The 144179-nt window shown below is 46.2% G+C and overlaps 1 protein-coding gene across 4 annotated transcripts; it reads left to right on the top strand.

Moving 5' to 3' along the window:
• The first annotated feature begins 30521 nt into the window (after positions 1 to 30521).
• PTPN3 (protein tyrosine phosphatase non-receptor type 3) lies at positions 30522 to 137004 on the top strand. 4 transcript variants are annotated; one of them, XM_069476652.1, is made up of 26 exons: positions 30522 to 30585; positions 59383 to 59537; positions 64805 to 64912; positions 64989 to 65031; positions 67635 to 67713; positions 72375 to 72419; positions 75928 to 75980; positions 81682 to 81802; positions 82951 to 83038; positions 85971 to 86059; positions 90204 to 90267; positions 91784 to 91956; positions 94741 to 94875; positions 96937 to 97113; positions 105826 to 106012; positions 106174 to 106254; positions 107551 to 107607; positions 108806 to 108962; positions 111723 to 111883; positions 122436 to 122526; positions 122807 to 122868; positions 124330 to 124476; positions 132130 to 132258; positions 133241 to 133386; positions 133861 to 133996; positions 135615 to 137004. In XM_069476652.1, the coding sequence occupies exons 2-26, from the start codon at positions 59400 to 59402 to the stop codon at positions 135690 to 135692; spliced, it is 2745 nt and encodes a 914-aa protein (XP_069332753.1). In that variant the 5' UTR covers positions 30522 to 30585; positions 59383 to 59399; the 3' UTR covers positions 135693 to 137004. The 4 variants fall into 4 exon arrangements, with proteins under 4 accessions (XP_069332753.1, XP_069332754.1, XP_069332755.1 ...); XM_069476653.1 differs by lacking the exon at positions 94741 to 94875; XM_069476654.1 differs by lacking the exons at positions 94741 to 94875; positions 96937 to 97113.
• Positions 137005 to 144179: the final 7175 nt, after the last annotated feature.

The raw sequence follows: 144179 nt of genomic DNA, 5'->3' as shown, positions 1-144179 counted from the left end.
GAAAGCAGGAATGAGTGGTACCAACCCACCAGAAACGGTGAGGAATTCCTGAATGACAGCTAGCACATGGGATTGGAATGAAGGAGAAACAGGTATAAGGAAACCTCAGCTGGAAATACAAGAGTGCCCACTGCGGAAAAAGAGTCAAGGAAGAGGAAGAGTGATTGGGAAATTAATTGGGGCGCTCTATAGGACAGTGGTTCTCAAGCTGAGAGGGCATCAGGATCACCTGTGGGGCTGGATAAAGCACAGGTTGCTGGGCCCCACCCCAGAGTTTCTGATTCAACTGCTCTGAAGTGGAGCCTGAGAATTTGCATTTCTAATAAGTTCCCGGCTGATGCTGATGGGGCTGGTTTGAGAACCACTTTGAGAAGCAGCTACACCTGTCAGCCCTTCCCCCGCCTTCACCTGTCAAGAGAGACAGACAGAGGTGTCTCTCCCAGGTAGAAGCTCTGAGTAGAGATACTGAGGCCCCCAGGTGCCTAGAAAACTCAAGAGGTGGCGGACAAGGAAGCACCATGCCAAAGGACAACTACTGGCACACAGCCTGTCTCCCCGCAGTGGTGGGTAAGTTACTTGGACCATGTCTACAATCCTCATAAGCTTAACAGAGATTTCTAAAGTCAAAGAAGAGTAGGCAGCCAAGAATTGCCAAATATTTGAGGAAAGCCAACACCAGAGGATAACGCCAGTGTCAAAAAAGAGAATTAATACACAAGGAAGTAGAATTAACCAAACAAAAGAGGTTAGAATGTGTATAACTAATACTCTCAGACAGACTCTAGAGACACACACACAAGGAAGGAGGAGGAGGCAGAAGAGGAGGAGGAGAAAAAAAAGAAGGAAAAGGAGAAAAGATTGTTATAAATATACACATGCATAGATTTGACTTTTTTTAGGCATAACATATATAAAGTGCACCTAATATTAAGAGCACAGCTCAGTGAATGTTCACACTGTATATACCTTTGAAAGGACCAGCCAGATCAAAAAAGAGTATATCCAGCCCTTCAGAGAACTCCTTTCCCAGTCAATAACCTCCAAAGACAACCACTATTCTGCCCTTCCTCACCATTGATTTGTTTTGCCTGTTTTTGAACCTCTCATAAATAGAATCAGAGATTACGTACTCTTTTGTGTTCAACTTCTTTCACTCAACTTTTTGTCTTTGAGATCCATCTTTCTTATTGTGTGTAGCTGTGGTTTGTCCTTTTTCATTGATATGCAGAACTCCATTGGTGACTGTATCACAGTTTACCTTATAAATGATGCTGCTAAGAATGTTCATATACATGTTTTTGGATGAACTTTTGAACTCATTTGTCTTGGGTGTGTACCGAGTGGCGTTGTTTGGACGTAAGATTTACTTACATTTAACTTTAGGAAATACTGTCAGTTTTCCAAAATGGCTGTGCCCACAATCAATGCATGAGAATTCCAGTTGCTCTATGTCCTTGCCAACACTAGATATTACAGTGCTTTTAATTACAAGTAATGGGGAGATACCATGTGGCGTTAATTTGCATTAGCCTAATGAATAATGATGTTGAGCACCTTTTCATGTACTTATTGACTGGATGTTTTCCTCTGTGAAGTAATCTTTCTAGTCTTTAGCCTGTTTTTTAATTGGATTATATGCCTTTTTCTTATTGATTTGTAAGAGTTCTTTATCCATGCTGATTGTGAGTCCTTTGTCGGATATATGTGTACTGCTAATATTCCTTACCAGTCTGTGGCTTGCCTTTTCACGCCCTTAACTGTGTCCTTTGAGGAACAGAAGTTATTCATTTTGTTTATTTATTTATTTTTATCAGTATATAATAGTTGTACAGGCTGGGCGCGGTGGCTCACGCCTGTAATCCTAGCACTCTGGGAGGCCGAGGCTGGTGGATCGCTCAAGGTCAGGAGTTCGAGACCAGCCTGAGCAAGAGCGAGACCCTGTCTCTACTAAAAATAGAAAGAAATTATATGGACAACTAAAATATATATAAAAAAAATTAGCCGGGCATGGTGGCGCATGCCTGTAGTCCCAGCTACTTGGGAGGCTGAGGCAGTAGGATCGCTTGAGCCCAGGAGTTTGAGGTTGCTGTGAGCTAGGCTGACGCCATGGCACTCACTCTAGCCCGGGCAACAAAGTGAGACTCTGTCTCAAAAAAAAAAAAAAAAATAGTTGTACATATTTTGGGGGCATATATGATATTTTGGCACCTGTATACAATATGTTGTGATCAAATGAAGGTGATTGAGATATTCATCACTTCAAAGATTCATCTTTTCTTCATGTTGGGAACATTATAATTCTTCTGGCTATTCTGAAATATACAATATTGTTAACCGTAATTTCCCTAATGTCCTACCAAACACTAGAACTTATTCCTTCTACCTAACTACAAAGAAGTTATTCATTTTAATGAAGTCCAACTTATCAAGCTTTTATCTATAGATCATACTTTTTTGTGTACTATTTTAAAATCTTTGCTTATCCCAAGATCATGAGGGTATCACACTAAGTTTCCTTTTAGAATCTTCATTATTCTATCACTTTTCTATCTATAATCCATTATGAATTTTTGTGTACGGTACAAAAGATCTGTTTTCTTTTCTTTCTTTCTTTCTTTTTTAATGGACATCCAATTATCCCGCACTATTGGCTGAAAAGTTGATACTGTCTCCATTAACTTGCCATAGAACATTTGTCATAAATCAAATGACCATATATGGGTGGGACTGTTGCTGGACTCTCTATTCTATTTCATTGGTCTATTTGTTTATCCATGTTCCATACTGTCTTGATTGCTGTAGCTTTATAGTAAGTTTTTATCTGATACTGGAAGTCCTCAGCTCTGTTCATCTTCTATTGCCTTGACTCTTCTAGGTCCTTTGCTTCCATATAAATTTTAAAAAAAACTTGCCAGTTCCACTTAAAAAAATTCCTGGGATTTTTATTGAGTTGCATTAAAACTGTAGATCAATGTACAGGAAATTACTATCGTATCCATAGTGTGTCTTCCAATTCATGAACATGGTTTATCTCTCAACTTACTTATTCTTCTTATACTTTCTCTCAGCAATGTTTTATGGTTGTCTGTGTACTGTACTGGTCTTTGAAATCTTTCGTTAGATTTATTCCTAAATATTTTGTGGCTTTTGTTGTTATAGTAAATGATATTTTTAAATTTTTATTTTCTAGTTGTTTATTGCTAGCATGTAGCACAACTGAGTTTTGTATCTTGACCTTGCTTCAGCTCCTTTGCTAAATTTACTTAATACTTTATAGATTATATCAGATTTTCTTTTTATACAAACATATAATCTTTAAATTGGTTTTATTTCTTTCTTTTTCAATATTCATAACATTTTAAAAACCAGCTTAAGTGAGCCTGTGGGCCAGAGGTGGGGTGGCTCCGGCGCGGGCTCAGGGTAGGGGGGCACAGGTCCCACTTGTGGGCTGAAGGCAGGGGTAGGCGGTACTCGAGGGAGGAGAGGTGGCCCAGGGTGGGCGAGTGTCAACCTCCAGCACCGAAGGTGGGGGTCAGGCCAAGAGGCATCCTGGCTCGAGTAGGGGTGGGGATGTCTGTTCCCCTGGGCTCTCTTTGACAGGGAGGAGAGGATGGTTGCTTTTTAGAATAAGGGAGAGATGATCATTCTTACATGACTGAATACGTCTTATTTTTTTTTTTTTCATTTAAGTGAAAAACTGCAGTGCAAACAAAATAAAGCACAAAGCAAGACGAAAGCTAATTGAAGAACAAGTGTTTTCTTAGATAAGCTGTTCAACTCTTCTCCCATACTGAGTACAAGTTTGGTTTCCTATGAGCACAGACTTTGAAACTAAATATTAACCCTGAAGTTTTAAAAATTTGACCATTTCAAAAATGTCAATAAGTTAAAAATGTTAAGTTTTACTATTTAAAAATGTTAATCCATATGATCTGTCTTTTTCTAGTCTGTTGAAACTAGATTATAGAAGTGTGATTTAGTATTTCATGCCATCATTGCATAATAAAATGAATGTTCAAATCCGTATGTACTAAAATGGAAAGCTTCAAATGTATGTTGTGATTAGTACTTTTAAAATAACACCTCAGGATACATTCTGCATACATTTTAATTTAAAACAATGCCTTTTGGCCGGGCGCGGTGGCTCACGCCTGTAATCCTAGCACTCTGGGAGGCCGAGGCAGGTGGATCTCTTGAGGTCAGGAGTTCGAGACCAGCCTCAGCAAAAGCGAGACCCCCATCTCTACTAAAAATAGAAAGAAATTATCTGGCCAACTAAAATATATATATATATAAAATTAGCCAGGCACGGTGGTGCATGCCTGTAGTCCCAGCTACTCGAGAGGCTGAGGCAGTAGGATCGCTTGAGCCCAGGAGTTTGAGGTTGCTGTGAGCTAGGCTGACGCCACGGCACTCACTCTAGCCCAGGCAACAGAGTGAGACTCTGTCTCAAAAAAAAAAAAAAAAAAAAAACAATGCCTTTTAAATCTGCATGATGTACAGGTGTCATAGGTGATAAGATCTTTAGCAATTCTAGTGATGGGGAAATATTTCAATAAATTTGGGATCAGAGCTAATTAGTAAGGCAAGAATTATATTTAAAGTGACATTTTATTGTTACAATTTTTTTTTTTTTTTTTTTTTTTTTTTTTTGAGACAAGGTCTCACTCTGTTGCCTGGGCTAGAGTGCAGTGGCCTCATTGTAGCTCACTACAACCTCGAACTCCTGAGCTCAAGCGATCCTCCTCCTGTCTCAGCCTCCTCAGTAGCTGGGACTGTAGGTGCATGCCACCACACCAGGCTAACTTTTCTTTTTTTTTTTTTTTTTTTTTCTTTTTGAGACAGAGTCTCACTCTGTTGCCCGGGCTAGAGTGAGTGCCGTGGCGTCAGCCTAGCTCACAGCAACCTCAAACTCCTGGGCTCAAGCGATCCTACTGCCTCAGCCTCCTGAGTAGCTGGGACTACAGGCATGCACCACCATGCCTGGCTAATTTTTTCTATATATATTTTTAGCTGTCCATATAATTTCTTTCTATTTTTAGTAGAGATGGGGTCTCGCTCTTGCTCAGGCTGGTCTCGAACTCCTGAGCTCAAACGATCCGCCCACCTCGGCCTCCCAGAGTGCTAGGATTACAGGCGTGAGCCACCGCGCCCGGCCTAACTTTTCTATTTTTTGTAGACACGGGTTCAGGCTGGTCTCAAACTCCTGATCTCAAGCAATCCTCCCTCTTCAGCGCCCCGAAGTGCTAGAATTACTGACATGAGTTACCCTGCCCAGCTGTTACAACTTTAATTACTGTACTTGCTATTTGAAATCTATGTTCTTATGAATGGGGCCATATCTTTTTAAGAGTTGTGCTTAGTACCTACAGATTCTCAAAAATTTAGTAAGTAATAAAATGATGCATTTTAATTTGAAATAAATAAATAAATAACAAAAACCAGCTTAATGAAGTATAATGTACATAAAATAAAATGCACCAATTTTAAGAATACAGTTTAATGAGTTTTGGCAAAAGTATGCTGTCATGTAACCACCACCATCAAGCTATAGAACATTTCTATCTCCTAAAAAGCTCTCCCAGTGCGCTTTTGCAAAAAGGACTAGAGAAAAAGTCATCTCACTAGCTCCTTGCTGGACACGGAGGGAAAAGCTTGAGTTAATTAGCATGAGGTTGCAGAATATAGGTCAACTACGTTCTCCAGAAGAGGGAAAGTAGAAGGTCAAGTTTCTCCATGAAGTTATTTCTCAATCCTGGTTGCACACTAAAATCAATGAGAAGACTCTCTTAAAATACCACTGCCTGGACTCCACCCTTAGAGATTCTGATTTAGTTCATCTATGATGGAGCTCAGTCATTGGGTATCTTTTAAAAGCCCCTCATGTGCAACCAAGGCTGAGAACTAGTGGGCTTAAAGGAAGTTAATTTTTGCAGGGTAGCTTTTTAAAATTGTAAAAGCTATATAACAACTGTCACTAAAGGAAATTACGTAACAGGAAAAATCACACATGATACTATGTATCTTACACAACAAATAGTCTCAAGGCTTTGTCCGCATGCAGACATATGTTTGCACAACTGTATTCATTATGGCAATGCAACTTTGCTTTTACTTTTTTAGTTACCATTTATCATAAACTTCTTATTTAAAACCCTACACAGACAGGCAGTTTAGGGTCATGATTCTGGATATGGGCTTTGAAGTTTAGACAAACCAGGGTAAAAATCTCAGATTTTTCATATACAAGTAGTGGATCCAAAATTCAGAGGCTCTAGCTGTAAGATAGGAACAATAGTAACTACCTCATAGGTTCATTCTGAGGATGGATGTTTGGAAAGGCACAGCTGCAAATCGCCTGGCACGTTTCAGGCTTTCAATTAATGGCAGCTGGTATTATCATTGGAACAAGTGGGATTACCCACTGGAAGTCAATGCAAACAGACCACGGGGTTGGAAGAGGAAGGAAGGGATCTCATTCGTGCTTAGCAACAAGGACTCAGGCTCCCTGGGGAAGAGACATGCAGAAAGTGTCTATGTGTGTATGTGTGTATGCATTTGTATGTGCACTAAAGAGCTGGGAGTCCATGCCTGTATGAAGTGGATTTCCCACAGTTGGGCATAATTCTGGGAGAGGAAGAATTCCAGCAGGTCCCTGGATCACCTGTTTTAATGGCAACACACCACCGGCAACAAGAGCCACAAATAAAGAATGGAACGTACAGGCCAGTTGAGGACATTCTCTTGTTTTCTCTCTTTGAGTCTGGAAAACCAGACTGACGCCAAGGAGTACTGGGGAACTATCCCTGGAGGTCTTAGACTTATTAGAGGACATCAGGCCCTGAGGAGGGAAGAAAAGCATTCTTGCGTCAGGTGGCATGGGAATAGCAAGCCATTTCATTTGACTGCTTAAAAAAATGATATAAATTTATGGAGAAGCACTATTCTAGGCACTTAAGGAAGTTAATTCCATTAAATCATTTAATCCTCACAATAATCCTATGAAGTAGGTATTGCTATTATCCCCATTTTATAGATGAGGAAACTGAGGCATAGAGCAATTAAGTAAACTTGCCCAGAGTCACACAGTAAATGGTAGAATCAAACCTAAAAACCCAAAGACCATGCTCTTAACCACACTGCACCCCAAGCCGGTGCAGTGGGACATATTAGTTACATTATAATAAATGTTGAATGGTCTTCAGGAAGACATCAAATCATAATTTGCTCACTTCCTCCCTTTGGATTTAGTATTTTTCACTTTTAGTTATAAAAACACCTTCATGCGTATAGCTGTTCACTCCTGTTGAATTAGCTCCTTAGCATGGCTTCCTGTGAGTGGCACTACTTGGTCCGAGGGGATAAATAACTTTATAGTTGCTGCTACATGTTGTATTGTTTTCCAAACAGGCTGCAGCAGTTTACCAGTGCCACTAGCAGGTATACGTCAAGCAGTGTAGGTGGAATTATTTGTATAAATAAATATACCTTTGTAAAAATATTTTTTTAATTTAATAGCTGCAAGGTTAGAAATCTGCAGCACCACATTTGCTCAGCTTGCTGTGTTTCTGGGAGTTTCCCTTTATCCAAGGCCCCTTCAGTCACTGAGTCAGCCTGAAGTTGAGCCATCATCCTCCACCAGGCCAGCCCTGGACTTCCAGACTAACTGGAATGTTGGAAGGTGAGGGGCCCACACATGCACCAAATGCCACAAGATATTGGCTAGGTTTTCTTTTCCACTTTACCAGCTGCTTTCCTAAATGGGATTGGAATGACTTTTAAGCCAGGCTAGCTATCCTCCTGGTCACTGAAACCAGTGGTTCTCACACTTTGTTGTGTCTACAAAGCCCCAAAAGATCTTATGCAAATGAAGATTCTGATTCAGTGTGTCTGGGGCAGGGCCTGAGAGTTTAACAAACTCCCAGGTGATGCTGATGCTGATGGTCTACAGACCACACTTTGAGTAAGAAGACCCTGACACCTTTATTCCTTAGACAAATCAGACAGCAAATAAAAAGCAGAAAATCCCCATTATAACTCTCTAATTCCAGTTCTGCCACTGACGGGCTCTTAGGACCTTGGTCTAGTCATGCCCTCTCTGAGCCTCAATTTCCTCATCTGTACGAGGAAAGTATAAGACTAGATGCTCCCTGAGCCCCTTCTATGGTTTCCATTTCCATCTTGGAATTCTTTAGCCCATTCATATTACTTCCACATAACATCCATTCCACGAATAGTCTGTGAGCTCAAAGGACGGGCGCAAGCACCCTGTCAAGCACCAGGGATGTGAGGAGGAACAAGCTAGACATAGTCCCTGCCTTTGTGGAAACGCAGGTCTATTGGGAAAGGCAAGCCAATTAGAGCTGCAGAACAGTTTGGTAAGTGTTTTGGAAGGAAAAGCTCAGGATGCCATGGAAGCAAATACAAAATAGATCTTGCTCAGACCAGTGGGAATCAGAGGAGACTTCCCAAAGGGAATCATTCCTGAGCTGATGCCTGAAGATAAGAGGCATGATCCAGGTGAAGACGGGCAGAGGAAGTGGGGCTTGTCGCGGGCAGGGGGGAAGGCACAGCAAAGAGCTCTGGGCAAGAAAGAGCACAGGGCTTGTAAGAAACTGAAAGAGGCTCCACAACCTGGGAGACAAGCAGTGAGAGAGGCACAGGAGATGTGGCAGGGTCCCCAGGGCCTTAAGTGCTATGGATGTGCATGTTTTTCCATGGGTGATGACAAGCTCTTGAAGAGTCTCAAGAAGGAGCAGGAGAGACTTGGATTTCAGGGAGATTGCTTTTGCTGCAGTGCAGAGATTAGAGGGGACAAGAGCACATGTAAGGAAACCAGTACAAAGACTTGCAGGAGTCCCAGCAAGAGGTGATAATAGCCTGGACCAGGGCAGCAGCAGTGGGAAATGGGAGAACTAGATACATGTGGACAGATGTGGAAGGTGGAATTGACAGAGCTGGATGGATGAGGGCAGTGAGGAGACGGAAACATGCGTAAGTCTTATGGCTTATAATAACAAACATCTATTTCCTGCCCTTGGGTCTGTGGGTCAGCTGGACTCAACCTTGCTCAGCTGGACTCAGCTCCAGGCTATAGGTCAAGTTCAGGGCTGCCCCATATATCTCCCATTCAGGGAGGGACCCAGGCGGAAGGTGCAACAGCCGATCGGGGCATGCTTTTCTCACAGTGGATGGCTGGAGCTCTAGGAGACACAGAAACACAGATGTCCTCTAGCAGGAGGCCACCAGAGCCTCTATTGGGAACTGCCACATGGTCATTCCTTGGTTAAAAGCAAGACCTATGGACAAGCCCAAAGCCAATGGTGTGTAGAAGTGTACTCTGCCCCAAGATGGAACAGGAAGGGAAAGTATTTGTTAAACAATAACATAGTCGACCATAAAAAATTAAGGCCAACCCCTAGGTAGATGGGAGAGGGGCATTCACTGAAATAAGAAACACAGAAGGAGGAATACATTTCTGGGTAAGGGTGAGGAGAGAAAGTAAAGGATTTCATCCTGAGATGTATTGCTGCCGAGATGTTCAAGCAGAGATGTCCAAGAGGCAGTTGGATAAGTGGTCCACAGCAGGGAAGAGAGGTATGGGCTCGAGATACTTATCTGTGAGTCATTAGCACAGGGCTGGCCATGAGAGGGGTTGAGATCATCCACGGAGAATTTGCAGGCTTAGAAACAGGGCAGACCTAGCACAGAACACTCAGGAACTTCAAGGAATAGTTCTTAGAAGAGACACCTGAAAAGGAGACTGAGGACATTGTTCCTGGAAGCCAAGGAACAAGAGTATTTCTCAAAAGAGAGAGTGGCCCGAAGTATCAAATACTGAAACAAAGTGCGATGGGTCTGACCGCAGGGGATGGATTTCTGTAGACTACGGGGCGTCCCAAGCTAGACTCTAAGAGAGCAAATGAGAAAACTCAAAGAAACTCAACAACCTGCCTCCACCCCTGGAACAAGGCATGAGGATCTACGACTCCTCTCAAATTCTACTTAAGTAAGCTTTTTACTGGAGTGTAGCATGCACAGAGAAAGTACACAGATCCTAAGTGCACAGCTCAACACTTTTCACAAGGTGAGCACACCCGTGTCACCAGCACCTTGAACAGCACCCCAAAACCCTGCATTTCCCCCTTCTGGTCACTGACCTCCATCTGTACCCCAATCTTGAAAAGACACCAGTGCACTGTGAGGTCAGCTGGGAACCTTACTGAACTTGAGGTTCAAAAGTTCCAAACTCAGAACTTCCCCCACTGGCTTTTCCTCTTTCACCCCCAATCTTTCTCGAGATTGCTGGTTCTTCTCTTGTTCGTTCCTCCATTCTTCTCTCCGTTCACCATTCACTCAACACACTTGAGTGCAGGGCCTACGTGTCGTACACGTACTCTACTAGGGGTCGGGGAGAGAATATAAAGGTAACGCCAGGCCTCGTGCTTACAGAGACAGACATGTCACACGATGTGACAACTATAATAACAGAGGCGGCACTGTGTGTGGGCGTAGAGGGTGTGCGTGCATGTGTACTCAGCAGCAAGCACTTAGGAAAACAATTGACACTGTGTGGGCAGGATCAACAGGACTTCCAAGTCTTTGATGGGATGGAACAGGACAGGCTTGGGCTCTGAGACATTGTGTGCTTCCCTGGGCGCACTTCATGGCTCATTGTCCCTGAACCTTAACGTGCATTCAGCCTAACAAACCAGGCCTCTGACAGTGCCATAACGGAACGCTAGAGGGCGAGAAAAGACTATGAGCTTGACACCAACTGCCCCAGACTTCGCAATCTAAGAGGAAAGGCTTTGATGAAGGCTCTGAAAGAAAGGAAACGAGAAAACACAAGAAGCCCAGAGAGGGAAAGGGATGTGCCCAGGGTCACACGGCTGCAGAGGGAGCATGTTGCCCCAGGCCCATGCAATTTACTCTGTAATGCTCTCAATTTTCTAAAACTCAGTTGATGGTAATTCAGGATGCTCCTAGAAGCCTTATTCTTTTTTCTTTTTTTTCCTTTTCTATTCTTTTCTTTTCTTTCCTTTTTTTCTCTTTCCTTTCATGATACTTGAGTGGGGGGTGAGCCATGATGGAGAGGCAGATTTCTTTTTTTTTTTTTTTTTTTTTTTTTTATTTTTTTGAGACAGAGTCTCACTCTGTTGCCCGGGCTAGAGTGAGTGCCGTGGCTTCAGCCTAGCTCACAGCAACCTCAAACTCCTGGGTTCAAGCGATCCTCCTGCCTCAGCCTCCCGAGTAGCTGGGACTACAGGCATGCACCACCATGCCCGGCTAATTTTTTGTATATATATATTTTAGTTGTCCATATAATCTCTTTCTATTTTTAGTAGAGACGGGGTCTCGCTCTTGCTCAGGCTGGTCTCGAACTCCTGACCTCGAGCGATCCACCCGCCTCGGCCTCCCAGAGTGCTAGGATTATAGGCATGAGCCACCGCGCCCGAGGAGAGGCAGATTTCTGTTTATAAACCTCTTACAAGTACAGTACAATAGAACATTGGGCTATGTGTTCTCTTCTTTCCTGAATCTGAAGTTGGTGTCAAGTTCTTTGGGGATAGTGCAATGGTTCAGAGCGTGGACTCTGGAATAAGTCTAGGTTTGAATGAAGTTCTGCCTCTTATTCTTGGTATGATTTTGGACACATTTCTTAGCCTGCAAAATCAGGCTATGTTCATACACATACCTCCCAAGGTTGTCAGGGTTAAGTGAGTTGATGCAAATGTATTCTCAACAGTTCCTGGCAAGGAGCAATTGCTCCATCAACAACGTGTGCTCTTAGCCTCCTTCTCCTGGCTGAACGGTGTTGGTCAGCGCCCCAGCTGTGCCTGTGCAAGGGAGGAGCCCAGCCGTGCCTTCTCCAGCCCTTGCAGTCAGCAAGTCTGTTTGGTTTCAAGTCCCAACTCTGCCCTGTCATTTATGGGCTATGTGATCCTGAGCAAGTCCCTTCTCTGCCCCGAGCCTCCGTTTCCTCATTCCTCAAACAGGGCTGATACTATCATTACTGCAGATGCTCCTTGACTTACAATGGGGTTACATCCAGACAAACCCATTGCAAATTGAAAATATCCTAAGTCAAAAATGCATTAATACACCTAACCTACCGAACATCAGAGCTTAGCCTAGCCTACTTTATACATGCTCAGAACACTTACATTAGCCCACCGTTGGACAAAATCATCTAACACAAAGCCTATTTTATAAGAAAATGTTGAATATCTCATGTCATTTATTGATATTCTGCTGACTGTGTATCACTTTCATACCATCAAAGTCAAAACATTGTAAGTTGAACCATCATAAGTCATGGTCCGCCTGTACTACCTCTACTATTACAGCAAGAATTCCTTTTAATTTAGGTCAACAAATATTTTCTGATTCCCTACAATGCCTTAGGCCTGGTGCTGGTTCCTGGAGAGGAAGAGACAGATACCTGAGGACCCAGCAGGCGAGTAGGCTAGATAGGCTGGTGACCATACAAATTACCAGAGACTATGATGAATCCAAGAGAAAGAGCACTAGTTCTAGGGGGTTCTAGGAGGTCTTCCCGGAGGAGGTGAAATCTCAGTTGGGTTTTGAAGGATGAGTAGGAATTTTCCAGACTCATCTTCCTTTAAAGTCAATGAAGATAGTGGAATCAGGGGTCCTGCATGGGAGGTCTGTGGCACATGCCAGCCAGAGCTTCCCTTTTGTCCTAACCTCATGGCCCTCAGTAATGACTCCAAGTGTCCTTCTTCTCCCAGACACCCCTCTGGAGGGAGGTAGGGGAGCCTTGGTAGAATGGTGAATTTAGACCCTCTTTGGAAGAAAAGAAGCCCAAATTATGGCAATTAGGAGAGGATTAGAGGCACCCACCCCACACAGATCATCTAGAGATGGGGGCACCCTGACTAGCGCCTGTCCCAGGGGAGCATCTTATGGCTCAAGACTCTGATGTATCCCTCTGCCTCCCTGCAGGGTGGGCATGACAGTCCTCACCTATGTTCCACCTCCAGTGCAGCCGCAACAGGCATTGCCATTGACATCTTCATATCCTGCCTCTGCCCGAATTGTTCTTCCTCATTCTTTCTCTGCCCAGCCAAATTCTATGCACCTTGTCAGGGCAGCCTCTGTTGCCTGCCACCTGGCAAAGTTAGTGGGAGCCCTGCACTTTCAGGTTACCCTGAGTGGACCCCAAAATCACCCTGTATTCTGGGGATCTAGCCTCCCATTGAGCTCTGAACTCTCTGCAGGCTGCAGGCGGGTACCACGTCTGAGTCCTTTTCTGGAACCCCAGCTCCTGGCACAGAGCCTGGCTGACAGGACCTCGCTCTATAAATGTTTGCTGAATTGAATTGAACTGAACTGAGCCCAGAATTCTTGACTCTCTCCAGTCAATGTTTTTGTTTTCCTGTCTTGGCAGGAAGCAGAGGGAACACTCAAAGAGGGAATTGGAGAGTGTGTCATGAAAGGATCATTTAGAGAGGTGCGAGCAGGGTTAAAGGAAATAAAGACGGTGAAGCACCCGGAGGCCAGCCGCTGCGGGAGCTGCTGCCATGCCTGGGCCCGAGGGGCGGGAGGAAGGGAGCCGGTGACTCACTTGGCAAGAGCTGCAGCTGGGAGGGAGGGGCTGCCTGACGGGGGTCTGGACACAGCCACTGCCAAACCTGGGACAGCAGGGAGGGGACAGGAGACTCCATGCCCACTCTCTCTCTTCCTGTCCGGCTTCTGCCGTCGCCTTGTCTTGGTGGACCCAGTGGAAGGCAGAGACCAAAGCAGCCCAGCTGGTACCAGCCACCGAAAGCAGCTGCCCCGGGCACAGAGCAGTGCATGAAAGTAGGGAGCACATCTGGACGGTAGGGACAGCACCCAGCACAGGCGGCTTTTCCCAGAACATGGCTTACAGTACACTGGCATCAGAACCACTTCAGGAGCTTGTTTCAAAAGCAGATTCCTGGGCTCCAACCCAGACCTACCAAATCGAAATACCGATCTATGGGCCCTGGGAACCTGTACTGTCAGGAATCCTCCCCCTAGCTGATTTTAATTCACATGAATGTTTGAGAAATTCACTATCTTGAATGGGTGCTTCAGATGATGCAGTAGGAGGACTGGCCAAGGATCTCCGGAAGTACAGAATTACGAGAATTATGAATTTAGTGAATCCATAATGTGAACTTACAGAATCACCCCCCAGGTAATGAGGCCTGGGGATGTTAGTGTCCCAGGGCTGAGGGACCCCCAAAGGACCAGGGAACCTCATTCACTCATTCATCCAACGTTACTGAGCACGTACTGACTTCCAGGCCCTGTGGAGAGTTCTGGCCACACAAAAGTGAACAAGGATGGGCCCGGCCTGGAATTTCCTAGGAGAGCTCTTAGATGCTATCTAGCAATTCCAGGGCTCCAAAAATCATTTCCAACCTGTGGGGATGACTCTTCAGTGCTTCTGCTAGTACCAGCTCTGGGCAGGTAAAACAACAAACCAAACCCATCAATTCAACCGCCATCTACACACTTATGGCACCAAAATGCGTGTCCCTCCTGAGTCCTGGGTGTACAGACATACACTTGGAGGCCCCACAGGCCCCTCCCATCCACATGAGCCTAAGAGGACTCATGTTCCACCCCTGCTCACCCCCCAAAGCTCCCAGCCTCAATGAGTGGTGTCACCATGCACCCAGGTGTTTAAGCAGAGCCTTTCCATGGCCAGGTTTAACTCTGCCTTCTCTTCACTTCTCTAGTTCCCACCAGCATGCCAGGTGTTCATTGTCCCCCTTTATTACTACAAGTACCTAACAAGAGTCCTTGTCCTCTCCTATGTCATTGTTGCCAGAGGGATCTTTGCAATATGAAACCCAAACATGTTACTCCCCTTCTTAAAATCTTCGATGCCCCCAGCACCCTCAGGACCAAGTCCAGACTCCTGACTGTAGCACACAAGGCCCTGTGCCCCTGGCCATGCCTGAGCTTCCACCTCATTTCCCACCACTTCTCACCTTTCACACACACCCTTACACCCTCAGCATGGATCTTAAATGTACACACTTGCTCACCTTCTTCCCACGATGTTCTCCCCCTTCTATACCTGGTCAACTCCTTCTTGCCTCTCAAACTCATTTCAACTGTCATCTTATCCTTGAAGTCTTCTCTGACCCACCAGACTGGATTAGTCTGTGCTCCCTCAGTATCTCACCCTTAACCCCTCTGATTTTATCTTGCCACCTTGTAATAGTCTATTTGTCTCTTTTGTTAGTCTGTGATCTTTATAGAGACAAGGATCAGTCATGTCTAATTTGCCTTTATATCCCAGTGTTTGACAGTGTCTTCCTGTCACCATGGGTGAGTGGGTGGGTTGGTGGACAGATTAAACTGCACTAATAATAGTCTCAGCCGGGTATGGTGGCTCATGCCTGTAATCCTAGCACTTTGGGAGGCCAAGACACAAGGACTGCTTGAGGCCAGGAGTTGGAGACCAGCCTGGGCAACACAGTGAGACCCTGGCTCTACAAAAACTTTAAAAATTAGCCTGGCATGATGGCATGTGCCTCTAGTCCCAGCTACTCAGGAGATTGAGGCAGAAGGTTTGCTTGAGCTTAAGAGTTTGAGGTTGCAGTAAACTATGATGACATCACTGCACTTAGGTCAGGTAACAGAACAAGACCTCGTCTCAAAAAATAAAATATTAATAATAGTCTCTTGCACAGAAAGAGCTCTTCCAAGAGAGGACCTAGGGCGGATTGATTCATTAAATTTGCTAATTTTGACAGGAGTTACATCTGGTTTCACAGCTGGTTGAGTGAGTATACCATACACACCACCAGGTTCTGGGCCAGTACAGCAATCTAGAACAGTCTCATCTCAAGGACCTCATGATAGATAGGGGAGACATTGTCTGAGTTAGGCTCTTGCAGGCTGCAAGGAAAAGACATATGCAGGTTTCTTAGGTACTGATATAAGTGGCCAGATTAAGATATTTCTTTTATGGAAGGCTATCTTGTACAGAAGGTTTTCTTACATGGAAGTAAGGAAGTATGAGAACCCCTCCTAGTAGCAGCCCAATCCTCCTGGAACAGCACCTCCAGTGGATGGAATTATTAAAGGCCCTTGTATCTACCAGCTCTTGTCCCAATACTGCTGCATAACAAACCACCCCAAAATTCAGTGTCTTAAAACAACAATATTATTTGCGGTTTGGTTCGACTTCACATTTTTATCATTCTTCTGGGACGAGCAGTCTACCAGGGCAGTCTTTTTATGGGAAGCACAAGCTTCAGCCCATAAGTATATTTCAAGCCCTTAATTTAAGCATCACATCTGCTAATATCCCATTGGCCAAAATTAGTCACATGGCCAAGCCCAAAGTCAAGCAGCAGGAAACCCATCTACTTCCAGTGGTGGAAGGAACTGCCAAGTCACATGACAAAAAGCATGGCTACAGACAGGAGGGAAGAATTAGAGACATTAACATAGTGCTCTACACCAGTCATCCCCGACATTTTTGACACCAGGGACTGTTTTCATGGAAGACAATTTTTCCATGGACCGGGGCAGGGGGGAGGGGGAAGAAGGGGATGCCATTACATTTATTGTGCACTTTATTTCTATTATTATTACATTGTAATATATAATGAAATAATTATACAACTCACCATAGGTTGGGGACCCCTGCTCTACACAATGTACAATACTCCTCATTTTTCAGGATAGATTATTTCTCAGAAACAATAACTCATCTTTTCTACCTGTTATTTCCCTTTACTTTTATTTATTTGAGTTACTATGTAATGAGTATCTCTCTCCTATATTCGGTAATATGGGTGTACATAGTGTAATTTACATCAGCAACTGGATTCATTATATAATCTTCAATTCATGTTCAACTACCCCTATTATATGGTATTTCCATAACTTCAACTATTTTAGTCAAGCTTATACTTTCATCAATTGTAAAAATTAAGAGGTTAATTAAGATGTTACATCAGCTGTAAAAATTAGGATGTTAAAAATTCCAGACTAAACACTGGGCCCACTTACAGTAATGCTATTGTGAAAGGCCCTTGGACAGCTACTGCTTCAATTTTAATTCTGCCTCCTTGGGCAAAGCAGCAACCCGGTAAGCAGCTCTTGCAGGAAAATTACTCTTGAAATACTGTTTGTAGATGTCATTGACAGTATTGAAGCCATTTATGTCAGCCAGCAAAACAGTTGTTTTACCACATTAGTGAAGTCACAGGCTGCAGCTTGCAGAATTTCACCCATGTTTTTAAGAGCCTGTTTAGCTTCTTCTGCTACCTCTACTGGCACAAGCTGTCCACTTGACAGGTCCATGTCTATCTGTCCTGAAATGTAAACGTTCCTGTCAACTAATACAGCTTGACTGTAGGGGCCAATGGCCCCCGGGGCTTTTGAGGTGCTGATCACTCTTCTGATCAAGGATGACATGGCCAACCCTTCCCTCTTGTGGCCCCTCAGGGACGACAAGCCCCAATTGCAGCCCTGCTCAAGTCACAGCTGACTCAGGTTGTTTGATTCTCATATCTCTGCACAGAGAAAAGAAAGAGACAAAGGCTGACAGCAGGAAGTCAGCATTAGAGAGGCACGTGACCACTTTTAGGCGTGAGCAACTTTCTTCAGAAATTTCAACCCAGCAAAGACGACCTCTAACTTTCATACACTCAATCAACAAATATTTATCCACCCATGCTCTGGGTCAGGCACTGTGCTCAGGGCTGGAGACACAGGATGAGTAAGTAAGGAAAAGCCCTCGCCCTCGAGGAGCCTGGCCTCAGTGGGGAAGGGGGAGAGTTAAGAACTTAGGTAAGTGCAGCCAAGTGGTACAGGGGTCTGGATAAATGTCTAGTGGGGTTCAAAACAGAAGCTGGTCAATTCCATCTGACCAGAGGGTGGGAGACAGTAACAGACACGGAAGCTTCAGGAAAGGGCCAAGTGGGCGGGACGGACAAGAATAAAGATCATTCCAAATATTAACATATTGCACAGGCTGGGCCGGGGCTAGCGGAAGAGGCGAACTAGCACCCTGCATTAGTGTTTTGGAAGGACTGACACGTAGGGGCAGGAGGAGGGAGGAAGAAGGGCCAGGGGAAGGAGAGGACAAGGTGATGCGGGGTCCAGGTGGTGCAGACAGTTGCACACCATGTGAAGGAACGAGAAATGTGTCCGAGGTTTCTCCTCCCTGAAACATTTTGTGTAGGGATCTCAAAGACCTGGGTCTTTGTGCCTTAGGAAGGGCAAGGTGCCTCATAATGAATCCTGACTGATTACCTAAAAATGGATAAACTATTTTAATCCCCTGCATGATATACCGATGATTAAAGTCTTAAGAATCCCGTGCATGGTGTTTCCAGTTTCAGTGCACGATCATACGCCTTACCTCATTTAGTCCTCATAAGCATTCAGGAGGCAGGTGTTTGACTGATGAGACACACTTAGAAGGAGTCCCTAACAAACACTCCTTGCAGTCAAAATGAAATCCTTTTTTCAAAAGGCCTGAAGATTAGTATGACAATGCCAAATGCCTTGTAGAGACTTGGATTGGTCGGGCCGGTGGTTTCCAAACACCCTCCAATCTGCGGAGCAGCTGCATCAGGTTCACCCAGGAGCTTCTCAGTAATATGGATTGTGAGTCTCCACCCCTAGGGATTTGCAGATTTGGTAGGTCAGGGGTGAGGATCAGGAACTAGTACTGTTAAGAAGCTCCCCAGGTAATTCTGATACATAGCCAGATGACAAATTGGTCAATTGGCCTCTTTTGGTTGCAAGGATAATTTGAGGCCCTGGTGACAGAAATGTGGTCCCTAGGCTGCTTGCCTCAGCATCGCTCAGATGCAGTTCCCTGGACCTCACCCACACTTACCAAATCAGGGTCTCCAGAGATGGACCCCAGAATCTATGTCTTAAACTCCCAATATTCATTTGTTCATTTATTTGTTAGTATTTCTTAGGGTCTTGCTATGTGATAAATGCCATTCCAGGAGCAGGGATGTCATGGTGAATAAGACCAACAATGTCCCTCCCCTAAAGACATGTACATCCTGCCTGAGCTGTTTGAATGCTAGGTTTTGAGAATCGCTACCTTAAAATAATGTGGGGGTTCAAGGCTTAGCCTCAGTAGCAGGAATTCCTGTTGTGTCTGCTTTAGTTACCCATTGCTGGTAACAAACTACTCCTACAACTTAGCGGCTGAAAAACGACAATGATCTTTTTTTTTTTTTTTTTTTCATTTCTCATGATTCAATGCATCGGCGGGGTGGTTCTTCTGCTGGTCTGCTCTGGGTTCAGCTGAGATAAACCTGGCATGGCTAGACCCCGCTCCATGAAGTTGTTAATCCCAGGCTTATTAATGGCATGGTGGTCTCAGTGTTCCAAGAGAGCCAACTCCAATGTGCAAATGCCCATCAAATATCTACCTGTCATGTTCACTGATGCTCCATTGGCAAAATCAAGTCACATGGCTATGCTCAACCTTAGCATGGGAGGGAAATTCACAGGTGTTTGGACACCGGAGGGTCACTTCTTTGGGAGTCCTAGAATTCTATTAAATATCACAGTTAAACTCTGATTGTCTCTTGCTCCTGGGATCTCTTTGTGTATATTCTCACCTTTCCCCTGCTTTGTTCTCTAGTTTAAATTCCTAATTGAAGGAATCCAGTTATCTTGCAAAGCACTTTCATGGCTCATAACATCCCTAGTCATGGAGATTCTAGGACTCAGCAGCACTGCAAGCAGAGCTAGTACAAAGGAGATGAGGACCCTCTGGATATCTTTGGTACCCTGGTTAAACCTCCCATAGGAGAGTCATGAAATTCCTGTCATCACCTTTATAATCACCCTGATATAAAAATATTCTCCCATATATTTTACGTATTTGCTCCTGAGAGTAAATTTGAAGTTTTGTGTTTTCTATTGGTTACACAGATTTGTTAAATGTTTCTTTCTGATTTTTGAAGCACTGCTTGTATGTTACAGAAGTTTCAAAAAATACAAAAAAAAATTAAAATCACTAATCATAGCATTATCTAGAAATAACTGTTTTTAAGCCTTTTAGCACATTTTCTTTCAGACTTTTTTATGTGCACAAATGTTTTTCTTTACATAATTGTGCTGTGAATACAGCTTTATGTCTTTCTTATACTCGTCATCCAAAATATATCGCTAGCATTTTCCCATGTCATTACAATCTCTTTGTAAAATAATTTTGAGTTATGTAATAATAAGACTTATTATTTCATATTCATTCAGTTGCTTACTTCATATTTTTAACAATTATCAGCAGTGCTGTAATGACTCATTTCTGTTCATAAGTTTTTATCTGCATTTGAATTTTTTCTTCGATTAGATTGGGTCCATATTTTTTCCTTATGTAGCACAGTTTTCAAGACTACATCAGCATTTCTCAATAAATAGCTAAAGAGATGTTTTCCCTCCTGAATAGGACGAATACTTCCCTCTGCTCCATGTGCCAAAGCAGCTTTGCAAAATGGGTCCATTTCCTCTCACTCCATTTCCTCCTGCTCAACTATCACGTATCCCCATTTCCGTGTGGGTACACACGACAGCCAGGCTGGGTTGGGTTTTCAACAACTTTACCAGAGCTAGAGACAGAGCTATACATGTTCCCACGGTCCCCTCTTTATCCAAACCATGGAAAATTGATTTTTTTTTTCTCTCTTTCCATAACTGGCACAGACTGTGTTTGGGTCAGGAACCCAACATGAACTACAAAGACTGACCTCAACCCAGGGAACTTGAGAAGAATCTAGATAACACTGTCGGGAAATTATTCCCTCATGTGAATTGGCATTTGAAGTATGTACTAGTATTATGTACATTTTCTTAATATCACTGAACCGAGTGTGATGGAAAATAATACACTGGCCTTAGTAAGTCAAGGGACTTAGCCCGACGTGGGCGTATTAATGAGGTCATCCGAATGCAGCTAATTCAGTCACTCATCACACTCTTAGTAAGTACCAGATTCCATCCAGGCTACCAGCATAAGAAGAAAGATGTGAAGGAGTCCACAGTTAGGGGAGCAATTTGCTCAATTGTCTACAACGTGGTGAGGGGGGGGACCTGCAGCCTTAAGGCCACATGTGGCCTTCTAAGTCCTTAAGTGCAGCCTTTTGACTGAATCCAAATTTTACAGAACAAATGCTGTCATGAAAAGGGGTCCAGCTGAGAAAGATGAAGCTTTTCTTGCCTCCTTTGGTGCTTAAAAAAGAACAGTCTTGAAATCAGAAGGCTACAGGTTCCTCACCCCTGCCAGAGTGTGCAAGGTTGAGAGAGATATGAAGGTTGCCCTCAATATATTAATATTTACCCCATAGTGTGATGATCAAATATTGTCACAGAGGCTGACAAAATGGGGGCAGCCTCCACGGTTGAGACTGTACTGCCTGCGATTCTAGATTGCAATGAAATCAAAACCATGAGACACCAAAAAGGTTTCAGCCTCCCCTTAATTCCTGATAATTTCTCTGAGGGATTTTACTGACTCTGTCATTCCCAGTCCTTCTGCCTACTGGAGCTCACGGGCCCCAGAGCTGGTTTGAAATTAGCTCACTCAGCAATGCATGTAGACAACAAAGGAATGTGCCCTTCACCTGTAGACCTGACAGCTCCACTAGGTCACCCTCGGGAGCGGATGTCAAGGTGGACATCCTCATTCCTTTAATTGTTTCACATAGGCAAGAAATTGAGAGTGCCTAGTGATATCCAATCACAGATTAATTACATCTTATTTGGGACACTGTTGAACTCATTTCTCTACATCTATCTGTATGTCTTTTCTCTCTATTGATTGACTATCAAGCTAGCAAAAAAAAATTTTTTTGGAAGGATTTTTGACAAAGGACCTTTAGATGTAACATAACTTTCCTTGCTCACTGCAGAAAGACAAGCAATTTTTTGGCTCATAGCCCTTTACATACTTTGATTAGAAATAATAGTCACAGCTCATGTGGCATCAGGTAGATCTTTCAGGGGATTTTTCCAAGAGTCTGCTAACAGTGGCACACACATTAATAACTAAGTGTAAGTCAAAATGTGATGAGAAGCATAAAAGAAGAACAGACCAAATATCCTACGGTGCAGGGATTAGAAAGCTCATAACCAGCAGAAATAATCTGGGAAGAGGTAGCTGCCGAGATCAACTTTAAACAGGATTTCAGCAGGCAAGGATGGTGAATGAGTTGTTTCGGGAGGTCAACATTGGGTGGCCTTCAGTCTTCAAGGGGAAGCAAGAAAGGGGTTTATGCCTGTGCCTGGGCTGGGATGACCAAGGCTGGCAAAGAGGCGGCATCAAACTGAGAGAAGCTGACGAAGGTGAAGAAGCGGGGAAGGAGCAATGTTTTCTGACATGATAGCTGGAGAACTTCACCCTGGAAGGGGCAGTTAGGGGTGAGAAGAGCAGTATCTGTGCAGGTCTTGGTGACTGCTGCACCAAGTGAGTCCCTGAGCTTTGCTCAGGCATCTGGGCAGGAAATCCCATAACCCTTGTCAACCCACGCCCCTGACGTGAAGATGATGTGCCTTAGGATCTCTGCCGTCCCTGGCTGAACACGGATTCCTTTAACTTCGCATGTGACTCATGTTTACAGAGGCATCGCGGGACAGTCTGTTTGGACTGTGATGCAATGACTGTGCGTACCATGGAAAAAATGAAAAAGCCATCCTAGCAGGACGCCAGGGAGCAGTTGAGGAAATCCTGTGGCGTGTCATCCCTGCAACACTAGAAGCACCGGAGCACTGGGCAGGCTGAACAGCATCCCCCGTTCTGGCACTGTCACCAGCAGTTGGGAGCACAGTGTTCTCCTGGGCCCAGGACAGGTTTCCAGCTTCTCAGGAATGAAATGGTAAGCCAAGCAAGAGCAGGTTTTCAGACGATCAGCTTTTTGTGGGCGTGACTTCCGGTAGAGGCGGCCTGGGCAGTTGAAATTTTCCATCTCACTGCTCTGGCCACTTTGTTACCAACTGTGTCAGAGAAGCATCATTCCTGATCCAGAGGTCACTGAAATTGTTCTTCTCTCTCTTTGATCCTCATCCAAAAGCTCTCTTTTCGGTTCCATCCCTCAGCCATGTGAATTTCCAATAGGAGCGAGAGTTCTCTCAAGCAGGGTGTGCACACCCTTGTGCCCTGGTCACAGTGAGAGCCTTGACTTGTCAAGGAACCTGGGCTTCGCACTTGGTCAGCAAAATTTAAAGGGAGCCAAAATGGAAAAAAAAATAATTTTGAAAAAAAATTGTGCAGACTTTATTACTTTTTTCCCCAGAGAGAACTTCTTTATTTTTAAATAGGTTGTACATCACATAGTAGAAAATTCAGAAGGTACCAAAAGGTTTATGGCGAAAAGTAAACTTCCATCCCTCTCCCCTGTCCTACTCATCCAGTTCCTCTTAGGAAGGTGAAGACCTTTCCAATTTCAGTTTTGTGTGTATCCTGCATACTTTGATGTGTTTATTTTAAGGTCCACTCCTTTTAGCAAACATCACCACCACTTCTACTATCCCTATTACTGTCTCCTCTCCAGTCCCATGGTTAGGTTGCTCCTGGCCCCAGGAGAGCATGATGGATGTCAGAAACCCAAGGTCAAGGGCAGAGAGCCTACCGGCTGAGGGTCCCTATGTGCCTGTAGGGGATGCCCTCTCTCCTTCTCCTCTACTCTCTCCTTCTACCCCTTTCTATGTGCTCCTCCTTTAAGAAGCTGATGCTTTGATCCTCGGTCCCATCCATCTAAACATCAGTGATACCTACAAGACCATTATCTCTTGGTAGAATTCCCCATCCTCTAAGTTTATTACTCAGACTGTGTTCTCGATGTCCATATATTGGAGGTCATAGGACAGAAGTTATAAAACTTCATTGTGAATAAGGTTCTTATAGTAAATTATAAAATGTAGCTTCCTGGGTTTCACATTCAGAGATTCAGAAGGTCTGGGCTAAGGCCAGAAGTCTGCTTTTCCACAAGGACTTCTTCTCCCAAGGTGATCCTGGTATACATGGTTCCTGGATCACACTTTGAGAAATGCTGCCTTTGGTGTTACTCCTGACCCTTTTCCCTAGAATCTTCTGTTAGGGATTACTGAGTATGTCCTACACCACTGCTGGTTTTTCGAAGTCATGACTACTGTATGGCCATTCTACATTTCCTGAGTGTTTTTCTCTCTCTCATTCTGTTTTCTGTATATGAACTTCGAAGGTGGGGCTTAGAGACTCTTGACAAACCCATGCTCCCTGGGTTTTGTAAGATGACACCACCCCTTTTCAGGGAAGGCCCGTTGTTTAAACACAGTCAGCCACAGTTCAAGATCCATTCTCTGCATGTCTCTGTGGTCTCAGCCTTCTGTTGATGGAAGCATCCTCAATGCTCTGAGTTTCCAGAGCAGGGCCTCAAAGTCCCTGGATTTACATGTCTGTTTTCCCAAGTGGCAGCAAATCTCTATGGTGGTCTGTGAGTCTATTGTGATTTAGTCCTCTGTCAGTTCCAAAAACATGTGCTCTAAAAGAGCATTTTTCAAACTCCCTGTATCCCTGAGGGTTCACACAAGTTCTAGAAGGTCTGAGAACCCTCTGAGATAATCAATATTATCTTTCCATTTCTATGATAATATTAAAAATATATGCATAACCTGGGTCATCTGGCCGCCTCCTTTATAGCAGAAGGCTGCCACATGATTTCGGTTCCCTTATTTGAACCTGTTTACCATCAAGTTGGCATCAAGTGACCATCTAAAGGGAGAGCATTTACCTTTTGATGTGCTGACAAGCACATTTGGCAGCCGACAGGTCTAGCTCAGACAGAAACGCTGAGTCCTTCCTGGGGCTGGGGGACGAGGGGAGGGCCCCCAGGTTCCAGCCCCCAGGTTCTGGCCCCCACACCTCCCTGGCTCCATCCCCTGTGGCTTTCCCCCTTGCCCACCAGCCTCCCTACACTAGATATGCTCCCTCAAGGGCCTTGGCTCTGGTTCTTTTCTCTGCCCAGAAGAATTCTTCCTCCACAGATCTGTGTGAACAACTCCCTCATCTCCTTCAGGTCTTTTCTTAAGTGTTTGCTTAAGTGATTAAGTTTCTTAATCCTATTTAAAATTGCAACTCCCCTCCCCACCCCCATTACCTTTACCCTGCTCTCTCTACAATTCATTTACTTATAATGTCTATTGTTCCCTGTAGCTCCATGAGACCTCAGGCAGCATGAGAGCCGGGATTTCTGTTTGTTTTGTTCACGCATGTCTCCCCAGCTCTCAGAGTAGTGCCCGACACACAGTAGGTGCTTAATAAATATCTGATGAATGAATGTGTTAATGCCTCATTGCCAATAATCACCTCATCGCTGCCCTTGTACTCACACTAAATTTGTTTCTCAATTTTACAGACAAAACTCATCTTTTGCAGGTGATAATTTACAATGGAAAGACACTTTTCAATGGATAAAATGTGAGGTTTAAATGTTTGTGTTGTGGCCGGGCGCGGTGGCTCACGCCTGTAATCCTGGCACTCTGGGAGGCCAAGGCAGGAGGATCGTTTGAGCTCAGGAGTTCGAGACCAGCCTGAGCAAGAGCGAGACCCCGTCTCTACTAAAAATAGAAAGAAATTATATGGACAACTAAAATATATATATATAGAAAAAATTAGCCGGGCATGGTGGCGCATGTCTGTGGTCCCAGCTACTCGGGAGGCTGAGGCAGGAGGATCGCTTGAGCCCTGGAGTTTGAGGTTGCTGTGAGCTAGGCTGACTCCACGGCACTCTAGCCCAGGCAACAGAGTGAGACTCTGTCTCAAAAAAAAAAAAAAAAAAAAAATGTTTGTGTTGCTCAGAGTGAGATCCATGAAAGCCAGGAGCTCCAAGAACACAGGTTCAGGGCATGAGGGGTCCTGAAGTTTGACTAACACTTCTCTAGCGTGCTCCTGACTGATGGCTTTCTCACTCCTGGGCTGGGAACAGACATCTTGTTACCATCTGCCACCGCTGGTGACTCCTCTTTGTCACCAGGCAGGGTGGGCTTCACCCTCCATGGAAGGAGACTCTCCCTTTTTTGTGCAATTCCAGAGTAGTCAATTTTCTTCTCTTTATATCATTTTCTTCAGCTTGCCAACTTTTAAATTTATTTCATTTTTCCAGATAATAAAAGAAACATATTTATTGCAAAATAAGATTTAGGGAACTATAATATAAAGACATACAAAGAAATACAGGCCCAAAGACTTGAAATTCCTGATTTGTAAAAGATAACTTCTGTAGCTTGCTTCTCTGCCCATAAATGCAATACTTGGACATAATATTTTGGTGCAGTTCTTTCCAGTCTTTTCCATGTATGTATTAAATTGAAATATAGGAAGTTGCCAAGGTTCAACCATTTTGACCCACAAAATGGCAATTTTGTGGGTTCAACCTAGTAATTCCTATAGTGGAGGCCATACTGTGCATATAATTTTACATCATATTCTTTTTATGTCTTTATAACAGTACTACTTGCCCATGCATTTATAGGTTTTTGGGCCCTTTGTGAGCTCACATTAACAGCACAAATAATTGATAAGCATTAGCATCTCAGCTGGGAGCCCTGCCTTGTAAATCACTGAAGCAGTACAAGTGGTGCAGACTTCCTGAGTCTTGTGAATGACAACCCTCAGTGAGTCTTCCAGGAAACTCTGCCTATAAATTTCCCCAGCCAATTGCCTGTGTGCAGCGCCTGGCACCAGATTTTCTTCCCAAATGGCAGCTTCTGGGAACGCTACTAATAACTGTGTCCAGCTGCTCATCTCTTGTTTCTCTTAACTTGTATAAATTTGGTCCATTACCTGTGATGTATATTCAGTTTTTAGCTCCTCTTCCTCTCCAATGAAATGATCCTGTTTGGTTCATTGTTGTTGTTAGTGGCTTCTGGATTTCTGAGCCAAGTACAGTTTACCGGCACTAAGAAAGAGAGAGCTGACTATTTTTTATATATATATTATGAAAAGCAGGAGGAGTCCGGTTGCTTTTACAGCCCTGGCTTCCTCCCAGCAAACATCATCAGGACTGTCAGCTCTACATCTTTTCATCACAGCAAAGTCCTGAGTAGTCCATGGATCATGTAGTTCCATCATGTTGTGACCCTGCCTCTAAAATGATTGCCCAGGGACAGTAATCAGTGCAGGTCCTCTCTAGTCTGGCCTATCTGGGACTCGGTACACCTGTATTCCCACTGGGCCTTAATTTGCTCTAGACTTGGCTGGGTTCAACCCTAGATGAAGATTATGTGTCCATCCAAAATCCCCATTTACATATGGTTTGGGAGCTTATGATATAAGATCAAGTATCATTGCTGATAATAAATGACATCATGTCACTCCAGGTGCAACAGCTTAAAAGGATGGACTTTAACATTTTGGCCCTAAGAATAAAAAATGTAACAGGAGACCAGAACATTCAAAGGTAATCTGTAGCCTACAAACACATCAAAGGGTAGAGAAAATAAGGCAAAAAAGACACAAAATGAAATGATATGTGGCTTCTCTTTTCATCAATACATGGTTAGCTACTACACAGAGAGGTAGTATATCGTAAAACCTAACACCCCGGCTTTGAGACCAGACTGACTTGTGTTCAAATCCTAATGCTGTTGCCAGCTGTGAACAGCTTCTAGAATATTTTCTGTAAAACAGGGGAGAAAACACCCACTCTGTAGGGTGATTGTAAGGATTAAACAGAGAATATCCATAAAATTGATCACACTTGAGTTTGATAATAGTAGTTATTATTACAAGACTTACACAAAACAAGAATTTTTAATGTGATCTTTTAAATGTTTATTATTGCAAACACAGTATTGTGACATTAATAAGCTTTAAAAAACCCAACCAACCAACCCCACTACCACCCCCACATTAGACTATTTACATTTTACTATTAAAATATATTGCCTTTTAGTATTACTGAATGTGTCAACATCATCTTTACACAATTTAGTTGTTTTCAGCTTTTTTTCATCTAACATTGTACCATAAGTTTTCCCTGTTGCAACATGGTCTTTCTGATGCACTGTAAAATAGTTATCATTTCAACTAATATACCCTAACCTAATTAATCATTCCTCTATTGTTGAGTATTTAGTTTGTTTCCAACTTGGGGAATATTCTTTCATTTTGTTGCTGTTTCTGTTACTGCTATTTGAAATGCATGATTTTTAAAATATTTAGGTCTTTTCCCTTAGGTGGATGGATGTTTCTAGCTAGATTTTTAGGACATTAAGATAATGACTGTTGACTGTGAGCAAAGAAAAGGTGGTTTTGGTCTAGCGGACAGCAAAGTGAGATACTCTATTGACACGTCCATTAATCTCCATTTCCTCATCTCTGCAGTTGGCAAATTGGTATGAGGGTAACGGATAATTGAGGTAGGCACTCGAGAAATAAATCTTTAAGATGGCCTAAACACATCCATGTTCTCTTTTTAATTTTATTTTATTTCTTTACATGTTGTTATACGTTATATATTACCTTTTTCTTTTCTTTTATAGATTTATCTTCTTCGTGCCTTTCTAAACGTTCACATGTTCTAAACGTTCATGTTCTTGATTTCATTCTATCTCCACACGCAGCCCAGATCGCAGCCCAGATCGAAGCGTAGGTCTTCGTATAATCTGAGGCACAGAGAGGGTAAGGAGCTTGTTCCAGATCACACAGCACCCGGGAAAGGACAGAGCCTGCCGTCCACGGATTCTGAATTCCAAGTTTTCCCACTCTGCTTTGAAAAAAAAAAAAAAAATGCCACCAGGTCCCCAGCGAGGAGACGTAAACGGCGAGCCCGCGGGCAGAGGAGGGCCGGGTGGAGATCTGCTGGGGGCGTCGCCTGCCCCTCCAGGGGGCTCCTCCTTCCCGGAGCTCGGGCCCCGCCCGGCTCCGAGCATGCCCAGTGCGCGCCCCGCCCGTCCGCCGAATGGTGCTGGGCCGGCGCCGAGGCTCCGGGTTTTGCCGGCGACCCGAGGCCCCAGCCGGGCGGGGCGCGGGCGATCCTGCCCCAGGGACTCCGGGGCCGGGTCGGAATTCCGCCCGACGCGACGCCCGGGCGGTGCCCGCTGCGGCGGCGCTGCCCCGGGACGTGTGACTTAGGGGACAAGAACCGAAGTGAGGTACTGCCAGGGCCTCCGTACGTCCCTGGGCCGACCGACCCCTCGGACCTCGGGCACTCAGGTCTGGGCGGAGGGCTCCGGCCCTCTGTCCATCCCTTCGTTCACATATTCATTCATCAAATAGGTTTTGAGTACCTACTATGTGCCAAGCGCTGTTGTAGGCGCTGGGTCACAGCTCCAGAGCTGACATTCCGGAGGGAAATACAGCGTAAGAAGTAAGCAAATCGAAGGAAAAGCCACAGTTCCCGATCTCCTCTGCTTCTCTGCCCTCCTTGACATTCCCTAAGCTTTGAGTCTTTGCGTTGGCTGTTCCCTCTGCCAGGAATGCTCTTCCTCATTTATCTGCGTGCCTGAAATATCACCTTAGAGTCACCCGATCTGACCACCGGATCAGACCGCCCCTCCAGCTCAAAAGCCCGAGGTGACAGCTTCATTGAGAATTCACTGTACACCACCACCCCCAAGCCTCCCCACCCTGCTCTTTTTCCCTTGTAGAACTTATCACTTCCTACTACACTACATAGTTGGCTAATTTGCTGTTTATCTGTTGCCTGTCCCTCTTCCCCCGAACTCCACCAGGGGACAGGATTTTTGTCTGCTCACCACGCGGGAAGAATCAGAGTAGGTGCTCAATACGTATTTGCTGAATAGATAAACAGTGATAAATGCTACGAAGAAAAGAAAGTACATGGGGAGCGGCCAGGAGCAGAGCGCTAACTTAGGAAGGTGGTCAGGGAAGGCGTCTCCGAGGAGGGGACACGTGTACAATGAGAAGGCGCCAGCCACGTGAAAAGAGGGACGAGGACGTCCCACACAGAGGGAAAGGCATGCGCAAATGTCCTGAGGCTAAGTTCTGAGTGTTTGATGGACAGAAAGGTGCTCACGGGAAGACAGGTATGAGATGAGGTGTAACAGGAATGCAGGAACACAGATCGGGTAGGGGGCCCCATAAGCCTTGGGAAGAGGGACTAAAGAGACAAGCACTAGACTGGGAGTCAGCAGGACCCCAGCTCAACCACTGACCCGTCGTGCAAGTCTCCTCTTAATTTCTAAGACTCGCTGAGCGCCGACAGCTTGTCTTTCCTAGGCATGAAAGACATGGCACACACTGAGGGCCTGGCACACAGTAGGTGCCCAGAAAATAGTTATGGAACGAATGTCTGCATGTACGCGCGAGGGAACTCAGGGCTTGCCCCGAGCTCGGCAGGAGAGCCCCGGTGGCCCAGGGGACGCGTCGGGGCGCGCCTGCCTGGGGCGGGGGCGGGAGCGCCCGGCAGGCCGGCCCCGGGAGCCCGCCCCCCGCCTGGCGCGCGGGCCCGTCGCGGCCAGCCCGGCCGGCGGGAGCCGCCCGCGGGCGGCACTGGGCATGCTCAGACGGCGGCCAGGTCGCGCCGCGAGCGAGCTTCCGCGCCGCCCGCACGCGCGACCTACCTGGGCGCCCTGCGCCCCCGGATGCTGCAGGTACTGGCCGGTGCGACCCCAGCGGGCCGTGGGCAGGGCTTTGGGCGGCCGGGGGCCCGGGTCACGCTCAGCACCACCCCGCCCCCACCCGTCCCCCGGGCGCGCGGCGGACGCGCGGGCAGGCTGGCGGGCGCGGCGGTCCCGGGGCCCCCGCACCACGTCGGGGCGGGGAGGGGGCGCCCCGCCGCGCTCACCTGGCGGGGCCGGGGCGGGAGGGCGCTGGCCGGGCTGGGTGCGGTTCGGCCCGGGCGGGCGGGCGGCCGGGACGCGGTGGCGGCGGAGCGTGGGCGTGCGCTCCCGCCGGCCAGGGCCGGGCGCAACCCGCGGAGCTCGTGCGGCCGGCGCCCCGGAGGGTCCCGCGCCGCCGCGACCCGCGCTTCCGGCGCCGAGGGGGCGCACAGCCCGCGGGGAGCAAGCCTAGCGAGGCGGCCAGAGCCCAGCACCCTGGGCGAATCCGCCTCTCGGCTTTCAAAGATGGCATTTCCTGGGCCTGGCACAAACTCCAGAGCCAATAAATCCTCCCCGTTCCGCGGGCGATATGGAATGATTTATCAGGTACCTGCGGTGAGACAGCTGCCGTGGGGGAGTGTATGTGAGAGCGCCCAGCCCCCCGGAAATTCCCATTTTTCAGCCACCTAAACTTACTGAGAAGTTGCGGTTGCCTTAAAAATTAATGGGAAGTTGAAAATACTTGACACCTGGGTTTTCCGAGGTGGTGGAAAGAGCTTGTGACTTGGAAACCGGAGACCTCTGTTCAAGTTGTGCTCCCCTTTGGCCAGCTGGTGACCTTGGGCGAGTTGTTTAACCTCTCTGATCCTCAGTTTCCTCCCCTGCAAACAGCCGGTAATAATGCCCACCTCCCTGGGTTGTTGAGTGGATTAAGTGGGATAAATTATGTGGAGGTGTTTGGCACCGTTCCCGGCACAAAGCAAGCGAGCAGTTGGTGTGATGTGAATTTAATTCGTTTAGAGACCCTCGTGGCTCCCATTTCACCAGGAAATTAGAATTAGGAAAGCATCTTCAGAGGCCTAGCGGCGGAGTGACAGACCCTGTCTCTGCCCAGGAGAACTTCTGCTGAAGTCAAGGGCTTTGGAAAAACAATTCAGCCGAATTGTAATCAGAGAGCATCTTCTTTAAAAGCAGTTTTATACATTCAGAAACTCCAGAAGTTGGCAGTTTGGCTTCACTTACAAAAGAGCTGTTTTGCAAGATGATCCATCTTGCAAATGTTTAAGCAGATGATTTGAGAAATTAAAGCCATGTTAGGAAAATTTTTGTGCTAAAAAGCTCCCAACCCCAACTTTAAGTGATTATTTTAATCAGGGTTTCTCAACCTCACACTGTTGACATTTGGGGCTTGATGATTTTTCTTTGTGGGGGCTGTCCTGTGCGTTGTAGGATGTTCATCAGTACTCTTGGTCTCTACTCAGTTGATTCCAGTAGCAATCCCTTTCCCCCCCTCACTTGTGCCAACCAGAAATGGCACCAGACATTGGCACATGCCCCCTGGGAGGCAAAATGCCCCCAGCCTCCCCGCTTTAGAACCACTGATTTAGATAATCCTTGCTTTCTGTCATTAGCCTGAGTAGTTTGAGATTTCATCTTGTGTTTTATGATAATAACCTTTGCATAGCCCTATAGAACTGTGCAGAATACATGGACAATGTATCATCTCATTTAATTTTTACAGCTCCCCTGTGAGGCTGATGTTACTCCCATTTTACAGATGAGGAAATCCAGGCTCTGAGCAGCTGATTACACAGTCTGTGGTGTGGCTGGGATGTAACCCACGTTTTCTTTTTTTGAGGGCATGTCCTTTTTCTTTGCTCCCCTGCATCCAGCTGCCCTTTGTTGTATGGAGACTTTGAAATAGATGACTTTCCTGATCATTAAATCAAGATGTAAAGCATATTGGAAGCTGGAAACCTTTCTGGGATTGACTGGTTGAAAATTAACAACAGTAAGCTATTATCTGACAGAGTAGGCCATTCTAGTTAAATATTCTAGTTTATAGCGAGCTCCCATAAATCCCACATATGGTTAATGGAATACCAATTTGCAGAGAATTAGAATAGAATAAAACGTGCCTAATACTCTGTATTGATCCTGCATTGTCTCTGGTGATTTGCTATCTCCTAAAAGGGATTTGTATATGCAAATTAGACATTAGCTGGGGAATGTAAAAGGTCAGGTTACTAAAGGCATTCCACTCAGCAAGCACTTACTTAACTGCTTCTGTATGGGGATGCTGAGTAGGCCAGTGGACCCCAGTGAATCTAGGGTACCTGGATGAACTTCCCTGCAGGGAAGGGCAGGTGATGACCAGGCCAGATGCATGGTGGGTCCTCAGGGACAGCTTGGGACAGGGGAAAGAGCCCAAGGTACTACAGAGGCAAATTCATGCCCACACTGCACGCCCACTCAAGTCTCTGAGTTCTCGTTTCATCTTTTGTCATATAGCCGGTACTCTGGTAGCTTTTAACATTCTCATTCAGGTCTCAGGGACTCGGTCAGAGACAAATCTTACCCTTGAAAGAAGTTGGGGTTCCAAGATGGTAATTGGTCTCAGGGGGTTGAGGGCAGATCCAGGATTATTGACTGTGAACTGGAAGGTTTCACATACATTGTTTAATTACAGTGTTGTTGCCAAATCCCGCCCCCTGCAGATGAGGAAACTGAGCTAGCAAAGTGGGACCAGGAGCAAGAGGTGACTGATCGTTACCTTCTGAACTACAGGCACACGGGATACTGATTTCTAGGACAGACAGAACCTACTAGAGGGGCTCAGCTTTGGGGATTGGAGGGAGCAAGAAGACGTGGCACCCCACCTCCCCCACAGCCCTCAAGGTCTGTGGTAGTTGGAAGGGGACCAGCAGTTTATGGTCCCTTCATCTTTCCCCAGGAGAGTGCACCTTTCTTCTACCAGACAGTGAGTTCCTGGAAAGCAGGGCTGATCCCTCCTCATCTCTTCCCAGGGTCTATTGCAGAGGCTTGAACGCCACAGGCACTCAGCACATGCTCTGGCCTGGATGGGCTGGTGGGAATGGGGCAGCCTTCCCAAGCATCAGCTCTTCTTACCAACTCTAATAGAGACGGGATAGGACCATATCAGTGTCCTCACTGCTCTTGGCTGGGTCTAGGCGACCCCAGGCTCTGATCTTACAGGTGTCTTTTTTCCTCTGGCTGAGAAGTGCTTGGTAGGCCCCTGGCTGAAATCCGACCTGGCCATGGTTCTAAGACCCAGAGATCTTGCCTCTACAGATCTGCTGTGTGTGCACCTGAAGCCTCCTTCTGCCTCCACGTTAACTTGTTAATTCAAGCCCAGCTGTGAGAAGAGATTTAACAGCAGATTTGGACATTAATTGAGTCTCTACTACATGTCAGGCCAAAGGGATACAGAGATGAAAGCTGAACCCCTGCCTTGGAAGGATTCATGGTAGAGTTGGGAAGACAGTGACATGTGTGTGTGTGTGTGTGTGTGTGTGTGTGTGTGTCTCCATCCATCCATCCAATAACTGCTTTAAAAGAGGATTAAACCAGGTGCAAGAGACACAAGTGGAGGGAGTCATTCATTCTGACAGGCATCAGGAAACACAGTGGGGAGTAGTTGACATGTGAATTTAGCTTTGAAGGTGGAAGATGATGGCAGTCAGGGCAGACAGAACAGAAGGAGCAAAGGCACAGAGGCATGACGAGACCTTATGGATTGTGGGCGTGGTGACTCTTCCCAAAGTCCAGCCTCTTGACTTTCACTAATGCAGGGCCCAGCTCCTCTGGTTAGGGTACTCCCCCTTCTCCGTACAAGCAAGGGCCAGGCCTCACCCGGCCCAGGGGAAAGTGCCTATTTTCCTTGTTTTCCCTGGATGGGGGCAATGCCTCTGGATTGTCTTTGAGGCAGGAGCAACTTCTGCCAGGGACACCTCTGGCTTTAATTACTAAGCACTGGTACTTGCTGGCTGCCATGCACTGTTCTGAGTGCTTTCCGAATATTAACTTATTCATTGAATCCTCACAGCAAGCCTCTGGCCATGCTGCCTCCCTGGGTACCTGTGACTTGGTAGGTAGGTAGGGGGAGATCTCATCTCCCAGTGTGTGTCCCTTTGTGGGTGGTGTCCCAATCATGGTGCAGCTTCCCCAGGCTGCGTTTACATTGATGTACCGGGAAGCATCCCAGTTGGAGTGCTGACTGCCAACGGGTTTTTCTCCCTGACCTTGTTTCCTTCGGGGCCAGCAGGGCTCTGCTGAACCAAAGATTGGGATCTGTAGTCTGGAAAAAAAAAAAATGTGTCTGTGCTGCTGCTTTGTGCAAGAGGAGGGCTGGGAGGTGTTTGGATACTGAGAGAGTGGAATTTTTGAGACATTTTGATGGTTTATGTGGAAAGTTAGGACAGAGGATTTGAAATTGGGATAGTCCTGGAAAATTCAGGTCCCATGATTTACTGTTAGGATACATAAGCTTTTAGTAAATGTTTAAGCAGTGTGTAGTTTGGAGTGAATTTTCTGTACTGAGCCTCTTGGAGCTCCAGCAGGGAACAAATGATGCTTTTTAGCCTCAGAATCTTGTTAATTCATACCAGCCCCATTTTACAGATGGGGTGAGAACACTGAGGCTCAGAGAGATGAAGCGACTGCCTGAAGGGCACAGTGCTCATAAGTAGGACAGCAGAGACCCAAACCCAGGTCTGTCCCTAGACAGATTATTTGCCTGTTGTTCAAGTCAAATAAAATATTAGAGACAAATCTCTAAATTAAGAACATTTTATTTGGAAAGCAAGAATTGTAATTTGGGGCATATGGTGGTCTTTGGTACGTCCAAAGAACAAAGAGAAGCTTGGGAGTTTTATTAGAAAGAGAAGTGTTACATATTGTTCTGAAAGAAAGTTCATTGGCACCAGAGATGCTTTTGGGAGCTGGCAAGCTCTGTTGCTGAGTGATAGGTAGTGGGTAAAAATAGTCTCAGAGTTGCAGCAGGTTGTTTCAGTATTTGTTAGATAAAACTTCGTTTTAGGTTGTAACAGGCAGTTTTAGCAATCAGACTTGCAGATAATTATATTTTTGGAGCAATGTTACGTGCCCTGAGTGTTTCCCCCTCCACCCCCTCAGCCTCTTGACTCTTACTTAGTTGTGTATGACACGAATGGCCCAATTTGTATACTCATCTTCCGTACTGTAAAACGTGGATCGTGATGGAACCTGTTTCCTTTAAATTAACTGTTTTAAATGAGCTAATAACTGAAAATCCACTGAGGCAAAACTAGGCACAGAAAAAGCCTTCCCTTGGTTTGTGGTCAGACCTCTGGCCCCCAGGCAAGTGCTTTGGCCAGCACTGAGGGTCACTGTGGGAGATGAGGGCCCCCTCCTTAGTCAGGGCCACAGGTCCTGGTTCTCAGGACTGCAGGGATGTTCCAAGAGGCAGCCTCCAGGACCACGAAGGGGCCGTGGCTGGCTGGATGCTGTGCTGGTGAGAGGCACTTGGCTTGGGAGTGCAGGTGGAGACCCGGCCCCTGCACGCAGCCTCCCTCAGCTGAGTCAGCCTCCAGGGCTAGACCAGAAGTTCTCCATGAGGAAGGCGGCCACCTGCTCCACCAACCATCTTTTGACCACTAACCACTGGTGGGCCTGGAGAGGGCACGGTGGCCACCTGAGCCCAGTCTTACCCACTTTGCTGCCCCCAGATTCTTCCCCAGGTTGTCAAATGCACACATGATTGGTGTAGAAAACAAAGGTGTCATGGAGCAGAGGAAAAATCATGCATGATGCTTCTCAGGGAGGCAGCTGTCCCCACTGCCATGGACTCCACGTGTCTTCTCCCCTTCCAGTGGGGTCTCTACTCTGCAGCCAAAGGGGTCTAACGAGCACTTCCTATTGCTCTCAGAGTAAAGACGAAACCAATCTCTGTGGCATCTCCACAGGCCCAATTTTCATGCTTTGGCTCCATGCTTTTCCCAGCTCTGGCCTTATTGTGCTCCTTCCTGCCGCAGGGGCTATGAGAGCCTGGAACCTTCTTCCCCGCCTCCCTGGGTAACTCGTCCTTTGGGCCTCAGCTCCGTGATTGCAGATGCCTTCCCTCACCTTCCTGATACAGGTTAAACTGTTGCTGTAAACATTCATGCCCCTGGATCTCTCTTCTTTATAGCACTTTCATAGTGGCAATTTTGTGGTTAATTAGTGTAATTATTTGTATTAGTAGCTGTCTCCCAGCTACACTGTAACCCCTATGAAGACAGGGTCTTTTTTTTTTTTTTTTTAACTTTCTCTAAGCTTTATTTTTTTTCTTTTACCTTTTTATTTTGACCTAATTCAGACTTGTAGGAAAGTTGCAAGAATAGAACAAAGAACTCCTATATACTCTTTATTCATATTCCCCAAATATTATCATTTTATCATATTTATTTTATACTTTTGTGTCTTATATATATATTTTGAACCATTTGAGGATCATTTATAGACTCATCTTTCTCCCCAAATTTACTTCTTTAGTATCTTTCCTAAAAGCAATGACATTCTCTTACATAACTGCAATACAAATTTTAGAATCAATACATTAATATTGACACAACACTATTACCTAATCTATAGACCTTAAGTTTTGCCAGCTGTCTCAGTGATGTACTTTTTGTAGCAAAGAAAATCTCTGATCATGCATTGCATGCAGTTGTCATGTCTCTTTAGTCTCTTTTAAACTAGAACAGTTCCTCAGCCTTTCTTTGTCCTTCATGTCCGTGACCTCTCAATTTGGATCTGTTTTAACTCCCCATTGTGTACCCCAGCACCAAGCACGGTGCCTGGACCATCAGATGCGCTCAGTAAATATTTGTTGAATGAGAAGGTGAGATGGAAGGAGAAAGCCAGCAGGTTTTCTGGTCTCCGCCCCGCCCCCCCACCACCACCAGCACACCTTTCCCTGCTGAGGGATGTTGTTATTTAATTGCAATCCTACTGTACATAGATTTGAATCCTATTTTTATACCAAAGCTTTCCTCCAAAAAGAGGCCTTCTCATAAGATAGTGAGCCTGCTGTCCCTGCAGGTATACAAGCAGATGCCGGATGATGGCTTGGCAGGGATGTTGGAGAGCAAATGGAATATTTGATGAGGGATAGGACTCACCCTGGGGGCCCCTCTCAATCCTGAGCAGTCTTCTCTAACTGCGGCTCTAATTTCAGAGGCCTGGGAGCCCAAGGATAAGGCAACTAGAATTTATCATCCAAACCAGAACATTTTGAGAATGAAAGGGGATGCTATTAATAACTATGTCTAGCCGGGCGCGGTGGCTCACACCTGTAATCCTAGCATTCTGGGAGGCCGAGACAGAAGGATCTTTTGAGCTCAGGAGTTCGAGACCAGCCTGAGCAAGAGTGAGACTCAGTTTCTACTAAAAATAGAAAAAAATTAGCCGGGCCTGGTGGCGCATGCCTGTAGTCTCCCAGCTATTTGGGAGGCTGAGGCAAGAGGATCACTTGAACCCAGGAGTTTGAGGTTGCTGTGAGGGAGGCTGATGCCACGACACTCTAGCCTGGGCAACAGAGCAAGACTCTCTCAAAAAGAAAAAAAAAAAAACATCTGAGCCAGAGGCCTCAGCCAGGACTTCCCTAGGCAAATCGAGACATGTGGTTATCCTACCCAAGTGTGACTTTGAGGTTGAGATCAGTGCCAGGGTGGGCCAGCCTGGAAAACTTAATAAAGACTAAATGAGTCTCCTTCCGTGGCCCTCAGGCCCAAAGTTTGTGGCCTCACACCTGTGTGGTTGCACCTCCCATGCTGTGCCCCTCCGCAGCTTTGCTCCTGCCACCTCAGCCATTTTCAGCCCCGGCCTCACCATGCACCTCCCTGCCACAGGGACTAGCAGAGCCTGGGACCTCACTTACATACCCAGGCTGGATGGAGGAGCAGAGGCAAGGTTTATGATAGATGCACAAGGGGACAAACAAGCCAGCTGTGCTTGCCACTGCCGATTTCTTACAGAATTTAAGGGCCAGGGTCTGTGAGCAAGGTATGGCAGGAGGCCAGAGTCACCCTAGACTTCATCTTCTCCTTTCCTCTAGCACTCACACTTCTACCTCTCCTTCCTGTAGCAATACCCACATGCCTCTTCCAGCCCTAGATCTAAGATCATGACCTTGGCAGAGGCAGGGAAGCAGGTGGCATTGGGGACCCAGGCACAGGAGGATGGGCATTGGATGGCCGGTAGGTGCAGACAGGGACTTGGATGCAGAGAAACCAGGCAGGAGACCAGCGTCTAGGGATTCTGGTAACAAGGTCACTACAGGGCCATTTATCAGGAAGCCTAGATTCATCATATCAAATGCCCAGATGCTCGGGTCAGGGTCAGGCACTGGGATTCATATACCTGGTTCTTAAGCTCATTTTCTGCCTAGAAGGAAACACAAACCTTGCCTTCCTGGATTAGAAAGTATTATAGGATGAAAATGGAAGATCTGGAGCTATTTTCTGGGAAGCAACCCAGTTATGTGGACTTCAAGAACATTGTCCAGTGCAATGGTGTTTTTATAACTCTAGGCATCAACAGCATTAGTGGAAAAAACAGTTAGTGCAGGAGCGTTCTAGTTCTTGGAATGCAAGATACTAGTACGACTGAACATTGGAAAGGTTTTCTGGTTTACTGTGCTATTAGATTTTACTGCTTAAAAATGTTCTTTTTTATTCTAGGCACGACTAGTTAAAAGCATTTAGTTTGAGGATCATTTTTTACAGGACAGATTGTGGCACACGGTGTCACAACTGGAGAAACCTTTGTCTGCTCCCTCTTTTTATAGCGGCCCTGCAAGGGTTGTGTCATACTCAAGGGCACACAATCGTGGCAGAGCAGGGACTGGATCCCATGTCTTATGTTTTCCAGCGCCCAGATCTTGGGTGTGTTTTCTACATCTCATCCAAGGCAGTTTATTAGCTGGACCATGTATTTCTATTATTTTGTTAATACTCTTTGTCATTTCTCTGACTACAGAAATAAGTCATATTGGCATTGAAGCAATTATGCATTTGTTGCTCAGTTTCTCTGTATAGAAGTTGCTAGACTGCCTTTTGTTTGTTTGTTTTCATGTAAAAACGACGTGAACTTCCATTGAATGTCTATATTCTGTAGTGGTGTTTCTCAAACTTTAGCACAGCAGAATCACCTGGAGGGCTGGTTAAAAACAGAGGCTGCTGGTCCCTGCTCCCAGAAGTTGTGATTCTATTGGTCTGAATCAGACCCTCTGGTGAGGTGGGAAATTTTGCATTTCTAACAAGCTCTCAGGTGATGCCATGGATGCAGAGACCAGGTACCACCCTTTGAGGACCACTGCCCCAGCTCTAGCGACAGTTAAAAATAAGTGGGCTATGCTTTGCAGCCAGCTGAACCCTTCCTGCTCTCCACCCTCCCTCCACCTGACCTTTCTGTCCTCTCCAAGTCTCCTGCCTGTTGTCTTCACCTCACCAGGTAACCCCACCACCTCCACCTGTTGCCCTGGGATGCCCCAGGCCATCTGTGGGAGCCTCCTCACCTGCACCCTCTCGTCTGCATTTTTGGGCTTCTCTCCTTTCTTCCTTTCCTGCAGTCTGAGACAGATGAGTGTCCTGGCTCCATTCACCTCCCATCGCCTCCTCGGAGCCAGGCTCACCTTCAGGTCACCGCCTGATTTCTTCCTTCCCACTCGCTGCCAAGCCTCCTGGAGGAATGTCCGTGATAACCGAAAGACATTTGCTGTCACCTCTCTTGATGCAGAAATTCCAGGAGTTTGGATTTTCTATAATTACAATGAAGGAATGACATTTAATTCTTTTAAATTGTGAAGTGCACATAACAAAATTTCCCATCTTAGCCATTTTTAAGTGTACAGCTCAGTGGCATTAAGTACATTCACACTGTTGCACAAGCATCACCACCATCCATCTGTGGAACTCTTTTCACCTGAAAACGCTGACACTCTGTACCCATTAAATGTAAACTCCCCGTTCTCCCTCCCCCAACCCCTGGCAAACACCATTCTGTTTCTAGCTCTATGAATTTGACTACTTTAAGGACTTCGTGAAAGTGGAATCGTACAGTATTTGTCCTTTCGTGACTTGATCATTTTGCTTCGCATGATGTCTTCAAGGTTCATCCATGTTGTAGCATGTGCCAGAATTTCCTTCCTTTTAAAATACCATTCCATTGTATGTTTATCAGCAGATGATGGACAGACACTTGGGTTGCTTCTACCTTTTGGCTGTTGTGAATAATGCTGCTGTGAACATGGGTGTGTGGAAAGACGTAATTTTGACCGAAGAGAACTTGCGACCTCCAGTAGGCTGTTTAGGCATTTATAGCACAGTCCATCCTCATCAACACCTGCAGTGGACCAGCACTGCCCTTGAGGCAGCCCATTCAGTCTCTTCCTCGAGGGCTTCTGTGATGTTCGTCTCCTCTCCTCCTGCCCGGCCCACCTTGGCTCATTCTCGGGTGAACTCACCTAATCCCACCGCCAGGGGCTTGCAGGGCTGTGTCTCCAGCCGGGTCATCTCGAGGCATTTCCTGTCATGTCTGCACGTCTCCCCATGGGTGCCCCAGGTCCCTCCTCTGCATCCCCAAACCAGAGCTCATCGCCTTCTGTCTTAAAAATGCACGCTCCATGCATGGCACAGCCTTCCAGTTTAGAAACTCAAGGCCACTCTTGACTCGTCCCCACACCTGCGCTGGACAAATTCTCCCCTTCATGCCTCAGAAACCCGGCCTACTCCTTTTTCTCACCCCCCACCCCAAAACTGGGTTAGTTCACACGCTTCTCCCATGTGCCCTTGCTTACTCACACCAGTGAGCCCCTCATGCCTGCACCTCGTCCACACGCTACCAGAAAACCTTCCTCGAAAAGCATGTAAGACCCCCTCATCCTCTGCAGCTCTGTACAAGCCGGCCCCGCCTGGGCCTTGCCTTCCCCCGTCTTCCCCTCAATCCCACAAACTGCGGGCTCTAAGCCAGGCTTCCCAAGCGTCAGTGTTAACATGCAGGTGCATGCTCAGGGCCTGGGCTGGACCCTATATTCTGCGTTTCCAACAAGCTCCCAGGTGATGCCGAGACGGCCGCATGTTGTTGGGCAGCTGGGCTCTAGCCAAGATCTGTTTGACAAAGTCCTACAGACCTATCTGCACTCTATTCACCGTGTGAGAATTCCTAAGTTTTGTGTCATAATTTTTGTTTGTTTTAGAGGTGGGGTGTCACCACGTTGACCTGGCTGTACTCAAACTCCTGGGCTCAAGAGATCCTCTTGCTTCAGCCTCCCGCATAACTGTGACTACAGGCGCGTGGCACCGTGCCTGGATATTGTGTTATAACTGTAATGTTTTCTGTTTTATGTAAAGCTAATCTTAAATGTTTTCAGTCATAAAGGCAGAGTCGTGTTGCAGTGATTATTTGCTGTTGAAAGAATTTTCAAAGACCAGGCAAGGCTTCAGTTTTCCCAAGAGTCGCTAAATAGGTCCAGGTGCGCAGATGTGTGGCAGTGGGTCCTGAGAAGGTTTGCCCTGTAAAGGGGCTCCCTCCCTTCTCCAGGGCAGAGGCGCTGTCCTGCTCAGCTCTGTCCCCCAGGACCCAGTGCCTGTGGTATGTTTGTGGGTGGCAGGGAACTTCTCACAACATTGGCGGGAGGGGAGGGAGGAGATGAGTGTGGAAACTGGTGATTTGAGGTGGGAAGACAGTGGAAAGGGAGCTTTTCTGGGGAAGGTGCTGCCAGTCATGGGAGACGAGGGAGCCCATCTGGCAGCTGGACCCTGTGTGACTCTTACTAAGGCCCTGCTGTTGAGGAACCAGCGGGGGGAAGCTGCTGGTGGGGGTTGCCCCTGAGCTGGGCTTTGGCCTGGCCCAGGAGGGGGATCATGGAGGGCTGAGGACTGCGGGGGACCAGCCAGCAGGAGGTGGAGCCCGTGAACCTGAGCAAGTTTGACCGCACTTGCCACGTCGTCGGGAGGGTCAGAGAAGCAAGTCCCAGGTGCTGAGGAATCAGGTTCACGGGGGTGAGGGGACAGGATGGGTCTCAGAAGGGTGCTGCTGACTTGACCGGCCTGCTCCAAAAGCTTCCTTACCTTCCTGTCACCTCTAAGCCTGAGCTCTTCAGTGCGTCATTGAAGAGGTTCCGGATCTGGCCTCTGCCTGCCTCTCCCACTTGTTCTCCACTACTTTCCCCTTCGCTTCTGGGTCCCAGCCGAATGACTGGTCCTCACCTCAGTTGCAGATGTCCTCGCTTCCCCACGAGTCGGCTCTGCAGGGCTGCTGGGCTGCGGTCCTCGGGGCTGCCTCTTAGTGCAGGCTATAGGCCTGGGAGCATCACTGGAACCCCCACTCGCTCTGTGGCCCCGGCCAAGTCTCCTCAGTCTCAATTTCCTCATCTCCACACTGGAATGACAACGGTGTCTCCACCTCACAAGGTCATGTGAAGAGTCCATGATGACACGGTGGCACATGCTCATTACCCAGACAGCACTGGTTCAGCAAGCTGGACAGAACGGCCACCGTGTGACATCTGTCCACAGCTTGAGCCGGCGGTCTTAGAGCTGTGGTTTGTGTGTGTCACCCCGGGCAGGGCGGTGCCACCTGCAGGTGGACGTGAAGGTCAGTGGAGCTGGGGAGGTGGACACTCTGGAGGTTGGTGTCAATTCATTGCATAGATGTTGAAGGCAACAAAAGATGGCAGCTGGCAACAGTGAGGAGGAAGAAGCTGAAGACCTGGGGGAGGTTGGGATTGGAATAAGCAGAGTCTCTCACACCTGAACGTGCGTGCAAGGATTCCGCAGGTCTGGAGTGGGGCCTGAGATTCTGTGTTTCTAACAAGCACCCGGTGATGCTGAAGCTGTTGGTCTGGAGGCCACACTTGGAGTGGCATTGGTCCGGAACATGATTTATGGTGGGGAAGCTTGTGGAGGAGAGAGTATAGAAAAACCAAAATATGCACAGTTGCAAGTATAACCAGCTTTCTGCACGGCTGCTTGGAGAGACCTCGGAGGGGCAGGTGTATGCAGGTGTGTGAAGTTGGAATCAGATTGTGAGTGATGATGGATTCGTGCAGTAAAAGCCTGGAGAGCTTCTGGATATGTATAGGATGACTTGATTTTGTTGTTTGAGATCTCATCCTGCAAGGTCTAGCTTCACAGTTAGATTCCCCTTAGAAGGTGTTGTGTTCTGCCCAAGGCTGAGCCGTGGTCACCCCTGGACAGTACCTGAGCAGCCAGCAGCACACACCTGTCTTGGCAGCATTCACCACACTGAAAGGTGTGACTACTGCACCTCTCCTGACTAGCCTGTGAGTTTCCAGAGAGCTGGGACCTGAGACAGCCCCTTCCCTCCAAACCCCAGCACCTGCCTGAGAGCCAGCATTAGAGAGAGGAATGAATGCGGAGTTTCTGAAGGAAGAATGTGTACGGCGTTGTGACCAAAAGTGAGCAGGAGGGCCCAGTACCGAGGCAGGACGCTGGAGGCTGTCACTGTGGTTGGGAAGCCCATCTCTGGCATCTGCAGGGCCTCAGGTGAAAATGCCAGGAACGTGGTCAAATGGGCACAGTGGGGGTGGGGGATGTCAGTGCTGGGGATTTGGGCATCAGCTTTGAGGAGTGAGAGTTGAGCTCTGAGTTCTCTGAAGTAGTGGAGGGTTAACCGGGGAAATGGCAGTTCGGCCAAGAAGCCCTCATGTTAAGCTATCTGGGAGCCAAGGGCAAACCTCCTTTTCTTCCACTGCCTTGAGGAGAGGTCAGGTACCCAGATTTTTGCAGACTGAGGAAAAGAATTTTCTCCCTGTGTACCAGGGCGCAGCAGGGTGGAAGCAGCAGGTGGGGCTCCGAGGCCGGGCAGGTGGTGTCCAGAGCACTCTCACAGGTGCTAGGCACTCCCTAGGGCTCTCAGGGGGAGGCAGGCTCAGCTACATTTTCCTGAGGAGTAAACAGAGTCTAAGAGAGGTTCAGTAACTTGCCCAAAGCCACGGAGCCAGGAGGAGGCAGCCCAGCTCTGGCGGTGGCTTGCTGGGGGGAGGGACACCTTGCCAGGTGTCCGTGAAAGGCCAGAGCCTTGCAGTGTTGGGAGGGCTGTAGGGGCAGGTGCCGGGTGGCCCCAGGAAGAGCATGCAGGGCCAGGGACGCAGAAATGGGACAGGAGGTGGCAGAGAGTCAGGGGAGGGAGGTTTAAGCAGTTAAACACCCTGTGCACCAATAAAGTATCCAATGACAGCATTTTTTAAAAAGTTCTGTCAGTTTGATTTTCTTCTAACTCATTGCTCATTATAGAAAACTCAGGAAATACAGAAAAGTTGAAAGAATAGGAAAACTAATACGTATATTTTCATTGTCTTTCAAATTCCTTTGTTATTTTAATTACTTGTGGTCATCCTGCCAGAATATGGTGCTGGGGAGGGACCCTGCTCTGAAAGACCAGAGCAGTTGCTACCATACACCACACATAAAAATGAACTCAAAATGCATCAATGACCCAAATATGAGAGCTAAAGTCATAAAACTCTTTGGAAAAAACATAGGGGTAAATCTTTGTGACCTTGGATTCTTGGCTATGACTCCAAAAGTAAGAGCAACAAAAGCAAAACAGATGAATTGGACTTCATCAGAATTAACTTTTGTACAAAGGACATTATCAAGAAAGTGAAAAGACAACCCATAGAATGGGAGAAAAATATGTTCATGTCTTAGATCTGATAAAGGTTTAATATTCAGAATATAAAGAATTCCTAGAAATCAATAACCCAAATTAAGACAAACCCAGTTTAGAAATAGGCAGATTGGGTGTGGTGGCTCACGCCTGTAATCCTAGCACTTTGGGAGGCCAAGGTGGCAAAATCGCTTGAGGTTAGAAGGTTGAGACCAGCCTGAGCAAGAGTGAGACCCCATCTCTATAAAAAATAGAAAAATTAGCCAGGCGTGATGGCTACTCAGGCTGAGGCAGGAGGAGTTTGAGGTTGCAGTAAGCTATGATCATGCTACTGCCCTCATGCCCAGACCAAAAAAAAAAAAATATATATATATATATATATACATACACACACACACACATATATTATATATATGGGCAGAGGACTTGAATAGACATTTCTCTAAAGATGTACAAATGGCCAGATGAGCACATGAAAAAATGCTCAACAGCATTAGTCATTTTGGAGATGCAAATCAAAGCCACGATGAGACACCACTGCATGCCTACCAGAATGGCTATCATCAAAAAAAGGAAAACAAGTATTAGCAAGGATGTGGAGAAATAGGAGCCCTCTTACATTGTTGATGGAATGTAAAATGGCACAGCTTCTGTAGAAAACAGTGGCAGTTCCTCAGAAAGCTAAACATAGAACTACCGTACGCCCCAGTGATTCCACTCCTTGCTGTATATACCTGAAAGAATCGAAAGCAGGGCCTCGAATAGATACTTGTACACCTGTGTTCATTGCAGCACCATTCATAATAGCCAACTGGTAGAAACAACCCAAATGTCCATTGATAGATGAATTGATAAACAAAATGGAGTATCATTCTATCATAAGAAGAAAGTTCTGATACATGCTCAAACATGGATATACCTTGAAAACATGCTAAGTAAGCCAGACACAAACAAACATTATAAGGTTCCGCTTATGAGAAATACCTAGGATAGGCAAATTCATAGAGACAGAAAGTAGATCAGAGGCAGCTGGAGTCGGGGAGGGATGAATGGGAGGGGGGTGTTATTGCTTAATGGGTACAGAGTTTCTGTTTGGGATAATGAAAAACTTCTGGAAATAGTGGTGATGGTTGCACAACATTGTAAATGTAATTAATGCCACTCAGTACACTTAAAAATGGTTGAAATGGCAAACTTTATGTCCTATATATTTTACCACAATAAAAAGGAAAAAAAAAAAAAAGACCAGAGCAGGTAGTGGGACGTCTGGAAGGAGCGAGGCCATTGGGCTTGGATTCTGCTCTGCTGCTGGGTCACCTTAGAGACACACAGGGCAAGCTTGTGGGGGAATCCCAGTCGCCTCTTGCGATGTGAGTGGAGTAGGGTGATGGGTGTAGACTGTCTCTCCTGGTCATGGGAGGTGCTCAGGGAATCCTCCGGCCTCTAAATGCATCCTTTCCAGTGTAAAAGATTGTTCTGCCTGGTAGAAAAGACAGAAAACAGTAGACTTAGTGATTTTACCCAAATCATCATTGGTTTCCTGCTCGTTTGTTTTGCCATTTTCCTCTAGGTGGTTGTCTAAGCCTCTCACTGTCACCTTGGTCTTTGGTGTTTTTGCCCTAAAGCAGGGCTCCTCTGGCCCCCGCCTTCCTGTCCTGGTCACATGTTCCTTCTTCCTTCTGTGTGTTTACTGTGGGTTCTTTTTGAAATCTGAGCTCTACTAATTAGAAGTCATCCGAGCACCCAGCCACGGTTATGTACACCCACTTGGTGGGATATTGTAAAACCATAACAGAAAAGGTCAGTGAAGTGTTCAAAATACCTGGACAAATGTTGGATAGTAATCGTGAGAAAGAAAGAGAATATATGATTGTATAGACATCATGAGTTCAACTTTTTAAAAAACACACCCCCAAACAAACAAGATAATACTGTGGGCGGGCTTGTTTTGTTCAATGTGAGCGTATCAAATCGAGCCCTTTGTAGCTGTTGTTCTGCGGAGCTTCCCTCTCCTTCCCCCCAGGGTTGGCTCCCATCATGTGGTCAGAGCCACCTTGCTTTTTCACAGCTGTCTAGGTAGACTCTGGGCTGCCTGAGCATCTCTCCCAGCAGGTAGAAAGAGCTGTGAGGTTTAAACATGGTGAGGTTGTCCTGGGCCCTCCTGGAGACCCAGGCCCCTGCCACACCCAGGCTGCTCCCCCAGCCCAGTTTCAGTTACTGCAGACCCATGACTGTCCGTCAGATCCTTGGCGTAGAGCCAGTGCACGTGCCCCCAGAGAGGAGCGAGCAAGAGCCTGATTGCGCTCTGGTTTATTGAGAAGTCAGCTTCCGGGAGGCCTGGCAGTTCTGAGATCCCCAGGGGCAGGTGCAGTTGGAGGGGAGACTGGCCACTCACTCAGGTCCTCCCTAAAAGGAGGGCGGCTGGTCACCATGTAGGGGAGGCCCCAGGCCAAACCCAGGGCCTGGCCTCAGGAAATGAGGTGGCCCACTCCGGCTCTCTCAATGCTAATAATTAACTCAGGGATGGCTGCCTGTGGGCTGGAAGGGCCTTTAGCTGTCATGTGACAGGCACTCCAGCCCAGGCCTTTTGCAAAAGTGGGAGGAAGTCATTTACTGCATTTCCCCAATTCTGAAAGGCGCATTGGCCACATTGTAATGTTTCTGACATTGCAGGGACCTTCACAGTGGGGTACTTTGGATGTACTGCTTCTTTAAAATAATTTTTCTGAAACACTTGTTGCATCAATCGTATCATCTTAGAGCAGAGGGAATGTGGGCATAAATACTGAAATCATTACTCAAGTTTCTAATGTTGCAGAATTAATTAGGGGGAAAGGAGGTTTTCTGGACTATTTCCCTTATAAGAGGAAATTTACCAACATGTGAGCCTCAGGGAGTGTTTATAAAGATTATCTCAAAAGGGTAAGAACATACCTTTAGTCAGTAAATTACAAAGACAATAGTGATTAAGTGTGGGGCCTCCCCCACGCCCAGGGAAACACCTGTAATTCACCTCCCTTCTGGGCACGTGGGCCCTTCGACTCAGTGGAGTAGTGTGTGATGCGCCCACCTGAGCTTGGGATCATAGCCCCACTTGTATGTGGCCTGGGTGACCTGGGTGTGGTTCTGAGTTTAATCTACCAATCCATAAAATGGGAACAGCTGTGTGCAGTCAAAACCAATGGAGTCAGGAGTAAAGAGGGTGACAGTATTTGGAAAACTCTGAAGCCCTGTAGCACAGGAAGCCTGAGAGTGGGAATGGGAATGGTTCGGGTGCTTAGGCATAGGATGGGTGGAACGGACCGAATACACAGGCAGTGCTCCTGAGCTAGTGCTGAGTAGGTGTCTGTGCCGGGCCAGGCCCCCCGCTGTGTCAGGCATGAGATCGCTGCTCCTCCGAGTTATTTACAGACGTGGACACCGAGACAGAAAGTTTACTGGTCCAGGGTCATGTCAGCCTGGGCGTGGCAGAGCAGAGGCTAGAACCCAGGTCTGGCTTTGCTGCTTCAAACCTCCAGTCCTGCCTGCCACCTGGAGCCCCCAGGCAAGCATGTTCCTGGTGCATGTCACCGACCACTCCTTGAAATCATCTGTGTGTTCCCAGCTCGTGGGAGACCTCAGTACAAATAAATGCAACGGTAGCAATAAGATATATTATTTTCTTTTTTTTTAAGACCTGACATTATTTTATTTTTATTTTTTTAGTGACAATTATACATTCCTGTGTCTTTTGATTGTATATTTTTAAGGTGTACAACATCATGTTTTGATGGACCTTTCGTTCAGTTATTCCGAAATACTGTTCCTCTTTGCACTTTGGCATGCCTTTCATAAGTCTTTTTAGAGTTTCCTTTCTTTAATTTTCTGACCCCATTTTATCAGGACACAAAGCCCTGGCAATCTGAACAGGCTGCATAAAAATATATTTTATCTTGGTTTCTAGAGGTGCGCTGGCCACCGGCAGGGCTACGATACCTAATATAACCCGAGATGGCCCCTCGGATTACAGCTTTACAGGCAGAGGATTTTAAAGCTGGAAAAAGCCTTAGAGGGCTCTAAGCTGGGAAACCAAGCAGAAGGAAAGTGAGGTAGTGACTTCCCAAGTCACCTGGCTGACTTGGGACAACTAGGATGATGCTTTGGGGAGGGGGCAAGGGGTGGAGGGTATTTTTCTATGTTTCCTTGAGATAAAATTATGACAAGGGTTGCTGGTGGTGGGGATTGGGTTTCTCTGGCCAGGCTGCCGCTGGCTTCAGACCCTTGGCAGGAACAGAGCTGGCAGGCTGGTCCGGTTGTGAGATTCCAGCTTCTTGGCTGGGATGCGCTGCGATTAGCACATCTGAAACCTTTCAAAGTGACTTTAGCTGTTTTCTTTTCTGAAGGCTTGTGCTGCTTTTGGCTGTAAAGGGGTGGGGGCTGGAGCCTGAGATAGAAATATGATGGACTGACACCCAGATGGGCGTGTCTGTGTGTGCCAGAGGGCAAATATTAACACAGTATTTTTGTAAAGTTTATGCAACTTGATTTGTGTCCCTGTAGAGTAAATTTATTCCATCCTGATGTCCAGTCTGTTTGAGGCCTGGTAGAACTATTTGAAGGGAAAATGAGAAGAGATTGGCAGGTTAATTTTAGAAAGAAAGAGCTAAATATAAAACATATTCCAATTATCTATTTTTTGAGCTTTACATATAACTTGTTCATATTCTTTTATCCTGTTTCATGGGTTGATGGACCATTTTTGTTTTCTCCAAGAATGAGATATCCATTTAGAATTATTTCCCATGAGAAATCTATTTAAGGATTTTGAACAATGCCTCACTGAGTCTTACATGTACAGACATTTCCCTTTGGCACTGTTGAAACAGAAGTTATGATAGAATCTTGGTCCTGGTAGCCTGATGTTCATCTGTCCCACCCTCTCCTGTGTCAGTCTGCCCTCTGCAGCCTTCTCACCAATGGTCTCGTCCAGCTTCTCTGCTTGATTACCTCTATTGACAGGGAGCTCCCTCCTTTACAAGCCAGTCTCTTCTATATTTGTGCAGCCCTGACTGTTTAAAAGCTCTTTGTTCTGTTGAAGAGAAATCTGGTTCTTTCACCTTCTACCCATTGAACCCTTGGGACCTAAAGGAAAAAAAAAATCTAATGATAGTAGCTGGTTGCCAGTTAATTTCCATACATACTATCTCCAGTGCCTAAAACAACCTTGCAAAGCAGGGAAATCCTCCCTCTTTTATAGATAAGAAAACTGAGTCTCAGAGAGAGTAAGCAATCTCTCGAAGGTTAATCTCCCAGCTAGTAAGTGGTTCAGCTGGGGTTCCAACCCCCCAACTGCCTGATTCCGATGCTGGGGACTTTCTCACAGCCTCACACCGTATCCTAATTCCTCTTTGGTGTAACAACCCCTTGGTTTTTCAAGAAACTAATCTTATCCTCCTCGAGATTTCTCTAGGATTTCAGTTATTGCTCAGACACGCCTGTTCAGTGGGTTTCCGTGGAGGTCCTGAATGGGCATGCGTTTCCTTTCCCCACCTCTGCATGTGTGGTTTGCAGTGCCTGGAATGCCGCTGCTTCCCCCTGGCCAATTTCCCTTCATCCTGCAGGATTCCTCTTGAAGCCTTTGCGAACTGGCCTTGCCTCCCACCCCACCTGGTAAGGTCGGGAGCCCCCCTTGAGCTCCTCCGGCTCCCTGGGCCTTCATCTCCCCTAGAACTTGACCCTGGGAGGGCCTCTGCCTCTTCCCCACCCCCACCCCACTCCTTGCTGTTCTGGCGCAGAGAAGGTGCAGAGTAAATGAATATTGAGTGAGTAAATGATCCGGAACTCCTTTGCCAAAGAAATAACAAAGGAGACTAAAAGTAATTCTAAACAGGATCAGGAGTCCTGGTGTGGGGTTGCTTGGAGGCTGCCGGGGGACAGCTTGCCCGTTGGTAAGTCCTGATGTCATTGTCCTCAGCATGGCTTGGCTGAAACCCTCCGTGGACTGGCATTTGTTCCCTTTATCCCCATAAGGAAGGTTTGCTGGCTTTTTAACGTTTCTGGGTTTACCGAGGTGGCACATAATGGGGAAAGTTTACCAGTCCCCACTCAGTGACCGCATGGGCAAGACCGATTCATGGCCTGTTCTGATTGCTGCCCACACCACTTAAGCCCCCCCCCCCCAGCATCCATGTGTACTGAGGTGCCACACCAGGAGAGCTGAGTCCTGAGACATTTGGGGGTGTACTGTTAAACACTGCACCGTAATAGCATTCTCTTAAGTATATAAAAAAAAAAAAAACCTTCAAATCTCATTTTTAAAAATCTCAGGAAAACGGTGTGGTAAGTCAGAAGAGAGTGGGCACCAGTGGAGGGACCACTGCCAGGCTTCTGGAGAGCTGTGTATTTAGGATTGGTACTTTTTTTCTCCGTATGAAACTTCAAGAAAAAGCAAAAAAAAAAAAACCAAAAAACAAACCAGAATTGAATGACTCCATTTAATATCCTCAGCAGGAGTTTTCTGCAGGCTTAGGAGCAAACTTCGTGTTTAAGTTAGCTAGCCTCTCATCGCTACTCCAAAAACTTCAGCTCACGGCACTGGAGAGGTTGGTTTCTCTTTATAGCAACATTACCTCTTTCCCGAAACTGCCTGCAGCTCCCAGAGCATTCTTTATCGTGCCCTTCAGGGAGCTTAAAACTACTTCTTAGCCTGCTGGTATCAAGTATAACTTTTTTATTTTGTTACTTTTGCAAGTGTCATGGTGTCGAACCTATAAATAACCCCCAACTCCATAATAAGAAAACTATTTGACATTTTGAAGTTGTATGAGAAGGGCACTAATTATGGGCCTCCGTTTGAATACAACTAATCCTACAAATTACTCCACCCCTCCTTCCCAGGGGCTTCAGTCTAAGAGCCACTCCCTGAACAAATTACAGGATCTGTGGAACAAATGATTTGATCCCAAAATTGTACTTCTGGAGTATTAAGATTGAAAATTGCAAGATAACTTGACTGAGTTTATTGAGTTGTGTTATTAAAGTGACTTATATGAGTGTTTTTCTCCCATATTGCAGAAAAAGTGAAGTCTTGAGTGTTAAATACTATTATAATCGCATTTTTTAATAAAAGGCATCAGATACTTTTACAAATGCATACTCAAGAGTTTTGTGAACCAATACTTGCATTGTTATCTATGATTATTCTATTTATTAGCAGGCTTTAAGAATGTTACTGAAAAATTAATTTTTCATTATATAGACTCAGGATAAATTAATTTATTGGCTTCAGCATTGAATTAGGAATATGAAAATCCTGAACAAATATATTTGTTTTTTTAATTTAGTAAGTATTCAGCAGTGATTATATTTACATTAAAATCTAATTTTTTAAATAAGTTAGTATATTTAATATTATGCAGTGTTGTACTTTGGAAACAAATAGCCAAAAAAGTGAGTATTTCTTGGCGGAAGATAGTGTTGAGAGATTTATGAAAATTATAGAGTTATGAGGAAAAAGATTAAATTCTATGTATCGGGTATACAGTAATTTTGTTATCAGTGGCCCTTAATTTAAAATTAATAAAGTGAAATAATGTATATGGAAGCATTTTCTAAGATATATGGGCATTTCCCACATGAAAACTAAAATCACTGTATTTTAATTAGTTGAGCTGAATTTCATTAAGAACATTTGCAAAGCCTAATAGATCACATAACATGCATCTTATTTTCTTTGCTGCTGCTTTAAGAAAATTCTAGTTGGGGAGTTTTCATTCTATTTTGTAGAATGGAAGCTACCCCCTTCAAAAACATTTATGCAAAAGAAAATAGTAGTAAACTCTTTCACATGTTTCTGAGAAAGAGTGTGTGCATTTGGTCTTTTTCATAATTTGAATGTTATGAATTGTTAAGAATTGGTATTGGTGAATAGTAATTTGAATGAACAAGCCAAGACATCTGGTTACATAATATCAAGTGATAGTTCTTTTTGAAGTAACGTAATTTTCATGTAGCTTTCTTCTTCTATGTTATGACAACAACACTAATCCCAGCACTGACATATAGACTGGAAAATCTGTTACTTCATCAACAATGACTTAGGAAACACTTCTCCCAGACTGAGTGATGGGACAGCTGCTAAGCTATGGAAACTCTATTTAGCTCTGGGAAGTAACTTGTAACATAGACAGGAAAACTGACATAGGGCGCCAACCTAACCAAGACCCTGGGTAGAGACACAGACAGTCAAGACTAAAAAAAAAGAAGCCTGGAGATTGTCTGGTTGAGTTTTCTGCTGTGTGGTGCTCAGACTGCCTGCATCATCGTCTTTGGGGGTGGCGGGATGGGGTGTGCTTTTTATGGGGTTTTAAAAATGCAACTTCAAGCTCAGTGTGGTGATGCTCCTATAGTCCCAGCTATTCAGGAGGCTGAAGTGGGAGATGGAGCCCAGGAGTTCAAGTCCAGCCTGGGCAACGTAGTGAGATCCGGTCTCTTAAAAAAACAAACAAAAAAATAAAACAAGGCATGATCCTAGTTGGATTCTGAATCAAGAGGAAAGAAAGAAAGGACATCACTGGAACAATTAGTAAAATTTTAATGAGGACTGTATGCTAGAAAAGTGTTTTATCAAAGTTAAATTTTTCCACTGTGATAATTTTACTATGGTTATGAAATGTCCTTGTTTGGGGGAGATACATGCTAAAATATTTAGAGGTAAAGATTCGGGGAAAAGCGTGGTGTGTCTTTGTGTGTGCAGGTGAGAGGAGGGGGAGAGGGAGAGAAAGTGTATGTGGCAAAATGTTAACAGTTGAATCCAGGCCAAGCAGGGTATACAGGAGTTCTGTTTTTCTTGCAACTTTTCTATATAAGTTTAAAAAATTTATTTTTTTTATGTTTTAAAATGTAGTTTCCTGGGCCCTTGCTGAACCAAAATCTTTGTGGGTGCTGCCCAAGAATCTGCATTTTTTTTTTTTTTTTTTTTTGAGACAGAGTCTCGTTTTGTTGCCCGGGCTAGAGTGCCATGGCGTCAGCCTAGCTCACAGCAACCTCAAACTCCTGGGCTTAAGCGATCCTACTGCCTCAGGCTCCCCGAGTAGCTGGGACTACAGGCATGCGCCACCATGCCCGGCTAATTTTTTTTTTTCTATATATATATTTTAGTTGCCCAGATAATTTCTTTCTATTTTTAGTAGAGACGGGGTCTCGCTCTTGCTCAGGCTGGTCTCGAACTCCTGACCTTGAGCGATCCACCCGCCTCGGCCTCCCAGAGTGCTAGGATTACAGGCGTGAGCCACCTCGCACTGCCAGAATCTGCATTTTAACAAGCTCCCCAGATGACTTTAATGTGCACTAGTTTTATTTGTCAATGGTTCAAAAGAAAGTCTCATTTCAGTATTTTTTTTAATAACTTAATCAGTAAGCATGCATCCTTACAGTTTGATCTCATCTTAATCAATGAGATTAATAAATGATAAATACCTGCCTGACTGCTGTTTGTAAATTTTATCTTTAGGAGGGAATACCCCATTTCAGGAGAGTTTAAGGAACGCTTAGGTCTGGCCTTAAAACAGACTGCAACTAGAAGCTGTTCTCTGTGAGGTACAGGCAGCAATTGGAAAGTGTGGTGCATGTTTCCTACAGTTGTGAGTGATTGTTGATTGTTGGGGCCCTAGCTGACTCCTGAAGACTTAGTCAATGCATAGTGCAGCCCTGCCTCTGTGTGCCGACAGTGACGAGAAAGAGAAAGCAATGCCGGTACTATATTAGCAGCTAAATAAATAAAGCATTGATCTGCAATACATTAAATATTGGTATTTGACGAGAAGCACAGTTAATCTGATGAGTCACTGTCTAGCGTGGCCGATAGTGCATGTCCTTTTCCATTCTGGAAATGTCCTTCTGCAGCCAGACCCATCATCTATCTGTTGGGGCTTGTTAATAGCAAAAAAAAAAACCCCACAAAAAACCAGGCAGAGGGGTGGAAAGCACTTTCCTGAGTTCTCAAGGGAAAGGGAATTGGGCTGCAGAGAAGGCCTTATGTACTGTGGAAGGGATTTTTGCAATAAGCTGAACTGGGAGTGATCCACAAGAGCCGAGCTGTCCATGTTTCCCTTAAGGCAGTCATAGCATGGGAGGAGCATCTTCCTCTGGTGGCCACTAGGTGGTAGCATTGGGCTAGGCCGGCTTAATAATCACTTAGGTTGATTCCCGTGGTGAGCCACATTTACACAGTTTTCTTGCAAATTAGGTATTTATAAATCAGGACTGTTTTCTTCTTTTTTTTCCCCAACTGAATCCTGCATTCTTGAATTAGAGGTCTAATTCCCTTAATTTTAAAAACAAGAATATGAAATACTTTGCACTGTCTTTTTAAAATTATGACAGTGGAGTCAGGTTTGCTCTCTCACTGCGTGTGCTCCTCTCCCATCTTTCGGTCTGTGGTTTACTGGCTTGTGAAAGAACCAAGTTCCCCAGGTCAGCATGTAGACAGACCCTTGGGAAATAAGGCAGCGGCATCACCTCTACCTGTCTCAGGCTCCAGGGCAGCCAGGGAGGGGCCGTAGGAGAAGCCCTGTTACCCAGCCCTCACCACGAGGGCTCTGATGTCTCACACGCCCACGGTGTGGCACTTGGTGCCAGCATGCTCCTGCCGTGTCACATAGCTATCGTAGCCACCACCTTTTAACTCTAGCAAGCTGTCTTCATTAAAATGAATAAAATTAATAAAAAGTTAAGACATAGAACACTTACATATCTGTAAGGCATTTGAAATCAGGATTGCCCTACAAAATCAGACATCTGTAGTCTGTACCTGATAGCCTTAGAAGCTTAACGTTAATAAAATGCTTTTTATTGAGCCTTTATTGTGTCCCTTGTTGGCACTTTACATCTGCCAACGCTAACTCTCATAGTATTTATTGGGCCCCTCCTGTTTGCAAAGTGAGATGTTGCCTCTTTCTGTGGTAATACATTTTCCAAGTATAATCTTTGATTAAAAACTGTATTCACAGTAGGACTTCTATTGCTGTTGTACAACACATTCTAAAGCTATAAGTGATTTTAAGAATTATGCAAAGAACAGGCTTTTGGCTTCCATGATTATAAAATGCATCAGCTGCTGCTGTAATCATTTGCGGTCAGAGAGGCCAGTATGTTTCTGGTTGGGTTGTGGCTTTGTTTAGAATTAAGAGGCTTATAAAGGAAGCCATAGAAACCCTGAGTTCCCCAATTGCTGTGGTACAGGAAACAGGGCTGTTAGTCAGCAGCCATTGTCCCGACCAGATTGTTTAAGATATAATTTCAAGACAATCTGAAAACACCACATGGCTCAATTATGTGGTTATCCAGTATGAGGCTGGCTCTTATCAAGGTTTGCTTCGGGAACAATGGTAGGAAGAACATTTCTGCAGCTTTCATAAAATACCTATTTGTGACATTATCATGCGGTTCCAATACGTGTAACAATCAGAGATGGATTTGAGAAGAAAAGTCCGTGTCTTCTGGGCTGCTGCTCTGCTGTATGTTGCCAGCTATCTGTGACAGTGCTGGGAGCATCACTATTAATCATGGTTACATTAGTAAGTCCCACGGTACCCACGCTGGTTCTAGCTTTGAGGAAATGCTCAGGAGGAGAGCAGTTTGGAGCATCAGTCCATGTGACTTTCATTTGGAGACCCCTGTTTGAAATCACTGCTGGTTTTTTCTGTCTAGAGCTATTGTGTGATTATTTCCGTTTCAGCTGCTCTGCGGAACGACCGCCTGACTTCGCACAGGCGCCATGGTGAATGGCTTAGATTCCACAGAGCCTGACTTCTAAGGCTGAGCATCCCAAACACCCCTGAGCTTCCCTGGAAACCCACTCCAGTAGTCCCAGACTCCCCAGCCCTTACTTTGACGGCTTCATTCCCCAAAGGGAATGTCATCTTGTGCCAGACCTAGGGCTGAATCACTCCCAGGGGTAGGACAGGAAGGACAGGCATAGATTTTAAAAGCTCCCCAGGTGATTCTGGTGTGTACCTCCCACTAAAACCTCCCTTGTAATGGTTCTATTGTATCTTAAAAAAAAAAAAAAATTGTAACCCACCTGAGATTCTTAGACAAGAACCAAACAATAAAATTGACATTTTTAAGTCAGTGTGGTTAAAGCATTGTGGAACACATTTGTTGTCTTTTGATAACTTTTTGTATTACTCAGAAAATGTATCCCTGCTTCGGATGACATTTTCATTGGAAAGGGCAAGGTGGAGGTGGTGGGGTGGGTGGAATTTTATAAGTGACTGAATAAGTTGTCTTGCACTGCCAGTCCCAAGAATTTTTTATTGATATTTTATATTCTGTATCCCTGTCTATGGAAGAATGGAAGTTTGCCTGGAGCTCCTTGCATATGGTGATGAGGAACCAATGCACCCCTGTCTTCCGGAATGTACTTTCTACGCAGCTTTCTTGATCATGTTTTCTCTTCCTGCTCCTGATCTGTGCCTGTGTGCTTCCCTGAGGCTTGATTTCTGGGCCTCCTATGTGCTTTGTCCTCCTCCTCCTGAGAGCTGAGTCACTCACTACTCCTTGCCACTGATTCTCAAATCATTTCCCTGGCCCTGCCCTGACATTTGGTGCTGCTTTTCCAGTTACCTGTGACTTGCTTCTCCCAGGGCGGACCCTGCATCAGCAGCTTGGGCAGCTCCTGGGAAACAGATGCAGAATTTGGGCCCCACCCAGACCTACATAGAGTCTGCATTCTAAGATCCCCAAGCACTCTGTGTGCACCCTGCAGTGTGAGAAGTGCTGGTCTATGGGACGTCTCCCCTGCATTCTAACTAGACCCCTCACTCTGTCTCATCCTTCCCTCCATCTGCTCCCCCCAGCCCACATTTGTCTATCCGTTTGTGCTGCTATTTCAATAGACTATAGATCTTGGCTTCATTTTCTCTTTTGTTCTTCCTTCCATTTATTGATTTATTCAGATATTTACTGCCTGCCTACCGGAGCTAGGTGTTAGAGATGCAGTGGGCAAACCTAGCCCTGACTCCACCTTCATGGAGCTCAGTGTCTAGTGGCAGGGACAGGTATTAAATACACATATTCAGTTGCAGTGAAATGTCAGTGAGAGCTAGAGAGGAGAGCCTGTAACACAAGTCTGTGGCTGGGCAAGGAGACCAGGGAGGCCTTCCCTGAGGAGGTGATGCTTGTGCTGGGCACCGATGATTTACAGGAGTTAATTCAGGTCAAGAGGAGCAGGAAGAGCTTTGCAGGCAGAAGGAATTGCACATGCAAAGGCCCAGCTCATCAGAGAAGGTGTGCAGAGAATTGATAAAAAGAATATTAAGGCCGGGCATGGTGGCTCACGCCTGTAATCCTAGCACTCTGGGAGGCCGAGGCAGGAGGATCGCTCAAGGTCAGGAGTTTGAGACCAGCCTGAGCAAGAGCGAGACCCTGTCTCTACTAAAAAATAGAAAGAAATTAACTAGACAACTAAAAATATATAGAAAAAATTAGCCAGGCATGGTGGTGCATGCCTGTAGTCCCAGCTACTCGGGAGGCTGAGGCAGAAAGATTGCCTAAGCCCAGGAGTTTGAGGTCGCTGTGAGCTAGGCTGACGCCATAGCACTCTTGCCCAGGCAATAGAGCAAGACTCTGTCTCCAAAAAAATATATATATATTAACTTGCTCTTGAGCCCTTCCTTCATCTTTATTTGCTCTGCCACCTAACCCTGTTATCCTCCTACCTCGGCCTCCCAAAGTGTGGATTACAAGTGTGAGCTACTGCACCAGGCCTCAGAAGGCCTTCATTTTAACATTTTGTCAATAAATATTTTCGTGTTTTAAGTCATATGGATACTACATTTAGTTCTGTGGAACCATAGGGGTAGAACACATAAATGCATAAAATAGTAAAACATAAATACAAATTTCAAAGCCTGGGAAATATAAATTAGAAGACTTAGACCAGGGAGATAATAAGACACACAAATAAACCGTGAAACCATGCAGCATTCTATGAACGTGTTGTAATTGAGCAATAAATTTTACTTAGAGCATCTTAGAAGTCAAAACTGAAATGGAAACATGATCTGTTATCTAGTTCTCATTATCTGGGAGTTCCTCAGACCGGGTTGAGAGGATCCACTCTGACAGGTATCCGCAGTCACAGGTAACTGGTCATTTGCATATCAAAGCCTAACGGTGTATCTTATGTTACAGGTTATTCAACGATAGTTATGACCTCCCGGTTACGTGCGTTGGGTGGAAGAATTAATAATATACGCACCTCAGAATTACCCAAAGAGAAAACGCGGTCCGAAGTCGTCTGCAGCATCCGCTTCTTAGATGGCTTGGTACAGACCTTTAAAGTTAATGTAAGTTCTCCGCTTTTTTTTTTCCCCTGAATTAATACCCCTACGAAATGGTTTTCGTCTCTTGGCTTATAAAATGAAGGAAAAATATTATTTTTAAAATGAAAGCTTGAGATCTCAGATCTTGTATGTTGAGATTGGACTGGAAATACTTAAAAACTTTGCCCACATCTCACTTCTGCCCGAAAGTCTCTGCCCCTCTTCTTTGTGACTCGAAGTGAGTGACACTCGGATGTCAGTGCTTCTGTGAAGCCTTCGTCCACATCGTGAAGCAGAGCTGGTTCTTGGGTCACGATGTCCTGTACATGCTTCGTTAGAGCCCACGGCAGGTTGCATTTTTAAAAATAGTTATAATCATTAGGTTATATGTTGTCCATTAGATTGTGAGCTTCTCGAGGACGGGAAGGATGTTGTTTCCCTTGTGCTTGGCACAGGGCTGGGCACACAGCAAGTGCTCATTAAATGTGCAGGTGGGTGGGTTGCGAGGTGGTCAGCCTCACAGATGGCAGGGCTCAGGGAGGGTCCTGGCTTATCCTACCTAAAGCCCGTGGCAGAGCCAGGGCTAGAAACAAGGTCTCCCAGGCCAGCAGCAATCAGATGTGTGGACAGTAGCTGCCCACCCCACCCTGTCACCACCTGGCATTACCTTTGGCCCGTTTTCCCACTCTCTGGCCAGTCCTAAAGGGGTCAGCCCTACCCTGACCTGGCTGCCAGCATCCTCCCCAGCCTAGATGTGCGAGGAAAGGCTTCAGAAGAGAAGACAGGATGGAGGAGAGAACAATTGCGGGAATGATAAAAGGCCACAAGAATTCAAAGGGTAATAAAAAACTTCCGCCCCACCCACAAGTTGGCCTCCTGCTGCCCCCAGGTCACCATGGCCCCTGATGCAGGCAGGAGAAGGCCGTTTTCAGGAAGCCTTAGCGAGGTGGCTGCCGTGTCTCCTTCCCAGCTGCCCTGTGCCTTGGTCTCGGGCATCTCCCTGTCAGTGCACAAGAGTCAGGCGCCCAACATAGGTCGTGGGAGTTTGGGCCCCTTGCCTGGCAGAGAGTGGAAATGCACTCAGCCACTCAGGCCCCCAGCTGTTCCCCAGGGTCAGGGCCTCACTCTTTTGCAGGTGGGAAATGTTATAGTAGTAAGAAGGGAAAACTGCAGCAAGGAAATTTTATTGTCTAGTTAGGCGGCTCCAAAGTCTAATTAAGGGAATAGAACATACACCTGTGACCTGTTTCTGACAAAGCCAGTTTGGAGAGAATTATTCTCTGGGGAGGACTGTCCAAAAGAACTTTGTGCACTGCTGGAAATGTTCTCTGTCTGCGCTATCCGACATGGGATTCGCCAGCCACATCCGGCTAACATATCTGAGTACATTTTTATTTTATCTTAATTAAAATTGAAGTAGTCTTTAGTAGCTCACAGCTCCCACTTTGGACAGCATAGCCCTAATGAACGTTTCTTTAAGTACCTCAGAACCTCCTAGGATGCATGTCAAAAGATATAAATCCCTCCTGGGTATTTTGAAACATACTCTCTGAGGGTGGGGCCTGAGAATCTCAGTGTGCACTGCAGTTGGAGAACCACTGAGTCAGTGGTCTTTTGGCAGGGTCATGCATAATTCCCTCAAAAAGCAACTACTTTGGTTTTACAGGACCTTGTCTTATATCAGATTTCCTTTTAAACACAGTCTTTTCATAGAATTTTGTGATTAAACAAGCCCTGTAAAGGTCACAAATGTCTCTTCCTGTTGCTATAACCTGACAGCTTAGTATGTGTCTGGTTCTTTTGTTCAAATTTATGTTCATCTGTCTTGGAATTATTCTTTAACTGTATACCTTCTCCCTGACCAGAACATGAATATTTGTTAGTGTATAACTCATTTCATTCATTCAGCAAATGTTTACTGAGCACCTACCATGTGCTACGTACGCTTTGTTCTGGGTACAGAGAGTACTGTAGTGAACAAAACAGCAAAATCCCTGCCCTTTTGACGCTGACATCCTAGTGGGAGGAGAAGGACCATAAACAAATGTGTGCTGTGTCGGGTGGCATTAAGTGCTTTGAAGAAAAGTGAAGCAGGATAAGAGGGAGAGGGTGCCAGGGCAGGACAACGGGTGGGGTCACCAGTGTATGGATGATTTCAGAGGAGGCCTCATTGTAAGATGAAAGATCCATATGGTTGTCTGGAGGAAGCTCATCCCAGAGAGGAGGAATAGCAGTGCAAAGGCCCTGAGGCCAGAGCCCACTTATTGTGGTTGCAGAACAGTATGGAAGCCAGGGTGTCTGAAGTGGAATGAGGGGGTGAGGGGAGTAGCAGGAAATGAGGACAGAGAGATACTAGGGGTGGGGGATCTTGTAGAGCCTTGTAGATCATTCTGAGGACAGTGGGTTTTATTCTGCATGAGGTGGATCACATTGGTAGGTTTGGGCTCCATCTGCAGTCAACTGTGGGGAGGAAAGGGCTGAGAGACCATTACAACAATCCTACAGAGATGACAATTGGACAGGGTGGCCGTGTGGGCGTGGCTAAGAGGAAACCAAGTCTGCAGGTCCTTTGAGGGCAGAGCCCGTAGGATTTGCTGATAGATGGGAGTTGGGATGTGAAAGAACATGAGGCCTCCAGGTGACGCCACGGTTTTTGGCCTGAGCAGCCTGGCAAGAGAGAATTGCAGTTTATAGAGATGGGGACAACTGTGGGAAGAGAAGATTTGGGGGCAGAAATAATCAGCCCTGTGGTGGGCGTTTTGAGTTTGAGATGCCTGTTACTCATCTATGCAGAAATGTAGGAACGGCGTTAGATCGAAGGAGTTTAGGGGATGGGTCCAGGCTCTAGATGCAAATGTGGATGTCACCAGGGTGGAGATGGCATCTCAAGCTGTGAAACTGGATGTGACCTCCTGGAAAGCACATGGACAGAAGCTGCGCACCATGGACGTTTAAAGGTTGGAAGGAAGGGGAGCAGGCACCCAAGGAGTCTGAGAAGGACCAGCCAGCTAGGAGAGCGAAGGTCTGAGAAACCCAGCAGCAGGACGAGTGATCAGTCCTGTGACCACCTGCCCAGAGCGACCTCTCGTAAAGCCTTAGAACGGAGCTTCGCAAACAGGGAGCGCCCGGAAACTCCCAGTTATGAGCATCACTGTTCTTATCATGAGGCTGCCACCCCTGGCTTCCAGCAGCTGGTCCCAGGCTGGCTCACATTGAACTTGAGGGATTTGAGGGCCTGGGTGCAGCTTAGATGATCCCTCACTTTATGTTTTTCCAAGTGTGGGAATTGTTTGCACAGTCTCTTTCAGACCCTTCAGCCCAGACCATCTATGACCGAGAACAGGTGTCATCAGGGAAATCATTCATTCTTACCCCAGCCCAGGGAGCAAGCTGGTCACTGGCCGTGCCCCAGTGGAACAGAGATGACCATCTGTGGGGCAGGGGCCAGGCTGGGAGGTCTGTTCTTACTATGAATGTGTCTTTCATTATCTCAGTTCCTTTTGAGAGCCAGGTGAATTATGCAGAATAGATACCTGAATGTTCGAATTATGCACTCCAGAGGGGAGAGGTGTAATGGAGTGGGAACTTGTGAGCTTTGGCTACAAGCAAACCTGAGTCGGGTGGTCAGACTGTCCATCGGCTGAAGGTACAAGGCACAGAGCCTTGGTGCCTGTGCTCATTGGCAAGGGGGATGGTGATAAGTGTGCTTTGCCGAGTGCTGCAAAGATTAGAGATCATATATAAAAAGTGTATGTGGTATTATGTCTGACTCCTTATAGATGTTCCTTAAATTATAGTTAATAATATATATTAAACATAATATCAAATGATATATAAATAATTCCAACAGTGGGAGCAGATAGCTCTCCACATCGAGAGGGTTTCTCACGATTTGGAATGTGCGGGCTGGGTCATTCTTGCCACGCCTGTTGTGATCCTCCTGTGATGGACAGTGTCCTGTAGAGGAAGCAGGAGGTTCGGGGCCCTTGGGCAGGAAAGGGGGCGTGTCCAGGAAAAGGCTGTGTCTCATGTTCCCACACTTTAGACTAAATGATATGAGGCTGCCCCAAAGAAGTCTCTGCAGGGGGGGGCCTGACAATTATCTAATTCTGCCGGTCCTGGTCACTGTGACCTATTTTCAGGGACATTATCTGTTCTCAGGAACTCAAAAAAAGAGCTACCTTTGCCTGTTCTATACACAGTCTATTTCTGACTCATATTGTCCTTTAGTTAGATGGTCTGGTTCAAAGGATTCCTGAGAAGCCTGCCTGTTAAAGTAGAATTTGCAGTTTCCCAAACACTCCATGCTGTTTGCCGACCTTGGGCCTTTGTTTGTACCGAGCCACCTGAACCAAAGGCCTTTTCTCAGCTCATGCACCGGGAGGGGATGGCTGACTCAGCCCTGCCATCCTCCCAAACCCACATCCGGGGTTGCTTCCTCTTGTCCCCAGGTTGAGTTGACCATTTGTGCTGTCCCCTTGGATGTGCACCATGCCTTGATCGTTTCTCAGCACTTGACAGCATTTGACACTGTTATGGTCGCTGCTTCCACGGCTGGGGCAGGAAAGGGACACTTGCTACGGCTCTGTCCCGGTGCCCACACCAGGTCTGCCCCATAAACATGGAGTGGGGAAGGCGGCCGAGTCCTGCCCTGGAGAGGAGTGTGGTTGAATCCCCACCGGCTTCTCACTTCAGATGACGGGAAGAGGACGCAGCGAGGCAGATAATCCTACGGGGTGGCACAGGCCAAATCGCTGTGAGGGCATTTTGAATGGCATTTGAGTATTTTTAGCTGTCTTCCTTTATGCTGTCAGGCAAGCATTTTCCTTCCCTGGACACACACTTCTGTGGCTTCTCCAGGGGTCGGAGCCACAGATGTGTCCTGAGGAGCCAACGGAAACTGACCTGGGATTAGCATTTTACTGTGGGTAATCCATGGGTAGGTCACAGAGAGTTTACTGTAATTATGATATCTGAGTTTTCCGATTTAGACATCATCACTTGGGAATTGCAGCAAAGGGGAAGGAAGAAATCTTAGAAAATTAAATCAAATTAAACTGACGTTGTCTTAAATTGTACTGATGTGGTTTTCCTTCGCCCGTCTTCCCCTATGTGTTGTGTGGCTTCTTCACTTGAAATTTATTAAAGCTTTTCTTATTGTGGGAAATCTGGGTGCATAAAATCTGAATATTTTAATTAACTCTTTTTGTGCCTACAGTAAAGATATTTTTATCACCAGTTTTTAATTCATTTTAAGACTTTCCCCATTTGATTTTTTTTTTTTTTCCTAGAAACAAGATACGGGTCAGGTTCTTCTGGATATGGCATACAACCACCTGGACGTGACGGAAAAGGAATATTTTGGTTTACAACACGGTGACGACTGCGTGGACTCTCCTGTAAGTGCCATTCCTGTACAACATGCTGGACTCCTACGTGGTTTGGTTTTATAACTTCTGTTTTCTCATCCAACAGAGATGGCTTGAATCAAGCAAACCCATCAGGAAGCAGTTAAAAGGTTGGTGTGATCTTTTCATTTCAGTTGAACATTAGGTGTTAGCGTGTCACCGCCTGTTTCTCTCCTCCAGCCATCAGTGCCTGTGACATCTGATACCTGGGTTCCAGGGGGTCCTGGAGCCCTAAGCAAGCTGACCTCTCCCTGTCTGACTTCTGGGTTAGCAGAGATGCTTCCAGATCAGCCCTCAAGGATCCTCACCAGCTGTGGGCAAGAAAGGGAAAGGTGAGAGTAGGCAGCTCAGGGCGAGAGAACCCACATTTCTTTTTACAAGGAAGGAAGGGGAAGGAAAATGGCCTTTCTCAGCCCAGCGTGAGAGTCAGAGCAGGAAAGAGAGAGAGACAGACACAAACCCGCGTATTTCCCAAGAGCACAGTTGCGTTCACTGGAAACTGAGCCACAGGTAGATACTGTCACAAATATAAAAACTTAAGTCTTCTCAACTGCAGCTCATCCATCAGGAGTGGAGCCCAGTGCTGCAGGTTAACTCCAGTTAGGTGGCCATTCGAGCCACACCTTGCCCCACCCGCTGCCCTGATCTGCTCTCAGCCTGATTTTCCAACGTTGCCGTCATTGTTGCCCTTTCTGCACCTTGTGCCCCAGACAAACCTGGCGGATCTGCAGGGCCCCCTCTGTGCCTCCCCTCAGTCTGTCCCTCTCTTGGGAATGCTTTTCCCTATATCTAAATCTTGCCATTTCTCAAGGCTGCCCAGATCCCAGCTCCTCTCCTACTAGCAGCTGTGACCCCCTCGACATTCATTTATCATCATCTGATTTGTGGCTCTGAACACTCATCCTCATCTCCTAGTTATTTGCCTTTAGCTTCCTTTCAGAACTGCAAGTTCCTTGAGGTTAGGACCCTTGTTATGTTCTTCTCTGGATCCCTTGCAGTGCCTGACACAGGGAAGGTGGCGGGGTGTAGGGCAGGTGGATGTGAACACACACGTGTGCATACACATGATGCCACACACACACGTGCACACACCTCCCCCAGCACGCAGGTGGAAGGAGCAAACACAGCTAGCCATGGCTCTGATCCCTCACTGCCCTCCGTGGGAACCAACCAAGTCCTCAGAGTTCTCACCTCCCATGGCCTGTGTCCTCAGCATTCAGAAGTACCCGTGGGAGCTACAGAGTTGCTCACGGACAAATACCTGCCCCATCTGAATTCACAGGAGTAAGTACACACAAGGCACGGATAGGTGTTGTCATTTATTCTCTCACTAACTCGTGCTTTCAGCAAACGTGTCCTGAACTCACACTGTGACAGGCACTGGGCTAAGCCCTGGGTATCCAGTTCAAATCAGATTTGGAGCCTACCCTCAAGGGACTCACAGCCAAGTGGGAAAGACGGTTCTGTGACAGTACCAAGCACATGGTAGGATGCTCTGGGTGTGCACAGGACCACAAGAAAAATGAAGAGGCCATGCGTACAACACAAAAATAACACAGGTTAAAGAAGAGGAGGTGAAAGGGCATCCCAAGGCAGTGTGAGAACTTTTCTATCCCCTGATGTGCAGGTGGTCAGCTGGTCAGCCTGTACACAGAGTTATAGCGCCACCCGCTGGTACCTCGGCACGTGGACAGAGGTGTACTCAGGTGCACACACCCCAGTAGAGATTCTTTGAACACAAGCCAGAGATGAAGATGGAAGATATGAAAGAGGTGGGAGGGTGGAGCCCAGGATGAGCAAGGTAGAGGAGGAGATGAGCAGGATCGGCGAGGGCAGCAGCTGGACAAGGGCTTGAGCTTCAGAGAGCAAGGAAGTGCTGAGTGCGCAGATAGGGTTGGTGAACATTTACTGAGTGATGGAGGGGGATGAAATTGACATGAAGATCTTGGCATCTTAGCAACACAATCTGATCGTCTCCTGTTGCCATATCTGTTGAAAGAAATGGACTAATTTTATCCACACAAGCCAATTGACTCTTGGTGTTGATGCATAAAGTCATATTTGAGTATGTTCATTGCGTAATATCCACTAGTATAAATCATTTACTATGTTGTGCATCAAAAGCATGAAATATTTTATAGTATAAAAATGATTTTGAAATGTGATACGGTAGAATCGAAGACCTCAGTGCTGTAATTCTGGTTTTGTCACTAGCTGTGTGCAAGTCGCATCTCTAAGCCTATTGGCTTACCTATAAAACAGGGCTGTCCATAGCAGGCTAGCCTTCCCCTAGGCATGGTGGTGTTTAAATGAAAGAATATACGTCAAAATGTTTGAAATGTGTAAATCACTATACAAATGTAAGCTATTACTTCTTTGTGAATTTTGTGTGATATACTGATTTAAGGATTTCTAAAATTCTTAATGCAGATAATGGAGTGCAATGTTTGAACACAGCCCTAAGGTAAACATGTAATAGGGAATAGATACTTCAGTCTATGTTGATGTCATGTAAATATTTTACTTTTTGTAGACGTGAATATTTCTGAAACAACCAATTAAAAAACTTATGCACTCCTTGTTTGAAATTAGCCCTTTTATGATGGAAAAAGCTATGGTTGAGTGAAAATGCATCACTTATGGGAGAGTAGCAACTTACATACATTGACTTTTGTAAAGGGAAAATTTAATTTGTTTTTGAAAAATGTTGTAGGAGGTTTCCCCTGTACCCTGCATTTTCGAGTAAGATTTTTTATACCTGATCCCAACACACTGCAGCAAGAACAAACCAGGTAATAATGTTTTTTTTTTTAAGTTTTCTATTTAGTATATAAAAATGAGTAACCACTAAAAATGTACTCTTCATTTTATAACTGCGGCCAAGTAACTCCATTTGGGTGTAACTGCACCAGCAATTATGATCCAAGTAAAAATTCGGGGTGCATATATTGACATTCTAATTGGGCCTGCTTCTCTCCCCCTCCTAATTTGGTGCGATTCCCAGCACACTCACATCCGCCTCCTACTTCTCCCGCCTCCTTCCACCTCCCCAGCCTCTCCTGCCTGCGGAGCGCTAAAAAGTCATTTTCTACTAATGTAGGCAGAGTTGAAACAGTCATCCGCAGGTCAGATAGCATGATACCGCTGAAGAGCTAGAATTGAGGCCCTTGAAGATAAGAAGACATCTCTGTAATAAGAATTTTCTATCAGATCCCTAGTTTGCAGGAGCTAGAAAGGAGAGCAGGCTGGACCCAGCTTGTCTCCTGGTGAATCAGCAGGTGCAGGAAATATGTGAACCAGATAAGGGAGAGAGAGGGCTGTGATAGGAGTTGTTTACCCCTCAGGGCTTGGAGTCTGGCCTGGTCCTGGTTTAGTGCTGGCAACTGGGTTTTCTGGGTGGGGCGCAGGGTATTTGGAATGGAGGAAGAGGGGAGCAGGGGAGCGCAGGAAGATTGTTGCTGTTTGAACACAGACTGTGCAAACTCAACTTTCCCTCCCGCATGGCAGTGTTAAGCCCCTTTATTGTCGATCCATTTATTTTTCTTAGGGAGGGAAACTGTTTCACCAGAAAAAAGCCATGAACAGCATTTTTGAATCCTATTCTAGCCTCATTGTAGCCATCACCCAGGAGGCGACAGGAACTCAGACGTAGAGTGCTGTCTTGTTTTATTTTTATTTTTTTTTAGTGGCAATTACATTATCACATTTTAACTTTTTATATGTTTAAAGGCCAAATATTACTCTCTTACTCTGTCTTGCCTTTTTTATATGCCTCTTCCCTCTACAATAGCAGACATTGGGGCTTTGACTGTGTTTACTGTTATGTTAAATTTTAAGCCAGGCAAGAGATATCCGGTGTGACTCACCAGGTGACCACGAGGAAACACACCCTGTGCTTTGAGTTTTCCCCACACTGACGGCGCTTTACACTGGTAAACTGTGGCAGCATAGAAACGCTCAGCCCAGCGGGTTATTTCATAAGCTGATGGACACAAAGTTGGTGACATAATCTTTAAGAATGTGTTTGAAATGACACTACCAAGGTTTCCTCGGGGCATTACTAAATAACAAGTTCTGTTCGAGTGATGCTTTAAGAATGACATGAAGAATTATGTGTATGTGTATATTATATATTATATACATATGTGTGTGTGATTGTACATGTATGTACTTGTGTACATCTGTGTGTGTGGTTCTAACCAGTGAGGTTTTTTTAATCACAACTTCATAGTAAAAATGTACTTTGTGTCATAACGCAGTATACATATATAAATTACTGAAGCAAAAGTTTTATAAAACTATAGTAAGTGCCAAGCACTTACTGAAGTTTTCTATTCTGTTCTATTTCCTTTTCTAAAAAATGCCAGTTGTGACCCATTCTATTGATTTTATGACCAACTGGTGGGTTTTAACCCCAAGTATGGATGGCACTGCCTAAACTAGTGACTGTCACCCAACACCTATCTCCTCCCCAGAAGGCTAGAGCTCCGGGCTCATAGCACCCAGGAGGCCTGTTAGAGCCCCCAGTGACAGAACCTGCAGGAAGGGATTACTAGGGCCTGCCTAAGCCAGGAGTCGCTCCCCAGTGTCCCTCTTGGCCCAGGCCGTCCACTTCTATGCCCTACAGGAAAGAAACTCCCTTTGGGAGCTAACAGAATCCTCCTGCTGAGCCTATCAATTCAGGGACATCAGGGAAAATGAAGGGTGTTTAGGATGGAGAGGAGGCTCTGGGAGAAACAAAGGCTACCTTCAGATCTCTGAACTGTACTCATGGGAAAAGGAGAACTAGATGTGCTGGGTCATAGCTCTATGGCCAGTGGGTGGGTTGGAGGTTACAGGGAGGCAGATTTTAGCTCAAGATGAGTAATAGACTAATATTTGTTCTTACCAGAGTCCCAGATAAAATTCAGTTTGTCTGTGTCTCTCCTAAAATTCACTGGTTCAGAACTGACACCCTACCCCACCTCCACCTCCCATCTTAAGATGGGGGGGTATCCCCAGTGTGGAGTGGAGTGTGGCTGTCACCTCCTGGGATTTGGGAACCAGCTTTCTCTTAATGGAACACCCCATGAATCCTAGGAAGCTGGTGGACCACTAAGACCTCCAGATCTTTTTATTTTTATTTTTAAAGAGACAGGGTCACACTATGTCGCCCAGGCTGGCCTTACACTCCTGGCCTTGCACAATCCTCCCACCTCAGCCTTCTAAGTAGCTAGGACTACAGGTTCATGCCATCATCCCCGCCTGCCAGATCTTTTTCTTAACTTGGGCCAGGCATCCATCACTAATACATATGCTTATTTTTTTTTTAATTTAAATGAAGGATTTTACCTGTATTCCTGGCACACGTTATCTTATTAAGCCCCAGCTTTGTAGCCTGTCCAAACATGAGTTCCTTTTTAAGGAAATTTAGCTCTCAAGAGTCAAAGAAGACATACGGAGGCAGTATTTGTTGTTCTGTATTTGTTTTTCAAGGATCTAGGCAAGGAGGCATGCGTTGCTTTTTTCTGAAGTTGAGGTTGTGACTAGGGTGCACTCCAAGAGAAGTCATTGCATTTCTGAAGCTAGGCATGCCAAGCATCTCTTCTAAGTAACTTTCCTTTATTCTAATTATTAAATAAAGGTCTTTATTGTGAGCCTCCACAAGTGCTGTTTCTGATAAATTTAGGTCATTCTAAACAGAATTTTATTTACTGGCAACCTCACATTAGAATTAGGTTCCTTCAAGAATTCTAGGAAGTCTCCTAAGATTGGATTGCATTTCACTATTCCGATTTCTTTGTGTATGATGTCGTGGGGTTGACTCAGAAACTTTGCTCAATTTGTGACAAGGTAGCATTTGGTGAATGGTGATCTCCAGGTTCACGTTCTCGTTTTTATTCCTAGGAAGATAAACTGATTAGCCGAGCTTGGCAGTGAAAGCCCAGGTTCACCACTGGATTATCTATGACTCTCTCCCTTCTCTTCTTTCTCTCAGTAGCATTGTAGGAGGAGAGAACACTTAATTCTGGTTGAATGTCAGCTTGGATAAACATAGAAACAAACTAGAAAGGACTGATTATGTTCTGCTAGGTGGAAAAGATAGAGATTCCAATACCAAATTGGCATGAATCAGCAAATGTATGTTATACCGTCTCTCAGTGCTGGGTTTTCGGTACATTGTGGGTAGTTGGTGACATAGATTCTAAAGCTGTTTGGTCGTTAAACACATAGGAAATTTGCAGCATAATGAGATGTTTTATTAATAATGATTATCCAGGTTAAACTAAGGCACAGCTGACCCCACATGTGCTGTCTGAGCTTTGATTTTCTCATCTGTTAAAAATGGAGATAGTGGTCTCCCTTACAGAGTTAATGCGGGTCTGAAATGAGAGGTGAGGTTATAAAGTGCCATGCACACTGCCCAGAACTGTGCAAACAGGAGGTTAGGATAGCGTTTGGAGCATTCACATCTCAAAAAGCCAGTCCCTTGACCTTTCTAAAACCAAAGGAATAATGACACTGATTTGTTTCAATTGCCAAAATTCTCTCTCTCCTTCCCCTGAGCACCTCTGCCCTATCTGTGTTAGATTTCAAGAGGTTTCCCTTTTGTCATCTTGGCCAGACTCTGGAATGACTATCCCTTTTGAATCTGGGTTTTAAAAAAGAGTGGGAGCTGGTGGCCAAGTGTCACATGTGTGCCGTGTCCCTAAATAGAAGTCTCCCCGGGGCACTTCCTGGCCTGCACAGTGCCACTGGCGGCCTCGTCACCCCACTCCCCAGACGGAGGAGCAGACTGCCAGGCTGAGGGGCCTGCCACAACTTGCCCATAAAACAGGGCCGGGGTTTGGAGGTTTCATTTGCTGGTCACTCCCAGAAGAGTGCAGAATTTCAGCTCAGAGGCCCTGGCAACTTCTGATGTTTATGCTTTTGCTCACGTACCCACAGTTCCCGGGACACAGGAAAAAAACCAGCTGGGTGTTTGCACCCCAGCCGGGGAGGTGTCTGCATGGACCCTCCTTCCGTTAGCAGCTCCTCACTGGGAGAACGTGGGTGTGCACAAGCTGGCACGGTGTTCAGAACAGTGGCCCCGCTGGTATGGGGGCTGCCTGTGCAGGGTGCCTGTGCCTCTGTGCTCGGTTACCAAGGCCCGGGCTGAGGGCAGGGGCTTTGCTGGCAGCAGTACCGGTGGTACCAGCCCATCCATCCCTGCTCAGCCTTCCCTAGGACACCCTGCACTGGGGGGACATTGCCCCTGCCAGTCAAGACTTAGGGCACCAACAAGAGTCACGTTACTCATGGGGCAGCTTTGCAACGTGCAAAATAGCACCAAATACCTTGGACAAAAATGTATTTTTATGTATTTTGGTTTTCGCATGTACAGGTCTTGTCCTTAACTCATCAACTTTTTTTTTTTTTTTTTTTTTGCTTATTTCAGTTTGAGTATGAATTAATGAAAACCATTGTTTCATAGGCATTTGTATTTCTTACAACTGAAGATGGATATTTGTGAAGGAAGGTAATAAGAATTTTGCATTTTTCTTTTCCTGTGAGAGTAGCAAAATTCCTGGTTTTAATCTAATAAGCGTGCATTTCTGGTAACAATGTTAAATCCAAACAGAGAATAGATGTTGCAGGCAGCATCCTGTACCACATTAGGCTTTGGGCATCTGTTTCTAACTCGAGTCTTGGTTTAGCTCAGCCTCTGCTGAGAATTGATCAAATTCGTTTCATGTTATTTCAGTTTTATTACAAAAGATGCATTTATCTTTCTGGTAAAGACCTGAGAAATTTTAAAGGAAGAAAGGGACCCAGAATGTAAAATGGGCTTCATTCAGGAAGGAAGGTAGATCAGGCCTAATTTAGGTCTACTGCCAAGCCTCTTAGTATCTACGGATGAGTCATTTTCTGTCTGGGAAGCTTTTTGCTCAAACACGTGAGCATTTGCCTGTAACTCAGCACTTCTCGTGTGCCACGACCATCTCAATGGCTGCAAGGTATTAGCTTAGGAAGGGAGAGGAAACTCCAAACCAGTGGTCCCTGAGCTACTTCCTCAAATTCTTAGTATTTTCTTGACTTACCGCAGAAGCTGCGGCAGGTGAACAGCTACATCTTATTCCCAATCTCTTCACCCCCTCTTTCCCCCTAGTGAGTTTAGTTCTGCCGAGGAGGATTTTCAGAGGGAGCCCACATGCTGTGCCACGAGGGAGCTTGCAGTCCAGTTGGGGAAATGAGACAGCAGCCCAGGAAGCAGTCACGAAGTAGCTAGTACCAATATGGGCAGTGGAAATGACAGTCATCATGAGATTTTAGGAGCTCCTTCTGCTGATGTGGGCTAGAAAAATCTCTGTAGATTGCTGGGATGAGCTAGATTTGGGGGCAGTAGAGAAGGGAGGAGCCGGATTTCCCTAGGCCATGAGAAGACACCCCCTCAGCCCACAGCTCCACCTGGAAACTGCACACTGAGGGCTTACAGCAGGAGAGAGAGGGGGCTTTTCGTGGCAAAGGTAGGTGTGCATCTTACATCCATTAGGCAGAGGAGGGCCATGGAAGGGTTTTAAGCAGGAAGGTTACGGCAAGAGCTGTATGTGCAAAGACAGTGTCAGTGTGCACAAGGGAAGACTGGAAGAGGCCAAGGGTGGATGGAAGGGAAGGATGGCCCCAAGGAGGCTGTTGCAGACATGCAGCCCAGAGACTCAGAGGCGGGGCGGTGAAGATTAGGGGAGGGGAGATGGACAGTTAGAAACAAGAGACATCTTAAAGAAAGGATTGCCAGAACCTGTTGACTGTTCAGCAGTCATAGAATTACAGAATTCTCATAATTTAGCTCATCTTCCCACTCAAGATTGGAATGAATCACTTCTCTAGCACCACCTACAGGCCTTCGGGTCTCTGCTTGATCACCCCCAGTGATGGGGAGCTCACTCTTTCGTGAGCAGCCTTTTTACATTTTAGAGTAACTGAAGGTTGAAATTCCCCACCCCTCTCCTAGGTCCAGACTGCCCTCAGGAGCGGTAGAAACTTCCTCTGTCCCTCTTTCCCACACACTTACTTTGTTTTTTTTCACAAATATTTTGCAAACACATCATCTAAAACAGGCACTGAACTGTGCTGGTCAAATAAGGCAAGGGCCCTGCCTCCTCAGCAGCTTCCAGTATAACTGTCCAAATACTGGAAGTTAGTTGTCTTCATTTTTTTTCTTCTCCAAACAAAATCCCCTTGTTATTTCTGTGGGACTCAATACAGATCTGTTGAGGGCCACGTCCTGGCCTAGATCTCTCCGAGGAGAGGGTCTCCGCTACCAAACACTGCTCGGGGGTGTATCGGGCTATTTGTGGCCGTGGATCTCTTGCCAGGCTCACTGGAACCTACTTAGCATCTCTCCTGGGTGTCAACCTGTCCCTGACTTGCTGGAGCTGTCATTGGTGGCCGGCACTCAAGGCACCATCTCCTTCCGGCGGAGATGGGTGATCCAAGGGCTGGTCCAAGCCCTTCACTCAACAGCTGGAGACCCTGAAGCCCGGAGTAGAAGAAAGGGATCTGTCTAAGAATGCGTGGCCGAGTTAAGAGTAGAGTTCAGGCTCTCAGTGTTCTTCAGTATGTATTTTGAACACCATTCTTTAGGAATATTTTTTCTCACTTTTTCGTAGGATTGTTTTTTCCGTCTAGATGGAACCTCCTTAGCTCCTGCCCTCAGTTGCTCCCCAAATCCCACTCACCTGCTCTTCCTCTAGCAAGGACACTGGCTTAGGTTTAATGGAAGCCCGTCTTGGTGGGAGAGCGAATGGCTGATTCCCGGCGTTCCTGCCTGCTCTCCCCACGGGCCGCCTGGATCTCCAGATGAACCAGTAGGCAGCAAGTGTCCCTGGGATGAATCTGCAGACTTGGGGAGATGGTTCTGAAGTTTGAGCAGGAACACAGAATTACTGAAGGAAAGATGGGGGCCCCGCAGATGGGAAAACTTGCCTTCATGTGCAGCTGCAGGACCAGCACACAGTGCAGTGGACAGGAAGGACCAGCATGTTGTCAGCCGCCCCACCCCCCGTGGGCTGCCATGGAAACTGCATGTTTTTTCCACTTCCACTGGGTTGCTGGGAAGAATGCTCTTAAAATCTCAGTGTCTCCCAGTGTAGCTGCTCAGGACACCTCCCTTTGTCAGACCCCTCTCCACCCTGCAGGCCCTCCCTCCGGCCCCTCCCACCTGCTGTGCTGCCCAGCAGTGATCCGGGCTCCAGGGCTGCTTGCCAGCTCCTTGGCAGACCGTGGGGTCTGCGGTTGAGTGGAGAAAAGGGAGCAGTGAGAAGGTTCCAACTATGACTAAGACAGAGATGCAGTCATTGGAGAAATGGGGCGTTTGGGAGGGCAGTGAGTGTAAGAGAAAGCAGCACAGGTCTGCCCCAAGTCTGGGATCTCTAGGCAGGAAGACTGGGAGAGGCGGACAGACCATTGAACCCTGCAGATCTTCAGGAGGGTAAATAGACGTGGGAATCTTAAGTAATTTAATCTAATTAAGGAAGGGCAAGTTTTCAAATTCAAAATACTTTTCCACTTTTCCCTTCTAAGAGGATGTTACCCTTCTAGAATGAGGATAATCCAGAATCAGAATCACTAGAACTCGGGAATTGAGTTAGCACTATGAAGAGTCTCATGTCTTTACTAGAAAGATTTGCAGGCTGCCCATAGATCTAAGAGTACAGTTTTCTCACTGTGTTTTCCCTCGTAGAGATACGAATCTGACCTTTCTTGATAAGCCAAAATGCTGACCAACTTTAGACCTTTAGCTTCATGGTATTTACATTGTATATTATTTTAAACATGAAAAAGTTATTTCTTTTTTGAAGTCCTTAATGTGTTACATCTATATTTACTATTTACTGATTGGTATCATAAAAGTTGTTTTTGTTATGATTCATGTTATTTTTGAATGGTCAGTCCAAGAAAAGAAAGATACGTGTTACCCATGATCTGTGGGTGTTCAAGCTGTTGTTGGTTCTTGTGACTTTGTTAATACGTCTTTCTCCTGACAGGTTAACCTGCCCTCTTAACTCAGCAGTGGTTCTGGCATCCTATGCAGTACAATGTAAGTCGTGAAGGGGAGTTTCACGGACAGATTGTTCTGACCTGTCTATTGAGAAAGTCACCAGTTTCTCCTGTTTGACAAAATCCCTCTTCCCCAGGAATCCTGCTGGGCAGCATATCTCTGGCTGTCCCAGTAGTCCCGCTTTTACCCAGATGACACTCTCCTCCAGTGTGGGGATGGTAGATTAAGGAAGGTGGTTAGCGGGGAGGGAGTGGATGAGCTGTGGTGTGGGGTCTTCTCCCAAGGGAGCCCATTGGACTGTAGACAGCTGTTGCACTTTGCATTTTCCAGAGTGTTTGCTCAGGTATTTTGGATTTGACCTCCATACAAACCCCAGTGGGACAGATATTTGTACCAGTCACCCCTTACAAGCGTGGCAACTGAGACCCAGCTAGGTCAAGGAATTTGCTGGAAGTCACTCCTCCTGCTTGCTTGGTGCCGTTCTAAAGCACTTCCAGGATCTTAGGAATTCAGAGTTTCAATATAGCTAATGGAATACATATATCGGTCTATAGCAGTGCTGTCCAGTAGAAATATAATGTGAGCCACATTTGTAATTCTAGGTTTCATAATACCCACATTAAAAAAGTAAAATGAAACATGAGATTAATTTTTAATGACTTAACCCAATATATCCAAAATATCGATCCAGCAATCCCATTACTGGGCATCTACCCAAAGGAACAAAAGACATTCTATAAAAAAGACATCTGCACTAGAATTTAAGAATTCTTTTTAAAAAAATAAACAAAAAATATTACCATTTTAACATAATCATTGTAAAAAAAATTGTTTACAAGATATTTTACATTCTCTTTTTGTTTTTTCATATTAAGTTTTTTAAAACCAGTCTGGATTTTACACTTACAGCACATCACAATTTGGACTAACCACACGTGGCAAGTGGCCACTGTACTGGATAGAGAGGGCAGATGGGATTTTCCATCGGGGCTAGTTTAAGCTGGAGTCGGAATCCACTCAAGCCGGTCAGGAGAACTTTACTGAGTCCAAATTCCCCGTCAGGTCCTGTGGTAGATGCCGGGTACGCACAATGGAAAGGGTACATAGCTAGATGGAAGTTGAAGTACCACTTCATAGTCAGTTAGCTGTGTGGTGCCATTACAGCACACCAGCACGGCACTCACGTAGAGCTGTGTGGTAGCTCCAGACTCACGAAAGCCCCTCTGCCTTCTCATAAGCGCAAGACCATCTTGGCCTGTTACCCTCTTGACTCACCTCATGGTAGGCAGTTAAGGGCGCAAGATGGTCAGGTCTCAGAGCAGATATGGTTGAACTGTGTACCCTCCTCGGGTCTCTAGCAAGAGAAGGCTGACAGGGACTGCTGCGGTGTCCCTAAGTCTGCCTACTCCCCTACCAGCAAAAGAACAAATAAATGAGAGAGGTGGAGAGCAAGGTGGCTGGGCCTGCAGCTTACCTGCCCGTCTGCATGGAGGACAGAGGACATCAAAGACGATGCCTGACTTTGAACATGCAGGGACCCTATTCACAAGGAAGACAAGACCCAGTGTTAGTCTCTCCATCGAACCTGCATCTCCCCCTCCCCACCGTTGCACAGTGATGAGCCTGGGTGGATTTTGAAGTTCCCTTCCTCCCTAAAGTTCATCTGGAACAGACCCAGCCATGCCATATCCATTTGTGGGAAATGGCACAATCACCAGTCAGCTTGTGTTCTTAGTGATCTATAGACCTGGGGGACTCTGTCTCTGCCGGGCTGATCGTCCGAGGAGACTGAGCTTTTCCAAATCTCAGAGTGAGTTTGGTGTTCATAGTTAGGGCTTCCAGTTTGAGACGCAGGAACACTAACTAGAAGGTGTGCAGGCACACTCGATTTAAATCCTGACGTCTCCACTTGCCATTTATCTGCAGTTACCTCTCTGAATCTTGGTTTTTTTCATCTATAAAATAGAGGTGACAGTAGTGATTAAGACAGCCCTCAATATGGCAACTTGGTTCAAATTAAGCAGTACATACGAAGGTGATCTATAACTAAAGATTCTTTATTGTTGGAGCAGACTGAAGCCATGTTACCGACGTCTTGCCTCTTCCACTCATACCTGTGTGACCTTGAGCCCGTCTGGGCCTCGGCTTCCTTACCTGTCAAGTGGGGATAGTACCAGTATCCACTTCAAAGGGGTGTAGTGGAGAGGAAATGAGTTAGTTACTATATGTAAAGGCCCTAGAAATGCACATGGCACGTGGCAAGTTTATTTTTATTGTATAAATGTATGTGATACAAGTGTGATTTTGTTGCATGCACAGATTGCACAGTGGTTAAGACATGGCTGTAGGGTATCTGTCACTCAAACCCATTAAGTAATTTCTCATCATCCACCCACCTCCCACTCCCTCAGCCTGCAAGTGTTAACTCTTGCAGAGTGTCAACTCTTACTGTATTTTCATGTCTGCCCAGAAGACAGCAGTCTAAAGAATTGCCTATTGTAAACCATAAACTTTATTTAGAGTAAAATTTAAGAGGCAAATAAAAAACTCCTATTCCAAGTTCCAGTAGTCAGGTTCTCCTCTGTGAGGAACTGATTGATAGAGGCTAAAGAAGCTACTGGCACCTAAGAAGTACAACCTGGATTCAGTAGAAGTAATTGAAGTTTTTGGAAATACATATTAATTCCACAATATTCTCTGGGCCTATGCCATGTGCAAGTTGCACACGGACAGGTAGAACACTGCTCTCCCTGAAGAGTCTGCCGCCGAGTAGGGAGGCAGGCAGGCATGGGTGATGCTAGCATGGAAGGTGACTACCGAGGACTCCCCCCTGCTTGGGGAAGGGGGAGGGAGGCTGGACAAACACCCTAGGAATAACACCTGAGAAGAGCCTCTGAGGTCAAGTTGAAATTAGCTGAATAGCAGGGAAAGGACTTTCCCAGTAGAACAATTTGACAGCTTAAAATGCCGCACTTTGGGAACCTGGGATGTACTTTCTCTTTGCTGCAAAACATAGAATATTATCAGCCAAAACAAAGCATGGGACTTAAAAGATGAGGTATTTCCCACATAAGCATGCACTTCTCTTTCTGCTGTAATTAGCTTTTGCATGTGTTGCTTCCCCACAAATAGGAAAATGTATTACTCAATAGTAGGTAAGTATAAGGATTGTGGTTGGAGCGTAGGCTCCAAGTTAGCAGCTGAGCAACAGTGGCAGGCCCCTTCTTTGAATCTCAGTTTCCTTATCTGTTTAATGAGAATGAAAAACATTGTCTACCACTGGGTTACTGTGAGCATCAAGTGGGCTGATGCCATTGAAATCAACGTGGAAACTGCCCAAGGTTCTGCAGATGTTGTGTGTGACTGTTTAACTTTGTTTCCCCCTAGTGGTTAGCACAGACCTTTGCACAAAGTAGCTGCTTAAGGTTTCAAGGGAAATCCACCTGACGGGGAGGTTCATTGGTCATGTTTTAAAATCCACAGTGATTTGACTAAAGAAAAAACTTTGCTGCTCATGTTTGCAAAATGGCACCGGGGTTGGGGCTGCTAGCTAACACAATGAGTACTGCACCAAGATCCAGGACGATCCCCGTGAGCTAATGAAACCAACAGAGTAAAACTTCATGGGATTCTGCTTTGAGACTCAGGAAAGTCATTTAGTTGGCCTTTGGGGACATGACCTCTGTCGTCAGCAGATGACCAGCAGCAGCTCATAGACCTGACAGGCTGGCTGGTAGGGTGGTAAGAGCTCTAACTCTGGGACTCAGATCACCTGGATCCTGGTCTTGACCCTGATGTAGTGGCAAGTACCTTCTTTGGACCTCAGTTTCTTCCTCTTTAACATGAGGAGTTTGAACAAGGTGATTCTAATGCTTTCTCAAGCTTTCCTCATCGGGCACCCTGTGCCTGGGCATCTAAAGATTTCCTGTAAATGCCCTGTTGTACCCTTACCCGTACACAGATTCACCTGCCACCCTCGTGCTTACATCATACAGCCTTGGCAGTTCCATCCACAACTTGGTCACGTTTGGCTGGCCTTAACAGCCTGTGGTCTAACCTTGGTCGAGCCTGTACACATACATCACTTGGCTTTCTGCCCTTTTCGTCTTCCAGAATTGACAGATCAGAGCAGCCAAATCCCTGAGCACCTACTCTGTGTGTGTGTGTGTGTGTGTGTGTGTGTATGTGTATGTGTTTGTGCGTGTGCATGCGTGTACCCTAATAGTGAGTCTGACCCGCCCCCAGCTCTCAGGGCACAGTGGAAGGAGGAAATAGATCCCTTCCTTACGGTGCACGTCTCAAAGAGCAGCCCTTGGGGTATGGAGGCAGTAGAGGGTGAGCAAGGTTGCGTAGGGGTAAAGAAAGAGATGACCCTTGCATCTACCTTCTTGACTTTGTGATGAAATTCACCCAAGTGGCTGCTGGCTCACCCCCTTTCCTTCTGGGCTTAGCTAGGAAGCATCACCACAGCTTTCCCCAAACTCTGTCCTGGTGATATAAAAGGAGTTGCTTGATTTAGAAATCTTCTGTGTTCAGTTGGTACGCTGAAACAATCCTGTGAGTGCTTGGAAGCCTCCCAGCACTGAAGCCAGCTGCAGGAAGAAATTCATTAAAACATTTGGAAAGATCAGGGCTAATATTTTCAAGAAAAAGATTAAATAAAAGCTTTTTTTGTTTGTCAGGAAAATGGAATATGCGATCAGTTGCCCATTGAAGGTAGAAATTGTCTTCTCACTCATGTTTTTATACCAATGGAAAAACTTAGTCTTGGAGAAGGGATGTGGATGTCCTCGGGTCCCACAACCCTGATTCTTTTTCCCAGTTTCCTCAACAGTCCAGACACCTAAATGATTTGAGTCCTTGGGCTAGTAGCCATGTACACTTGGACAGGTTGGGCACTGCACAACTCTCAAGAATGCCCATCACATCATAGGCATCCATGATTCACATTGGCAGGTAGCAGTCAAGGATCTTGAAGGAGTGGTGCCATTTGGGCTGGGGGCCAGTCCAAAAGTCCTTCCATAAGGCCACCTTCCACTTCCCTCTGCAGCTGCAGGTCCCTAATGTGATTCTCCTGGCAGTCCCAGCATCTGCCTTCCTATGTTTGATTCCCCTTAGAATGCATCCTTTTCCTTGGGGACTTTGCCACTGGCCTTGCCTGGGCTCTGTCCCTTCAGCCCCATCCAAGCACACCCCTGCTCTCTATGGCCCCTGAGCCCATCCTGGTCCCCTGTGTTCCACACCTCCCCAAATCCCAGGGGGTGGGTCTGGATGATCTCCCTTCTGCCTACACCCTGTTTTTAGAGCAGATTGGTCCAGTGGTGTGGTAACCTTGGGGTATGACAGAACCAACACAGTGCCTGGCATACAGAGTGGCATTTTCCCCCCTGGGTTTCCTTTATCCAGGGGCATGAGCACAAGCTGCTGTGCCGACCACAGAGTATGGAAGAGTGTGGGATTAGAGCAGGACCTAGGTTACAACACCCGGTTTCCTGCCTGTGTGTCCTCGGGGAAAATGAGAATTTGGTTGGATCATGTGTGACAGTATGTAGCCTATACTGAGGGTTCAAATAAGAAGTGTGGCATCTGGAGCTAACAAGAAGCTCCAGTTCATGTGGTGCAGAACTTTCCAGAAGAGTATTTCCAATTAATATTTTTCTTGTGTTGCTATGGATGCTTGTAAGTACCACATTGAAAAGAAAAAACTAATTACAATTTTCCCCTCATCCTGTCTTGATAGCTCATTTTGGAGACTACGATTCTTCCATACATCATCCAGGCTATCTTTCGGAAAGTCAGTTTATACCAGATCAAAACGATGACTTTTTAACAAAGGTGGAATCTCTGCATGAGCAGCACAGGTGAGGGGGTGCTGGGTGGCCTACTTTGGGAACACAGGTCGGGTATTTTCAGACAGCGTGTCTCCTTGTGTTTGATGCGGCCTCTTCTTTTGTTCATGAATTCTCTTTCAAGATGTCGGGGGTTTTTGAATCTTTGAGCTGGGTGGTGGCAGATATATTTGGCATAACTAGCTTTGCTGTAAAGTGCAAAATGCATTCAGAGTTTAGGGTGATGGCTGGCGAGTTCCTTTTCAGGATGTACCTGAAATCAGTTAATGCCTGAAGGAAATGCCCATTTTGAAATCTGATTGACCCTGCCAGGTAAACCTTTCAGCAGTTTACCACAGTTAATAAAACAGGCTAGGCTGTTCCTTCAGGTGTTGTTAGACAGACAGATGGACATAAAGCGCTGACCAGCTGGGTGAATCCCTAGGGCCTCCCTGGGTTCAGTTCATGAAAAATGCCTTCCTGCTGAGGAGGAGGCCTCAGTCGTCTTCATCAGCTGCCTCGGGGCGAGCCTCAGCTCCAGCAAATATGCCCGGTCCTGGCCTCTTCCTCCCTTTCCTCATTTGATTTAACGCTACAGTGGCAGCTGTTCAGTCCTGGTCAAATAAGGGCCACCCTGACCAAGGAGAGTAGCTCTCAAAGGACCTCTCACTTCTTGGGGAGACCATAAAAAACAAAGGCCAAGCCACCGGCATACCTCCTAAGAAGGTGCTGCCAAACCTCTCTCCTGGAATTACTCCCTGGGCAGAAATCAATGTCCCAAAATAGTACAGGGCCAGTGGCGCTCGGAGTTTGAGGCCACTGCCAAAGAAATAAAAGCAGAAAGACCTAAAGATTACCTGTTAATTAAGCGACTTGGAATAAGTAGGGTGGGCATTCTGAAAGGTAACATTCTTCTCCCTCTGAATATTGAGAGCCCACTAAAGGGGAAGAAGTAGCTAATTGAAAAGTGAGGGGGCGAGATGAAGCCAGATTCAATAGACAAGAAGAAAAACGTGGTTTAGTAGAATTCAGGGCCAGATAGTTTAAGATTGATAACACAAGGCATTTAATAACCTTACAGCAATGTTATCAAACTTCCTAGATTTTTTTTATTTTTAAAAATTGAAGTTAATATGCTCTACTTATTGGGTGAACTCTGCTTTTTCTCTTTTCTTCTGCAGTGGGCTAAAGCAATCAGAAGCTGAATCCTGCTACATCAACATAGCTCGGACCCTCGACTTCTACGGAGTAGAACTGCACAGCGGTAGGGTAGGTATCCATGTCATGTTTTGGCTTAAAAATTATTTTTTATATTTTAATCTCTGAGAGTTTGAAAACTTTTTTGATAAAATTGTTTCTTTTTCATTATAATAAACAAGAGCTTTTTAAAGATAGCTGGAAGGTTAAGTAATATTGAATTTTTTGTCATTTATCCAGTTGCTTTTTCATGTTTGCCTTTGTACTTGAAGACTTTTTTGAGGGATCAGGGAACTAGAAACTTCTAATTTTTGTAAGACCATTTTATATTATGGTTAGAGAGGCAAAAATATGCATAAATCCATTTTTCAAGTGACAGTTTAATGATACGAGGTTTCTTTCTACTACTTAATCTCAAGTGCTACTCAAATTAGAGCTAGTTGCTCAAATATGATAGTTTTTTTCTTAAATTGTGGTGGCATGATTGAAAATCAATAAATAAATTGGTTGTGACTATGTTATTGGAATTGACTAACATCTGTCATCTACTGAGTGATTTCTATGTGCCAATGGATTATTTATTTCCCGCAGTAATGTCATGAGGTAGGTGTGTTGTTGTAATATTATCCCCATTTTAGAGATGGAGAAACTGATACTCAGGGACTTGACACGGGTCACTTAGCACACAAGTTGTAGCCTCAGTACATGACCCCAGCACTGTCTAATTGGCATCTGACCTTTCAGTGGTGACATACTAACATTTTTTACCTGTGATTGGCCCACATCATATCCAAAAGGAAGCAAATATTAATTGAACACCTGCTCTATGGTAGCCTTTGTTCAGATGCTTTCATATGAGACCATCAGTTCTTGGCTTAGGATTATGGAAACCCTGTGAGATCGGTATTCTAGTGGGGATGCCCATTTCACAGATAAGAAAACTGAGGCTCATAGAGGCTGAATACTTAACCAAACTTTAGATCTATATAATTTCATAGATAACAGAAACATTTTCATTTTTGTTTCACTTCAGTCCCTTATCAGTCCTGTGAGGTCGGCAAGTTATGACATAATAAAGTAGGCGAAAGATAGTAGATCTTACAAAATATGAACTTTGGGACTTAACCATTCGTTTTCATTCCATTTGCAAATAATATTTTATCTTTGATAGAATGTTCCAGAGAACTTTATTCAGTGGTAAAGTGGGACTTTATATCTGCTTGAGTTGATCAGTGCTCTCCCACCCACAGAACTGCCAGTGAAATGACCCTCAAGGGTTCTAAGGCCAGATGATACATGCCTGGCCAAGACACCCAAGGTATCAGAGGGGGTTGGTGAACACTAGGCTGTCTACATGAACTAAAGCCCCCCAAATCTCCATAGCTTCGTACTACAAAATTTATCTTTCAGTAGTTCAGAGTCTGCATTGAGTCCAAGCATCTCTCCAGGGGAGCCCCCTCCGTGCCCCCATTCAGTAACTTGGCAGTGGAGGTTGCCTCCATGTGGTGACTTCACCGTCTTCCCATGTGGCCTCCGTGCTTGTCACAGGGGAAGAAGAAGCCAGAGGGGGTTACCCACCAGCTCTTACGAGACACACATCCCTCCTGCTCAGAGCACATTGGCTAGAACCAGTCACAGGGCCCTGCTTCGTCTACACGGGGAGCTGGGAAATGTGGGCTCGGGCACGGGGATTTAGTGAACAGTAACTGTCTGTGCTACAAGGGTTGAGGTGTAGACTGGAAGACCGCAGAATCAGGAGATTTGAGACTCAGTCTTTGGCCTACCCAAACCATTCATTTGTTTCCTTATTCACTCGATTTTTATGTCATTTGCTAATTTGTTCTTCTGTCGCACCTGCTGGGTAATCCCCATGTCGTGATCTGGAGTATCACGTTTAAGTGCCACCCTATTCCCCATCAAGCAAACCTGGTTTTACTTTAAGCATATGATTTCCGCGGGATACCTGTAGTGACTGCTCTCGGGACCTGGCACCGTGTCAGCACTGTTTGCTTTGTCCAGTTTCTCCAGTTCTCCGTGTTGATACTGCTGTTCATAAATGATCTGTCCCACGGCAAAAGAGAATGTTACCCCGACTACGTGCCAAGCCCTGTTCTTAAAGCTCCATATGCCAAGCCCTATTCTAGGTTCTTTATTTTTATTCTCTAATTTCAGCCTGATTAAAAACCCTTTGAGGTAGCTTCTATAATCTTCATTGTATTATACAGAAAGAAAAATTGAGGCTTAGAAGCCCAAAATTATATAATGAGTAAGTGGCAGATTGAAGGTTCACGCTCAGTTGTAACTGACTCAAACTCTGCCCCTTCTTTGTAATTACAGGTATCTGATTAGGGGAACAAGAATGTAAACAACTGGAGGGAAGGAATTTTGATTTTTATTTACTTATGTCCACCTTGTTCCCAGACGGATTTAAAACAGCTTGTAGTCACTGTGTCTTCTGTCTCTCCACTGTCTGTGGCAGTGCCTAGCACAGAGGCGCTTATAAATGGTGGAGGTGTTGGATTTATGAGCAGCATTCATTTCTTAACTGGATTTAGAGTCAGTAGTTCTACACTTCTAAATTTTCGTCATCATGATAGCTAAAGCCTTTTCAGTACTGGGGTTTGAAATATATGAAAAGCTCTGCAAGGGGGTGAGGCCTTTCTGAGTTTAGTGTGGCTATTTAATGCTGATTGTTGAAAATTTAAAACTGAATGTTCATTTACATGATTCTGTGGAATGAGTGGACTTACCTGGTAACTTTCTAAACCGGTGGTACCTAGGTGTTACTGATAAGCAGTCTGTGTTCATGGTAGAAGCATTTAGTGCTAAGTACTTGGATATCTGAAGTATCTGTTAAGTAGCGATTTTTGCCTGTTTCTGGTAACATTTTCCCCTTTGGAGCTTATATATATTGCTATTTATAAAAGCGTGGGTGCTTTAAAGCTACTGGAGGGCATAAGCATGACTGTAACACGCTGTGAATCTGAGATCTTCCTTTTTACAGGATCTGCACAATTTAGACCTAATGATTGGGATTGCTTCCGCGGGCATTGCTGTGTACCGAAAATACATTTGCACAAGTTTCTATCCTTGGTAAGTGAAAACAGTTCTAATTATTTTCTGAATCACGCTTTAAAAATATGCTGAACAAAGTAATGTTACCTCTAATTTTAAACTTTTACTTCTAAAGAAGGAGTAGAGAATTTTCCTCAAGTTTTAACCTCTGACCTCTGAATTTGATCCAGATTTGGTACTTGGGAAAATAGAGTTTGGTTTCCATTAGCGTTCCCTTCCTCCCAGCCACCCTATGGTTTGGGAAACTCTATGGAAACATGGTGGATAAAATGGCGCAAGGCAGGTCTTGGCGTTAAGGAATTCCTCCTGGGTAGTGCATTGGCCAGAATTCAGAGAAGAGCTTTCTCTGGGTAGAGACTGTATTTTTAGTCCATTCCTTGGTTATTAATAATAATTGAACTTTTACCAAGTGTCTGGCTCTGTTCTAAACACTAAATGGACTGAAAGATGTGCTTGCCCCTGAGCTCATGGGCCTGGTGGGAAGAGAGAACTTCCAAAGGCCAGTCTGTCACATATTACTTACGAGTTGAACTGAATTGTGGAGAGAAGTTTGAGTTTAACGTGCCAGGCGACAGGGAGCTTTCTACATAAATGACAATGTGATGGTGTGCAGAATGGAGGTGGGACAAATTTGCCAGGTAGGTTAGGGAAAGTGAATGCCACAGGCAGCAGGAGATGCAGAAGCAAAAGGATAAACGTGTAAAAACATGGAGTTTTGGCAAAACAAGGGCAGCAAGAAAGGAAGTTAGGGAAAAAGGGGTAAGAGAAGATTTAGTGCCACGTAGGTGCCACACAGAGCTTGACCCTTGGCATCTGCTCCTCACCTTGGGAACACAGAACCTCATTCATTGGCACATGAAGATGTTCATTGCATCATTATCTACAACAGAAAAAGAACCTATAAATGACTTATAGAGGTAACAATAATAATGGCAGGAATTGTTACCAAGTACTGTGTCCAAGTCATGTTCCTGTGTATTTTATTTGATTTATCTCATTTAAACTTGAAGTAGACACGGTTACTATCCCCAGTTTCACAGAGGAGGGAACTGAAGTACAGAGAGGTTAAGTAAGAACTAGTCCAGGGTCACACAGCTAATCATTGGTGTAGCTGGAGTTCACATCCACAGACTTTAACTCCGGAGCCTATACTTTTTGTTTCACCATGAAAAATTATATTCGTGGGAATGTGCTCAAACAGGATACACACTTTGGACACTGATTTTTCAGTTAAGTTTCACTATAGCTATTTTCCAAAACAAAAACAAAAAAATGTAACAGCCCTGTTCAATTTGACAATAAAATCAGTGTGACAGATAACAGGGTCTTCTCTTCACCTTTCTGCCCTGGTCTCTGTGAAAAGGCCCTCAGGGGAGGCAGGAAACCCCAGCCTTAGCTTGGCTGGCTGGGTTGTGGCCTGGGCAGCTCTCTGGCCTGCTCAGGCAAGGACCAGGCTAAACACAAGGCACAGTGGGCACAGGGCTCATTCCTCCAGATGCTGGGGCCTTCCGCCAGGTGCCACAGCCTGAAGCCACCAGGGTCCAGCTCTGTCTGTGACTAGACCTCCTAAAGCCACACAGACAGGGGCTGGACCATCATGTTGCAGAGAAGATGTGAATCCCATGAGGGCATTTCAGGAGGGAGGCCAGAAACTTGGTCAGGAGAAACAGGGTTGTAAACAGAAGCCTTTTCAACAGTGCCTGTCGGGACTCTCCAACCCCCAGGCTGGCCCACACACCTGCTGAAGCCTCCCTCGCCCCTCACCATCAAGCCTGGCCCCTGCCTCTGGTGCAAACCTCAAAGACCAGTGGGGAGGTCAGCACCAGATGGTGACCCTGGGTGTCAAGTGAGGTGCGTGGGCAAGTACCCATGAAGGTCAGGACGTAGGAAGGGCCCTAATCCTGCAGAGGTGAGCGCTAACCCGGACATGAAGGCCAACTGGGCTTTGGCCCAAGTGCATAAATTCTGGGGAGAAGTTGTGGGTATATAGGTCCGGAGATGAGAGAGAACAGGCACAGTGAGTCAAGGGGAGGTGGGCAGTTAGCCTGGAGCAGGGGGTGGGCATGGGGAGTGGCAGGAGGCGGCTGGGCCATTGTGGGGCTGCACAGGCCATAAGAGCGCGGGCTCAGTCCTTATGCTCTTATGAGACACTGGGCTTTCCTGCGTGCAGTGGTCACAACTATAGCGACTCATTTATATGCGGCATTATTTATTTGGTACCTGTCTCCGCATTAGATTATAAGCCTCCAGGTGGCAGTGGCCTACTGTCTCCTTCCCTTGGTACCCAGGGCCTGGCACAGGACTTAGTATGTGACACTCGGTGAATTTTTTTTTTTCCCTTATGAATGAATGAAGGGCAGTAGGGAGCCACTGGAGGGCCTCACACCTGGAAACAACAGAGTTTGTATCTGTGCGAGATCAGATTTGCTCTGGGAGAGGAAGCTGTCAGGTGCGGACGTTGGGGCCAGCACAGGAAGGAGACGCTGAGCTGGAGCCCTGGGAACTGCAGAGGGTGCAGCAGGGCACCCCCCCGATATGTGGAGCCAGTGGGGGAACAAGAGGTGCAAAGGTTCCCATGGGCTGAGCAAGGCAAGGGCAAGAGCTCGAAAGGGCAGTTGGTTCTCCCAACTTGTTCTGCACAACAGAAGTCCCGAGTCTGCCAGGCGTGGGAGCGCAGCAGGGAGGCGGCAGAGCGGTGTGGAGCACACACTGGGAGGGGCACCTCCAAAAGGGCCGAGCAGAGCACCCCTCTGGTCCTTAGGCTATTAACCTGCAGTCACCCCAAAAAATTTACTTGTCAGTTACATCCGCCAACAGATTATTTAATGTAGGTGTGCATTATTTAATATTCTATATATAATATTGGTTTATTGCTGGTCCAGCTGGGGGAATGTCACACGAGTAGCTAAATGTTCACTTTACCTACCCAGCCTGACTGTTCTAGAATGCTCTACCAAGGTCTTCATGTGACTCTAGAGAATAGTAGAATTCCTTCATTTCCCCAAAGTATTTCAGAAGTAAAGACTCCAGTGGGGGAAATATGCCTCCCTTGTATGGGTTATAGAAGTTTGGCGTAGATGAATTACAGTCGCCCATCGGTACAAGTGAGGGATTGGTTCCAGGACCCCCATATACCAAAATCCACGCAGATTCAAGTCCCGCAGTCAGCCCTGCGGAACCCGCGGGTATGGAAAGTCGGCCCTCTGCATACATGGGTTTTGCATCCCACAAATACATATTTGGTCCAAAAAAAAAAAATCCACATACAGATGGACCCATATAGTCCAAACCCCTGCTGTTCAAGGACCAACCATAAATTGATTTTAAAAGTTAACTCTTTAATCAATTGTAATTAAAGGAACAAGCATTGAGGGCCCACCGTGTGTCAGACATCACTCTCGGGACCCGACACTACTAATCCACTTGAGTCCTCACAAGGGAGCTCTATGACAAAGGCAGTGTTATCACCACCCTTAAGATGACTTCACAGCATAGGGAGTAGGAGCACAGGTGTCGGAGTCAGGTGAGACCTGGCTCGGACCCTGGGCTCCAGGCATTCCTAGTTGAATGCTCCTGAGCACTTAGGTGATGTTCTGAGCCTCCAGTTGCTCATCTGAAAAGGGTATAACAATGTGTACTTTTCAGGATTGTTGCAAGGCTTAATTGTGGGGATGCTTGTAAAGTTCTTAGTAGCGGCCCGGTATATAAAAAATGCTCAGTTAATGGCAGCTATAAATGCTGTTACACAAATGATAAGTAGGCTACGTGACACGTGGCTGTTAAGTAATGGAGCTGGGATGCGGACCAGGTCTGTCCTCTTTCTGCTGCTCCACACTGCTCTCAGCTGTCTTCCCCCTGTATATTCTAGCTCATGCAGAGCTGCGGTGCCACAAAAGCAGCTTAGAGCAAAGAGAGCGTGGCCCATGTTCCTTGCTATTTAAAAGATGCATCATCATCCTGTCGCCCTTATGTGATGCTCAGCTTTAGTCGGCTGCTTGGTGTTTGGCCACAGCGATGGGTCTGCCATCATTTCCACAGAGAAGTAAACTCCAGGCAGCCGAGAGCCCCTGTCATCAGGACTGTGGACTAGAGGACCCACGTTGAGAAGCGTCCGCTACAACCTGGCTGATCCCTGATCTGCTTTGCGTTTTATTTTTTGTAGGGTGAATATTCTCAAAATTTCTTTCAAAAGGAAAAAGTTCTTTATACATCAGCGACAAAAACAGGTGAGTTGTGCCTATGCTTGCTTTGTTTTTGTGGGGTTTTTTTTTTCTTTTTCTTTTTTAAATACAGGGTCTCGCTATGTTGCCCCAGGCTGGGCTCAAACTCTTGGGCTCTAGGGATCCTCCTGCCTCAGCCTCCCAACTAGCTGGGACTACAGGCGCACGCCACTGCGTCAGGCTTCTTATGTTAAGTTCTTAAGCTCTTAGTTGTTTAGAGGTTGAAGACAATTTGCCGTATATATAACAGGGAAGAAAGAGCATGGCATAGTGGAGGCAGAGTCTGGAGGATCCAGTGGTTCTCTGTATAATTCACTCTGCCTATGTGGTTGGAGAATTAACTTGCTTTGGAGTCAGAGACAGTTGGTTCAGATCCTGGCTCTTCCACTTACCAGCTGGACAGGTTACTTAATTCCCCCTAGCCCAAGTTACCTTGTTTCCAGAAATGCAGTAATGCTCACTTCTTGGGGAATTGTGAGGATTAAATAAAACAGCATTGGTCAAAGCACCTGGCAGAGAACTCACCACAGAGTAGCAATGAATGTCCATAAGATCAGTTCCCTCCCTTGACGTGTTTAAAATGCATGATGGTTTTGTGTATGTGTCTCGTAAGAGGAGCCCATGGCACCCTAGGTAACTGTTTGCTTTTCCACATACAGAAGTAGGACTTAAAGGTGAGGAAACTGAGGCTCCCACAGCTAGTGAGGGGGGAGCTGGAATTTGAACAGGATCATTACGAATCTGAGATGCCTGCTCTTTGCATGACGCTGTCTTGTCATACACACTTTATCTTGTTATGCCGATGATTTTCACTGTCACTGTGCCCATTTCCCATTTTTTCCAAAATTGTGTGTACTTTAAATGGCCCCACATAGCAATGAACTCTGAGAAATGAGAACACTAAAGCTCAGAGCAAGTTAGAACTAGAATCTGGGTCTCCTGACCCCCTGCCCCTGCACAGTGCAAGATTCAAGGTGGCACAAAAATGCGTAAGATGGCATGAAAACAGAAAACCTAAGCTCATGTAGAATGAAGGCATAGCAGATGATTAAAATGATTATTCTATATGAGCACTGGATTTAACTCTGTGCTTTGTGGAAAGCAAATAGAGAAAAATCCAAAGGGTTATAAAATTGCTGCTGTCTGATAGATGAAAGGAGAGAGATGATCAGGAGAGAGATGTTCCCAGAGCTGAATTTTAAAAGGAACATATCAGACAGTCCTTATGTGGTTGCACCAAATATATCCAACCTAAAAATGTAAGTAGATTTGAAATAAAAGTATTCTTGAAGGACCACAGATGATAAAGAGTAGACTCTGGTCATCTTTGTTACCATATTCATGAAGGTGTTTAACAAATTCTGCTCTTACATATTCCTGTAACACTGGCTTATGAGGATTTTGAAGCCAGTTTTCCCCTGTCTGTTGCATCTTACCTGGTTGCCACAGACGTGGGTAAAATGCTCGCAAGACCTTACTCCTACATCTGTGTAGATGAAATCTCTACTGTTTTTCCTCCTAGACTGAATCCAGGGAACATATCGTGGCCTTCAACATGCTAAACTACCGGTCTTGCAAAAACTTATGGAAATCCTGTGTCGAGCACCATACATTCTTTCAGGCAAAGAAGCTACTACCTCAGGAAAAGAATGTTCTGTCTCAGTACTGGACTCTGGGCTCTAGGAACACCAAAAAGTGAGTATGCTTTAAGGACAGTATCCACACTAGACTGAGTTGTGAACATGTCCTGGTTGCCACTGGGCAGTGGACATGCTTGGACAGAGAAGGGAACACTAGCCCGCGGGTCCCAGGCATTGGATCTCCGAGCCTTGGCTGAAAGTCTCCCCAGGGACAGCGGTGTCTCTTTCCACACATACTCAGGGACAGTTCATCTTCCCAGCATTTGTTTCTCCACCCTCAACTCTGCTGTCCTCCGAGCTTCCAAGCAGCCAGAATTGCAACTGTCCCCTGCACAATGACTCAAAAGGAACACCTGGCAATGATTCTGAGTATCTCTTGGTGCCAGCATATTGGGCTTTTCTAGCCCGATGCCGCTAAGCCAGCCTATAAGTCCTATACATAAGAATTATATAAGCCTAACATATAATTCATATATAAGTTTTTAAATTTTAATTTGGAAGAAAATTTATTTATTCTCTAAATAAAATAACCATGCAGCTTATATTTTTATTTCTTTGTTCTAAGATTGCCTGATAAGTGTAAGAGGTAGCAGTGTTGTTTGTCAGGTTATTCTTGTAATTTCTCATTTGTTGGTTTTTCAAAATTGTTTTTGTGATTTGTTGTCGTTGATGTGGCTGTTACTAACTAAATGAGGCCCACGTCTGAGCCATTATCTGGTATGTGGAACTGCATCAGACTACTCAAGTGACTTTCCTACTATGTTGATAAACATTAGGGAACTTACAGAGTCCATAAATAGCAAATTCCTGTTAGTATCAGTGATACTATTTATGGTGCTAAGTGCTCTCTCTCAGCTTCTGATGGACCAGAAGCAACTATGGGTCTAAAGTTTTTAGCTCTTAATACTGTCTAGTGCTTTTATACATTCAGAAGCTCTACTATTGAACAAGTCATGATAAGAATTTATTGGAATGTGGTATTGACTTAGGTTAGACCTAATCCTCAGGCCAGGTGAGAGGTGGTGTAGTGAGGTGATTGAAAGCATGTACTCTGTTTGAAAGCAGGGATCCTGGGTTCAAATCCTGCCTCTGTTACCTGAGTTTTAATTTGCTGCTTCAATATCCTCATCTGCAAGTCTTCTTCATCTGCAGCTACTGTCGGGGCCTGGGTGCTGGTCATCTATTGTGTCATAATAAATTACCCCATTTTGGTGGCTAAACACAACACTCATTCTATTGTATCTCTCGATTTTGTGGGTCAGGAATTAAGGAAGGGCTTGGCAGATGATTCTTCTGCTCCATGTGGTATAGACTGGGATTTCTTGGTGATAGGTGGCTGCTGGCTGGACTGGCCTGGAAAGCCCAAGACAAGTTCTCTTGCATACCTGGTGTCTTGATGAAGTGGTTGGAAGGCTGGACCCCTCGGCTTCTCTGTGGGGGCTCTCCAGCCAGCGTAGTTAAACTTCTTACACGGAGGCCCAGGGCTCCATGAGCAAAAGGCAGAACCAGCCGGTCCTCTTAAGGGCGACTCCTGATGGCACAGCCACTCCTGATGAAAGCGGTCACAGGCCAGCCCAGATGTAAGAGTCAAAGAACTTGCAGCCATCTTTAATGCGCCACAGGGGCTCACTTGAGATGTGGGGAGTAGTTTGGGGATGCACGTCAGCAGCTCTTTACTGCCTGTACCAGCGTAAGCATACTGGTGAGTTCCAGCTCTCGTTACCTCCATTTTACACATGAGGAAACTGAGGCTTGGGAGACTTAACACAATTTGCCCAACCCCTGGAGATACATCTGCATATTTGCATATTGGGCCCTCTGAAAGGTTCCACATAAAAGAAACTTGTTGGGTATTTTTCAAGCTTGTGGGACAATGGAACACTTTTTTCCAGGGGTCCCTATTAATAACCTATGACCTGTGCTTTAGAGAACTGCTACATTAAACCTCGGAATTGCTCCCCTTGTTTTGATCTCTGCTCTTAATCTTGGGTGGTGTGGTTTCTGGCGTGGGCCTACCTCAAAGGAAAGATTCTCCCAGGGACGCTACGGTGCGCATTTTGATCAGGGTGACGACAGCATTTCTTAATATAAATTAGTACATGATATTCTAGGGGGAGTTTTGTTTATGTTCTTTGTTATGTTTTGGTTTTGTCAGTTGCCTGGTATTTAGGCTGCAAGAAAATACATAGAATGTTTTCATAAGACATTAAAACCTAGTTTAAAATTTCGAGATGCCAGAACTGAAAGTGTTACCCTTTAACAGCCTTCACACTCTGTTCTCTCAAATAATTCATTCTCTGAGGGGTGTAGAGGTATACATGAAATTCACAAGTGATTTTCAGGGTAGCACAGTCAGAGACCACGGCCTGCAACTGTACTTTCTAAGTATAGTCTCAGGTTCTCTCTCGAAGAGTTACTGGTAATTTACAGGGACGGCTTCCGCCAGCTAGGATGGCAAAGGGCACCTGGGACGATGGTTAATGTTTTCACTCATGCCAATAGAATTCTGTGAAGTTACCTGAGATGTATTTCTGTGTTATCCTGGAATTCCTTCTGATCTGGTATAGTTTGGTTATGTTCTGGAAGCAGCTTTGTTGATTGAGTAGTACGAACAAGAAAGCATTTTCACCAAAAGCCAGTAAGTCACCTAAGGAAAAGCCAGGACAGAAAGGAATGGCGTTTGGGCAGTCTGCAGTCTCCCTCTGCGCCTTGTAACCTTGGCTGGTGACACAGAGGCCACCCGTCAGGGAAAGGGCATGTGTAGACTGTTCACACATGCTGTAATCTCTTTCAGTTGAACATGTCAGGCTAGAAAGTGAACCTACATCTGGTTTTTCAGGTCTGTAAATAACCAGTATTGCAAAAAGGTGATTGGAGGGATGGTGTGGAACCCAGCCATGCGGAGATCCTTATCAGTGGAGCACTTAGAAACCAAGAGTCTGCCTTCGCGGTCCCCTCCCATTACTCCCAACTGGTATGTCCTTCTTTTGTACTACCCACCCGTAAACACTTTATCTCTTGTAAAACTAAAATCTCAACTTATAAATCCCTAGACATAGGTGGCCTACCGTCAGAGTTTACGTTTGCATTCAAGTCCTCCTAAACGTTATCCGTAGCACATCAGGCCCAGACGCTCTTTTCTAAAAACTTACTTGACCTAAGTAAATTGGGAAACTGTAGCCTCCTGAAATGCCCCTCTTGAAATCACAGTACACATTAGCATATTAAGTCCCATGATAAAGAAGCATATTTAGCTTTATGTAATCTCCCATTAACGTCCCACAGAATAAACTTTGGGAACAGCTCACAAAGGTCCATGATCTAAGTGACGTAAGGATGTGTGAGTCCTGCAGTAGATACGTATCGGGGAGCAGCCTGCGAGCTTTTGAGAGGATGGACTCAGCTTAAAAGGAAGGAAGTGGCGTGTGGCAGAGCGGGAAGGGCGCTACATTTGTAGCTGAAAGACCCAAACTCAGATTTTGGCTCGTCCGTTAATTAACAAGTTTCTTTACCTCTCTGGTCTCAGTTTCCCCATCTGTAAAAGGATTATAAAAACAACCAAAAATGAAATAATAAAGTACAAGTGCTTCAGAAGCGTATTTTTAAAAGGGTCAGGGAGAATCATCATTATCGCTTTTTTATTATAATGGTCCCCAAAGACATCACGCCATTTTTGTGAATACCTCCAAAAAGGCCAGGCGTCAGCAGAAGGGGAGCCAAGCAGGTCGTCCCCAGCTCCACACTGGAGGAGGAATGTGGCTTTGAAGCCAGAGTGGGCCCATACGTTCCTGAGCCCGGGTCTGCTCGGCCTGGGGGAAACTGGGCAATGGGCAGACAGAGGAGATGCCATTCAGGACCTGCTAGGGAGGGACCTTCCCCTGGGGGCCTGATGCTCTGGGCACGGAGGATGATAGTATTTAGTGTTAGAAATCATGAGTGACTGCATAGATTTGCTTCTTGCTTTCTAAGTTTCGGATACTTCACTCTAAAGAGGTAAAAGTTATGCTATAAAGCAGCAGCATGATTTATCTGAAAATCGCCTAAGCGGCAGTGCCAGGGGCCCAGACCGAGGCCCAGGACAGGATCCAGGGGATAGCAGGGTTGGATGTTGCCACACTCCTGGCCTGGAGCTCCCAGGGCTATTTATAGCTCCGCTCCTGAGGAGTCACAAGAGTCTTTCTACTTCTACTCTGGACACAGCATTATTGATTATCTGGGCCCGGGGGTATTGCAAATCATGGAGGCCCTGACAGTCCCAAGGAGAAAGGGCTGACAGAGGCAGGGAAGATGGGACAACGGTGAGGGAAACTAGAACTTAGAAAGCTCAGCAGCCTGGGACCCCCGCGGCAGGAGCTGACGCCCAGGTGCTGCACCGCACGTCCTGAGAACGCTGCCTGTTGCCTCGTTTGACTCATTCTCGGGAGCGGGTGAGTACAGCTGAGGCCCGGGGAGGTGACGTGACTCACCTGAGCTCACGTGGCTACTGCTGTTGCAGGACAGGGCAGCATTTGTCTGCCCGTCTAATGCCACATGTTTAATAAGGGCTGTATTTTAAAAAGCAAACATTCATTTGAAGAAATGTAGTTGAAATAAGGTTTGCGTTTTGTCAAAAATGTTCTTTGGCTTCTAAACCTTTTATTGACATTGTTTGAATTAATCAGAAAAATTGATCAGCCGTCAATACGGCCTAGTTACATCTTGAGAGCTCGAGTCCTCCTGGAAGGGTAACTCACCCTAAATCAATACTGGTCGACTTCCCAAAGGGCCTAAACCAACCTCATCCTGCCTGTTTCTAAGGCTGAGGCTACTGTTCTGGGGGCCACACCACTTGGCTGAGAGCGTCGGGCATCTCTGTCACCCATGGTGAATTCTGCAGGGGTGGTCATAAGTTAACTGGCTCTGAATGTCTAACAGCCTCAGCCAGGGAAGGCATCCTTAGAAAGGTCAGGACACCAAGTTAGAGCATGGATATCTAATAAAATTTTTAAGTGGAATTTGCTTTGAACACTTAACACTCAGCATTTCCCCCACCCAGGCGAAGTCCTCGGCTCCGGCACGAAATCCGAAAGCCACGCCACTCTTCTGCAGATAACCTTGCAAATGAAATGACCTACATCACGGAAACGGAAGATGTATTTTACACATACAAGGGTTCTCTGTCCCCCAAAGACAGTGATTCCGAAGTTTCTCAGAACCGCAGCCCACATCGAGAGTAAGAAACTTGTGTTTTTTTTCTTTCTTTCTATCTGCTTTTTGGCTGTTGAGGAATTTGCTCAGGCCCCGGTTGCCAGTTGAGATGAGTCAAGGGCCAGTGCCTGCAGCCAGCTCCCAGGGTGCTCTGTGCCAGGACGAGAGCACAGATCAGACCTTCCTGCACAGAAGACAACCTGTGCGCTTGGGGTCTAGAGCTGGTACTTCTTTTTTTCTACAACAAAGACCTCCTACTCTCCAAGTACTTGTTAGTCTCCTGAACAGTCTCCTCTCCAGTTCATAAGCAAAGCCCAGTTTAAATCATTCCATATTCTAGAGATGTAGACTCTAGGGCCGCCTTAACTATGATTTCTCTAGATTATTGGAGTTTTACCATCGCATAATATCATTGAGAATGTGCTTGCTTTTAAAAGCCTTCTCAGAGCAGTATGCCCTCAGGGTTTTTGCTTTATTTTGTTTTTAATTAATAGTTAGTATAAAGAAACAAACATGTTATTAAATAGAACATGTCTGATTTTCTTTGTCAGATTTTTGTCAAAGACAGTTTGCACTAAATCCTTTTGTGTCTCCTGTTTTTTTAATGTGACACATTCCCCTCATAGCTCAAGGCCAGGAACAAATGTCTCTCCTAAGACGAGCTTGAGTGCTTTTGTTATTCAGTAAGGTACATCTAACCCATTAGTTCCCTTTTGCCTTGGTTACCAGGGAGCTCAGAGCTGCATGCTGTGCTCAACTGAATTCACTTCCTCAGCCCAGTTTTCTGATATGGTCCCTTCTCTTCTTTCCTTGCCTTGGTTATATGGGTCTTTCCCCCACCCCTTATTTTAATGAATTCATCATTCAACCACATCTATACATTCTGGGGTAAGCTATCTCAAATGATTTTTTTGAAGTAGACAAAACACGGATCATAAATTAGGCTAAAGTATGATAGGAAAGGATGAACTGTTAGAATGGGTCCCCAGTGACTACGCAGATTTCCTGTTAAGCCCCATACTGTGCCCAAAATATGGAAACATAATGCAGCTTCTAACAGCAGAGGATTAGCAAACAGGCACCTTTAGTGAATCTGTAAAATTTTTTTTTTAACCACTGTAGCTACTAGGCTTAAAGCATTAAATACATCCTGATTGTACTGTAGTCATTCAGAGGTGAATTGCAAATCTCCATCCCCCTGATGTGTGAGGTTGCTGCCTCTCCTCTGTCCCTGCCTACAGCAAACATGGTTTCTAGTTTATCTGTGTTCTTAACACCTCTGGTTAAATAATCCCTGCGGTCATTATTTCCTTGTGACCTGAGCTTGGACGATGATGCTTTTGTTAAATGACCACTGTCTCTTGCTCCAACTTGCAGTCTGCTGCCCCATTGTCGAGGCAACAGTGGATAGGTGTGGGTTCCCTTTGTGTAACTCCGTGGCTTTGCAAACCACAAGCAAATCTAGAAATAAGAGGCAGGAGTGCAGATGTGCATGATTAGAGCCGGTCTGAGCCTGCAGTGGGGCTCTGTCGCTGTGGTGAAAGGAGAAGATGATTTAGGGAACTGTTGAAGGACTCTGAGAAGCCCACTCACACCTGCTGCATCAGTTGCCTGCTGTGGTTTGCAATCCCATGACGGAATTGTAGAGCTTCTAGATCTTCACTGTCCAGACTGTAGCCACCAGCCACAGGTGACAATTTGGATTTAAATTAATTAAAATAAAATGTAAGCATTCAGTTCTTCAGCCACCCAAGCCTCATTTCAAGTGCTCAATAGCCGCATGTGGGTAGTAGCTACGGTCTTGGACAGCACAGGCATAGTCCCATTCTTATGATTGCAGAACGTGCTATTGACAACACTTGTCCAGACTAATGTGTTTACTCTACCATTCATTGAAAGTGGAGTGAGGCCGGGCACGGTGGCTCACACCTGTAATCCTAGCATTTTGGGAAGCTGGGAGGAGGGAGGATTGCCTGAGGCCAGGAGTTCGAGAACAGCCTGAGCAAGAATGAGACCTACAAAAAAATGGAAAAATTAGCCGAATGTGGTGGTGCGTGCCTGCAGTCCCAGCTACTCGGGAGGCTGAGGCAGGAGGATCACTTGAGCCCAGGAGTTTGAGGTTTCAGTGAGCTACAGTGATGCCACGGCACTCTGGCCAGGTCTATAGAGTAAGACCCTGTCTCAAAAATATATAATAAAATAAAATAAAGTGGAGTGAACTGCAGAACGTCTACAAGTGAAAAGGGTATTTTTCAAATAGAATTTGAGTGCAGGTAGATTTGTGATCGTCTTGCTTGCAGTCCGGACACTTAACACACCTGCCTGGCTGCTCGTCTGTGGAACAGGGTGGGTGGCCTCTAGGAGCCCTTACGGCCCAGCACCCTCTGATGTCTTACGTGTCAGTGCTGGGTGGGGGAGAGATACATTCTGTCCAGTGGCGTGTGGACACTTCAGAGGGCTACGTTCACTGCCGGGTCCAGAAGCAGGCTCCATACAGCCGTTGCTGGTCACTGAGGGAGCACTGAAGTGAATTAGACAAGCCCTTGCCTTCAGGAGCCTCCAGGCCAGCTGGGCGAATAGCACATTATCAGGCCTCATGGTCATACCACGGGGCTCTGTCACTCTGGAAAGGAGAAGAGGGCGTGGGGAACTGTGCGTGTTCCCCGTCAGGTTTTCCTACTGTGGTCTACAGTCACATCATGGAATTACAGAGCACCCGGCCCTTCACAGTCCAGTGCAGGAGCCACCAGCCACCTCTAAGACTAGTTACATTTAAGTTCATTAAAATTAAATATAATTTAAAATTCACTTCCTCAGGCCCTGTTTGACTGAAGTAATCTGGCTGTGCCCACCCCCACTCATTGCACGTTGATTCTTCTTGAAACCCTTCCGTGACTTCGTACGATATGTCATCTGGGGCACTCTTTATTTTGCAGCTAAATGTTAAAAGTAGCAAATAACAGTGATTCAAAGGCAGCCTTCCTTGCAGAGGTTTTGCCAGGTACACTGACAATGGAGGTCTCAGGGGAGCCGAGTTATTGGCTGTGCTTTGCAGGCAGGGTGAGCGGTTGGAAAATTGGCACCCCACTACCTCGGGCAGGGAACCTCTTCCTGCTGGTGGGAAGCCACTTTCTGCTGGGTCTTCGGGGGCAGGGGGCCCTCCATTGCTCCAGGCAAGAAGCATGGGCTGGTCTGTACTTAGTGGGGGGAGGGGGGGGAAACCTGTGTTGGTTACTTCTGTATTTGCAAAATGTTTAAGAAACGTTTGACATGTTTTATACAGCAGATCTGTATTAAGAGGCAAAAAGAAGCATTCTGTCAGAGAAATCAGATGAACAACATCGCAGACAGTGAGGAGGGTTCCTTTTAAGAAGAATTAAGGGTAATGTTCTGTACTCGTTTGAAAAAGAAGAAAGAGAAAGCAAGCAAAGAGTGGTTAGACTTTGGCTCCAAACCCAGAGTGGCACAGCTTAGGCTGTCTGAGCATTATCTTAGCAGATGAGTCACTGGCCGGTTGGTTCCGTATTTATAGCAGCACAGCAAAGTTTATGATTATAGTTATGAATCCTCGGCAGTCTGCTTTATACCCAAGTGGGCTGTGCGCTTTTGTTACTCCCAAGTTCCATCAGCCATTATGTGTTCCTTACCTTGCTTTGAGAAGACCAAATTCTACAGTAGAGAAGTAAGTTTTCTTTAAAGCAAAAACAAAAAAACAAAAAACCCCCGCCACCCTCCACCCAGACAAAAGGGAGGGATCATTCCCCAAAGAAAAAAACGACTTGCAAACAGAAACTGGGGAAACAAATTTTAGTGCAATTTAGGGTTGTGTTCAAAAGATTTTTTTTTTTTTTTGGCATTACTTTATCACCGTTGCCTTGATGGGTGGCCAGCATGAGACACCCCTCAGAGTGGGTGGGGCTTCGTGTCAGTGTAACTCCTTTGCTGTCAGTTTGCCTTCCTAGAGGCACCTTCCGTAGGATGTGGGGCGGCTTCACTTTTTATTTCAAAACTTCTGTGCACTGGAAGGGACCTCGGCGATCCCTTCCTCAGCTGAGTCGCAGTGTGGGAATTCCCTCGGCCTCACCACCGGCCTCCCAGGGCCTGAGCACCCCGCCAGTGATGGAGAGCCCCCTCTGCAGTGTGACACTGCACCCCATATTCTCCCCAAACTCTGCTGGAAGCCGCTTTCACGCTGACCTGGCATAAAGGTCCCTGCCTCGAGCTCTGGAACAACACTGATGATGTCTGTTTCCATTCTGCCTGCCAGCCCTGGCTGCTCTTCTTAACGAAACTCTTTGAACGCAGCCTCTTTCCACCCTTCGCGCTGTCAGCTGCTGTCGTCCCAGTGCACACCGGCCCTTCAGTAGAGGGGGGCGCCAGATCTGAATGTGGAGGGAGGTTCTGCACACCACCTGAGTGTCCCCCATGGAGGATGCCAGCCAGGGACGGGGTTTCATTGGGAGCATTTGTGTATATTTTCCCTGAACTTTGCCTGTCCTTCCCTTGGTTTGGGCCCACTTGCGTGGCTGTCTCACAAACGCCTGAAACCCACCGTGACCCAGCTCAGCTCTCATCTTCACATCTAGCCCGGGGCTGCTCCTGTGTCTTGATGAGCGGCCGTTGTTTCAATGCTACCTGGTTTGCACCTACTGGAAACTTGAGTCATCCTTTACTCTTTTTCTTTCACCGTCCTCATCCAGTTTCTCACCTTGTTAATTATACCTCCCAGACATCTCTTGCATTTGACCTACATCCCTGCCATCCCCACAGCACTGCCCCCATGCGCCACCATCATCTCTTGTGTGGACTGGTCCAGCAGTATCAGAACTGTCCTCCTGTCTTTGATGTCTCCTCCTTCCAAACCATCCTTAACAAGAACAGCAGACATAGCTTTCTGAAATACACACCGGAGAACATCACTCCCTGCTTCAATACCTTTTCTCTGCTTTTTCAACATCTCCTGCCTCGGCTTATGCTACTGCTTTGCTTTGTTATTATTAGTATTTTGTCAGAACACCTTGTCCTTCTGCCTTGACTACCTGTTCCAACTCCTATTAATTCATCTTTCGAACTCAAGCTCGAGTGTAGCTGCTCCGTGAAGCCTATCCTGGACTCCCACTGTACCCCGGACATCTGAGCACTTCCTGCCCCCTTAGGGAAGGCCTAAAGGAGAGATTCACGATCTGTTATTCCAGCTGTAAAGAAGCTGCTAGCTCAGAAAGCAGCATATCTGAACCACATTCCCTCAGCCACTTTGATCTTGGGCCCGTGGCATTTACCACAACCTGAGAGGAGCCGTTTCACGTGGTAACTGGCTCCATGTCATAAAACCCGTAGTCAAAGACAGTATTTTTTCCATTACCCAAGGACTCTTAAGTAAGGAGCCATGTGAAAATTTCTCCCGGAATTTTATTCAAAAGAAACTGTGCACTCTGGGAGAACTAGGATGCTTTCCTCTAGCCCCACGCTACTCCAGTTGTGGCCACAAACCAGCAGCACCTGAGAGCTCATTGGAAATGCACAGTCTCAGGCCCCAGGCAGGGCTGCTGGATCAGTCTGCATGGAACAGGATCCCAGGGGATTCGTGTGCATGGTACGTTCTTGGAAACTGCAATTGTGCACATGCTGAGAACCGTTTAATCCACCTTCTCTTTGCACCTGAGCCTCCAGGTTCTTGAGTAAATTCTGTGCTCTTTCAGAGTAACTCAGCTAATCCCAGGCACCTGGTCAAAGCTTTTTTTCCGTCATGCACTGAGCATTTTAATTGTGCACTTGTCTGGTCCTGTGTTTCCTGCGCTAGGAGAGGAGTAGAAAGAGGGCTAGGATCTCTCCGGACCTTGAGAAGCTCATAGACTTGAGAAACAGACACAGAAAAGAGGGCCCTTATTCTGTCACACAGCAATTTGGGAACATGACTTTGCTCCCTTTCACAGGTAGAGGGTTGTGGGACGGTGCCTTTATAATTTTCTAGGGTTCAGGGAGAGCATCGTGCAGGAGTCTTTCTTTCATGGGCAGTCCTGCCACTTTAAATCTTTTTTAACATTACCACTCTTCAGAGAAATGAATTATCCCGTGGCTTTTGTTCTGATTCCTGCTGTCTTTACAGTTCTGAGGCGTCTGTTTTCCAAGGGTGAATACCTGTTCGTCTGCCTGACAAATCAGTCTGCCACTCATGTCTGTCTGTCCCCTTCTCCCAGGGGCCAGGGTGTGGCCAGTCCCACACTGGCTGCTCTGGCTCCCAGGCAACAGTGACAGTCATCCTCAGTGTCCCCTCCTCCTGTGTCAGGGACAGACCTCTTGCTCGCACTCTCTCCTCCCCTATTCCATGGCGCAGTCCCCCCTCCTTCCTCAGTAGCACCTGTGTCCTGTCCCAGCAAGGGAGGAGGCCCCATTGCTTTGGTGTCTTCATCCCCGGCCTCCCAGGGCTGTGTCCAGCTGCCACCTGCTCACTGCCTCTCGTCATTAGACGTCCTCCTCACAGTCCATCCTGCACACTGAACAGAACCTCACCGCGCCCCCCAGGGAACCCTGTACACAGTTGATCAGGCCCCAAATCAACCATTTGTTTCCATAAATTACTATCTATAAGTTCCTCTCCAACCCTACTTAGAAAACAGGTTGGGGCACAGAATGACTTTGAATATAGTATTAGTACTAGTCATAGTAATAACAGTAGTAGTGCTGTTATCGTTTGGAACTGTGGGCTGTGTTAGACCATTGAGTTCTATATTAAAAACTTTAAGCCTCATACGATGAAATCCACAAATTAAAAATTTAAAAATTAACATAGTGAGTACAAGATACGTTACAGTTTCATTGAAAGTAGTCTCTTTGCTTCTGCATCATCACCTCACCTTTGTGGGTTTCTGTTCACATGCTGTTCACCTTTTCCATTTCTGTCGCCCAAACTCTGGACTCTTCCAGACGTTTGAAGTGTGCACGCGCTGTATGCAGCTTTCTCCATGTGAAAGGTTCAAGTCCATCCTAGAACCGGAAGTGGCATTTCAGCTCGTTTAGCAACCACCAAACAGTTGCCCCTTCTGCCACTAGGTGGTGCGCTCATAAACAGTAAACCCTAGCAAAGTTGTCCTCTTTGGGGGAAATTTTTTACAGCGTCCTTGTAAGTAAATTAAAGTCTCATTCCTTCTCAGTCTGAAAACTTACTAGTATACAACTTAAATTCCAAAATAGCCTCACTCTGATGAAATGCCTTCCCATCCATAACACCCTTCCCTCAGCCTGCAACTTGGAAACCATAAGGCCAAGCTCTTCTCTTACGTAGAGCTGTGTTTCCACATTGGTCTATTGCTGAATATTTTCTTTAAACAAATTAAGATTGTGCATCATTCTGTGCAAATACGATTTCACATTTAAAGTAAGCTAATTTGAAACCACCAGGAAACAGAAGCACCAATTTAATGAAAAACCCATGGATAAGGTTTTGGATAAAGGTTGAGGGGGAAGCAATGGCAGCCGTCTTTTGTCTGTTTCCCTGAATGTCTTGATTTCCTTGCTTCTCCTGTCACTTCCCCTAGGATGAGGTTAGCACGGGGCGGGTCTGTGGAATGCACGGAGGGCCCCCATTAGTGAGCTTTTTGAGGCTTCTGTGCCAGTCCTGTGGCTCCGAGACAGGCCGGTGTGGGTGATGCAGAGATGTGGAACATCCTGTCCTGCACAGGGACAGCAGGGAGGGTTAATGCCTGTGGCCCTGCAAGGTCAGAAATGGGGGTCTTAGGAGCAGACTTGGCATGGCTGGGAGGGGAAAGAAAGGCTTGGAACCCATGCAAGCTCCTCAGACTTCTATCTTCCAAGTGAGGGCAAAGCCATGCGACCTTGGGCGAGTTACCTAGCCCCTCTTGGCCTCAGTTTCTTCATCTGTGAAATGAGGGTTGGAACAAGTGACTGCAGAGGTCTGTTTGGTTCTAATCATCTGTAATCCCCTAAGACAGTGCTGTTCAGCAGAAATTCCTGCGATGACGGAAATGTTCTGTAGCTGTGCTGTCCAGTACGGGAGCCAGTAGCCACGTGTGGCTGTTGAGCATGTGAAATGTGGCTGGTACAGCTAAGGAACTGAGTGGCTTATGTTCATTTATTTAAATTTAAGTAGTACCATGTGACTAGTGGCTACCATATTGGACTATGCAGCTGTAAGACACAGAAAGACCCCTGTTAGATAGAGAAAAATAAAACATGTGATCTTAGTGTGGGCAATGAATGGATGTGGCAGGCAAATAATGCCAACTAGGACTAATATAAATTATTCTGAATATGTAACAATAGTCTCATTTCCTTTGGGGAGCCGAGAGCCCTGTGAAGCAGAATCAGCAGCAAGAATGAGATAGAAGGAAAAAAGCTTCCGAAAGGAATGGAGTCATGCATCTGCATGAGCTTTCTTGGCAGAGTCTGGTTCAGCAGCCACCAGAGTAGCTGGACACGTTTCCCTGCCACCCTTCTAAAGCAGCAGGGAAGGGACCTGACTTTTCAGCAGCTCCTGGATCTGCCCTGCTTCCCGTCCCTTTTTCCTAAAACCAAATGTGATGATGCTTGGGCCAGACGAGGGCAGGAGTGGCCAGTGGACTCTGGGTGTGCCCGAGCCCTGGGGGTGACCTTTGCAGCTCTCTTAAGTCTCCAGGGATACCTACAACCCTGAGCTGCCAGACGCCAAGAGTCAGTAATGTTTACTCTAATAAAATATTAACCCAGTTATTAAAATATCTCCTCCTTCCCCATGATGAAGGAGTTTATCCGAGAACAATCCAGCACAAAGCTGCCTGACCCGGAAGTCATCCAGTTCTGTGTCTCCATCTTCAAATGCTCCAGGCTCCTGCTCGCCTGATGGCGTCGATCAGCAGTTCTTAGAGGACTACCACAGGGTGACCAAGGGGGGCTCCACGGAGGATGCCAGCCAGTACTACTGTGACAAGGTGAGCGAGCACAGGTCCTGCGGCTCAGGAGTCGCCAGGTCACCCACCCAGGCTTCCTCTCCCCTCCCCTGTGGGCAACTAAGTAGTAATGACTAACAGAAAATATCTTATCACCAACAGCTGGAGAGGGAAGTAAATGACCACTTTAAAATATTTTCCAGAATGATAATAATGGCGATGGCTACTTAGTCTTGATCCGTATCACGCCAGATGAAGATGGAAAATTTGGATTTAACCTTAAGGTATGTTGTATATTTATGAGGAAGTTTTATGCTATGAAGCAATCTTTAGATTAATTTTTAATTTCCATTAGAAATGTGCTGCATACCTAAGCTACACAAGGAAATTGGCTCAACCCTCAGAATTGGAAGTTTTTCTAATGTGGCCTTAGCAGCTGCCAAGTGCTCTGTGCCTGGCACTTGCTGTGCACAAGGTTTATCGAATTATTGAGTTCCTGTAATGAGCAGTGAGATCGGTATTTTCAAACCCATTTTGTAGATGAAGACCAAGGCTCAGAGAGGTGAGGACATATGGTTGGCCAGTAGAGCTACCTGCTTGGGGAGGGTTGTCAGAGAACCCTGCAGCCTTGCGAAAGCTGATAAAACAGTTCAAGGTGCAGGGCCACCACCCTCCTCTGGCACCTCTCTGGAAGGTCTGCAAACCATGCCCTTAGGCCAAATCCCACCTGTTTTTGTAAATAGTTTTATTGGAACAGCCATACCTATTCATTTATAGGTGGGTTTATGCAGCAGTCCCCAACCTTTTTGGCACCAGGGACCGGTTTCATGGAAGACAATTTCTCCATAGACAGTGGGGTTGGGGGTCGGGGGCTGGTGGGAGGAGGCAGAGGTGGAGCTCAGGTAGTGATGTGAGGCAGGTTCCTAACCACCCCCCCACACACCCCCACCCTGTACCAGGCTCAGGCCAGGGGCGGGGTCTTGGGGACCACAGGGTTCATGGCTGCTTTGGCATTCTGGTGGCAGCTTGAGCAGTTGCAACACAAAGCCTCTCTGGCCCTTTACAGAAAGTTTACTCACCTCTGTTCTAGAACAAAGTGAGGGCAGGTGGTCTCTGCTGCCCACCCCCCAGGTGCTATCACGCACACCCTCTCTTCTACCCCAGTAGCCCTGCTGAGGCTCAGGGGCCAGGTGCGCTCACAGCATGTGACCTTTTCCAAGGCCTCACTCGCCTCCACTGCAAGTTCCCTTTTCCGGCAGCCAGGGCTTAGAAAATGTGCTTGTGGAGTCCTTTTCCTGGGGGTGTTTGCATTTTTGAAAAGGAGCTGCCTGCTCCAAGTGCGTCTTTAGTTCATGGAGTATGGGGATGGCAGAGGCAGGCTTCTGAACAGTTACTCTGGTTGCCCACCAGCTCAGAGGGGTCAGGAACTTGCCCCCTATTTCTGAAAGCGTGTGTGATTTGAGTAGGTCGTGATGAAGTCTGAGGCCTCCCCTGTGCCAGAAGACTCGCATTTATTGGTATCTGTGTGTGTTTGTTGCTGTGAACGACTCACGTGTTTTTTTACTTTAAAATGTTTATAGGGAGGAGTGGATCAAAAGATGCCTCTAGTGGTATCAAGGATAAACCCAGAGTCACCTGTAAGTAAACCTGTTCCGTCTTATTTCCCATGTTTTTTGTCCCCTAAATCTAACAGGTGTTCTTTCTGTGTCCTGTTTCTGTGTTTGCCGGCTGCAGAGAACGAGTATAAATGCACACATACAAATGGGAAGAAAGGATGGGATCCATGTGTTCTAGAACCTTGCTGCTGAGTGTAGTCTACAAAGCTGCAGCACCCGTCTCACCTGGGACCTCGTTAGAAATGCAGACTCTCTGGTGCCAGCCTAGGCCTACCCAACCAGAATTCCCATTTTTAACAAAATCCTTGAGTGATTTGTGTGCACGTTAAGTTTTGAGAAGCACTGCTCAAGGGAAGGAAACTGAGGCACAGCGTCTGCCGCTCTGCTCACTGCGCGTGGGAGCAGGGACCCTGTGCCTCTTCTCACTAGCTCACCGCCAGCGCCACCCCCTCAGCCCTCTGTTTAGGCCTCCTAAGCAGATCATTTGCTTTTTTTATTCTTTTTAATTTTTTAATTGCATATATTTAAGGTGTACAACATGTTTTGCTATATATATATATGCATAGAGAAATGACTACTTCAGTCAAACTCATTAACATATCCATCACCTTCCATACTTATCTCTTGATCATTTGCTTTTCTTAAAGCTGTAGAGCATCAAGGAGTCTCTGTGCCTCCTAGGAGGGAATGATTTGGGGATTTTACTCTTGAGTTGACCTTCAGGCTGCAGTTTGCCTTTTGCTGCTGTTTATGGTCTCTCTAAGTTAAGAAAGCTTTCATTCCTATACCATTCCGTTCACTGCTTCTCTCCATAATGGTTTCTGCCTTTGGTGTTACAAAGGCTTTCTCCACTGCAAGGCAGACACTCGTGTCCAGCTGGCAAATCATTTTCTAACAGTACGTCCAGAAAACAAAGGATTGGAGCCACCCTAGTCATTACCGTACCGTAACAAGCGAGGTTGGGCTGCCGGAGAGAAGTAGCTTCGGTAATTGTCTTAGCCTTATCCTGAAATGTTTCCTAACTTGCATTCTGAGCAGCACTTCTTTAAAATCTCACAACCAGCTAGCCGTGGATGTAAAAATAATGACAATAATCCCTGAGGGAGAAAAGGCGAGCTCAGCCGTGGTCTCAGGTGTCTGGGAGCAGAGCGCTCAGCCCTCCTCCCCGTGAGGACTGTGTCACGGTAACAGAAGAAACCCGCTTTTCCCCTCCACCCAGGCAGACACCTGCATTCCTAAGCTGAACGAAGGGGATCAAATTGTGCTAATCAATGGCCGGGACATCTCGGAGCACACCCACGACCAAGTGGTGATGTTCATCAAAGCCAGTCGGGAGTCCCACTCTCGGGAGCTGGCCCTGGTGATCCGGAGGAGAGGTAACGGCCACCTGCGGGGGGAGGAGCCACAGGGACACTGCCTTAGCAGGGCCTTGTCAGGCCTGTTCTGTGTTTTGGAAACTGTTGAATTTATAGCCAACGTTTGAAAATCAAGAATTCTCACATACTAACTAGGACATCTGGCATCTCAGTTGAAAATGTGAAGATCTGCCCACACAGGGCCTGGCCCTTTGTGGCCAGAACTCGGGAGGGGGCAGCACCCTCCCACCAACACGCTCTCCAGGCCCAGTGTGGCCACGTCACGCACCTCTTTCAGCTGCCTGGCCCTGCAGACGTTTGCATTTTCAGCCCTTTCTCAGAGCATCAGGCTATATTTTATTCATGTGGGGGTTTTTTGTTTTTTGAGACAGAGTCTCGCTCTGTTGCCGCAGGTAGAATACAGTGGCATCATGGTAGCTCACTGCAACCTCCAACTCCTGGGCTCAAGTAGCTGGGACTACAAGCACGCACCACCGTGCCCAGCTCATTTTTCTGTTTTTTATAGAGATGGGGTCTCGCTTTTGCTCAGGCTGGTCTCAAACTCCTGAGCTCAAGCAGTCTTGCTTCGGCCTCCCAGAATGCTAGGATTACAGGCATCAGCCACCGTGCCCAGCCTATTCATGTGTTTTTTATTTTGTCGGGGTGGCAGTAAGGAGAGAGAGGCCTGATTGTCTCGGGTGAGTCCTAACTCTGCCTCCTGCGGGCTGAGGGACCTTGAGTTATATGCCCTGTCTGCAGTTCAGTTTCCTCAAGTGTGCAGGGAGGCTAACAACAATCCGGACCTCACAGAGTGGTTGTGAGGATTAAATGACACGCCGGAAACGCTTTGAATGCTGCCCGATGAGGGGGTGGGTGCTGGAAGTGTGGCCTCTGTTGCACGTCATTACTATTGTTGTTGTTATGAAATAACAAGCCAAGTCCCTTGAAGCCTCCTGCACAGGTTTAAAGTACTGGAGGTAAATGCAGGATGTGACTGAAAAGCCCTGACCCTGAGTCTCTGCTCTGACCTCACGTGCAGACTCAGCCCCCGACCCCGTGTCACGTCTTTCCTACCTCAGCTCTGCTCCCGCTAGAACCCAGCCCAGGGCTGCCCAGGGACAGCTCTGATCCCACCTACTCTGTGGGGCCTCTCTGGATCTCTCCGGATGCCTACCCCGTCCCCCTCTCGCCTCCCCACCCCTTCAAATCCCAGCGCTGTGCTTGGCACACAGTAGGTGTCCAATAGTAACAGGAGCTGGCGTATGTGCCAGTGAAGTGCCTCAAGCTGTACTACTCGCTTCATGTCATTATCCTCTTCAATCCTCGTGACTTTCCAGAAAGGTCAGTATCATTATCTCTAAGTGAGGAAATGGAGAAACCACGTCACGGAGAGGTGAAGTAAGCTGCCCCACTGCTGTGTGGTGGTGAGGCCAGAGGATAATGGGACCACAGGGATCGGTGCTGTGATCGGAGCAGGCTTCCGCGTCACCCAGATGTGCCCTGTGGCGTGCTGGGCCTTGCAGCCAGCAGGACAGGCCTCCCCTGTGGTCCGAGGCAGGGGCCGGGGCTGCTTGGAGGTGAGGAAAACCAAAGTGTGTGGGCTAATAGAGCTGAAACGACAGTGCCTGCCACTGATTCTGTAGTAACTGTGATGCTAGTACATGTGTTTTAAAACTAAACATGTAAATAAAAAACATGAATTGATTGAAGGAAAAGTGATAAATTATCAGTAACAGATGACACAAGTCACAAAAGTAGCAGAAGAGCTGAGCTGCTGTGGTCAGTGAAAAGAATGTGGCCAAGTCAGAAAGACTTGGACCAAACTCCAGCATCCCACCCTGACAGGCTGGGGCATTGTGGACAGACAGAATGCTCTGTCCGAGAGTCCATTGCCTCATCTGTGAAATGGGATAACTACCGCAGATTGAGAACTGCAAAGATTCAGTTCTACCAAGTGGGGAAGCTCCAATGTTGTTAGTTTCCTTCTTCTTTCCTGTTACCTTGGAGGCAGTTGGGAGCCATTGAAGGCTTTTGAGCAAGGGAGTGACTTCCCTTTCCGAGTGGAAAGGGAAAACTCAGAAATGGTCCTCAAGTTCCCAGCTGAAGAGATTGGAGAAGGAGGAGACAACAGACACAGGCAAGCGAAGTGGAAGTATTATGCAGCGTGGGAGAGGAGGGGGGTCTAGGTTTGTGTTTACCTCTGTTGAGTTTGACGTGAAGGGAGAATTAGTACTAAAGAAGTAAGGCTGAAGCACAGAGGAGATGTCAGGACTAGAGGTATAAACTCGGGAGCCTCCCATGTAGAAGTGGCCTTGAGCTGGAGACCGAGCTCGCGGGAATGATGGTGTCATACGGAGAGCTTGGGGCTTCACCCCAGTGCCTGGGAAAATGCCCATTTTAAGGAAGTAAGTGAAAGGGAGCTCAGGAAGAAGTTGGGATGGGTAGAAGCATATCCAGATCAGGGCAAGTAAAGAAAATAGGAATTCTTTAAAAACATTCTTTCCTTTTCTTTTACCTTGGGCAAAAGCCTCTGAGCCTTAAACACCATCATTTAAAACTAACCAGAAAGATTAGTATGTCATTTTATGTAATTAACACATATTGAATCATTCACCTAGAAGTAGTGTCTTTGGTAAAAATGATTACCGTGTGCTTAATCATTTAATAAGCTGTTTTATACCATCTTCATTCAGATGTCGTACGTGTGGTTGGTTTGGGGGAAACTGATAAACCAGGGTGTTGCTACGCAAAGCCAGACGCCCTCTGTCTTGTACGTTACAGCCGTCCACTCGTTTGCCAACATCAAGTCTGAAGATGAACTGACCCAGCTGTTCCCCGAAGCCATCTTCCCCATGTGTGCAGAGGGTGGGGACACTCTGGAGGGATCCATGGAACACCTGAAGAAGGGCCTGGAAAGCGGCACGGTGCTGATCCAGTTTGAGGTAAGAGCCTCCCGCCCAGGGCTGAGTCTTGCAGCCTGGGCCACTGACCCTTTGCCGGTGGGGCTGTCCCACTGCCACTCAGCAGAGACACAAGCCCTCGTTTCCTCGGTCGAGGTGATGGTGTGTTTCACAAACCTAAAATGGTCAGCGAAGCAGCAAGCAGAGCTCTGAGCCTGAGAGGGTGCTCACAGCAGCAAGCAGGGTTCCCGTCGCTGAACTCTGACTCACCCTCTCATCTAGTAACGTTCCGTAGTCATGGAGAAACGCGTCGGAAATTGAGGAGGAGGGACTGAGCGTACTCGGCTGACAACACAAAAGCTCGAGACTCTCAGCAGTGGAAGGTAGCGGAGCGTGGTGTGGGTGAGCAGCACAGGGCTGACGAAGGAGCCCCCAGCTCCACCCTGTAATTTGGAGCAGTGGTGTCATCCCCTGCAGGCATAGCGTCTTGCCCTCACAAGTCCCCCGGCCCCCTATAAACGTGAGTAGAAACCAAAGTCAGACCCGTCCTCCCCAGGAGGGACCTGGGATCCGTAGGACTGATCCTGCTGACACAGGCACACGGACTTTGTACCAAACCAAAGAGGACCAAAGGAGACTCGGTTTTTAAGTCAGATTCACTGATCCCTAACAGAATTAAAATAGAACGTGTTCATCTTCCAAATTCATTTAAAAGCAGAAGAAAACAGAATAGTTCCTGCAATCAAAGATAGTAGAAGAAAGAGCACAAAGAAGTGTAAAATAGGCCAATAGAAGAAAATAGATCATGATTAAAAATAACATGCAGTCTGGGTTCATAAATGCAGAAGGGAGTCTCAGATGGGGCTCAGAAACAGAAATCGGCAATGCATTATTTATTAGAAAACCACATAAAGGGAAAAGACACAGAAGCAAAACTCGGAAGTTTGTCGTGACCGCAGAGGGATTCAGGAAAGCACGTGTCTGTGAATATTGAACACAAAGGAACGCAAAGCAGAAGGCTTTGAGTGTAAGGTCTGTTTTATAACAATGTAAGGCAGAGAATGTGAAAATATGTTGGTGCAATGTGTATTGAACAGCAGTGGAAAACAAAACCCACAAGTCAAAAAGGAAAGGTAATCGTCTCTCCCCACCAAAAAAATCAATAGAGAATTTTAAACGTTTAATTAACCACCTTGACAGATAATATAAAATAAAAATTAAGTTTGCATCTTGTGGAAATGAAATCTGGGTAAGAGGATAGTAACAATATAATTTTCTAGGTAGAATACTAAATATTCTACAAAGGGAAATAGCCATTTTTTCAGGGGCCTACAGAAGGCTATGTAAGTTTATGGCTTAAAAAAATAATGTAGAGATTATCTTCTCGGGCCTTGCCTTGCAAAGAGGGTCACAACTGAAATATACATTTTTAGGCTGGGTGCAGTGGGATTGCTTGAGGCCAGGAGTTCGAGACCAGCCTGGGCACCATAGCGAGACCCTATCTCTACAAAAAATTAAAAACTTAGCCAGGCATGGTGGTGCACACCTGTCGTCCCAGCTACTTGGAAGGCTGAAGTGGGAGGATCCCTTCAGGCCAGGATTTCGAGGCTGCAGAGATCGTGCCACTGTACTTCAGCATGGGTGACAAGAGTGAGACCCTGTCTCTTAAAAATCAAGAAAAAAGAAATATATATATTAAACACTAAAACTCATTCATAGTTTTTACACACTCTCCAAAATAATTGGAACAAGGAAGACCTTAAAAGGCAGTCACAAAACTATTCTTTTTTTGGTATTGGAGGGGATGGGAAAGGCACTCTGAATTCATTCATTCATTCATTCATTTAGTGACTGTGTCTCAGGTACTTACCGTGTGCTGAACAATGGATGAGGGACCTGTTGAGGAAGTAGAAGGGGACTTCTGGCCCCAGGGAGCTTATAGTCTAATTTTAGTATACTTGGGGGTAGGTACATGCGTCCCAGAAACAGCTAAACACCAAGAAGGCTAAGATTGTATTATGCGGAGTGTATGTTCTGTAGCAACTGGAGGTGAGAGGGTTCTAGGAGGCCTTCTGGGGTGAGATGTGGGGTTAATAAAAGATGAATGGAATTAAGTGTGGCAGGGAGAGTGTTCCAGGAAAGTCTTGGTCTACATGCAGACGAAGCTCACAGGGTGTCAGGTGGCAGGAGGAAACAGGCCCACCTGGGGTGAACAGTCCAGGGGAGAGGTCTGCAGGTGGCAGGAGACCTTCAACCCAGTGAGAGCTGTTTCCAGTGGGCCAGATAGCCCACAAGGAGGCGCTGTGGGCTCTCGCTAAGGAAAAACTCAGCCCTAGTTGTAAATGGTGCTCCACGAAGCTGCCTCCACTCGGGTGGATCCACTTTGATGTGTTTTTTACATATGGGAATCCCACAAAAGATGTTCCTTGAAAAGCATTCATCAACTTTTTAGGAAGTTTTACAAAGGCTTTAGGGAGAAGTACCCTCCCTGTCCCCTACCTGTGTTTTTGAATAGCATTTCTCAAAGGGTGACCCTCTGACCACATATATGGAAATCACCTGGGGAGCTTGTAAAACTAGGTCGCAGCCCTCAGCTCCTGCATCAGCCCCGCTGGGATGGGACCCAGATATTGGTACTTTTAACAAGATCACCGGAGGGTTTTATGCACAAGCTGAGCCAGAGGATGAGAGGTAAAGGTTGAACCAGAACTGTTGTCCCATTGCTATCTGTCCTGCATCTCATCTTTCGAAGGCACAGTGAGACAATAGCATAGGAAATGGGGAACACACAAGTTTTAGGGTTACATTTGAGTGCCTGTATGTTTCCTTCATTTATTTTATACACTTCCTAGAAATTAAGTAGTAAACCCTTCTTTTTAAATAAGATCTCTTGTAGAATTCTAACATACAGACAGAAGAAAGCAGATCTGCTCTGTGATGGAGCCGATGGGGTCCACAGAGCCTGGCCTCTTCAGTCTGCCCAAGGAAGCCTAGGCTAAATGGAGCATTGCATGAAACCACTGTTACAGGTTGGGGAGAGATGTCTTATGGCGCTGCCGGAGGAGAGGAATACCAAAGGAAACCAGATCAAATGGGAAGCTAATATGAAAGAAAAGCTTTAATGAGCACTTACTTTGTGCCAAGGGCTTTAAAGAGCATCGTCTTTAATTCACTCAATAGCCCTGTATGGATGCTGTCATTACCCCATCATAGAGATGAAGGAGCAGAGTGTCAGACAGATTAAGTGAACTCTCCAAAGTCTCACAGTAAATGGCAGAGTCTGATTGGAACCCAAGCGGACTAACCCAAGAGCTTGTTCTCTTAACTACCATTTGCAAACCACAAAATGCTGTTGACCTGTGAACTGTAGTAGTGGAACATCAGAGCTAGAAAAGGTATGAGAAGCTGTTTAGCCACACAGAGCCAGACTTACTTTAAATCCTGGGTGGAGCCACCCCTCACTTCTGTGTGACCTCAGGCACCCATGGCCCTGTGTTTCCCCATCTATAAATTGGGTATCTCGTGGGTTGATTGTAAGGCTTAGATGAGATACTTAATGCATTGTCTGGTACGTGGTAAAAGTGCCATAAGAAATAAGAGTTATTGTTATTTATGAGCAAAGAGAGGCTCCAAGAGCCTAAAGAACACTTCCAATCTCCACACAAGAAGTGATCATGTCACACTGGGTTTGGAACCGCAGGCTGTCTGACTCGAGTCCTGGCTGTTCTGGTCCTCCACCTGCTCCTCCAGTGCGATCACCGGGTGGGCAGCTCAGCTGATAGGGTTGTGCTTTGGACAGGAGCAGGAAGAAGGGCTGTTCCCCAGCAAGGTCTACAGTGGCTGCCCATGCCATGACACAAACGGCCTGGCCCCGGGGTAGCCGAGCCATGATGGAATTCCTCCCGTGATGGAGAGCTGGTTTCTGGCAAAGCTGGCTTTGAAGCATTCTTCACTAAGGGAATCCCCCCATCCTTCCCATGGCTTTCAGTAAACAAACACAAATGTGTTCCAAAAAGCATTTGGTCCCAGCTGTAATAAAATCACGCTTGATAATAATTAGCATTTCTGTAGCACTTTGGAATCTACCAAGTGTGGTTCACATATGTTGTCTTTGTTGACTCTCACAACAGTTCTGTGAAAGAGATGTGGCCAGAATTATTAGGAGCACTCTTGGAAAGAGGCCCAGAGAGGCAGGGGGACTTTCCCTGTGTCACACACCTAGTTGGAGACAGAGAGGTAGGATTAGGATATAAGTTAAAAATAAAAATCTAACCATTGGCAGCAATTCACCCAACCTCTGGGTTAACACTTCCCTTTCATAGTGACACCGTAAGCCACTTCAGTGGGAGCAGTTTGGCAGCATCTGTGTTGGCCTCAAGCCGCTTCAGTGCTCTGCTTTGTTCAACCGAGGCAGGGTATCCTCTTTCCAAAGTCCATTACCACCTCCAGGATGCTCTCTTCAAGGAATCCATCGTTTCAGCCACAGGTTTGCTCCTTGAGAATAACTTGTGGCTTAATCCATGCTTACCCTGAGTTGAAGTTTCCATCTAAGCAAAAGACAGGATATGCATTTGGTATAGACTCCCCTGGATAAAAGCCAAGTGGTGATGCTGACTTGTCCTTTATTCAAGAACCAGCTTCCCAGCAAAGGACCTTGTGTCCATTCTCATCCAGTGACCAGGTGGCTGGCAATTTCCCTGTCTCCTTGCCCACTGTTAGTTAAGACCCTCTGGAGACTCATGGAATTTGGCTGATAGAAAACGAGGAATACTACAAGAGACCACCGAGGGTCATGGCAGACTCGGATGCCCTGGTCCCTCCACTTCAGCGTCACCCGTCTTTAGCAAAGCCAGAAACATCTTCTCTCTTCTGACCCCTGTTTTTTCCTATGTTGCCCATTATAGGAAAGTTCCATTAGTGTCAAAACAAGTGACTCACTGGCCCCTGTGATAATTATAAAAGTTGCATGTGGAAAGGCAAAGATAGCTGAAAATGTTATGCACATGTAGAAATGAGTGAGGGCGATTGTACCTTCCAGATTAGAACCCATCCCTGAAAAGAATGCATTTAAAAGTTTTCCAATAGTCTCTTTTTTCTTTTTTTAAGAAAGGAGATCATTATCCATATGATGTGTCTTGAATACACAGAGCAACCTGGGGTCTTTGGAGTGGCCGTGTGTGTGCAGCTTTCGCTTTTCAAGTGCCAGGGGCCCACTTCAGGGAAGTGCTGCCCCAACTTGCCATTGTGTCTCTATCTGTGAAAGGCGCCCTGCAAGAATACTCAAGTGTGCCAGCGGTAGAATCTGCATGTATTGGGACTAAAATCCACATCTGGGACTATGCAAGTGCACTCTTGAAGGTTCCAAAGTTACTAGCAACAGTTTCAATTCAGCAAACCTTTATGGGAAGGTAGGTAGAGGACCCCTCTAGACAGCGTCTCTTGCACTCTGGCTGGGACAGGTACAAAGGAAAAGGGATGTCTGCAGTGCGGACGAGCTGCCCATGAGTAGTGAATTGTTAATTCGTCTGCCAAGTAGTACTAGGAAAACAACCTCCCGGGTGGGGTCTTTATAAAAAACAGGTTACCCTTAGCTTAATTACGTGGCACCATGTCTAAGAAAGCTGAAACTGCGTGGAAGCTGTCTCTCATCATGCTCTATTGACACCGTTTGCACCCCCTTTTGAAAGCAGCAGATCCCATTATTCTTTCAAATGTTTATCGAGCACCTTCTCTGTGCCAGGCACAGTGCTGGTCTGGGGATTATGGTGGTGAATGAAACAGATGCCCAGCTTCGCGAAGAGAGCAGTGCAGTGGTCGATGCAGGAAGCAGACCGGACACGGCCACTCTGAAAGCCGTTGCCCTGACGTTTTCATTGCTCTGGGTCATCATTGAGGGCCTGAAAGGCGATCTGTTTCTGCTGTTGCTCTTTTCTTACCCGTGATCCTCTCAACTCCCCACCTCCCTTTCTTTTCCTACTTTTTTGTTTCATTTCCCCCTTCTTGGGTTCTTGGCCTTCGAGAATTCCCCCTTCATCTGTTCATAGAGTTGATGGGATTCTTCCTTCTGCTGTGCCAGCCCGTGCCCGCATCCTCTGGGTGCAGCCAGCAGGTGTCTGAAGCCCTCGCCTGAGCAATGTGATGAGGTTTCCCATCTTCGGTTGAGTGAGGAGATCAAGATCATCTCCCGATGCCCTCTGTGATGTTAGATGCCTCATGCAAAGAAGAAATGTGGGAACTAGTGTAAAACCGTGTCTTCTGATCCATCCACCTGTACTGTGTTGGAGAGTGTCAGCTCCCACCGTTCAGGTTCTAGTCTTTGGAGGCCAGAGCAGGTGATACTGATACTGTAATTTAAATAGTTGTTCCTTAGCAACCCCTCTCAGCCCATTTTTTAATAATTTATCCCTAGTTCCAGAGCTTCTTAAAACTACACTGATAGGATGCGAACAAGTATTTCCAGACATAAAAAATTAATGGTTTTTCATAAAACTAAGTCGTTCTGGTCATCCTCTGTCCCTGTGACATTGCCTCTCGGCCTCCTCGTGGCTCCCATTCTAGGCAGAATTTAAGGGAGATCTTGTCTTCCTCACAAACCTTCAGGCCAGGAATAACCAAAGCAAATGGTCATTTTTCCAACAAATAGTTCCTTTAAAAGGCTTGTCTCAAATTCTAGCCAATATCGTAAAGCCTTAATTCATTCCCCTCCATCCTGACCTTTCCGGAAAGACATGCCTGTGTTCCCTGCACGTCACCTTCCACCCAGTACCACCCGCTTCTTGGCGCAGTGTTTTCATACTTAGCCAGCCAAGCATCCCACGAGGTCTGGAGGAGAGGTGATAAATTAAAGGAACTCAAAAACCAACTTTTAACACTTCAGAAACTGAGGGTTTGAATCCTGTTTCTACTGAATTGTGTCAGTCCTATTCAATGTTAGCCCTTGCAAAGCAGACATAAATATGTGCATTGTCAAACCTCACAGATGCCCAAAAAAATCTTAAACATTGATTTGGTTACCCAGCTTTTTGTGAAAATTTTCTATTTTTTATTTTTATAAATTTCTTTTGTTGTATTTTTCTCACTTCAGTTATTTGAAATTTAAAAATAATAATTCTTGGCCAGGCATGGTGGCTCACACTTGTAATACCAGCACTTTGTGAGGCCAAGGTGGGAGGATCACATGAGGACAGGAGTTCAAGACCAACCTGGGCAATATAGTGCCCAACCTGGGCAATATAATGCGATGCCATCTCTACAAAAAAAATTTTTAAAAATTAGCTGGGCAGGGTGGCAAGCACATGTAGTTCCAGCTACTCGGGAGCCTGAGGCAGGAAGATCCGTTGAGCCCAGGAGTTCGAGGTTACAGTGAGCTATGATTGTGTCACTGCACTCCAGCCTGGGTGATAGAGCAAGACTCTATCTCAAAAAAAAAAAAAAATCTTATTTTAATAATTCAGAAACAACCAAAGTAAAATTAATAGTCTCCTAATCCCCAGCCCCTGTGGTTTCTTCCCCTTAGTTATAATTTACAAATAACAGTTTGGTGTGTATCATTCCATACTTGTTCCATATATTGCTCATGCAAATGTATTTTATACATGTACATACAGATAAGTGCACACAGAGGATTGTGTGTGTGTGTATATATATCTTATACATTATATATACTATGTGTACTATTATATGTAAATAGGATCATCATTGTATATATTATTCAATAAATTGCATTTTTTGCTGAAAAGTAGACAAATGGACTTCCTTCCCAAACTGTACTTTTAGTCTATCATATTTTTATTACTTGCACAGAATTTTGTGATATGACTATACTATACTTTAAGCCAACACTTCTCCCTATTAAGGAATATTCAGGCTTTTTCTGGTTTTCTGTGAATAAATATTTTGCTGCAGATAAACTTCCTTGTCAAGTATCTTTATGTATTTCTGTTGGCTAAAGGCCAGAGTGTGCACATTTAAAAAATTTTTAAATGCTGCCATAGTAGTTTTTAAAAAGTTTATTTTAGTGCTTTACAATCCTATCAACGGATCATTACTGCTGAGATACATTTAAAATTTTGTGGTAATTAAAGCCTTTTGCTATATCTATGTTTTTCTGGGAGACCTTTTCAAGTTGATTGCATTTACATTTCTGTTATTTAAAAATAAGAAATCTCCTTTTACCACCAGGTTAGCTATACTGATTATATTCATTTAATTGCATATTCACCTAATCAGTTAGAGCTGAAATGCTATTTAGGTAAATTTGTCCAACTCAGATGTCCTCCTTCCACCAAAGTCACACCGAAACCTCCAATAAAGCATGAGTTTATTCCTAAAATGAATTCACACTCTGTTAAAGCCTGAAGATACTTGAGAAGTTTTTCAGCAGTTACTTGATTGTTATGAACTGAAACTGTAAAAGTGATGAATAGCTGAGCTATTGGAGTGTTTGAAAATTCTAAATATTTGGTAAATGTGTAAGATATGGCACTATTATGATGACTAGGAATCTCCATATTCTTTTCTGGGGAGTTCTGTGCAATTTGTTTATTTAATAAGAGAAAAACAGACTAACAGAAGCAAATTTACAAAACAACACAATTTGTAAAAATATGGGGGCAAAAATAATGTCCAACCTCCTTATTCAAATTACAAAGACATCTTAGTTGAGGATGTTGGCCAAAGTTTGGTGAACTAACCATTTCATACATACATCCTGTTGGGCATCTTGATTATAAGTGTCAAAATCCTTAAAAGTATGCTTTGAGGCAGTAATTCTGTTCTTAGAAATTTATATGAGTGCCAGCCTGATCAAGAGCGAGACCCCGTCTCTACTAAAAATAGAAAGAAATTAGCTGGACAACTAAAAATATATATATAAAAAATTAGCCGGGCATGGTGGGACATGCCTGTAGTCCCAGCTACTTGGGAGGCTGAAGCAGGAGGATCGCTTGAGCCCTGGAGTTTGAGGTTGCTGTGAGCTAGGCTGACGCCACAGCACTTACTCTAGCCCGGGCAAGAGTGAGACTCTGTCTCAAAAAAAAAAAAAAAAAGGAATTTATAAGAGTGAAAAAAATTGAAAACAGCCTAATGAGAAAGTAGGGTAGAAGTTATAAAATTATAGTAAACTAGATTATTGAGCCATTAAAAATCATATTTGTAGAGGCTACTTAATGACATGGGGAAATAGACACTGTATAATAAGTAAAAAGAAACAAGCTTCCAAATTGTGGTAATATTTCCCACAACAATCCTTGTAAGATGCTGAGATCTCCTGTGGCCAGATTAGCTGGAGAAATGCTCAGCTGATCAGAATTAAGCTTATGCCTATCCCGTTGGAGATTTATAGAACATAAGTATTTCCCAAATTTCTTGACTTTGAAACTTTTTCTAAGGAATACCTATGATCTTGTTTTAGTATACTTGGGTTGCCTAGAACATAGTATGGGAAGTGCCAATATGTAGTTCAATCTCATTTTGTTTTTGTTTTTTTAAAAATATAACATATCAATGTATTACATATAGCACTTTGGGGAGCCGAGGTGGGAGGATTGCTTGAGATCAGGAGTTGGAGGCTGCAGGAGCTATGATGACACCATTGCACTCTGGCCTGGACAACAGAGTGAGACCCTGTCTCAAAAAAGAAAAAAAAAAAAAAAAAGCTGGGGAAAATATATGAAAAGGTCATCTCAGGATTGTAAAATTACCGATAATTTCTTTTCTTTATATTAGTCTAAATTTCCCAAATTTTCTACCAAAAAAAAAAAAACATAGATCACTTCCAACATTTAAGAAAAGTTGTATTTTTAAATTCCCATAGAGTTTATGGAAATTTATGGTAAAAGGGCTTGTGGGGGGCGTTATATAAAAAACAAAACACAAGCATTGGAGTCAGATTTGAGTTCATCCTTTTGTTTGTGATCTTGAGCAAAGCATTTAACCTCTGGCTTTTACTTGCAAAATAAGAATACTATTAATACCTCTCACAGGGCTGTTTTCAAAATTGTGTCAGGTACTTTACAAACGCGTCTAAAATATGCTTATGCAAATTCAAAGATTGCTTTATTTAAATTTTTTGGTAGTGATTACATGTATAGGGAAATACGTTCTTAAATGAAGTTTAGTATGTTATTGGGATAAGTGTTTTACTGTGGAAATATGCTTCTGAAGTATGAATGAAATGCTCTTGTTCTTAAACAAAGGATGTGGTTCACTGCATTAAATTGGAGTGAAATGACTTTAGACTAATTTAGATGATTTCCATTTAATTTTGAGTCAGAATTAGTTTTTCCCCCCCTCCACTTTTAGCATTTGTCAAATAATTGTCATAAAGATAAGGTTTTACTTACTATGATCCATTATCTGTGATTCAGACCTGTTTCTCTGACTTTTTCCCCTCAAAGATCCTCAAATTAAAAAAAAAAATGATTAAAGAATTCAGTTTCTCATGGAATTCTTATTGGGAAGATTTTCTTTTAATCTAAAGCAGATAATCGCTTTAAAATGTTAAGATGTTGGTGCAGCAATTGATAAAGTATGTTTTCACACTTCCTTCATAGCTGCTTTTTGCAATGACTTTTTTCCTCTCTTTGTCACATAGCAACTCTACAGAAAGAAGCCAGGTTTAGCCATCACGTTTGCAAAGCTGCCTCAAAATTTGGACAAAAACCGATATAAAGATGTGCTACCATGTGAGTATCCGGCATGAATGCTTCTTCCCTGCCCCGCCCCCCCACACTGAGATAATGTTTCCCTTTTTAAAACAGATTGTCTGGTCTTCTGGAACGATTTTCAGCGTGTCTGTAAACACCACCGTCTTTATTGCAGCCATTTCAGACTGAGAACAGTTGGAGACTAGTGCCTATGCTAATGAGCGGGAGCTGCAGAGGGGGCTGGGAACGGAACCCTTGTGCACTTGGAATGATCAAAATAATACTTGGAGTAATTGGTGACTTTTTCTCTCCCCCACAGATGACACCACCCGGGTATTATTGCAGGGAAATGAAGATTATATTAATGCGAGTTATGTGAACGTAAGTCAGGACTCTGGATGCTAAGAAAGAGCACATTCATCACCGTAACAAGGACGAGGACGGCTTGCGTGGCGCTTTGCGGTTGACAGAGTGCCTTCCTGTTCACTGCCTCATTTCAGCACCACGACAGCCGTGTGAGGGGAGGCAGAATAGTCTCCTTTTACAGAGGAGAAAACTAAGGTTTGGAGAGGCTAAATAATTTCAAAAGTCACAAAGCTAACGGAAGGTGGAACCCAAACATTCTGCATTTCTAATTCCATCATCCACGTGCCTCTGTACTGGGCTGCTGTCGTTTAGGTGTTGGTTTTTGCCAGTGGTATGTTTGTAACCTTCTGTATTTTTCTCCACATTATTAGTGCCATCCTGCCTAAAAATAAGAAAAATAAAACCTCCTCTGTACATACAAAGAAAAAAGAAAAAGTGAAAGGTTTCACATGTTGTGGGGAAAGCATTTATTCTCTCTCTGAAAATGTATCTTGGGCAACTTAATTGGCCTCTCTAAACTTTAGTTTCTTCCTCTAAACCCAGGTCAGCAAACTTTTTCTGTAGCTGGCCAGATAGTAAATATTTGGTCTTTACATTTTGAAATGTAATCACTTAACAATATTAAAAACCACTATTAGCTTTCAAGGTGGCAAGCAGATCTGGCCTCTAGACCATACATAGTCTGCCAACCCCCAATCTAAACAGACATGTGATTCCTAAGATTAGGTTCTCAAGTCATAGCAAAATATCAAGAACTGCTCTAATAAAAATTGGTCTGGTCAGTAATTCCACTTATTCCAAAACATCTGTGGGATTCATTGGCCCTCACATCAACATTTCTGATGTCTTGGGCCAGGTGTGGTGGCATGCACCTGTAGTCCCAGCTACTTGGAAGGCTGAGGCAGGAGGATCACCTGAGCCCAGGAGTTTGAGGTTGCTGTGAGCTAGGCTGATGCCACGGCACTCTAGCCCGGGCGACAGAGCGAGACTCTGTCTCAAGAAAAAAAAAATGATGCAAGCATTCAAGGCCATGTAGAAAGCAAAATGCAACAAGATTTGGTGGTATAAACCTGTACGGTTTATGCTTTAAATAAATGTAAATCCAATGTTGGTAGAAAACCCTGCCGAGAGAAAGACTTGGGGTTGGGGATTGGTACATACTTCTACATAGCCAGTATTGATTATATTTAGAACAGGGCAATAAAAGTCATTAAACTCTTTTGCCATCTTGCAGATACATATCTGATTTTTGTCTACTGAGTATCATACAGTTTTATCTTAAAGATCTAATGGTAACATTGTCAGATATTTTTCAAGGATTTTTAGAAATAACTTTTTTGAATTTTCGTATTTGCTGTGTATTGATGAAGAGATATTCTTCTGGCATGTCAGTTAATAAGTAGAAGAGTTAAAAATCCAGTTCTCTGTCCACCTGTGGCAGTGACAGATTCTAATACCTTACCAATCTCTTGCCAGATGGAAATTCCTGCTGCTAACCTTGTGAACAAATACATTGCCACTCAGGGACCCCTGCCACATACCTGTGCACAGTTTTGGCAAGTCGTCTGGGATCAGAAGCTGTCACTCATCATCATGTTGACGACTCTCACAGAGCGAGGGCGGGTAAGTGGCTTGAGTTCCAATTCAGATGTGTGCAGTGTCACACCATGCTCTGTGGAACATGAATTTCAGGGCTAGATAGGGTCTTCTGTGTCTCCTGGTCCAGCAACTGTGTGACCCTAAATTTCCTGTGTAGAGCCACAGTGGGCACTGCCAGTGATGGGAAGCTCAGCCCTCCTGCGCAGTCCTGGCTTGGATCCATTATAACAAGCCAACAGGCCTTCTCCCTGCCTCACCTCACCTGCCCCAGAACCCCTGTGTGGCTGTGGCCTCCCCAACCCAGGACAGGTGCTGGTCCTGAAAGAACGTATGCATGTGGTGTTAACAATGGCTATAAAAAGTAGGAGAAATCCTGTAACTGACATGATCCGTATAAACAGACCACTGGTCATATAACTGAAGTCAGCATGCGAGGATACCTGTATCATGAAGTCCCTAACCCCTGGATACATCTGGATATCTTTATTATGAAACTTTTATTCAGAAACACGTTCCAAAATCAAATATAAATTAATTTCGAATCACCTGCTTTGAAATGATCTGTGTGCCACCTCCCCCCAGGGTGTTGTTCAGAATGCTGAGTGCGTCCAGGTTGAAAATCAGAAAACACAGGAATTGTAATTGGACAGTACGTTTGAGATGAGTCTAACCTCTCACCCAAAACAACAAAGCAAGAATTCCTACTGATTCTGCACAGCTTCCTGGATTGCAGAGGGCTTTTAAATGTGTTGTCCCAGACAGAGGGCTCCCCGCTCTGCTAAAACACTTCACAAATGAGCTGACACGCATGTTGCTTTTAACCTCCACCCTCTCTAGTTCTGCTGCGTGGAAGACACAGAATAAGTTACTCCCGTCCTCTCTGTGAGGCTCCTTCAGATGTCTGAGGATAACCTTTGGCTTCCCTGAAGCTTGTGGTCAGTGGGAATTGTGTGGGCCTCGTCTTGATATTGCCATGGAGCCAGTTTCCCCTGTTTTGTACACATGCCCTTGACTCTCGGAGCCTTCCTGCGGCATGCCCAAGCCAGACTGTCTGGGTTTGAAACATGGCTCCCATCGAGCAAGTAACTTAACCTCTCTGAGCCCGAACGTTCCCATATGTAAAATGGAGATGATGATAGTACCCACTTGAAGGGTTTGTGAAGACTGAGGCAACACTTATTAATAGAGGAAGCTCGGAGAACTGCATGTTGCAGGTGTCCAGCAACGCTAGCTGCTGTTTCGTGTCGTCATCATCACTGGTTGGATTCAGCCCTCAGATCTGGCCTTTAGAGAGCTCTTTTTGGGTTTTCCTTATTTCTTTGTGTGGGCTGTCACTCCTAGCTTCTTGTCATTCACAGGTTTGATGAGAATCTCTTTGCTTCACATAAGTCACTGATAAAAATTTTTTAAATCCTCTAGAGGCAGTAGAAGCCTCCTTCTGGAGTGCTATTAGAGCCTCGAGAGCACACTTTGGGGAGCAGTTGTTAATCCTCACAGCTCTGCTCTTGTCTCCTGCCGTTTCCCCACCTCGTCTACCTGGTTGCCACGAGAGACTGTCAGAAGCTTGGCTGAAAGCACAGTGCGGCAGGTCTAAGAATCACCTGATCTCTTTGGAAGTCTCATTTTTGTTTTTTTATGATTTTTTAAAATTTTGTCTTTAATAGGAAATGAAGTTACTTGGACGCTTTTTGAACTTAGGCAACCCTGGCTGGCTCACGGTAGTGTCCTCTATTTTTCTAAAGTGCTGGCAACAATCTGATTCTGCGGTGTGGTGGATAAGAAGCCATACTTCCTGAGTTCAACTCCTGGTTCTGCCACTTCCTACCCGTGTGGCTTAAAAAAAACTACAAAACTTCTCTATGTAAAACGGAATAGTAATAGCACTCGTGGGATTGTGGGGGAGTTGAATGAGTTAATACAGGTAGTCTTCTGGTAAGAGTGCTTGGCACATAACGAATATTACATAAATGTTAGCTGGCAGTAGGAGCAGCAGTAGTAATTCAGGTGCCACCTTAGGCATTATTACCAGGACTGCACTATAGTTGTTTTACTGTAGTATTATTTATTATTATTATTATTCTTTAAATTGCCTCATCATTCTTTGCTTTAATAAATTTTCCTTGAAGGATATTTCTTAGCTGGAAGTACAGTATCACTTGCCATAAATAGAAGATATGTGTAAAAATATAAAAACCACAAAATGATGTTATTAAATTGTAAATACTCTTGCCTTCCAGGCTGTGAACCTAAGGCCTGCTCTCTCTCACTCTCGCTGTGTTATAAAAATAGAATTAAAATATTAGGGAGGTAATGTTAAAGCTGTCCTAGACCCAAACCGAGGCTTCTCTCCAGGGCACCAGCAGAAACACTGCACGGGAAGGAAACACTTTCCCACAGTGTGGTTCTGTGTTTAATGCACACTCAATCTCCTTCTAATGTGCCACCAGGCATAGCACATTTTGCAGGCCCTGGTCGGGGCCATTCTGGTATTTCATAGATACTAGACATCAAGTGTATTGCCTTGTCATTTCCCCATTTGAGAATGGTACTATATTTGCCTTCCTCTGGTCCCTTATTCAGTTACTTCTGGGTGCCTGGATGCTACAGATTGCCTCAGGAACAGTTCGTGGAGATGCCTCTCTCCTATCCCATAAGGTCTTTTAGTTCATGGTATGATTTGATTGATTGATGGGACATGAGGTCTTGCTGTGTTGCCCAGGCTGGCCTCAAACTCCTGGGCTCAAGCAATCCTCCTGCCTCAGCCCCCAAGGTAGCTGAGACCAGGTGCGTGCCACCACACCAGGCCCATGATGCAGGGTTCTAGAGCTGTCACCTGAATCCGTTCAGGCAGCTTGACGCTGTCACTGTCTTGTCTGTCTGTGCTGGGCTTCTCTTTGCCCTTTAAAGTTTACTCTACCTTTTCAGCAGGAAGGTCGTTCTTCCCCTCAGAGAAAAGAGAGCCCAGCCCCCACAGGAGTGGTCTGTTGTCTGAGAGCTGGTGACAGACGGTCTGCTCCGGGTAGCTGGCCCCTCTTTCCTCAGTCTGCTTGTTCCAGCTCAGGAGAAAAGGCCCTTCTGTGATCCAAGAGGCTGCCCTTGCAGATCCTGCCCTGCCTGCTGTGTCCTGCTGGCGGGCCCCCTCCCCTGTTGTGTTGGTGTCCTCTCCACACCTGAGCTCATCTGAGGTCCCTGTGTGACCCGGCGGGTTCTTCCTAACTGAACCCATTCCAGCTGCTTCGTCAGTTTCCTGCAGTAGAGATTCCCATCTCCCACGAGGCCTTGCATTCCCTTCCCGTCTCTGGCCCTGGGAACTTCTCTGCCTGCTTTATCAATTGTTAGAAACCTGTTCTTTGAAATCCAGGGTGCATGTGTCCTCCCTCTCCTGTTCCGAACCCTCAGGTGACCGAATCGCCCAAGCCTTTTATCCCAAAGCCCCTGTCTCATCTGCGTCACCACCCACCAGTTCTTCCAAACTGGGAGCCAGTCACTCCAGGCAAGCAGGTTCGCCCCTTGCTTTTTCTAAAAGATGAAACCCTCGGCATGTCCTGTGTGTTTCCTTCCATCTCACACACGTATCAGACTGAGGCCCCCAGCAGAGGTGTGGCCGGCCGGGGTGGCTCTCCGGTCTCTGTGATGCTCTCCAGTCTGCAGGTGCAGGGAGGGGCTCCTTGAAGCCTCAGAAGGCCCGGTGGTCAGTGGGGTGGCTCTGATTTCTCCCTTTGTTCATTCTCACCCAAAATGTTTTCCTGTGCTCTCCCTCCGCACTCATGGATTTCTTCCAAGAGACATAACTTGTCAATTGAAAAAGTTGCTCTCCTTCACCTTCCATCAGAGATGGTTCTTTGGGGGAAGAGAATTACTTTTTACATCTATATATGAGTAATGCAGATATTTTTCCTTCCCTGCCAACCAGCCATCAAAGGCATGGGCTTTTGGAGGCACTGGAGTTCTGGTGGCACCATTTTTGGCTATTTAACCTTGGGCAGGACTCTCAGCCTCAGTTTCCTCAGCACTAGGAGGGAGATGGTAATGCCTGTCTGTCTCTTGGGGTCGTTTTGAGGATTAGGAATGATCTACCTTGGACCGGTGCCTGTCCCGTAGGAGGTGCTGCACATGGGGTGGTGACTGGATCCTGTGCTCCTCGTCCCCCAGGGCCAAAGGAAGATGGGTTTGCTACTCTATGCAACGTTAGGGGCCCTGGATTGTCACAAGGATCATATGAGGTGATGGGAAGGGGTTTGGGGCAGTGCAAAACCCTGTAAACTCTCTTGCTTTTGTTGTCTGTCAAACTCTCTGCTTGGTAAAATGCATACTAGGGCTATGAGGCTTCTCCCCAGGGAACTTATCTTGGAGTCAGGTTTTTTCCGGCACTCTGGTTCGGCAAATGGATCTGGACACTGGCTCCTTCTACCTCCTGAACCCGAACCCACTTGCTCATTTATTGATAGGGCGCAACCACCTGAGTGTCCTCACAAGGGGCCCAGAGCCAAAGCCGTCAGCCACACACATGCCCACAGATGGCCATCACCTGAGCCCACCGTTCTGGCCATTGGCACGAGGCCACCCAGCCACCCAAGCCACTGGAATTGGGCTTGGCTCTGCCCTTCTCCTCACTTCCCACATCCACTGACCATGGTCTGCCACCGCCGTTCTCTCCTCTCTGTCCCCTTGGCCCTTGCCTTCTCTCAGGGCCTTTGCACGTCTCTTCCATGAGCTGCAGCAGCCTCCACAGTGGCCTCCTGTCCCAGCATCTTCCCCAGTCGGGCCCATCTGCTGACACCGCCTTCAGACAGACCTCTCCAGTGGGTTGCCTGGTCCTCGTGTTCTCCTGCTCAGATCCTGTGATGGCTTCTCAGACGCTCAGAGTCTCGCCTTCCCCGCCCCCAGCCTGACTGGTGCCTTCTGTGCCGGTGTATGGAACCATCTGTCGTTCTCTAGATACACAGTTGCCTCTTCTCCTCCTCGTGTGTCCCCTTCCCTCTGCCTGAATGGCCTGTCCTTGCCTCACCGGCCTGATAGACCCCTGAGTCCTTCAGTCCTGAGTTCCCATCCTCTGTCCAGGACGTCCACGCCAAGACCCTTCTCTCTGCCTTTTCTCCACCTTTCCCTTCACACACATTCCCCCCACTGGATTTGAGAGCACCCTGAGGACAATGTCACATCGTGTCTAATTCATCTCAGCACCCCCAGGATGTCTCTTGACTAAGTGGCAAGAAAGCAAGCTTTTCACCATAAAGCCTTATTGATTTGGCCCTTGACTCCCTGCCCAAACCCCATCTGATCCATCTTCCTGCGATCATACTCTTCCCCCACCTGGAACCCCACCTTCGGCATGTTCCCTCTGGTCCGAAAAGGCACATCCTTTCAGAAGCCATCTCTCTGGTCAGCTTTCCCTTCCTGACCTCTTCTCCAAGCCACACTTGGAACTGGCAAAAGAAGGAACAGTCCCCACTCAGGTCTGCGAGTCCCCAAGGAGGGAGTGTTCTGATGGCCCTGGCAGCATCTGCCCAGGGTCTCGTCCCTGTCCCTGGCAGCTGGTTGCTGGCCTTCCAGCTTCAGCGACCTCCATCATTGTCCAGCAGTGCTCTTGTCTTCCCCACCGCCCTAGGCCCTTTGCGTATGTTACCTGTTTAATGTAAGCCCAGCCCTGTAGAGGCCCATTTTCTTGTCATTTCACAGTATATCCAGCTGGCAAAGAGTTCACGGCCCTGTAGTGAAATTCCGGGTCTGCCCCAGTTCCTGTATGTGTGTGATCTGACACAAGCTATTCATTCTCTGAGCCTCGTTGACTCATATGCAAAACAGAGACAATCATTGCACCCACCTCAGCTTGTTTTGAGAGTAAGACAGAATAGTGTTCGTGAAAAGTGCCATTCAGAGCTTGGCATATACTGCTCAGAAGGTTTTAGGCTTTAGCACATCCCACCTTGCAGTTGCAGCATTAATGTGCACTCCGAGGCTCAGAGAAGTTGAGTAACTTGCCCAGAACCACACAATTGGTTGGTAGAACTTAGTAAACAGGATTGAAACTCAGGATCTCCCCAAACTTCTTGCTGTTTCCACTACACTTCCAGTGCTCTCGATCCAAGTACACGTAAGATCTGAATTTGATCAGACTTGTAAAGAGGGAGTCCAGTTCTGGTCAGATTCCCCATGGAGCAGGGAACCTCTCCGGGAGCGCGGGTGTTTGTAGTTCTGCCTCGCATGAGTTGGTCGCTTCAGAGTATGTCTTCTCCCCTGTTGCCCTGTGGGCAGGCACTTCTCCTTCCCGTACAGGTGAGGCGGCCAATGGGCTGGGGCTTGTCGACTCTGCCCTGGGTTCTACAGATGGCAACCCTTTCCTTTCCAAGCAAAGTCAGGAGGTGGCTACCACCATATCCATGTTTATGTTTCCAAGTCAATTCTTAACTCCAGCTTTCCAGCAGCATACTTTCATCCCACATATTCACTGCGACATTTGGAAAGAATAGAAGAGCTGTTTTTGGACAAATTCCATGTCTTTTGGTTCTACCACCTTTGCACCATTAACAAATGTAATTTTTACTTAAGTTGGTACCACTCTGTATAGGCTTGGGGAAAAACACTTTTTTTTAATGAATGAGAATTTGACCAACAGAAGGAACTATGATGGGCTGGACAGCTTAGCTGTGAAGTTTGCTTAGAAGCCAGAGGCGGGTGCCGAGATGGCTACTGGACCAAGCTGCAGGGTTTGGAAGGGGGGTAGAAAATGGGGAGGGTGGTGGGATCAGCCGGTCTCAGGGGAAAGCACAGCCACACTGAGAGACACTGTGGGACTTCTTTGTCCACTATATAGGGAGTATCAGCTCCATGGCGCGTCATCTGTGAAAGCATTTGAGGGCCTCAGAGATGCTGCCCAAATGAAAAAGGATATTTGTCTCGGTTTGGGGATTTCCTTAATCCGGATTTTTGTGGAATCTCTGATCACTCATACTGGTTGACGTGGAGCGTAACAGCGGCAGTAATAATGGCCACTGTTGACATGTCCTACAGAGGGCTTGGCACACCTCCAGCCTCTGCCACCAGCCCTGAGGCAGGTGCCGTCTCCGTCTTTCAGGTGGAAAACGCAGTAATCAGAGAGGTTTAGTAACTGGTCCCAAGTCACCTGGCTGCCGAGCGGAGGCGGAAGTGATCCCAGCAGAGGCGTATCTGACACCCCCATGCGCGCCCTCCTCTGCTGTATCTAAGGCCTCCTCCTCAGGAGGGCGGGCGCAGGGGCTCTTGGAGCCAAGCAGGGGCCTGAGGGACGGGTCAGCCAGATCAGGCACCTGGCAGGTTGGGCTGGAGGGTTGGTCATAAGCCAAGTCCCCACGTCTGGGGTCTCTGCTATTCTTCCATTGAGCAGACCCTGGTGGGGAGGAAGAAAAGTCTCCTGTCTTCCTCCTCCTCCACGCTCCCGCTTGGGGCTGATCAGAGAGCTGTGGCCTGGGCCCTGGCAGGCCGGCCCCTGCCCCACTCTCCAGAGGAGGAAGGAGGTTCCTCTGCCCCCCGCTGCGCCCCAGGAGCATACACAGAGCCAGCAGCCTTGCCTGAGTTTCTTTTCTCCCGTCAGCCCTCCCAGGTGTGCGTGAGAGGACCCTGGCCGACGCCTGTCCAGGGGCACCTGCTCGCGTGCACCGCCACAGAGAAGGCTAACCGGTACTCGGTGCTTCCTTACAGACCAAATGTCACCAGTACTGGCCCGACCCCCCCGATGTCATGGACCATGGTGGCTTTCACATCCAGTGTCAGTCAGAGGACTGCACCATCGCCTACGTGTCCCGAGAAATGCTGGTCACCAACACTCAGGTGAGCCGTGGTCTAAGGGGGGCACAGTGGAGGGGCAGGTGCAGAATCAGCAGCCACTGTGGTCCCAGGTGGGCCACACTGCTGGGTCTGCCCTCTGTCTTCACCTGGGCCTGGTGAGCACATCAGTAAACGCACAAGACGACCCATCAAGGAGCCAGTGCCCGGTGTTCACAGCAGCCCGCTGTCCATCGGCAGGAATGGACAAACAAAATGTGGTATTTCCATGTGGTGGGATATATTTAACCTTAAAAAATAAGGAAATTCTGACCCATCATACAACATGGACAAATCCTGCTAAGTGAAATAAGCCCCTGACAAGCTTGGTGACCTTGGGCAAGTGACTCAGTCCCCTTGAGCCTCAGTCTCTTGACCCACAAAGCCCAGGCCTGGCTCAGCACCAGAAAGACAAACACTTGAGGGTTCCACTTATATGAAATACCTGGAGTCATCGAATGCTTAGAGACAGAGCAGTGGTTGTCAGGAGGCTTGGGAAGGGGAGAATGGGGACGCATGGACATTATACCATGTGGTGTACTAGGTCCAGAGTTTATATTTGGGTGATTTTAAAAGTTCCAGAGAGAGATAGTGGTAATGGTTACACAATATTGTGAATATACTTAATCCTGCTGAACTGTACATTTGAAAATGGGTATAGTGGTGGACTTCGTGTTATGTGTACGTTGCCATAATAAACACATAAATAAAAAGAGCCAGTGTGCGTGGCCCTCGTGGCCAAGTACCGTAGAAGCAAAAGGTCGAAATCACTGGGCGGAAACGGTGGAGGTGGCCATCCTGCGGGAGGTGGCCTGTGCTGAGCCCGAGAGTAAACGTGGGGGCCAGAACTGGCAGGGCCACAGCAGGGCTGTGCACAGTGGGAGAAGCGTCGGGAGACTGGCTGCCCTGGCTGGTGTCGGGTGGGGCCGGGCCCGCGTGTCCGCCGTCTATCTGGATTGCCTCACGGCGGCCACCGTGTCTCCCACAGACCGGGGAAGAGCACACACTGACACATCTCCAGTACGTCGCATGGCCTGACCACGGCGTGCCCGATGATTCCTCGGACTTTCTGGAATTTGTAAACTATATGAGGTCCCTGAGGGTGGACAGTGAGCCCGTCTTAGTTCACTGCAGGTATGACCCTTGTCATGTTGTGTTGCTTTGTTTGGAATACTTGTACCCCTTGGGAAAGGCTTGGAGAGAAAAGCCAGACGCAAAACTCACCCTAAAGCCCACAAAGTTGTGTGCTCTTACAAACTTCTATTCACTTTATGTCCTCACCATTTCAAAAGATCTATGAAACCATAGGGGAAAGTCCTGCCCACGCCCTTCCCTCTGCCCTTGAGACAGCTGACCATCAGGACAGGTACAAATGAGAGAGGGAGTGTGAACAGTGGGTTTCTTTCCCCTGGCTGTGATGTGTCTCAGGTCACAAGGACAGGCTCTTTAGCCTGTTCAAGGGCACACCCTGGGCATGTGTTTTATGTTCTTGAAAACCAAGGGAGGAAAGCTCCTTCTGAGTAAACGTGGGAACTGCTAGCAGTTCAGCTGGGCCATGCAGAAATGCTGCTCAGGCCAATCCCAGGTCTCTCTTCTCTCCCTCTCCAGCGCTGGAATAGGTCGGACTGGCGTGTTGGTCACTATGGAAACAGCCATGTGCTTAATTGAGAGAAATCTGCCGGTTTACCCACTAGATGTTGTCCGGAAAATGCGAGACCAGCGCGCCATGATGGTGCAGACATCAGTGAGTAAAAATCTCGTACTAAGGACGGCCAGCCCTTCCTGCATGCTTACGCCAGGCCAGGCCTGGGAGAAGGGCTTTGCGGGTCAAGACTGAGCCCCTTGCCCAAGGTCACAGAGCTTGTCGGGGGCTGCACGACTCCAGGACCCACGCCCATCTAGCCTCTGAGTTTTGCTGCCCTCCACTGTTGCTGCCTCTGGTTTATTTCCCGCCAGCCCCTCTGCCGGGGGCAGCCCTGGTGCACTCTGTGTTGTTGAACCACTGGCCCATCATTTGTCCATCAGACATAAGCTGGGTCACCAAGGGCTTCATCCCACCCACCTGTGCCGGGGCGACCCTGATGGCTCAGCAGATGCTGTGCGTAGCCGTACTCTCCTCCCACCACCTCCGTGGTGTCTGCACACTCAGCACTGCAAGTGTCCTGGGGAAGAAACCTTGGGGTTTCCCCCCAGGACCTCAAGAGGGGCAGTAAAGTGGTGTGGAAAGAACATGATTCAGGCTCCCCCGTGTACTGAGTGACCTTTGGATAGTCCTTAACCTGCTTCCCCATCTGCAAAATGGGGACCATCCCATGCTCGTTCATTCATTCATTCCACAGATAATTGTGCAAACACGAGAGACTGGAAGCTTGTATGTAATCCGAGAACTGGATTAGTCTATTATAAATCTCAGCAGCAGTGGGGGGAAGTTTGGGGTGTCTGAGGACACAGTGGGAGAGTATCTAAAGCAAGGAAAGGCTTTAGAAAGTCAAGGAAGGCTTCCTGGAGGAAGCAAAACCCCCAGGATGGATGAGAATGCCTTAGCAAAGAAAGGAGCAGGAACTCCATGTTCTGACCAGCTCTGTATCCTCACAGGGTTGTGGACAAAGTTTATAAGATTTTCTTAGTAGACCACAGCTCTTGTAGTTTTATGTTAGTTTGTACCCCGGAAATCTGGCTAAGAGAAAAAAATCAGCTTATGTTATTAAGGCCAGTCTCTGCCCTGTATTGTGGTATGGAAGACCTCATTGCTGGTTAAAAAGGAAAACAAAATCCATCATCTTCATAGATTTTCCTAGCTGGAGAAGCTCAGTCTAAATGCTAAAATATGTTTCTTAGGTGTTTGCTAATATAAATGACCCATATCCTGTAGAGACTCTTTCAGTGGCTTTCCCTTTTAAGACAAAAATCCAGACTCTTCGCTCCAATGCAAGGCGCTCCACAGCCAGGCCCCAGCCCTCCTGTGCGGCCCCTCCTCCAACGCACACCCAGGTGTTCCGGCCAGGACCGGGGACCCTGACTATGCTCCTCAGAACGGGCTGTCCTCATCAGGGCTTCCACGATTCTGCTTACTAGAACAGCCACCCCACGGGCCCACTCCCCCAACTGCCCCAGACCGCCGGTTCCTCCCTGTGTCGTGTTTCTGTGACACTTTGCCTGTCGTGCTCTGGGTTCACCCCCTGCCCCCATCGTATAGGAACTAGGAGTTCACAGGTGTGGCTTCTCCACTCTGCTTGCCTGGCATGTGGCCCAGAGTTGGCGCCCAGGGAATATTTACAAATGATTCAAAAGCCCCACCGTGTCCGTGGTGTGACGCAGTTTTGCTGGAGCTACAGGACTTGACGGCCTGTTTCCTTTTCCAGAGCCAGTACAAGTTCGTGTGTGAAGCGATTCTTCGCGTGTATGAAGAAGGCTTAGTCCCGACGCTGGACCCCAGCTAAGACAACTGTGAACACGTTCATTCCTCTTTCCCAAGGGCAGCCTCCCTAAGAGAGGAGGACAGACCTTCTCTCTGGAAACAGCAAGAGGAGCCGGTAGCTGTGGGAAAGGAATGGGCACCTTTGAATCCAGGCACTTTAAATTTCCCTAGAAAAGGTATCATCATGTACATAGGAACTGGTGTAGATACGCATGTGATTATGGCATCATTTAGGCCCGTTATGCCCACGGAGAGAAATACGCAAGAAGGAATCTCAGTTTGGGGCCTGTTCTAATGCCTTCCTCCTTAATGTCACCACACACACCCCTGTCATCCATCCTTGGGCAACGGAGAGGGGACGCCCGCAGAACTTGAGCTCTCAGAAACAGGACGGTGTGGTTATCTGGGGTGGCTTGGATGTTGCGTGTGTTTCTGTGTACAGGACTATACGGGCTGAGCTCTCCGCGCTCCTAGGAGGAGCTGGAGCAATTCACGTCCACCCGCCCCTGACGCTACAGAAACCCTGAGGCATGTACTAACGGCTGGGCAGTGGGAATTCAGGCTGGAGGCTGAGCAGTACCTTTTCTGTCCTCCTTTCCTTTGTCCCATCTCCTGGCCACTTCAATATTCGTGTTCCTGAGAATCGGGTCCCTCTCCGGGTTCCCCCTCGGTGCCTGAACCCGATGAGTCCTGTATGTTAAGGTGAGAGTCCTGAATTAGGACTCTAAGTGTTCCCTTGTCGTCGTCTGTCTTAGTTCTAGAAGCAGGTGTGTCTCTTGCCTCTGCTTGCCTCTTACTGTATACTCAGAACCCAGGACTGGAATCGCTGACTACTGAATCTACTATTACATGTATTGCTGCTACTTCAAGCTACTACACTTGAAACCTTACGATTTTCCTGAGGGGAGATGGGACAGTATCATCTAGATATTCAGAATCTTTGGCCTTTCTGAGAAAAAATCTTCTGGTAATTGAACCATGGGAAACCCGGCTTCTAGAGGGTTGTCTGCGGGTGTGTGTACGTGTGTGTACGCCCACGGGTGAGTGCTTCTCAGGATCCCGAACTTGATTCAAATTACCGCTGAGTTTATGTAAAGAATGAGTCTCTGTACAGAAGAACAAATGTGTGCATTCACCCTCAGTTACAATGGTCTCCATTTCATTTCAAAGGAGAGGATCAGACTATCTGAATATAAACACAATTTGAAGTTAATTTATTCTGAGTACACCGGGATTTTGATTGTCCTAAAAGAATTCTGCCTTTGTGAATACTGTGTTAAATTTTTTTAAAATTTGTGACAGGATTGTAGCAAATTATTATTTAAGGAAAATAAATGACATAAACATTTTAATGTGGCATTTTTAAGTAGCAGTTTTTATGTACCCAGAAGAGGAAGCTAAGCCAGCTTCTTCACCATACTTATGGGAAAGGGATGCTTACATATGATAGCGCACGTAAATGAAGCCATTTTGATGTTTAGCGAACTCTGGGACCAATTGAGTAGTTTCCTGCTTACGGGATGGATAAAGACTATTTGGGGGAGGGACGTTTCTAAAGATTCTTTCTCTCTAGAGCGAGCATGTTTACTTGCATACTTCCTGGTTTTCCCCATGGATATTTTACTGCTAAGTGGCAGGGGTGGGGAGGAGGTGTTACAGTGCTCTAACCTCATGCTGTGAAACAAGAAGCCACTGGAAAGTTTGGAGCTAACAGGTAGGAGATTTGGTTCTTGCTCCCACTCAGTACTAACTAGCTGCGGACCTGGTCACTTAGGAGCTCTGCCTCTGTTTCCTTATCTGTAATATAACAGAAACAATCCTTAGCACTTTGGGCTGAATATGAGGATTGAATAAGAACATGCTGTTAATGTGAATTTTCAGCAGCTGGAATAGAAACAGACGCTGCTCTGGGTGAGTTACCTGGAGATGACATATCAGTGATTGGCCCCAAAACATAATGAAGCAAAAGTAGAATCCACTGGGTTTTTATAAGAGGAAACTGCTCTTCTTCATGCAAGAGCACAAAGGAATATTACACTAGTACCTCTGTTCAATCTGGACTTCAGAGAATTCTCTCACCAAATCTCCAAAAAAGAGAGAGAGAAGGGAAATGCCATCAGGATACTTAGTAAATTATCACCATTCAATAAAAATGCATCATCACCCTGTGTGCAGAAAGCTTAAGAAGTAGTCTACATGTCTTCAGAGATTTATGTTTTATTGTTTTTTAAAAAGAAATTGTTTAGGCCAGACGCGGTGGCTCACACCTGTAATCCTAGCTCTCTGGGAGGCCGAGGCAGAAGACCAGCCTGAGCAAGAGGAAGACTCCATCTCTACTAAAAATGGAAAAATGAGATAGGCGTCATGGCCCGTGCCTATAGCCTCAGCTACTTGGGAGGCTGAGGCAGGAGGATCACTTGAGCCCAGGAGTTTGAGGTTGCAGTGAGCTATGATAATGCCACTATACTCTACCTGGGGCAACAGAGCAAGACTCTGTCTCAAAAAAAAGAAAGAAAAGAAAAGAAAGAAATTGTTTAATATGGTTGCAGAAATGCTGCTGTTATGGTCACATAAATTTCTAAAAAGCAAAGGTTGCAACTGTGCAGGCCAGCAGTTTAGACCCAGCAGATGTTGCCAGGAACAAAATCCATGAAATACTGGGAGGAACAAGCCAAGAGAATTACCTAAAGGAGCAAAATATGTAAGTAAATACTGTACAGATATTACCAATTAAAATCCATAGCTCAAGATTCCTCTTTCACCACTTTATACTTTTAAGCAATTATATTTAAGAAGCCTTTTCTAGTCCTAAGCGAAGAACTGCGTCAGAATCAGGATAAATATTTTGCCTGGGAGATTTGGCTGGATGTGAATGGAGAAGACATTTACATCCTATGTTCTTGGCTCTTTCCAGAAGATCTAATTAGACTCCGCATTGATGTGCTGATTTAATCAAGATGGGAGAGCCCTGCTGGTGTCACCCTCTGGGCTCTGCGTTTGGTGTTTTGACTTTCCAGAGAAAAAGATTCAGTTCAGTTTGTGGGTGGGGGAGGATCACAAACTCGTGCTGGTCTTTAGTTTCCTGCCACAGTAATTTATACTTAAATATGCTTCCAGATTAGTGTAGGTGCTACTGCTGCTGTGTTGCCGGTTGATTTATTTTTGTCCCTCAAAAATTATCATTTGAGGGCAGGCAACAGTCCTATTCATCCTCCAGAGGCAGCAAAGAAGCAGCACCGATGGGGAAAGATTGTAAGAGGCAGGACTTGGGTCTAGAGCTGGACTTGGGCAAGATGTGTCACCCTCGGCCCACAGTTTGCTTGTACGTAAGAGGGGAAGGTTGAGCTGGGCTGGATGAGCTCAAGGTTTGCCATTCTGGGAGTCGGATATTCCAGAGTCAAAACTAATCCTGAACCAAAGCTGTAGAACTGCTAGAGAGGCACGTATCACATTTCTGTGACTTGTCAACAAGAAATTGTCCCTCAGACCTTGGCACTGTTGCATGCATAGATGAGGATTGCCACCCTCTTGCCTGTCATCCTAAGCTGAGAGCATTCTCAGTGCAGATGGCAAAGACTGTGACCCCAGCCTGGGGAACCAAGCACGTGGGAGGCTGGAGGCCAGGCTGGCCCACCATCTTCATAGCTCACATTCCGTTTAGAGCAACCAAAGGATTTGTGTGAAGTCACGTCATTTTGAAGAGTCTCTTCATTGATCAGTGATATTTTTCCTGTAAATTTGGAATGTTTTTCATTCTGCCCTGTTCTGTCAAGTGACTGCTGAAAAACAATTTGATCAACATAAAAACGTTCATGCTATGCAACACTATTGTCTGTTGACATTTTTATTCTCATCATTGATTTCTGCACGTTTCTTATTTTGTTTGCTTGTTGAAAATCTATAAATATTATTTTGGAGGACAGTTCTCTCTGTTCATCTCCACACACAGTACCCATCTCGGCCTTGACTTTGTGTGGCAAATTCTAGATCAGATTTAGGTTCCACTCTCATGACCAAAGTAGCTCACACTAAGTACAAATTTACCTTCTATCCTGCAGGGCCGCCAGGGTGGCTGCGTGCTCCCCAGGGTCCCAGGTTCCTTCCCACTTGTTGCTCTGCCATCCTCGGGTCACAGCTTCCATCTTCTTTACATTCCAGCCAGCAGGATGGCAGAAAGGAGAGGGAAAAAGCAAAACCCCTTCCCAGAGGGAACATCGCTGGATGTGGGACATCCTATTGGCCAGAACTTAGTCACAAAGACATATCTACTGCCAGGGAGGCTAGGGAAGGTCATTTTTATTCTAACAGCCATGTGCCTAACTAAAGTTAAGGTGCTGTATTTCTGAGAAACAAGGAAAAAGGGACACATTCTTTAGTGGTCTCTGCCATAGCTCAACCCTTTGGCCACCCTTCTTCCCCCACATAGAGCCCATTCCTCTTCTCCCCAAAGGAAACACCCCAAGCCTCATGCAGTCACAACATGAAGCTAAAGCTAAAATTATCTTTGGGTGATACGCAGTCTTCTCTGTTAGCTCTAGGTGGCTTCTGTGGTCTAATGACTTAAAAACTAAAAGACAAGTTAATTTCTTCCAACATCGCCCATAAACAGTAGTGACATACAAATAGGAAAACAGCCACTGAAACTCATTCATTAGAGGAGAGAACGGGGGGCATGGAGCCACTATTCCCAGTGGTTATTAAATCCCAAGGCACAGGGATAGCGAAGATACCCTTTGGCAGTACAGAGTCCCTTGAATAGGCATCTGACGGCCCAGACTTGCTGTCTGGAAGGGACTCCTTGTCTGTTGACGTCCATGGCCATAGCCAAGGTGGGACTACAGAAGGTGGCCTTCCTGGGAGCAGCACAGCTTTTGAAGCCTGCTTGCTTCTTGGGCAGTTTGGGGGGAGTCCCTAGGATTGCTGTCATGGTTCTGGAAAAGCAGGCTTACGGTTTCTTTGCCAGTAGAATCCATCAAGTACTCACAGCCCAAGATCTGGTCTAGACTGTCGGGTGTTCTAGGCTCTGTTCCTGCCTCCGCTACTTAAAGGCAGCTGCCTTGAGCCCACCTGAAAGAGAAGCGTGGATGCGAAGCAACACCCTTAACTCGGTCTTTGGTGTTACCCGGTTTGCATTTTCTGGCAGAGAAGTCTTGAAATCAGCTTACTGTCTCAGCCTTATCTCCAGCTAAGGCTGCCACTTCAAGGCCACTGCTCTTAATAGCTGCAGTGGCATTTTCAGTGCTTCAGGAAATCAACTTTGAGTGCAGGCTATAGGCAGCACCTTCCTGAGCAAAGCAGGATTCTCTCCTCTCTTATTTCGTTTACTGTTGCTGTAAAGGAATACCTGATGCTGGGTAATTTATAAAGAGGTTTATCTGGCTTACGGTTCTGCAGGCTGTGTAAGAAGCATGGCACCGGCAACTGCATGTGCTGAGGGCCTCGGGTTGCTTCCACACATGGCAGAAGGTGAAGGGGAGCTGGCAGGTGCAAAGATCACACGGCAAGAGAGGGAGAGGTGCCAGGCTTTTTAAATTAATAACAACCAGCTCTCACAGAAATTAGAGGGAGAACTGACTCATCTGCCCCCCAGGGAGGGCATTAATCTATTCATGAGGGATTTGCCCCCATAACCCAAACACCTCCCATTAGGCCCTACCACGAACACTGGGGATCAAATTTCAGCATAAGATTTGGAGGGGACACACCTCCAAATGATAGCACTCCCATCTCTGCTTGCCGTCTGGCTGGCTCTTGCCCCAGTTCATCTCACTTTTATGGGACTTTGTGAAAAGCAACAAGGAGCAACATTCATGCTTTTTGCACCCTCCTACCATTTTCTCTATTGCTGTGGCTTCAGTCAGCCTGTGGTCCGTCTTCCAAGATACCGCAGATGACCATTTCATGAATGTTTAGCCATTATATAGAAGCCAGTATATATATCTTTGCCATATGTTGGCCTACCAATTCCATTAAGTCGGTGCCACATTTTAGATGTTATTTGCAGCATCTCATTTTCAGGTATCTAATTCTGAATCCAAAAACCAAAGTAAAGGTGGCTCAGGCAAAATACTTTATTTTTCTCTCACATAAATACCAGAAGTCCAGAGCTGGTACAGTGGTTCCACATTCACTGGGGACCCAGTCTACTCCAATCTGGTTGTTCCACTGTCCTCAACCTACAGCTTCCACCTCATGATCCAAAGTGGCTGCTCCAGCTCCTGCCATCATATCCACATTCTAGCCAGGAAAAAGGGAGGGTGGGAGGAAAAAGAATTCCTTTCCCTCTCAGGTTATTTCCTCAAAGTTGCATATATTATACACAGTTGCCCAGAACTTAATCATGTGGGCATACCTTGCTGCAAAAGAAGTTAGGAAATGTAGTCTTTATTCTGGATGGCACTACATGGCCAAGATTTTGGAGCTTTTTTTGAAGAAGGAAAAATGACTATTAGAGCACAATAAAGCCAAGCATATTCCTTGACTTCAGATCTACCAAAGGGCTGATTTATGAGGCGTTATTCTGCTCAAGACCCAGCATGCAGAAACAGATGTAATTCTGTTGTTTAAGCGAGACTGACCCACCATCCTGAAGTAGAGCACTGACAGCTTTTGACGGGATCAGCACCCATCTGTTAGGTACATGAGTCATTTGAGTAAGAATGGACTGATGACACAAACCTAACCTTTTCTAGAAACTCCAGAGCCCTACCCATCCCCCACCCCAAGGTATACATTCCAGTGTTCGTCTACGACCACCTTGTATCCTTTGCTAGTTAGCCTCTGGATTCTTCTTAAGGTCAAGGAAGGCTCTGGGATTTTCCTTGAGGCTGCCTCAGGGCTTCCAGCATGATTATCCAAACCAGAGGAAGAGCCAGGTAAGACCAGTTGGGATGCAGCGACAGAGGTCCAGGGAGAGGTGATGGCAGTGGGAATGGAGGTAAGTGGTCATAGCCCAGACGTATTTAAAAGCAAGAAGTGATGACTTGATAGCTGACAGGTGTGCAGAGGGAGAAGCCGGGATAGGGCCAGTTTCTAGATTGGGCAACTGGGTGGATGTTGGTACCACAAACAAGAACCAGGGGTGGGTAAAATGGTGAGATTATTTTGGGGGCCTGAAGTCTAATGTTAGGGACACACATAACTAGTCTGAGGAGTCTTGGGCCGAAATGTCTGAACATGGGCCTTTATTCTCAAATTGGTGCAGACATTTCTGGGTCCTGAGTACCCCAATCAACCATAGTAGATGTCTTTTGTGTCATTCCTATTTACATTTTAATTCATTCAAATGATTTCTGTGATTAAGTCTAGTTATTAAAATAACCTGTCTGGGGTGAACATGCAGTTGTCTTAAGTTGGCTTGGGCTGCTATAACAAAATGCCTTAAACTGGGTGGCTTAAGCAATAGATATTTATTTCCCACAGTTCTGGAGGCTGGGAAGTCCAAGTTCAAGGTGCCAGCAGATTAATTTACTGGTGAGGGCTCTCTTCTGGGCTGGGAAATGGCCGCCTTCTCACTGTGTCTTCTAATGGTGCTGAGAGTGACCCTGCTGTCCTGTCTTCTCTTTATAAAGACGTAACCCCATCATGAGAGCCCCACCTTCAGGACCTCATCGAAACCTAATTATCTCCCAAAGGCTCCATCTCCAAATACCGTCCCAATGGGGGTTAGGGCTTCGGCAGATGCATTTGGGAGGGGACACCATTCAGTCCATAGCACAAATTCATATTTTATAATTGTAATCAGAGGTCCAAGTCCTCTCTCAGAGGCCTTGCTCTCCCCTAGGGCCCCATGGCAAGACAGGTGAGGGGGGAGGACTGCTTATGAGGGGACAGCACCGTGGGGCTGGGGAGAGGTCCCTAGCCCCAGTCCTGATGTCATCCTCTGCTGGCTGGTGGTCTGGGCACAGGCACTGTGTGGTTTTCTTTAGTAGGGTTCAGCTGTACCCTAGTCCCCTCCTCCTTCCTCCTAGGGGTGCGGGAGGGTACACCCTCCTTCAGCCCCTACCCTGGCCTTTCTCTGAGATATGCAGCCCATCAGCCAGGTGGCTCCATGGGCAACCTCACATTTTTACCATGTCTGTTCTTCCATAAATGATGGTGTAAATAACGCCCCCTGGAGTTGTGTGAGGTGGCAGTACCTGGAGCCCCACAGGCAACTCCTCAGTGGTTGATGGCTGTCTGGCCTCCCCTGAAACCGTCTTCCCCAACTGGGATCCATCCACTTGTCATCTATGCGTTGAGAAGTGGGTCCACACCTTCTGTTGTCATTCAGAGCTGCCCATGTACCACCCAACAGCAGGCCCAAAATTCTGACTGAAAAACATTTGTTGGAAAAAAACCTCATGTCTTGGCAGCTTTAACTTACATCCGCTTGTTTATTGCCAAGCAGACAATCATGAATAAAGGGTGGGCCGGGCGCGGTGGCTCACGCCTGTAATCCTAGCACTCTGGGAGGCCGAGGCGGGTGGATCGCTCAAGGTCAGGAGTTCGAGACCAGCCTGAGCAAGAG

Source organism: Eulemur rufifrons, chromosome 7 (genome assembly GCF_041146395.1).
Source record: "Eulemur rufifrons isolate Redbay chromosome 7, OSU_ERuf_1, whole genome shotgun sequence".
NCBI classification, from domain to species: Eukaryota; Metazoa; Chordata; class Mammalia; order Primates; family Lemuridae; genus Eulemur; species Eulemur rufifrons.
The sequence above is the reverse complement of the archived record's forward strand: the minus strand, read 5'-3'. Positions and strand labels throughout refer to the sequence as shown.

Coding starts and splice junctions, on each gene's coding strand:
- PTPN3 (XM_069476652.1), top strand. CDS start 59,400: ATGACCTCCCGGTTACGTGCGTTGGGTGGAAGAATTAATAATATACGC. Junction 122,527..122,806: donor ATATAAAGATGTGCTACCAT/GTGAGTATCCGG, acceptor TCTCCCCCACAG/ATGACACCACCCGGGTATTA. Junction 124,477..132,129: donor CTCTCACAGAGCGAGGGCGG/GTAAGTGGCTTG, acceptor GCTTCCTTACAG/ACCAAATGTCACCAGTACTG.